The following is a 130,991-nucleotide window of genomic DNA, read 5'->3' as shown; positions in this document are numbered from 1 at the left end:
CATTGGAATCAGTTCAAAGAGAGAATAATATACACATTCAGTTGGGTATAGAAATCTATATTCCCATACCAGCAAAGGGGGAAGGGGAGATAATAAGAAGTGGGAAGGAGTGGATGGAAGGGAAGGCAGTTTGGGGAAGATAAAAGTCAGAATGAAAACATTTTTGAGAATGGACAGGGTAAAAGGAGAGAGAGAGAGAGAGAGAGATTGAGAGAGAAAAACAAGAAGGAAACAGGATGGAGGGAAATATATAGTTAGTAATCATTACTGTCAAAAAAAATTTACAGTGAGTTTCTCTGATAAATACTTCATTTCTAAAACATAGAAAATGGAGTCAAATTTATAAAAATAAAAGACATCCTTCAATTGAGAAATGGTCAAAGGATATGAACAGGCAGTTTTCAGAAAAAAAATAATCAAAATTATCTATAGTCACAGGAAAAATACTCCAAATCAGCATTGATGAGAGAAATGCAGATAAAAATTACTCTGAGGTACCACCCCACACCTATCAGATTGGCTAATATAACAGAAAAGGAAGACAACAAATGTTGGAGGAGAAGGGTAAAAATTAAAACACTAATTGCAGCAACAATCTTGCTAGCAGCTACTATGGCTGTGTAAAACTACCAACAACCAGCACACAGAAGGCCACCAACACAGGTTCTTTGATCTGCTTTTCTAAAGAAAGCAACTTTAAGTGGTTAACAATATCAGTTTAATCAAACATACATATATCATTCATTCAGTTCAGGGGGAAAAGATCAGCCCTCTGAACTTCAAGGAAAATACAAACAGAAATTACAAACATCAACAAATGTCTGATCAAATAAGAATCCATACTTACCAAAGAACGAATGGGTCTGGGTTAGCAAAGCTGGGGGGCAGTTACAGCTTGCCCAAAGTCTCAACACTCCTTTCATGAGTGTGTCCCAAAAGTCAAACACGAAGTTCCCTTCAATTATATCCTGTTCAGAGCCCTGAGGGCTCTGGCCTCACCCGGGCTAGGCCTATGAAAGCTCTCCATCCTTAGTATCACATCATATACAATTCAATGACTCTCCATTGTCTTAATGCTGAGAAACAGTCCAATACAAAATCTCACTTTGTCTGACCCATTCAAACAAAGGGGAGACTTGATAGTCTTAGCATCCCAAAAGGGAAGAACTGGGAAAAGTCTGATTGCCTCAACACTAATGTACTGTTGTTAAAATTGTATACTGATAACAACCATTCTGGAGAGCAATTTGCAAATATGCCCAAAGGTCTATAAAACCATGCAATTTGACCAAGAAATGTCACTACTACATCTGTATCCCAAAGAGATAAAAGACAAAAAGGAAGAACCTATATGTACACAAAAATTTACAGCAGTTCTTTTAGTGGTGGCAAAGAATTGGAAATTGAGGGAATGTCTATCGATTGGGAAATGGCTGAACATGTTCTTGTATATGATTGTGATGGAATACTATTGTGCTTTAAGAAATGATGAGCAGGATGCTCTCAGAAAAACATGGAAAGACTTACATGAATTGATATAAAGTTATATGAGCAGAACCAGGAGAACATTGTACACAGCAACAGCATTATTGTATTTTTATATACTATAAATAACTTAGCTTTTCTCAGCAATGCAATGATCCAAGACATTTCTGTAGGACTTATGATGAAAAGTGCTGTCCTCCAGAGAAAGAACTGGTAGAGCTTGAATGCAGATCAAAGATAGTTTTTCTTTACTGTCTTTATTTTTCTTGAGTTTTTGTCTGTGTTTTCTTTCACAGGATGACTTACATGGAAATGTCTTTTGCGTGACTACACATGTATAATCTATGTCAAATTTCTTGCCTTCTTAATGAGGTGGGGGGGGCAGGAAGGGAGGGAGAAAATTTGGAACTCAAAATTTGAAAAAAATGTTAAAATTATTTTTACATGTAATTAGAAAAATGAAATATTAAATAAGATGAAAAACAGTGAAATTAAGAACTCATCCCTTAAAAAAAAGGCAGCAGTTCCTGGTGGGATTCAGGATGGCTAATATTTAACTTCAGTTGGTGTCCTGAGAGTTTTAATGCTTAGTCTTTTGAAATATTACTTACTTTGGGGGGGGGTTAAAATTTATTTTAGACTTATATACTGAAACTTAAATATACAATAAGAAAAGAAAAAAATAAAAATTATAAAATGAAATTTTGAAACCTAAATACAAACGAAAACAACATTGCCATATGCACAGCAGAATGTAAGAGGATTCTAAATTCATAGCCATAAATTTCCATTTCAAGAAAGCCTATATAATAAATACTGCACATTGTGTTCAGAGCTGTCCATCTTTTCTTTGCTTCCTTGTAAGTTTCCTTTCGTTCTCTACTGTGCACTTTTTACTTTGCTCTTTTTAATTTTCCTTCTTACTCCCCCCCCAGAAGGCCACAATTAAGCATACACACACACACACACACACACACACACTCACACACACACGCAAATACATACACATATACATATATACCTACCTACATTTATATACATACACACTGATATATATATGCAGACATATACATACACTTACATATACTTAGATATCTATAATCATACTCATATATAGACATATATATTCATAAGTATGTATGTAAGACTGAGCTATACTTATTTGTCCTCTGTTTCTCTGAGGGTAGATAACCTTTTCCTTCATAAGGCTGAGTCTTTCCATATTTTTCCACGTCCACCAACTCATCATTTCCTACACCACAGCAATATTCCAACATTATACTATTTAGTTATTTTAAATAGTCCAAAACAATATTGATCAATTTGGCTGTCAGGTAGTGTAGTTTTTCTATTTTTCTCTTTTGATTAAATATATTTTAGCCTTAACTTTGTCCAAGATCATGATTACCACCCTTGATCTTTATTGTGCATATCTCTTATTTCCTATCCTTCCTGACTCCTCTACTTTACTTCTACCCCTTACCTTGCACATATATTTATTGTGCATATCTCTTATTTCCTATCCCTCCTGACTCCTCTAGTTTACTTCTACCCCTTACCCTATTATTTAAACTACTCCCTTCCAAGGATCCCTCCCTTATCTTCCCATTCCCATTAATCTAAACACCCTTATCTTATTCCCTCATCCTCCCCTCTAAAGATTCCTCCCTTATCACCTCATCCCTCCCTATCCCATAATACTTTCATATCTTTCTGAATTTGAAGAAATTTTATGCCTTTATAGATATGTATGTTTGTATGTATGTATGTATTATTCCCTCTTGAACCCATTCCCCATGAAAGCAGGATTCCAGAACTACCAGCCTTCCTCCCCCATCTAATTCCTCTGTGTCAGTTCTTCCTCTTCCACCTCCTTTGTATGAAATAATCACTCTTTTTACCTATTCCTAAATGGTTTTACTTTTAAAAATCATTTCTCAGGTCTACCCCAATCTTTCTTATGAACTATCCAATTATGAATAGCAATCTTAGACATATGTTTTACACTTCCTCATATAAAAGGTAAAGTCTGTCTTTATTGAGTCCCTTGTAATTAGTCTTGGATATGTACCTTATATTTCTCTTGGAACTTATATGTCAGGTCTTTTATTAAGTTGAATTTTTTTTAAACGAAATCCTAAAAGTCTGACAATTCATTAAATGTCCATTTGTTTTCATTCAGCATTATAATTAACTTTGCTGAGTATGAAATATTATTTCTTGCAATAAACATATTCAAACTGCAATGTGAGCATGTTTCTATTTGTCACATTGTGAAGCTGAGAGGAAAGAAAGAATCTTAATGGGAAATGAGGCAAAAATCATGTTTGGAGATTTTCCTTGAGTTCAGAGTGGGAGTCCAAAATACAGGTCAATTTGTGATAGGATTAGAAAACATTATAAATAAAATGTTGTTGTTTGTCCTTTGTTCTCAAAGAGGACCAATGACATCATGAGTGTGATGTCTTGACTTGCACATGAATTGGATGTGAGCGGGGCAGACTTATGCAAAGTTATCAGCCTTACTCTCTTTTCCTGGGTCATCAGTGTCCAGGGGCAAAACAAAGGTCAAGATGACTGGTGATGGCCCAGGATGCAGTGAGTGACCTTGGTCTTTCTAAATTTTATATCTATATGCATGTATGTATGTATGTATATACACTCACATATATACACATGCATATATAATGTATTCATATATACTATACATTATATTCTATTTTACATTTTAAACCCTAGACTGAACTAAGAAATCTTGGCCAACGTGGTGGCGGTGGAAGGGTGCTTCTGAATATAGGACAACTTCCGGATCTATAGCATATATAGCTATAGCATCAATCCCTTAGAGAGGTAGAGTATGTAACCATTTGGTAAAGAGGAGACTCTTTGATTGCCTGCATAGGCAGATGGGTTGCCTTTAAAAGGTACTTTTTGACCATAACCTGTCCCTTCTCCCTGTTTGACTACTTCCTGCCCAGTAGCCTTCCAAGGAGAGAAGAGAAAAGATGGTGTATGATTAGAGGCTTCATGTCTTTCCCATCTGAGACCAACAAATGACCCATGAGTGTGGGCCTCAGTTCTTTGCCTTACCATTTATTCTTTCATTGTAAGTGAAAGATATCAGAGATGGAGGTCTAAGAGTAGAGCCCAAGCCCATTTTGGTAGCCAGTACAGCATAAATGCTCTAAGGAGTGAGAAGGAGCCTTTGGAACCCAGTGCATCAGGAACAGAGGTAGGATCTTGTCCAACAGTGATACTACAATTAGATATAAACTTAGGAATGGTACTATTTTGAAGCAATGTGAAGTCTGAGCCCATCCTCCACAAAAGACCAAAAGACTCTTAGAAAGGAGAGTGGGGGGAAGGGATGGACAGGAGAATCAAAATACCTTCCCAATTCCCTCACCCTCCTCTCCCCTATGATTGGAAGGCCTGAGGATGGAGCACTGAACTCCTCCCAAAGCATTCCTTTAGAGAGGGCTGGATCTGAATTCCCCAGCTAACTTTTGACTTTATATATATATATATATATCTCAACTTGGTTTGAACACAAGGAACATGGTTTGTCAGCTACTCCTTGGTCACTCCCACCTGAATTTTTCCATTTCCTTTTGTGTGTTGTCTTTGCCCATTAGATTGTAAACTCCTTGAGGACAGGGACTCTCTTTTTCCTCTTTGTATTCCCAGATTTAATGCCACCTGCCAGAATTCATGTAAAATGGAAAGAGAATCACACTTGGAATAAAGAAAATCTGGATTTCAATCCTTCTTCTGACCACTCACCCTAAAGTCATATGAGTCAGTAGCCTTCCTTTCTAGCATTTACGTAATTTAGGGCACCCAATAAAAGACCACAGGATGATAAGATCATAAATTTCCAACCGGAAGAGACCATAGGGGTCTTCTAGTTCAACCTTGTCATTTTAAAAATGAGGAAAGTAAGTCCAAAAAAGATTAAATGAGTTGCCCAGGGGGTGTGCTGGAGGCAGCTTTTAAACAGAGTAGATTGATAAATTTTCAGTGTGAGCATTTATACTTTGGAAATTGGCAAATGTGACAAATTAGGACATGATTTGGCTTAAATTAAGAAAGTTATGGAGAAAATGTTAATGATATAGAACAAACTGAAGTTGATCTTATGTTTTCAGAGAGCTGCTTATTAAATGTTTATCAGCAGAACTCAAGTCACATAAGTATCTAGGGCACAATTCAAACCTGAGTCTTCCTGACTCCTAGTTCAATGCTCTATCCACCACATCATATTGCTTGTCCCATAGGTTACATAGATCATATAGATCAACATTTGCAATTAAAGAGATGGTATTTTGGGGCAACTAGGTGGTGCAGTGAATAGAGCACCTGCCCTGGAGTCCGGAGGACCTGAGTTCAAATCCAGCCTCAGACACTTGACACACTTATTACCTATGTGACCTTGGGCAAGTCACTTAACCCCAATGGCCCTGCCTTCCCCCCTCCAAAAAAAAAACAGATGTCATATTATGTTATTCAGATTAACTACAAACTCTTTTTTAAGTAATTAAGCCCTTTGCAATGTACCTCCTGACTAGGTTTCCATGATTATACATTACTCTCCCTCATGCACTCTGTGCTCCAATCAAACCCACTGACTTACTGTTACCCATATATAACATTCCATATTTCCCCTCTCCTTTTCCCTCTGTGCTTTTACACTGGAGGGTTCCCATTTCTGGGATGGTGTCCCTCCTCAACACCACCTCTTGGATACCCTAGTTCTTTTTAATTCTCAACTCAAGAGACATCTCTTTCAAGTGGACTTTCTTATTTCCCTCAGGTTTTATGTCCCTGATCAATCACTTTTTCTCTTTTTTATATCTTCTGCATTTATTAATGCATAAACTCATATTATGTTTGCATTTTCAGCACCTAGAACAATTCCTAATACATTTTTTGATGTTTTAAATGTATTATATACATTTATTAAAAAGGAACATGCTGTGAGTTTAGAGATCTACATTTCCATTTACAGATGTCTTTTTTCTGCTCCTCTTTGTATGTAAATGCTTCTGTTTGCTATTTGTCAAGTTCAGAATAACAAAAATTTTTTTAAAGTTACTTTAAACCCTTCACTAGGTGGGGGAAGGGTGGGAGAAAGGGAAAGAATTTAGAACTCAAAATTTTTATAAAAGGAATATTTAAAATTACAAAATAAATAAAGAAAAACATTACTTTTAAAAATAGCAATGGGGTATCCATAGTGGAAGAACAGGAATTCCTGGGCCAGTAGAGGAGTTTTTGAGCCAAATAGAGCTGGAACTGAGGAACAGCAAGGAACATTGCCAACATGCAGAGGGGGGAATCCTCAACCTTGTTCTTCACTGGTACTGTGAGTTATATGGATTGTACAAATCCAGAGATCTGCTGCTAGGTAGCATAGTGGAAAAAGTATAGGGCCTGAAGTCAGCAAGACTCATTTTCCAAATTCAAATCTGGCCTCAGGCACCTACCATATTTCCCCATGTATAAGATGGGGTCTAAAAACTGGGTACATCTTACACAGTGGTTGTAGTTTTTTTTTTACTTGCATTTCTCACTTTTTCGAGCTTGTTGTCTTTGCCTTCATTGTTTCTCATTTGTTACTGGTATGTTAGGTTACATTTTGCCACGTTCTGCCCAGAAATGGCTCAGAAAAGATTTTAGTATAGTGCTGAATTCAAATTAAAAGTGATTCAGTTTGTAAAAGTGAATGGAAATCATGTTGCTGAATGTAAGTTTGGTCTTCCTCCAACTGAGACTGGCTAGGGGAAGAAGAAACCCTACCAAAAACTCCATGGCAGAAGAAGGCCATGAGAAGAAAGTCAGCAAAATGGCCTGATTTAAAGAGGGAATTGAAGATATGGATTGAAGAGCAAAGGGCAATTGGAATTCCTGTGTCTACAAAGATGGTTCAGCATGAGGCAAGAAGAATTGCTGATGACAAAGAAGTTGCTGATTTCAAAGGAGGACATAATTCGTGCTTCAGGTTCATGAAACAGAATGGACTAAGCATGCGTACATGTGCCAGATTTGCCCCAATGATGCCTGAAAGCTACAAGCGGATGAATAAAACTTGAGTTCAATAATTTTATGTGGTACATTTTTTTTTTCAAATTTCGGGCCCCAAAATTAAGGTTCATCTTATACATGGGGAAATATGGTATTCTCACTTTATGTAACTGCATCATTCAGCACACCTCTATGTAAAGTGATTTTTATGCAATGTGAAAGCAGGAGGAGGAACATGGAGACAGGGCCAGCCACACGGGAGGCTGGCCAGAATCAAAAGGAACAACGCTTAGGACCAGGCACAGACGGAGGCAGGAGAAGACAAGCAGCACTCTGGGACTGGGGACAGAAACAGGGTACTTTGGCATGGATGGATGGAAGACAGACAAGAGGGGTTTGACATAGGTTGGGTGGACATAAGCAGATGAAAGTTCTTCTTCTCTCTCAGCACTGAAGGTCTTAAGTGAAGTCCCCAATGCCTGGAAAATGTCCATCTCTGCAGGAGTCAGTTCTCCTACTTTCACTTGAAGGTGGTTTTTGGAGGGATAGTTTGTGGGGGGCAGGCATTGGTGGAGGGCTGAGATGAGGAATAGGAGCATAGAGAGGGACAAACAGAGAGAGAGAGAGAGAGAGAGAGAGAGAGAGAGAGAGAGAGAGAGACAATAGTACTATACGATAAAGTTAATATAGTTGGACCCCTACACTATACAACTGAACAAACTGAGCAGTAGAAATATTAGATGATTACACAATATGAGCCCTGGAGTAGTGGATGGGGTTATTGACACATATAAGAGGTGGACATTGGGACATTTATCTGTCTGAGGGAATGTCAGACCTATATAAGGGCTGAGCTTAGGGGTGAACCACCTATGGGGTGAGAAATTAAACCTTTGTGAGTCCTAGGGTGTACACTAAATTATGTGAATCCTAATCAATCAACCAACAAACATTTATAGGCAGTTTTTGATTAAATTATTTGAATCACTGTTCTATTCTTTCCTCAAGGAAGTCTGTGGGGGCAGAGCTAAGATGGTGGAATAAAAGCAGGGACTTGCTTTAACTCTCCCCAAACCCCTCCAAATACCTGTAAAAATGACTCTAAACAAATTCTAGAGCAGCAGAGAGCACAAAATGACAAAGTGAAACAAATTTCAAGCCCAAGACAACCTGGAAGGTCAATAGGAAGGGTCTGTTGCACCAGGCTGTGAGAGGAGTGCAGTCTAATGTGGGCTGCAACAGCACAGAACAGTCCCTAGCAAACCTGGTGCAGACCTCAGGGAACTGTATCACTGGCAGCTGTGGTGGTTTCCAGACTTCTCAACCCATAAATACCAAAGAAAACTTAGAAGGTCAGTAAGAAAGGTCTGTCAGGTCACAGTGAGAGAGGAGCAGTCTGGCCCCAACCCCAGGATGGTGGCATAAGCTGGGGCAGTGGAAGCAAGGCTCCTTCTGGAGCTCTCAAACCACAGACAGAGAGGGGATCAAATGGCTGATCAGATGGGAATTGCAGGGATATCTTTGCTGTTTCTAAGACAGGATTCTCTTGCGTTGCCTTTGCTTGAATCTGGGTCGCAGTGCCAGGTGACACTCCTGGGGCAAGCAGGAATGCTGGTACGTCAGAGCTTGTGGCAGCAGTGGAGAAGTTCTCATCACAGTTCTAAGGCAGAAAAGAGTACTTGTGGTCACTCACAGACCAGAGCATAGGCCAGGAGAGGAGTAAACACCTCTCCTTTGATCATACTACCTTGGAAGAACTGAAAATTCACAGGTCCTAAGAAGTATCTCTCAAAACAGCTGCACAAAACTCCTGAAGTTTGGGACTGTACACTCCACACTGGAAGCACAGCCTTACCTTAACAAAAAGTTAAATAGTGAAGTAATTGACTGGGAAAATGAGCAAACAGTGGGAAAAACTCAGACTATAGAATCTTACTTTAGTGAAAGAGAAGACCAAAATATACTACCAGAAGAAGACAACAAAGTCAAAGCTCCTACATCCAAAACCTCCAAGAAAAAATATGAATTGGTCCCAGGTCATGGAAGAACTCAAAAAGGATTTGGAAAACCAAGTAAGAAAAGTAGAGGAAAAATTGGGAAGAGAAATGTGAGTGATGCAAGAAAATCATGAAAAATGAGTCAACAGCTTGCTAAAGGAGACACACAAAACTACTGAAGAAAATAATACCTTAAAAATAGAGTAACCCAAATGGTAAAAGAGGTCCAAAAAGCCAATGAGGAGAAGAATGCCTTATGGCCAAATGGAAAAGGAAGTCCAAAAGCTCACTGAAGAAAATAATCCTTAAAAATTAGAATGGAGCAAATGGAAGCTAATGACTCAATGAGAAATCAAGAAATTATAAAGCAAAACCAAAAGAATGAAAAAAACAGAAGACAATGTGAACTATCTAACTGGAAAAACAACCTTCCTAGAAAATAGATCCAGGAGAGATAACTTAAAAGTTATTAGACTACCTGAAAGCCATGATCAAAAACAAAGATCTTGGGCATCATTTTTCAAGAAATCATCAAGGAAAATTGCCCTGATGTTCTGGAACCAGAGGGTAAAATAGAAATTGAGGGACTCCACCAATCACCTCCTGAAAGGGATTCCAAAAGGAAAACTCCTAGGAATGTTGTAGCCAAATTCCTGAGTTCCCAGGTCAAGGAGAAAATATTGCTAGCAACCAGAAAGAAATAAGTCAAGTATAGTGGAAACACAATCAGGATAACAAGATTTAGCAGCTTCCACATTAAGGGACTGGAGGGCTTAGAATATGATATTCCAGAGGTCAAAGGAGTTAGGATTAAAACCAATTATGTGTGTGTGTGTGTGTCTATGTATGTGTGTGTATAAATGATATATATTATATATATGCATACATATATACACATATATGTATTTATATATAAACAGAGCATAGGGTGAGTTGAATATGAAGGGATGATATTTGAAAAATAAAATTAAGGGGTGAGAGAGGAATGTACTGAGAGAAGGAGAAAGGGAAAGGTAGAATGGGATAAATGATCCCACATAAAAGGGACAAGAAGCAGCTTTTATAGTGGAGGGGAAGAGGGGGAGGTGAAAGGGAATGAGTGAACCTTACTCTCATTGAATTTGGCTTAAGGAGGGAATAACATACACACTCAGTTGGATATGGAAATTCATCTTACTCTGTAGTAAAGTGAGGGGGAATGGGATAAGAGAGGGGGAGATGATGGAAGGGCAGGCAGATCGGGGGAAGGGGTAATCAGAAGCAAACACTTTTAAGGAGGGACAGGACCAAAAGAGAGAATACAATAAATGGGGGGCAGGAAAAGACAGAGGGAAATATAGTTATTCTTTTACAACATGACCATTATGGATGTGTTTTGCATGACTACACATGTATGACCCATATTTAATTGCTTGCCTTCTCAATGAGGGTGGGTGGAGAGGAAGGACAGGAGAGAATGTGGAACTCAAAGTTTTAAAAACGCATGTTAAAAATTGTTTTTACATGCACCTGGGAAATAAGAGATACCGGCAATGGGTTATAGAAATCTATCTTGCCATATAGGAAAATAGAAGGAATGAGGATAAGAGAACGTGAGCTTGTGATAGAAGGGAAGGCAGATTGGGGAAGGGGGTAATCATAATGCATGCTGTCTTGGGGTGGGGAGGAAATTTGGAACTCAAAATCTTGTGGAAGTGAGTGTTGATGAGTAAAAATAAATTAATTAATAAAAAAACCCTACAAATTTTTAAAGGTTAATGGAGAGGCACATGGGGGATGGGTAGGGATGTGATCAGCACATTAAAAATGGTGAATCATCTAGATGCACCCTCATAAACCCCGAAGGGCGGTCTTGTCCAGGTCTGGGGGCTCCTGTTTGGGGATCGCTCTGTAGGTGGAAGGGCCTCTTCTGCCAGCCCGAGGTCTAGCTGCAGGGACCCACAAACCGAAAGCGATAGCAAAGACTAAGAGGGAAAGGAAACTATGTAACCGCCCTAGAACTCAGCAAGTCCCTGGTCCCGCCCCCCTTAACCACACCCACTCTCCTCTCCTCCAATCTAGTCACGGCCCCTCCCCCAGGTGCGCTCCCTCCCCCTCCTCCTCCCCACAAGATTTTGCCTCTACCGCCTTTTCTTTAGCCCCACCCCCTCCTGTCCTTTGGGTCCTTTGGACTCTGAACTTAGCAAAGCCCCTCCGCTCCCTTCTAGAGGGGATGCTGCCCTGTGCCTTCTCCCCGACAAGGTGGGCTATGCGGTGGGCAGTGGCAACAGCCAGAGGACCAGAGACAGGGAGGCCTCCACAGGCTATGAAAGCCAATGTATTGGGTGGACTTTGAGGTTGGAGTCTGAAGGTGCGATTGTGGTCTGGCTTCTGTTGTGGGGACGGCTCGTGTCCATTCAAAGGTAGCCCAGAGAGGGGCCTGTCCACAGTTGAGCTTCGGCCCCCCAGCCTGCCCAGACTGGTCAAGAGAGAGATCCTCCTCTTCCTCTAGCCCTTAGTTCCACATCAGTCCTTCACCCTCCCCTTGCCATTCCCTTCTTCCCCTCTCCCTCCTTCCATCTTCACCTCCTCACTCCCTTATCCATCCATCTTTCTCTTCTTCTTTTCCTCTCTATCCTTCTATCCCTGCCCTTGAAAATTAAAAAAAAAAAATTAAGTGAAAGTTTCTGAATTCCCTCCACCCCACCACCAAAATGGCCCCAAAGAAGAGATGTGAGTAGGCACATCCTTCTATTTCTTTGTAGAGGTGGGAAGTCCACAGTCATGGAACAGTGTATACATTTTCAGGCTGTTTCTGATAAATTGATCACTTTTCATATTTTCTTCCTCTTCCCATATTTTTCTTTAATAGATATTCTTTGTTACATGATATGTCTCTCTGTGAGAGGGAGGGATTCTGAGAGAAATTAAGATATTGTACAAAAAAGATATAATTTTTAAATTATTTTTAAAATTTTAGAAATTATCAGAAATCTTTTCCTCTCATATTCTCATTCCCAAAGAAACACAAAACCTTTGCTAACAACTGTTCTTAGAGGTCCAAACCTCTGTGGTGGACAGAGGGAGTTTTGCTATTGATTTGGAACACTTGAAGATAAAGTATATTAAGTCTTTCATTTCTGCAGGTATTTTCTATGTAATTCTTTCCAATCAATATTATTGAGTAGCATGGCTTACTGAAAAAGTACTGGCATTCTTAGACCAGACACATCAGAGTAAAAAAAAAAGGATGAGGAGAGGTTAAAGGGGTTCCCTTCTTTCTTTTCCTATTGTTACCACCAGATTATATATGTAACTCCTGTCCCAAAGCCCATTGGTATGAGACTCTCTCCTCATTGATGGAGATGAATACCCTGCTCTATGTGGGTGGCAGGGTGGAGGTGGTGAAAGCAGGAGAGTTCCAGTCTTCCTCAAGACTTCAAACTTTGAGTCTCTTCAGGTGATTCTGACTTTGGAATGGGCCAACTCCACTTCAGGTTGCTGAATGAAAAGTCCTTGGGAATACATAAATGGAGCTGGCATTCTGCATCATGTGCTTGTCTCCACCTTGCTACACTGGAGACTTTGGAGAGTTTCCCCTTAGGTGAGATCCAAGATTTTCTCTTGGCTGAGCTGTTATCTTGCTCCCAATAACTCAGCTCCTTAGTTACAAAAAATGTGCACACCCTTTGACTCAACAATACCGTTACTAGGTCTGTGTACCCCAAAGAAATCAAAGAAAATGAAAAGGGCCTATACAAGCACAGATATTTATAGCAGATCTTTTTGCGGTAGCAAAGGATTGGACATTGAAAAGATGCCTATCAGTTGGAGAATGGCTGAACAAGTTGTAGTATATGATTGTGAAGGAAAACTATTCTGCTATAAGACATGATGAGCCTGCTGGTTTGAGAAAAATCTCAGAAGAATCATATAGACTCATGCAAAGTGAAGAGAGCAGAACCAGCAGAATATTGTACACAGTAACAGAAATATTGTAAGGAAAATTGATTGTGAATGACTTAGCTATTCTGATCAATATAGTGATCCAAGATAATTCTGAAGGACTTATGATGAAAAATGCGCTCTGTCTCCAAGAACTGATGGACTCTGAATGCAGATGGAAACATAGTTTTTTTAACCTTATTTTTGTTGTTTTTAGTCTGTGTTTTCTTTTGTAACATGGCTAATGAGGAAATAAGTTTTACATGACTTCACATGTGTAATCTATATGAAACTGCTTGCCTTCTCAAGGAGAGGGGAGGGGAAGAAGGGAGAGAATTTGGAGATTAGAATTTTTTAAAATGAATGATAAATTTTTCTACAGGTAATTGAGAAATATTTGGTGAAATAAATAACATATATGGGGTGGGGAAGAGTTCCTTCATTCTATATTGTCTGAAATATATCATCCTATGTATACCTTCTTTGATTTCTGCTTTGCTACTGATTTGGATAAACACTTTTTCTTTGCAGTTTCCTAGGTGTGTTCATTGTGGAACTGGTATTTGGTGGAAAGAGGACAAGCCTTGGATATAAAGCTTGAGCTCCCATTCCCTCTGATTATAATGAGACAGCAATCAAAAGTTAGATTAAACCCAGTTTATCACCTAGACTAAAAATATTTAAGGAAGCAAATACATAAACTTGTTGTGTGGTTATCCTTCCATCTGACCCCAACCTCCTCCTCCTTTCTCCCCTGCTAGGACTGAAAGTCTACTTTGGAGAACAGCAGAGGGAGAGGAGACCAGAGATGTCTATTCTCCCTCCCTGATTCAAGTAGCCAAACAGCCCTTGCCTTGGTGGGGGAGAGCAGAACCTCTACATTTGAGGTCTTTCCTATGCATACAGGCTTCTCTCTATATATAGTACTAGAATTAATCATCTTATGAATATTTCATAGAATTCAGTTATAAATCCATCTGATCCTGTAGTTCCTTCCTGACCTTCAGAATTTCATGGATGGCTTGTTCAATTTATTTTTTGGGCATTATTTAAATTATCTATACTTCTGTTCATCTGCATAGTTATATTTTTGTAATTATTCAATGATTTCATCAAACTTATTAGTTTTGTTGGCATATAATTGGGCAAGCTAGTCTAATAATTTCCTTTGTTTTCTCTCCAATTGTAAATTATCCATCTTAAATTTTGATGGGAACAACATGGCTTTCATTCTCTACATCTGACCAGCTAACTCTATCTCTTTTATTGGTTTTAAAAAGATAACTCCTAAATTTATGTATACACTGCATATGGTTTTGATTACAATTTTGTTAATATCTTTGGATAATTACTCTTCAAGACCCCAGGCAGAGTGTGTTCCTTTGGGATCAAGTGTAAAAGGAGGAAACAAATTGTATCCTCTTCTGGCTGCTCTAAATTTATATGGCCATCAGTGCTTGACACAAGGATGACAGGCCTCAGAAACTTTGTGTTGTAAATCAACTGCCTCTCTTCTCTCATCCTTCCCACAATTTCTCACTACCACAGATTAACCCCTATCATCTACCAAAATACCATTCCTACTCTTGCCTTCTTGGTTCCCTGATGTTGATGACTCAAAGAAAACAAACTTGCAATGAGGGGCATTCTGCCATTATTTGGTAAAAAGTGAGCTTGTTCTTGTCCAAATTAACAGGTTTTATCCATTGGTTACCTAAAGAGGGGGTTAGAATTATTAATTCTTCAGTCTTTTTATCTTTAATAAAAATATAATTTTTTTCTTTTTTAAAAAATTTATTTTAATTTTCAACATTCATTTACACAAGATTTTGAGTTATGAATTTTCTGCTCTCTATCCTCTCCCTACCCCAAGATGGCATGTATTCTGATTGCCCTTTTCCCCAGTTTGTTGTCCCTTCTATCACGCTACTCCTCGCCTTATCCCCTTCCTTCTTACTTTCTTGTAGGGCCAGATAGATTTCTATACCCCATTGCCTGTATATCATATTTCCCAGTTGCAGGTAAAAGCAATTTTTAAACATTTGTTTTTAGAGCTATGAGTTTCAAATTCTCTCCCTTCTTCCTTCCCCACCCACCCTCTTTGAGAAGGCAAACAATTCAATATAGGTTATACATGTATCATTATGCAAAACACTTCCATAATAGTCATGTTGTGAAAGACTAACTATATATTCTTCCTTCCTATCCCATCCCCCTTTATTCAGTTTTCTCCTTTGACCCTGTCCCTTTTCAGAAGTGTTTGCTTTTGACTACCCCTTCCCAATCTGCTCTCCTTTCTATCATCCCCCCCTTCTCCACTTCCCCTCACTTTTCTGTAGGACAAAATACCCAATTGAGTGTGTATGTTATTCCCTCCTTAAGCCAAATCTGGTAAGAGCAAGGTTTCATCATTCTCTTTCACCTACCCCCTCTTCCCTTCCATTATAACAGCTTTTTCTTGCCACTTTTATGTGAGATATTTTGCCCCATTCTATCTCTCCCTTTCACCTTCTCCCAATATATTCCTCTCTCACCCCTTAATTTTATTTTTTAGATATCATCCCTTCATATTCAACTTATCCCGTTGCCTCTGGATAGAGGGGAAGATAGATAGATAGATAGATAGATAGATAGATAGATAGATAGATAGATAGATATAGGTATATAGATGAATGAATATTCCCTTCAACTACCCTAATACTGAGAAAGGTCTCCTAAGTTATGAATATCATCTTTCCATGTAGAAATGTAAGCAGTTCAACTTTAGTAAGTCCCTTATGATTTCTCTTTCCTGTTTACCTTTTCATGATTCTTTTGATTCTTGTATTTGAAAGTCAATTTTCTATTCAGCTCTGGTCTTTTTATCAAGAATGTTTGAAAGTCCTCTATTTCATTGAAAATTCATTTTTTGCCCTTAAGTATTATGCTCATTTTTGCCTGGTAGGTGATTTTTGATTTTAATCCCAGCTCCCTTGACCTCTGGAATATCATATTCCAAGCCCTTCAATCCCTTAGTGTAGAAGCTGCTAGATCTTGTGTTATCTCGATTGTGTTTCCACAAAACTCGAATTGGTTCTTTCTGGCTGCTTGCAATATTTTCTCCTTGACCTGGGAATTCTGGAATTTGGCCACAATATTCCTAGAAGTTTTCATTTTGGGATCTTTTTCAAGAGGTAATTAGTGGATTCTTTTAATTTCTATTTTACCCTCTGGTTCTAGAATATCAGGGCAGTTTTCCTTGATAATTTCTTGAAAGATGATGTCTAGGTTCTTTTTTGATCATGGCTTTCAGGTAATCAAATCATTCTTACATTATCTCTCCTGGATCTATTTTCCAGGTCAGTGGTTTTTCCAATGAGTTATTTCACATTGTCTTCAATTTTTTCATTCTTTTGGTTCTGTTTTATAATATCTTGATTTCTCACAAAGTCCCTAACTTCCACTTGCTCCATTCTAATTTTTAAGGTAGTATTTTCTTCAGTGGTATTTTGGACCTCCTTTTCCATTTGGCTAATTCTGCCTTTTCAGGCATTCTTTTCCTAATTGGCTTTTTGAACCTTTTTTGTCATTTGAGTTAGTTTATTTTTAAGGTGTATTTTCTTCAGTATTTTTTTGGTCTCCTTTCGCAAGCTGTTGACTCATTTTTCATGATTTTCTTGCATCATTCTCATTTCTCTTCCCAATTTCACCTGTACTTCTCTTGCTTGCTTTTACAAATCCTTTTTGAGCTCTTCCATGACCTGAGATCAATTAATATTTTTCTTGGAGGCTTTTGATGTAAGATCTTTGACTTTGTTGACTTCTTCTACCTGTATGTTTTGATCTTCTTTTTTTCCAAAGTAAGATTATATAGTCTGAGTCCTTTTGTACTGTCTCCTCATTTTCCCAGCCAATTACTTGACTCTTGAGCTCTTTGTCAGGGTGTGACTGCTTCTGGAATGGAGAGTGCTCTGTTCCAAGCTTCAGGGATTTTGTAGTGCTGTTTTCAGAGCTACTTCTAGCTACCTTTAAATTTCCAGTTCTTCTGAGATGGTATAATCCAATAAGAGGTGTTTACTCCTCTACTGGACTGTGCTCTGTTCTGTGAGTGATCTCAAGCACTCCTTTCTGCCATGTACCTACCAAGAGGACTCCCTTTGCACAGCCACCACAAGCTCTGCCACACCAGTGCTCCTCCTTCCCCAAGGATGGACAACCAGCACTGTGACCCAGATCCAAGCAGGGCAAAGCAAGAGAATCCCGCCTTAGTGCCAGCAAAGAGATTCTTACACTCCAGCTCTGATTAGCTGCTTGACTTCCCCCACCATCTGTAGGCCTGGAGCTCCATAGGCAGGTGCTGTGGCTGCTGCTGTTGCTGCTGCTGCTGCTTCCACCACTGCAGCTCAGTGATTTAGGTCCTTGAGGCTTGCTCCACCCACTCTGCTCTGCCCTGGTCTGGCCTGGTGGGACCCACTCAAGGTTGTGCTATGCTTCAGGAATGGAGCAATAGACCCTTCCCAAGGACCATCCAAAATGTCTTGGGCTGGAGACTTGTCTCACTTTTGTCATTTCATGGGTACTGTAGCTCTAGAATTTGTTTAGAGTCATTTTGTACAGGTGTTTGGAGGGATTAGGGAGAGACCTCAAGCAAGTCCTTGTTTTTGCTCTGCCCTCAATGTAATTCTTTATTGAAACAACACTTAAGTGCAAATTGAACCAAAGCAATCAATATGTAACCTAAAATTCCATTAGGTTTTGACTGTCATAGTTCATGGTTGACTCATATTAAATGTTCAGTTATTGAAAACTCCCAAACTGTTTCATCATGAACTGTTGTTTACTGTACTTCATCTCTTATATCCACGAAAAGTTAATTTCTTTGGGCACAAATGAAAACTTTCCATTTTTCTTTATTAAATTACAATATGTTAGATTTGACAGTTTTTCTTTTTAAAATTGTTTTTACTTATTTTGTTAAATATTTTCCAACTACATGTAAGATTTTGTAAAAGTTAAGTTGTAAATTCTCTCCTTCCCTCTCACCCCTACTCTTTCCTTAAGAAGGCAAGAATTTGATATAGATTATACATATGAAGTTGTGCAAAAGATAAACTGCAAAAGAAAACACAACCAAAGTAAAACAATAAAAATAGTTTTTAAAAAGTATGCTTCAATCTGTATTCAGAGTTTATTAGTCCTTTCTGATGAACTCTGAATGCAGATTCAAGGTAGATAGAAGTGGATGACATTTTTCCTCATATGTCCTTTAGAATTGTCTTGGATCATTGTCTTAACCAGAGTACCTAAGTCTTTCAAAGTTGATCATCTGTTACTGTGTACTCATGCTCTCCTGGTTCTGCTCATTTTACTTTCCATGAGTTCATACAAGTCTTCCTATGTTTTTCTGAAAACATCTTGCTCATTATTTCTTAAAGCATAATAATATTTCCTCACAATCATATGCCACAACTTGCATAATCATTCTGCACTTGATGGACATCTCTTCAATTTCTAATTCTTTGACATTACAAAAAGAGTTGCAATAATTTTTTTTCAAATAGATCTTTCTCCTTTTATCTGATGTTTTTGGGATCATAGGAGTGGTATTTCTGGATAAAAGGGTATACACAATTTTATAGCCTTTGGGGTATAGTTACAAATTGTTTTCCACAGTGGTTGCACTAGTTCACGACTTCAACAATAGGGCATCAGTGTCCCCATTTTTCCATATCCCCTCCAGCATTTATCATTTTCCTTTTCTATCATTATAGACAATCTAATAAATATAGATTTAAGCTTTTCTACTAGACCGTCAATATCTTTTCGGGTTTTGACCATCATCCAATATGCTAATACTTGTTTATTATTTATCTCTAAGTTTATAGCTGTTCCTTTTTTTTCCTTTACTCCTTTGTATATTTAACCCAGTCAGTAAGCATCAAATCTCCCCTTTTCCAACTCAGATTAATAAATGGAAGCACCATCTAACCTTTTCATTTATAGTTGAGGAATTAAAGCTCAAAGAAGTTATGTGGCTTACTCATAGTCACAAACGTAGTCAATCTGAGATGTGTCACACTTTGCAAATTTCAAAGATAAATTCTAGCTGCTACCAACACCACCACAACCATCATCATCATCATCATCATCATCATCAGTATTATTAGCTGACATATTAGCTGACACAGTTTTAATTTATCTTTCCCTGTCCTTTGTTGAATGTAATTTTTATTGCATTATGATCCCAAAAGGATATATTTAGTGTTTCTTCCTTTCTACATTTGATTTCCTTTCATTTCCCATTAAGTTTTCTCCAAAGCTTTGTCATATCTAATTTTTCTAATATTCTATTTAACTGCTCAGTTTCTTTCTTGTTAATATGTTGGTTGAATTTATTGAGTTCTGAGAGGGTACAGTTAAGGTCCCCAAGCAGTATAGTTTTGCTGTCTATTTAGTCCTATAACTCACTTAACATCTTCTTTAAGAATTTGAATCTTATACCACTTGGTTCATATATGTTTAGTATTTTCTGTCATGAGTCTTTTGGAATTGTCTTAGATCATTGCATGGCTGAGAAGAGCTAATTTGAACAAAGTTGGTCATTGTACAATGTTGCTGTACAGTGCTTGGGTTCTGCTCACTTTACTCAGCATCAGCTCATGCACATCTTTCCAGGTTTTTCTGTAGTCCACCTGTTCACCATTTCTTATAGAACAATAGTGTTCCATTACATTCATATACCACAGCTTGTTCAGCCATTCCCCAATTGATGGACATCACCTCATTTACTAATTCTTTGATACCACTAAAAGAGCTGCTACAAATAATTTTTTTACAGATAAGTCCTTTCCCCCTTTTATGATCTCTTTGGGATATAGACCTAGTAATGATATTGCTGGATTAATGGCCATGCACAGTTTTAGGGCCCTTTGGGCACTGTTCCAAATTGCTCTCCAGAATGTTTAGATCAGTTCACAACTTCACCAACAATGCATTAGTGTCCCAATTTTCCCATATCTTCTCCATTTATCATTTTCCTATTCTGTCATGTTAGCCAACCTGGTAGGTGTGATTTGGCTCCTCAGATTTATTTTAATTTGCATTTCTCTAATCAATAGCAATTTAGAGCATTTTTTCATATGCCTATATATAGCCTTAATTTCTTCCTCTGAAAACTGACTGTTCATATCCTTTGACTATTTATTAACTTGGTAATGACTTGTATTCATATAGATTTGACTCAGTTCTCTATGTATTCAAGAAATGAGGCCTTTATTAGAACTACTTGTAAAGATTGTTTCCAAGCTTTCTGCTTCCCTTCTAATCTTGGATGCGCTGGCTTTGTTCACGCAAAACCTTTTTCATTTAATGCAATCAAAATTACCATTTTGCAATTCATAATGTTCTCTATCTTGTTTGGTCATAAATTCTTCCCTTCTCCATAATCTGACAGGTAAACTGTACTTCACTCTATTAATTTGCTGATAGTTTCAACCTTTATGTCTAATTATGTTCCCACAATTACTTTATCTTCGTATAGGGTATAAGATGCCAGTCTATGCCTAGTTTCTACCACAGTGTTTACCAGTTTTCCTAGCAGTTTTTGTCAAATAGTGAGTTCTTATCCCTGAAGCTGGAGTCTTTGGGTTCATCAAACAGTAGATTACTAGAGTCATTGACTACTGTTTATTGTGTAACTTACCTATTCCATTGATCCAGCACTCTATTTCTTAGCCAGTACAAAATTGTTTTGATGATTGCTGCTTTATGATACAATTTAAGATCTGGTATGGCTAGACCACCTTCCTTTGCATTTCTTTTCATTAATTCCATTGAAATTCTGGACCTTTTGTTCTTCCAGATGAATTTTGTTGTAATTTTTTCTAGCTCTATAAAAGAATTTTTTGGTAATTTGATTGGTATGACATTAATAAGTAAATTAATTTAGGGAAAATAGTCATTTTTATTTTATTAGCTCAGCCTACCCATGAGCAACTGATGTTTTTCCAATTATTTAGATCTGACTCTATTTGTGTGAAAAGTGTTTTGTAATTGTGCTCATTCAGTTCCTGGGTTTGTCTTGGCAGGTAGACTCCCAAATATTTTATAATGTCTACAATTCTTTAAATGGGATTTCTCTTTCTATCCCTTGCTGTTAGGCTTTGTTAGTAATATACAGGAATGCCAGTGATTTATGTGTGTTTATTTTATATCCTAATACTTTGCTAAATTTGTTTGTTATTTCAAGTAGTTTTTTATTTGATTCTCTAGGCTTCTCTAAGTATACCGTCATATCATTTGCGAAGAATGGTAGCTTTTAAAAAAAGTGATAACTTTTTTCTTCATTGCTTATTCTAATTCCTTCAATTTCTTTTTCTTCTCTTAATGCTAATGCTAGCATTTGTAGTACAATATTGAATAACAGTGGTGATAATGGACATCCTTATTTCACCTCTGATCTTACTGGAAATGCTCCTAGCTTATCCCCAATATATATAATAATTGCTTATGGTTTTAGATAGATCCTACTTATCATTTTAAGGAAGACTTCATTTATTCTTATGCCCTCTAGTGTTTTTAATAGGAATGGGTGTTGCATTTTGTCAGAAGCTTTTTCCGCATCTATTGAGATACTTATATGGTTTCCATTAGTTTTGTTGTTGATATGATCGGTTATGCTGACAGTTTTCTTACTATTGAACCAGCTCTACATTCCTGGTATAAATTGTACTTGGTCATAGTGTATTATCCCCATAAAATTTTTGCTAATATTTTATTTAAAAATTTTGCATCTGTATTCATTAGGGAGATTGGTTTATAATTTTCTTTCTCCATTTTGCTTTTTCCTGGTTTAGGTATCAACACCATATGTGTGTCACCGAAAGAATTTGGTAGGACTCCTTCACCTATTTTTCCAAATAGTTTATATAGTACTGGAATTAATTGTTCTTTAAATGTTGGATAACATTCACTTGTAAATCCATCTGGCCCTGGAGATTTTTTCCTAGGGGGCTCATTGATGACTTGTTCAATTTCTTTTTCTGAATTAGGGCTATTTAAGTATTTTATTTCCCACTCTGTTAATCTGGTCAACTTATATTTTTTAAATATTCAGCTGTTTAACTAATATTGTTAAATTTATTGTCATACAGTTGGGCTAAATAGATACTAATTTTTTAAAATTTCTTCTTCATTGGTGTTGAATTCACCCTTTTCATTTTTGATACTGGTAATTTGGTTTTCTTCTTTTTTAAAAAATTAAATTAACCAAGGGTTTGTCTATGTTATTGTTTTTTTTCATAAAAGCAGCTCTTAATTTTATTTTTTTGAGTTCAATCATTTTCTTAATTTTAATTTTATTAATCTCTTCTTTCAGTTTCAGAATTTCTAATTTGTTATTTAAGTTGGGGATTTTTAATTTGTTCCTTTTTCAGGCTTCTTTAGTTGCATTCCCAATTCATTCCAGTCAGTTTGAAAGATGAATTCCTACTGACAGTTTCCTTATTTGTAAAATGAGCTGGAGAAGGAAATAGCAGACCACTCTAGTATCTCTGCCAAGAAAACCCCAGCTGGGGTCACAAAGAGTCAGACACAACTGAAACAGAAGAACAACAACCAGGTGTTGCAATTACAAATGCTTGTGGTTCACCATAAATAATGTAAATGACAGTCTGTATATTCTGTACTCTATAGTTAATAGGAAAAATCTCTTCCCACAAAAGTGGTATGATATAGTGGTCAAATAAATGAAGGGGGAGCCAAAATATCTGGGGTCAAGTCTTTGTCATACCATTCACTGACTCTGAAACCTTGTGCAAGCTATTTGCTTTCTTTTATCACCAGTTTCCTTATCTGTAAAATGAATGTGTTGGACTAGATGATCTCAAAGGTCACATCTAGATCAAAGACCTCATGATTCTCATTGATTTTCTGAATGTTATATAGGTGGTTCTGTAATACAAGGAAAATTAGGAACCCCTGAGTAACCCCTAGCTACTGACAAGCCCCCCTAGAAAGAATGGACTCAGATATCTTTGGTATTTAGCAAACCCCCTGGGACTCCGTGGCTCACAATAGATAGGACCATCCCCACTGAGAGATAACCTGGCAGATCCTGTCTAGCAGATATCCCTGAGACTCCTTGGTTCCTTCCTGGAATGTCAATAGATAGGACCATCCCACTGAGAGATAACTTGACAGACCCTTCCTGGGAGATATCCCTGGGACTCTGTGACTCCACCAAGGAATGTAAATGAGATTATCCCACTAGTACGATAACCTGACTGAATCTTTTGATCAGCCAGGACCTTTGTTCCTCTTCCCCCCTACTCTGTACCCCCATATCCTATATAAGCCAAGCCATCACCCCAACATATTGGCCACTGATTTGTGGTGCCGTACCCTGATGGCCGCCGGCTAATAAATTCTCCACTTAAAACTTATACTCTGTGGTGTGTCTCGCTCGCTTCTGGTACAACAGTTCCAGCAACCAAAAGATTGCCAGGTGCTTCCTCCATACTACCACTAGGGGGCAATGTCCTCATATTGATTTATGCTAAAAAAAAGTAAGGCTCATTGGGGGTTTCCATCAGTCACAATCCTACTATGGACATAAAAAACCTTTTCTCATGATTTTGCAGAAATCTCACAGATTTTCAAGTTCCAATCTGAGGTAATGAGAATGCTGATGCTAATACCTCGGATTTCTACAGGGTTTCAAGATTTGCAAAGCATTTTCCCAACAGCAACCTTTTGATTAGTTAGTACAAACATTATTATCCTCTTGTTGCAGATGAGGAAAGCTTCTCTAATGAGCAGTCAGTTCCAGATAAGCCTGAATTTCTCCTGGGCCCTTTTCTCTTTTGTCTACCTCTCTTTGGATGACCTCACCAAATTCAATGGACTCAATTAGACTCTCTTTGCAGAGTACTCTCAAATTTATATAATAAGCCTTGATCTCTTTCCTAAACTCAGGTTCCAGAGATCACCAACTTACCTGAAGTACATTTCCACCTTGATATCCAGGATGCATCTCAAACTCAACTTGTTTGAAATGGAGCTCATTACCTTCTTCTCCAACCTGTTCCAACTCCAAGATTCCCTATTTCTTTTGAGACACAGGCATTGAAGTTTGTGGACTTTCTTCATCACTTCATGCTCTGTATCACCTCACCACCTCATCCAATAACTTATAGTGTCTTGTCTGCTCTACTTCCCCAACATCTTTCATATCTATCACCAGTCATAGAACCATCATCCTCATTTGAGGTTTCATAAGCTGTCACCTGAAATATTACAAAAGCCTCCTAGTTGATGTCCTTTTCTCCAGGTTCTCCTGTCTCCAATCAGTTCTTAAAGCTGCCAAAATAGACTTTGTTAAGTGCACATCTGACCTTCTTTCTCAAGAGGCTTTAGTGGCTCCCCATTTTTCCCTAGGATACAATACAAATGCCTCAGGTTGGCAATTAAAGTCCTTCACAATCAGACATTTCACTTACTTCCTCTCACTCTCTTCTAGATAAACTGGCTTACTTTCTTTTTTTTAAAAAAATATTTATTTATTTTTAGTTTACAACATTCAATTTCACAAGCTTTTGAGTTCCAAATTTTCTCCCTCTCCCTCCCTTCACCCCCTCCCCCTGCTCAAGACAGCATGAAATCATATAGGCTCTCTCTCTCTCTCTCTGTCTCTCTGTCTCTCTGCCTCTCTCTCTCTCCCTCTACATATATATATATATGTATATATATATACATATATATATATACATATATATATATATACACACACACATATATACATATACATTCACATTAAACATATTTTCACATTAGTCATGCTGCAAAAAAGAATTAAAACCAATGGAATGGACTATTAAAAAGAAGAACCAAAGCAAAAAAGAGAGTGTGCTTCAATCTGCATTCAGACTCCATAATTCTTTATCTGGGTGTGAGTAGCATTTTCCATCATGAGTGTTTTGAAGTCGTCTTAGAACCTTGCATTGTTGAGAAGAGCCAAGTCTATCAAAGGTAGTCTGTAATGTAGCAGTAACTGTGCACAGTGTTCTCCTGGTTCTACTCACCTCACTCAGCATCAGTTCATGTAACTCTTTCCAGGTTTTTTTCTGAAGTCCTCCTGCTCATCATTTCTCATAGAACATTAGTATTCCATTACATTCATATACTACAGCTTGTTTAGCCATGTCCCAATTGATAGGCATCCCCTCAATTTCCAATTCTTTGCCACCACAAAAAAATCAGTATTTTTGTACATGTGGGTCCTTTTACCATTTGTATGTTCTCTTTGGGATACAGCCCTAGAAGTGGTATTGCTGGGTCCAAGGTTATGCACATTTTTATAGAACTGCCTTACTTTCTGTTCCCTGACAGCAGTATTCTGTTTCCTGCCTTCATGTCTTTGTACAAGGTGTCTTTGGTGCTTGGAAAGTTTCTCCTTCCTCAACTCCTAGTCTCAGAGTCCTTTATATCCATCAAGGTTCATCTTTGGTGACACCTCTTAGGACAAACCTTTCAAATCCTACTTTTTTAGGGCCCTTCTTCTCTCACATTATGTTGTTTATCTGTTGCATTTTCCCTACACATCCGTATGTGGCCCTCCCCAGTAGCTTGTATATTCTATTAAAGCAAGGACTATTCTTTGCTGTGATTTTGTTGTCCCCAGGGCCTAGCAGCCCAAATCTTAGCACATACAGTGCCTATTTTTTCAGGAACACTTTTTACAAAAAAACATGGGGGCCACTTTCCCTGTTAAGTTGATCCATGAAGGGAGAGTATGAGCAGAGGAACTGACAGCGAGTGCTTCCCCTTGTTGAGGGAGGAGGAAGGAAGGAGAGCCCCTTTTGATAAGCTAGCAGGCTTCCTCCTAGGCTGAGACTGCGGTTTGCCCTCTTGTACTTGACAGGTCTAGGGAAGACAAAGGCTTCTTGAGATGAGGATAGAAGCTGAGCTGAGGGAGCCAAGTTTGATCTCCGCAGATGCCTTTCACTCCTTTAATATTTTGCATTAGAACAAGGTGTGTGTGTGTGTGTGTGTGTGTGTGTGTGTGTGTGTCTAAGATATAAATGTCTACTTGGGTTATAATAGTACTGCATTCTTCTGCCTAAGTCATAAAAGGTCTAGAGCTGATTTGGAGGTGAAGGTCATCAGTTCAGGTTTGGACCCATTGACCTTGAAGTGTTGTGGTGATATCTAGCTAGAAACATCCAAAGGGCAATGAGCAAAGGGAATCAGGAGCCCAGAAGAGAGATCGGGCCCTGAGATTGTTCCCATTTCTGTAGCAGATTAGAGTTTACAAAGCACCTTCTTCATAGCCACCCTGTGAATTAGGAAGTGTCAGTACTGCTGATGTTCAATTATTTTATGCCAAATGGAAGTTTGAGGTTAGATAGAAGGAAAAACAAATTTCTAACATTTAGGACTATCCAAAACCAGAATTGGCCAACCAGGTAATAGCCTGTCTCTCACTGGAACTCTTTAAGCAGAGACTGGATGACCACTTACTGGATGGGTTATAGAGGGGATTCTTTTTCAGGTATGGGTTCAGCTGAATGACCACTCAGCTACAACCACTTTCTAGTTCTGAAAGTGATTCTTTGAGGAAACACAATCACAGGGACACAGTGAGTTGGACAAGGGAAGTTGGTGAAGCACACTTTCCACCAGCAGGTCCCCACCCCAAGCAGCTTGCAGAGATAGCTACGTGGCCCAGTAGTGTACCTAGAATTGAGAAGACCTGAGTAAAAATATGACCTCAGACACTTTCTAGCTGTGTGACCCTGGGCAAATCTGTTCAAGTCAGTTTCAAAATATGGAGATAATAATAGCACCTATCTTGCAGGATTGTTGGGAGGAAAAAATGAGATATTTCTAAACCATTTTGCAAGCCTTAGGGCTCTATAAATGCCAGCTATTATTATTTTTATCATCATCATCATCATCATCATCATCATCATCATCATCATCCTTATCCTTCCCTTAGTTCACATGGTCTTACTCCTGGCCCCTATTGGCACCCATGGTCAGGTTCCTATTAGCATGAGTTCATCCCCTTGTCAGCTTCAAACAGATCCTCCAATACAAAGAAGGTGGTGGTGGGGGGTATGAATGGAGAGTGTGGTATCACACTAGGCTAAGCTGTCAGATCCAAGTGTACTTTGCCTTTGAATATCCCACCATGATACAAACAAACCAAGAGCACAGCAAGGCTTTCTTGTCTTTATTGTTGGATCAAGGAAATGAGGAATGCTATATCATGGGAAATATGGACCCAGGAATGGAGAGTTTGGAGCTTAAAGGGGATTAAACATAACTGGCATAATTATGGGTCCTGGGGGTCATTTTGGAGTCATCTTGAGTTTATCCAGAGATCATTCTGGGGTCCCCAGAGAGATCTAGATTCCAAGTGGCAACTTCTTAGACCTTGTTCCTCAAGTTCTTCCTGGAGAAGCCGAAGTTAGAAGTCAAATGTCAGGTAGTCAGATGCCAAACCTGTTGCCCTGCACCTTAGCCTTCCCTTCAAGGTCAAGTCTAAAGAAGAAGGAGAGACAACAAGATGGAGGGGATACTGAGGGCACAGAGATGTGACCAGGGTGAATCGGAGCATGGGACTGAAGGAGGCTGAAAGGGTATGTGAGATGAGAGGGAAGAGACCAGAGCAGAGAGGAGGCTGAAAGGCAAATGGGGCATAATGAGTGAGGAGGAAGCCATGGGGAAATTCTGACAGGTCAGAGAGGATTCTGTGGGAAATAAACAATGTGTATAGTAAAGGGACTAAGGAGAGGTCTGAGGGACAGAGAAGACTCTGAGGGGACAAAAGGGAGACTGAGGAAAAGGGTGAGGCTGAGCTATGGCTGGAAGTACAGAGGGGAATCTGAGGAGACCGAAAGGAGACTGTGATTAATTATCTGAGTGAAGCTAGAAGGAATAGAAGATAGGCCAAAGCTAGACATTTACCTCAGGAGATCAAGGCCATGGCGGTGAAGAGGACATGGATGGCCACAGTCTTCATGAATAGCAATCTCAGGCCCATCACACTGAGGAATAGCTTGTTTCCCTGCTCAGTTTCTTCTGCAGGGGGTAACAGTAAAGGTCAAGGTCAAGGTCAGGCATGCTGGATTCTAGGGGCCAAACCTAAGCTATGGAAACAATCCTGGCTAACATTTCTGTAGTGCTTATAAGGTTTGCAAAACAATCTACACAAAATCTCATGAGATTTTCCCCCAAATACCATGAGGAAGGCAGTACAGTTACTACTGCCATTTTATCAATGAGAAAACTGGCTCTTAGAGTTTGGGTGACTTGCCCATGGTCACTTAGCTAATAGGTATCATAGGTGATATTCAAATTTAGATCTTCTGACTCCAACTAGGATAAGGTCACATGTGGTCCTCTAGGTCCTCAAGTGAACCCTTAATAATAGGATTTGTTCTGTGAAGTTTGGATTCAGTCAAAGGGCCGCAGTTGAGGACCTAGAGGGCCAAATGTGCCCTCGAGGCCAAAGGATCTCCACCCCTGAACTGGGTATGTCCTAGATATTCCAAATTTATCGTGAAGTGGAACTCATTGCCTTTCCCCCTAAGCCTAGCTTTTCTCTAAACTTCCATACTTATTTTAAGGAGTTACTATCATTCCAGTCAGCCAGATTCACAACTTTAGCACCATCCTAATTTCTTTCCCCTCTCTCACCCCACGTATCCAACCTGTTGTCAGGTCTTTTCAATTCTGTATTTTTTGTCTCCCTTCTGTCCATTCATACAGTCACCTCCCTGGTTCAGGGTCCCATCATTTCTTACCTCAACTATGGTAATAGCCTCCTAATTGACCTTTCTTATTTCAGTCTCTCCCCATCTCAAATATATCCTCACATAGTTGTCAAGATGATCTTCCTAAAACACAAGTCTGACCATGTCATTTCCCCAGCTCAAGAATCTTCAGTGGCTCCCTATTGACTCCAGGATGAATTGAAATCTTTCACAATTTGGTTCTAAACTACTTTTCCATGTTTAATGAACATTATTCCCCCTTCACACATACCATGTTCTAATCCATCTGGCCTATTTGCTGTTCCCCAAACGTCCATTCTATCTCCCAGCTCCCCTCACCCCACCCCTAGTTTGGAATACATTCCCTCCTCATCTCCATTCTTAGGATCCCTAGCTCCCTTCAAGGCTGAGGTCTTGCACCAATTCAAGCAGGAAACCTTGCTTCATCCCTTATTTATTGGTGCTCTTTCCCACTTTTTTTAATCGTGTATATACTTATCTGTTTGTATGTGGTATCCTGTCCTCCAGTAGAATGTAAGCTCCTGGAGGGCAAGGAATGCCTTTCATTTTTTCCACTGAATCCCCAATGTCTCGCATAAGGTAGGTGGTCAGTAAATATTTGTTAGATTATATTGCATTCGGTATGAAATTTGAATGAGGTGAGGAATCAAAAATTGATCAAGGAATCAAAAATGATTCAAGCATGGGATGAATGCAACGGTGACAGAAATAATGATGGAACAACAGAAGGAACAAGTTTAAAGGAAATGATGACAAGCTCTATTTGAAGTAGGACATCTGCTGCAACTGTGGAAGATGAGGGTATGAAGAGGAGAGAAAGGATGTTTGGAGCAATCGCTGTGAGAAATAATTATTGAGAGAGTGTTATGAAGGAAGAGGGTGGGCTCAGCTGAGTTTATGGAGTAATGTATTTCCTGAGCCCTGGGTAACATTATACACTGAATTATGACACAGCCAAACTGTGGAATATCACACACTCCTTACCTGGGGTTATTGTCACTCTGAATCCGGGGCTATCCCATTATCAAAGTAAAACACATAGAGTCGAGTAGGATCACAGCTTCAGAGAACTTCATTTAGAAAGGACCTGAGTAGCTAACTGCTCCAAACTGTGCTTAGAAGGAATTCCCTCTACAACATACGCCTAAGTGGTCTCATCCAGCCTTTGCTGAAAGTGCTTCAATGAGGTACCCCCATGGCCTCCTTGGACAGCCCATTCCACTTTTGAGAGCCCTAATATTCAGAAACTTATTCCTCACATGATCAAAGATAAATTTGATTCTTGGTAACTTCATGAATTTATCAGTTTCTCCTTCTGGTCACTGTTGCATTTTTCCTTCCTATGATGCTCTCAGCTTCAATCTCATTAGCTTTGCCCTTTCACCATGAATGTTTAACTCACCCATAAGTTTTTGCTCAGTGCGAGACAGTTTCTGTTCAGAGGCAATCCCAGGGTCTGGTCCAGTATGATCTGAAACCAGAAACACATCCTCAGACACAGCTCTGATCCTCAGTGAATCTAGAACTGGCTTCTCCAGTGCATAGCCCCACCTCCAAGTCAGGAACTACCTTCCCAGACTAGGTCCATATCCTGAACCTAGCTGCCCTCTTCAATCCAAGACCTAGTCCCTAGACCACGATTCCTATCTCTAGCATTATGATCTCTTTTTCCCTAGGATACTCCTTTCCATCCTAGGCCCCACATTCCAATTCCGGTAATCTTTTCCCTAGGTTAAAAATTTACTTAGCACCCTGTAATACCCCTACCCAGACACAGCCTACATCCCTGTCCCTGTCCTTCATTGAACCCGGGATGCCCCCTTTTAGATTGAAACATCCCTCATTTCCACCTCCTTTCCCCCAACCACTGTCAACCAGGGGCTAATCATACCTGGTTGGTGGGATACATGTATGTCTTTCCCAAGGTGTTTCACTGAGCAGGTTACTGTATCATTCTCAGCAACCCTGCCAATCTTGACAGCACTATAGGTGCCATTGGCCATGGGACTCAAAGTAAAAGATTGGTGTGAGATCAAAGCTCCAGAGAAGGCCAGGGACACTTGGAGTTCCTTGGGGTAGTAGTTCCTGATCAGGCAGGCCACAGAATCCTGATTCCTCATCAAGAATACACTGGGTGACAGAGGGGCCCGAGGTCCTGCAATCAAATGATGGCTTCCTGTCCCCTACCTGGACCTAGTCTCAGATGTGGGAAAGGCAAACATATGACCAACATGTAACTGTGAAAAACAAATTTTACCCCCAAATTTCCTGCCCCCCTTAACCGCAACCTGGCTGTACATGTGGAGAGCAAATTCATGTGATCAAGCAACTGTAAAAAGCAAACCTCAGCCCCATTTCCTGCCCCAAGTCCCAGCCTCAGCCTTGTTCTCATGTCCCAAACTCACATGCCTTTTCTGCCCCGTAGACCACAGTCCTCTTTCTCCTTCCCAATTACCCCAACTCTTGATTGTCACTGGTGTTGACAAGTCCCAGGATTTCATTGCTGAGTGTCCCAAGTCTGTATGTCTTATGATGTGACCCCAAAGCCCTTTAATGACCCATGATAATCCATTCCCAGCTTTCACCTCAGTGGGAATGCCAGCTGTGCATGGTCACAGAATACACTGTGGTGGAGAGAGGGAACTGGGAGATGGGGAACCCTGTTTCTGGTCTAGGACCAACACTGTCTGATTATGTGACCTGAAGTCTTAGGATTTTCTTAGGACTGGGATAGTAGAGGCACTCACCAGGCTCCACAGTCACATCTGTCCCACGACCAAAGACTAACTTATCTGTGTCATCTCCATTGCCCACCCTCCTTGCGCAGTGATATTGACCAGAATCTCTGAGGTCCAGGCCCTCAATCCGTAGGAAAATCCAGCTGCCGGCATCCTCCCTGGAGGTGGTGATTCGGTCTTCCCTGGCCTGTGTAGAACTACTCTTGAGACTGGTCAACCACAGTGGGGCATGGCCAGGAGCCCAAAGGTACCAGCCAAGCTTGCTTGTCTTGAACTGGAAGCCAGAGGTTTGGCATTTCAGGTTCAGGGTCTTTCCAGCTCGGTGGGAGCCTCCCCCTGACTCTTCCAGCACTGTCTGTTCCACTGAATGAATCAGAGTTGGGGATAGTATAAGTAGTGGCAGTCAGTCCATCCATGCCTCCTCCTGGGAGGTAGAGCTTTGATTTCCCTAAACTCCCTCATAGCCCACCCCCAACCCATCTTCTCACCTCCACCCCAGACCTAGGTAGGGTAGGATATGGGGGACAAAGGACCAATGGGAGGAGGAGAAGTCAAGCTTGTTATTGGGATCCAGGGAAGCACAGATGTCAAGGTTACTCCTGTGTCCAGAAGCTTCCCAGATTATCAGAGGCTCTGAGTGTCAGAAGATTCCCAAGGCTAGGGAGATAGGGGTTCATGGGTAGGGGAGATGACAGGACTGGGGGTTCCTGGGGTGGGCAAGAGAGACAGTCTATCTGAAAATGAAGTTAGCCACAGAAACTCACTGCCACAACTCAGGACATAGGTTGACTGGAACCATCAACCCAACCAAAAGCTCCCCCCCCCCCCATATCCATAATAGCTCTCTTGGGATCTGGTGGAGTGAAATCTCCCTGACAAGCTTTCCCCTTCTCTGCACACACTCCCCAAAAACATGGAAACTTACCTGGCAACACAGTCAGTTCTGTTCCAGGACCAAAATATTCTTTTCACTGTGACACAGGAAGGAACCTAAACACTTGTCTCCAGAGAATAGTCCTTAAGAAGGGTGGAGCAACATGAGGATGACAGGAAGTGAGGTGAGAGTCCCTGGAATTAAGCCCATGAGAGCTCAAGGTCGTGAAGTCCAGGGACAAATTTCCAGGTAAGTGTAAGGGTCTTCAGGATATACATCCTAGATCAACTTCACAGCAAAGCCCCAGGCAGGCTAGACATTTGGGAAGTGCTTCACTTTTGCAAAGTCTCAGATGACTTCTGGAGTGGCTGCGTTAATGATTTGTTACCCTCAGTCCTTAGCAACTCCATTGTGTAAGATTGACTGATCTATCCCTTGGTTAAGCCAGATAACTCAGGAGAAGGCTTAAAAGGGAGTGTGTTCTGGCATCCATTAGGGCATCTGGTCATAGACTGAAGAACAGTCAAGAAGGACTGGGGAACCTCAAGAACCAACTATGGTTGCCCAGAGATGACTAAACTACATGTCTCCTCTGGACCTTGTCTTGGTGGGCACCTGTCCAACTATGGCTGACCATTGTCGCAGGAGTTGGGGGTTTGTTGGATATTTGCATTGCTGTATCTCCCTGTGGAGTTTGGGAACATTTGAGCCAACTAATCCTCCCATGATGTTTGGAAATATTTCAGGAAACCATTGATGGGACCCTGATATTCATGCAAAGAGTCTGCAGATGCTCCTGGAGCATTCAGAAAGAGTTTCCCAATTCCAGTTTGATGAAATTGAGATCATCAGTAGTTCATATGATGAGATAATTCTCACTGGGACTTCTTTTTTCTTCTCAAAAAATTTTATGTATACCTCTTTTGGGATTCATTGATTTTATTTTTTCACGTTCTTTTTTTAGATCTTGAGTTCCAAATTTTCTCTCTCCCTCCTACCCCTTCCCCACACATTAAGAAGACAAGAAATGTGATGTATGTTATACATGTGAAGTCATGCAAAACATATTTTCATATTAACCAGGTTAAAAAAAAGAAAAAGAAAGTTTAAAAAGTATGCTTCAGTCTGAAGAGTTCATTAGTTCCCTCTTTAGAGGTAGATAACATTTTTCATCATGGGTCCTTTGGAATTTTTCCAGGATCATTGTATTGATAAAAATACCCAAGTCAGGTCTGCACAATGTATGTCCCACTGGCCACTTGCAGACTGCAAAATGACCTGTGAAAAATGCAGAGGATATAAAAGAAAGTAAAGACGTAACAAGTGATTTATCCATGCCACACTTAACCCACCTTCCATTAATCACTATTTTGCCCATCATGTGACTTGGCAGGTGGGTTGCCACTGTGCACTCTCTCCTGTCTGTCACATGATCAGTGGCAACCAACTATTGTCAGTCTGTCTCTAGTCTTGGGGGAACGAGAGTCATATCTTTTCACTGTGTTTTTGGTCATTAAGTGTTGAATAGGGTCAAAGTGAATGCAGGCATATGCCAACACAGCTGACACCAGCTCTGAGATGAGTGGCAACAACATAAGGGCTTCTTTCCCTCCCTTGCTGCAAGTCCATGGTCCAAGTTACATGAGTGTCTAGTGCCCTCTTCAAGGTCAAACACTCAGTTCAGTATTTCTTCGTATATGACTAGTTGCTGTGGAGATTTTTTAGTTCTAATATTAATGTTTTTGGGGATGACTCTAAAATCAATGATAAAAAAGAAATGGAAAGATCAAATCAGAACATAGAGTGTTTAATCTGGAGCGGACAAATAGATAATTGTTTACTTACATGAGAAACACAGTATTTTGCCTTGTTTGCCAAGAAATAATACTCCTTCTGAAGGAATACAATCCTCATCACCATTTCAAATCAAATATCCTTACTTATGCAAATTGGACACCAACAGAAAGCAAATTAAAGCAAATCTAAATTGTTGAAAAATCTCAGTGGAGAACAATGGTGTTTCAAGAAAGTAAACTCAGAAAATTAGGTGGCTACTAAGGTTAGTTTTCAGATTTCTAAAAACAATTGCTGCTGTTGGGAAGTCTTTTACTGAAGGTGATTTCATAAAGAAATGTTCACTGATTCTGGATTATGTCTCAATAAAAAAAGTGTTTTTGAGAAGTAGTTTAATCATTAATTATACCTTTACTTGAAAAGTGAGCCTCTAAATACCTATCTGCAGCCTGAAGAAGTTTAGCCTACTTTAATTTTGGCCTCTTCCTACTACCAAGTTGTGCAGATCTGAGCTAAGTATTTCACAGCTGATTGTCATTACAATATTGTTATTGTGTGCAATGTTCTCCTGGTTCTGCTCACTTCACTTTGCATCAGTTCATGTAAGTCTTCCCAGATTTTTCTAAACCCATCCTGTTCATCATTTCTTATAGTATTCAGTAGTATTCCATCATAATCAAATACTGCAACTTATTCCTCCATTCCCCAACTAATGGACATCCATTCTATTTTTGATTCTTTGCCACCACAAAAAGAACTGCTAAAATTATTTTTGTACATACATGTCCTTTTCCTTTTTCTTTGGTCTCTTTGGGACACAGACTTAATAGTGGTATGGTTGGGTCAAAGGGTATACACATGGGTTTTTAGGTCTTCGGTCATAGTTCCAAATTGTTCACTAGAATTATTGGACTAGTTCACAAGTCTACCCACAATGTATTGGTGTCCTTATTTATTCACATCCCCTCCAGCATTTGTCAATTTCTTTTACTGTTATGTTAGCCAATCTGATAGGTGTGAGGTGGTATCTCAGAGATGTTTTAATTTGCATTTCTCTAACTGGTAGTGATTTAGCGCATTTTTTTCATATGAGTATAGATAGCTTTGATCTCTTCTGAAAGCTGACTGTTTATGTCGTTTGACTACTTATCAGTTTAGAAATGGCTCTTATTTTTAAAAATTGGACTCTTCCCCATATCATTAAGAAATGAGGTTTTTATCAGAGCAATATCATTAATTTTTTTATATTATATATTTATATTATATATATGTTACTTTTTTGTTTATGGTACTTTTTAGAAAAATGTAGTTTCTCTGATTATCTCTTTTAATAAATCAAATTTTTGCTTTTGCATTGTCTGAGAATATGATTATTACTCCTGCCTTTTTTTAACCTTAGCTGAAACATAAAAGATGCTGCTCCAGTCTCTTATTTTTATTCCATGTGTGTCTCTCTGTTTCTTTTCTTTTTCTTTACTATTTTCTTTTTCCTCAGTTACATATAAAAATAATTCTCGACATTCATTTTTAAAACCTTGAGTTCCAAATTCTCTCACTTTCTCCCTTGCTACTCTCCCCTCACCCCCCCTCCCCCAAATGAGAAGGCGAGCAATTCAATACAGGTTATACATGTAGAGTCATGCAAAATATATCTGTAATAGTGATTTTATGAACAAAAACATTGACAAAAAAACTCAAGAAAAATAAATTTAAAAAATATGCTTCAATGTGTATTTAGACACCATTAGTTCTTTCTCTGGGGTTGGATAGCATTTTTCATCATAAATCTTTCAGAATAGTCTTGGATTATTGTATTGTTGAGAATAGCTAAGTCATTCCCAGCTGATTATCTTACAATATTGTTGTTACTTTGCACACAGCAAATTTCGCTTTGCATTAGCCTATGCAAGTCTTTCCAAGTTTTTCTGAGAGCATCCTGCTCATCATTTGTAATAGCACACTAGCATTCTATCAGAATCACATATGACAATTTGCTCAGCCATTCCCCAAATGATGGACATTCCCTCAATTTCTAATTCTTTGTAACCACAAAAAGTGATGCTGTAAATATTTTTGTACATTCCAGTCCTTTTCCCTTTCTGATGATCTCTTTGGGATACAGACCTAGTAATGGTATTTCTAGATCAAAGGGTGTGCACAGTGTTATAGCCCTTTGGGCTTCATGACAATTTCTTGAAAGATGATTTCTAGGCTCTTTTTTTGGTCATGGATTTCAGGTAGTCCAATAATTTTAAATTATCTCTCCTGGATCTATTTTTCAGGTCTGTTGTTTTTCCAATGAGATATTTCATGTTGTCTTCTATTTTTTTATTCTTTTTGTTTTCTTTTAATTTTTTCTCAATTTCTCATAAAGTCATTAGCTTCTATTTGCTTCATTCTAATTTTGAAGGAATTATTTTCTTCAGTGAGCTTTTGGGCCTCCTTTCCCATTTTGCCAATCCTGCTTTCCTTTGCAGGGGGAAAGCAGGGCAATTGGGGTTAAGTGGCTTGCCCATGATCACACAGCTAGTAAGTGTGTCAATGTCTGAGGCCCAATTTGAACTCAGGTCCTTCTGACTCCTGGGCTGGTGCTCTACCCACTGTGCAACCTAGTTGCCCCCTCTCTTCTGCTTTTTAAGGCACTCTTCTTCTCATTAGCTTTTTGAACCTCTTTTACCATTTTAAGGTGTTATTTTTTTGGCATTTTTGTGTCTTCTGTACCTATTTGTTGACTCGTTTTTCATGATTTTCATACATCACTCTCATTTCTCTTCCCAATTTTTCCTTTACTTCTCTTGATTTTCAAAATCCTTTTGGAGTTCTTCCATGGCCCAATACCAATTCATATTTTTTTTGGAGGCTTTGGATCACAGATCCTGAAAGCGGATGATACTGCCTCTTAAGGAGTGCTGGAAAACCCAGTGGGGTGGTAGTAGCCTCAGGTGCAACTGAGGGCTGTTGAATAAAAATAAGGGGGCAGTGGAAACATAAGGAAAGAAAAAAAGATAAGAAAATTGTGATAAAACCATTCATGCATGAGTCGTCTATTGTATAACAGTTCAAGTCATAGTCATTACACTATTTTTCAAACAAACACACAAAATCCAAATTATAACTGATCAGTGGTCAAGACCACTAACCGGTCTTAAAAAGCAAATGTTGTCAGGTGAGTGTGTTGTGCCTTGTCAGGGACTCCAGCATGCATCAGCAGGAATATGTGTGTGTAGTGACTTGTTTACAATGTGATATTATGTGGTTACATGACACAATATTGCAGCATTAAAATTTCAGTGCAGGAAAAACCCACAAATTTTCAGTAAACTATTGAATTTGCGATGCATTATTTAATAAATATATGTGCATATATATATATGTGTGTGTGTGTGTGTGTGTGTGTGTGTGTGTGTAGTGAAATGATGCAAATTTAAAAAAACACTAAAGGGTTAAAGAAAGTAGATTTCTGGGAGCAGGGCACTGACTAATTTTTTTTTAAAAGGGACGGTTGGCATTCCCAAATTGATAAGTGGTCAAAGGATATCAACAGATGATTTTCAGTTGAAGAAATTAAAGCTGTCTGTAGTCATAAGAGAAAATGCTCTCAGTCAGTATTGATTAGAGAAATGCAAATCAAAACAATTCTGAGGTACCACATCACATCTATCAGATTGGCTAACACGACAAACAGCAAAATGATAAATGTTAGAGATGTGGGAAAATTAAAACACTAATGCATTGTTGGTAGACTTGTGAACTGATCCAGCCATTCTAGAGGGCAATTTGGAAGTATGTCCAAAGGGCTAGAAAATTGTGCATACTCTTTGACCCAGCAATACCATTTCTAGGTCTAAATGCCAAATAGATCATAAAAATGGGAAAAGGAGCCACATGTAGAAAATATCTGTAGCTCTTTTGGTGGCAAAAAAATGGATATTGAAAGGTGCACTGTCCCGAGCTTCAGCGGTTTTGTGCAGCTGTTTGCACAGATACTTTTAGGGACCTTTAAATTTTCACTTCTTCCAAGGTGTTATGACAAAAGGAGAGGTATTTACTACTTTCCTGGCCTGTGCTCTCATCTGTGAATGATGACAAGCATTCTTTTTTGCCCTGAAACTGTGAGAAGCGTACCCTCTCCATTACTTCCACAAGCTCTGCTATGCTAGTGCTCCTCCTTGCCCTGGGACTGTCACCCAGTGCTGTGACCCAGGTCTGAGAATAGTCAAAGCAAGAGTCCTGCCATAGTTCTAGCAAAAAGACCCTTGTAATCTTCTTGTGACCATTTGTTTCACTCCATTAACATCTGTGGGCTGAGAGCTCTGAGATCAGCCACTGCACCTGTCACTGTTGATTCAGTCAGCTCCTGGTTTGCTGGGGCCATGGCTGTGCTGACATGGCCCAGCTGGACTACACTCCACTCTCACCTAGGTAAAATAGACCTTTCATGCATATCTTCTAAGTTGTCTTTGGCATCTGTGGGCTAAAGGGTTAGGAAACCACCACTACTGCCAGTGATTCAGTTATCTGGTGGCCAGCTCTAGGTTTGTTGGGGCCTGGTCTGTGCTGGTGCAGACTGCACTGGACTACACTCCTTTCTCACCCTGGTGCAATAGGCCTTTTCTTCCAATCTTCCAAGTTGGCTTGGACTAAGTTTTTTTTACTCCATGTTTTTGTGGGTTCTGTTGCTCTAGAATTTGGTTAGAGTCATTTTAAAAGTATTTGGAGGGGGTTGTGGGAGACCTCTAGTGAGTCCCTGCCTGTACTCTGACATTTTGGCTCTGTCTCCTGTCTCTCTATTTTGGGTATGTTTCTTGTAAACAAAATATTGGATTTTGGTTTCTAATACGTTCTGCTATCCACTCCCGTTTTATAGGTGAATTCATTCCATTTATATTCAGAGTTATGATTACTAGCTGTGCATTTTCTTCCATCCTATTTTCTTCTGTTTATCCTCCTCTCTTTCTTTCTATCCTGCCCCTCCATTTTACTTCTGATGATGACCTTCCTTAATCCATGCTCCATTTTATCACCTCCCCTTTCTCTTATGCCCTTCCCCTCTTACTTCCTTATTGGGTAGATCAGTTTTATACTTGCCTAAGTTTGCATGTATATTCTTCCCAATTTGAACCAATTTTAATGAAAGTGAGGTTTGTGTTGCCTATTTCTCCCTCTACTGTAAAAACTCTGTGTGCTCTTTTATGTGAGATAGTTTTCCCATTCTTCCCCTCCCATTCCTCTTCTCTCAGTGCATCTGTCTTTTTCACCCTTTCAGTTTTTTTACACCATCCCAACATAGTCAACTCCCATGACCTCTGTCCATATAGAATCCTTCTAACTGCTCTAATAACGATAAAGTTCTTAGGTGCTACAAGTATCATCTTCCCACAGAGGAATATAAGTAGTTTAACTTCATTAGGTCCTTATGATTACTCTTTCATATTTACCTTTTTATGCTTCTCTTGAGTCTTGTGTTTGAATATCAGGTTTTCTATTTATCTCTGGTCTTTTCATCAGGAATGCTTGAAAGTTCTCTATTTCATTAAATATCTGTTTTTTCTCCTGAAGGATTACATTCAGTTTTGTGGGATAGGTTAATCTTGGTTGTGATCTTAGCTTCTTTGCCTTCTGGAATATAGTATTTGAATCCCTCTGCTCCTTTATCCTGGAACCTGCTGAATCTTGTGTGATCTTGACTTTGGTTCCATGATATTTGAATGGTTTCTTTCTGGCTGCTTGCAATATTTTCTCCTTGACATGGGGTTATTGGAATTTGACTACAACATTCCTAGGAGTTTGCATATTGGGACTTCTTTCAGGAGGTGGATTTTTTAAATTTATATTTTGCCATCTAGATTTAAGATATTAGGGTAGTTTTCCTTTAAAATTTCTTGTAATATTATGTCTAGGCTCTTTCACTGATTATGCCTTTCAGGCAGTCCAAGAATTCTTAAATTATCTCTCCTAAATCTATTTTCTAGGTTAATTTTTTTCAATGAGATATCATATTTTATTCTATTTTTTCAGTTTTTACTCTCTTATTGTTTTTGATGTCTCATAGAGTCATTAATGCCCACTTGCTCATTTCTGTTTTATAGAAATTATTTTCAGGAGAGGATTCTAGGAAGATGGCAGAGTAAGTCAGAGAATTCCAAGCTCTTAAAATTTCCCCCCACAAAAAGAGTTAAAATACCACCTTAGGGTGAATGAAGTGAACAAAGAAGAATAAACTGGGATTTTCCTAGGAAAATTTGGAAAGATTGGAAGAAAAATCCCCAGACCAGGTTTGGTTCCTGTGAAGAGTAAACACCTCCCAGCTAGGTTCCATTTTAATCACAAGTGGCAAGCCACTTAAACAACAAGCAGCAAGACCTGGGGTTAGTGAGGGTAGTTCGGTTTTTGAGCCTAGGAAGATTGAGGGAACCTCTGTTGATGAGGAATGCCAGAACCAGCTGTGCTGCTGAGTGGCAAGGTGGGAAGGGGAGGGGTGGAGTGAGAAGGAACCAGCACTTCTCTGGTGAGTGCAGAAGAAGTGGGGCAGAAAGCTCCTGGCTGTGGGCATGTACAGGAGGTTGGAGGTTTGACTTTGGTTCCAGGAAAGAGAGAGAACTGAAGATCTAGGGCAAGAGGCACCATTTCCCAGGGTATGAGGTCATTACAAAAAGCAAACTATAACCATGAATAATGCACAGGCAAAGTAGAAAGAACCAACCACAGAAAGCTATTATGGGAATAGAGATGACTAGTGATCATCTTCAGAGGAGGATATTGAAGTAAAGAAACCCCCAAAGAATAATGTCAAGACACCAGAGCAGGAGCAGCAATGGAACCCAGCCAACGAACTGCACTGGGAGAGCACTGAGCACACAAAACTGAACCATACCAGAGCGGGAGCAGGAAGAGCCCCAGTGCTGAATTGCTGGCTGCAGTGGCAATCCCCAGGCCTCTCAGCCAAGGACAGGAGTCTGTTGGAGCTAGCTGAGACAGAGCCCATAGGAAACACAGAGCCTATAGGAGCTGTCAGCCCACAGTATAAAGGTTTGCAACTCACCTTCTCGTACTTTCAGGAGTCTTGATGACTAAATAAACTCTAAGAGTGTTATGCCAAAAAAAGCAAGCAAGACCCGGATATAAATTTTGAAGTGGATTTATTCAAGTGTGCAACTGTTCAGAGTAAAGACTCAAATCGAACAGACCCAAGCAGGGGTGGGGTCAGGGCATTTAAAGGGAAAAAACACAAGCTGATTTCCATGGATATGGCAGCACAAACTGTGGGGCAAGCTGGGGCAAGATGGAGGGTAAACCAGGGGACAGGGAACAACAAGAGCTCTAGTTCCTCCCTTGAATAAAGCCAAAGAATATTGCCCTAGGAGAAACCCTGGAATAGAATAGTCAGAAGTGGGGGCTCACCAGTCTTTTAGTGTGAAAGTCCGTTCTTGTGGTATTGGAAGGAGACCAGTGCACATAGGGAGGCATCCCAGAAATTCCCACCTTAGTCAACCAGTGGGAGTCCTGAACCCCAGGGAGGTGGAACCACCAAGCACTCTCACCAGGACCCCAGGAGTGCCTTGGCCCAGTCAGAGGAATTGGCAGACATGAGCACAGACCAGTGGGTGAGACTACCTGTGCTATATAGCACAGCCCTAGGGGAAGAGACTTCCAGCAGTTAGACCACCCCTCCCCCACACCTCACACTGTGACCCCCCCATCCCCCAGGGAAACTCAGAAAGATGGCACTGGGCCTTGAACCTTGGCACACACCAGCCAGCTTCAGCTCAGCATCAGAGGAGCTGCAGCAATATATAGCTTCTAGTAGACAAAACCAGAGGCCACAATACACAAAGCCAGTCACCAGGCCCCTACCTCCCAACACAAGAAGTTTGGGACAGAATCCCCTGGGCCCCAGAAGCAGAAATCCATTTAAAAATCCAGGAAAAAGAAAACCACCATGAAGAAGCAATCCAGAAAACAAGGACCATTGATTCTTACTGTGGAGACAGGGAAGATCAAAATAATAACTCAGAGGAGGACAGCATTGATACTATACCCACATTTGAAACCTCAAAAGGGAATATGAACTCATCTCCCAAAAAGCCCCAAAAGCCCCCAAAAGCATTTCTGGAAGGACTCTGGGAGGATTTTAAAAGCAAAATTAGAGAGGTAAAAGAAAAAGTGGAAAAAAATTCACTGACGAGAACAAATCTTTAAAAAGTAAAATTAGTGAAATTGTTAAGGAGGCACAGAACCTAATTGGAGAAAATGACTACTTAAAAAGTAAAATTAGCCAAATGGAAAAGGAAATACAGAAGCTAAATGAAGAAAACAATTTGTTAAAAATTAGAATTTGGCAAGTAGAAGCTTCCTCTGTGAGGAATCAAGAATCATTCAAACAAAATCTAAAGAATGAAAAAAATAGAAGGAAACATAAAACAATGCAAGGTTCTAAGACAGCTCCAAAAGACTCATGATGGAAAAGGCAATCCACATCCAGAGAAAGAATTATTGAGTCTGAATGTAAATTGAAGCAAATTATTTGCTCTCTTTTTTCTAAATTTAATTTTTGTTTTCCTTACATCTTTCTCATGCTTCATTTCATTGGTTATAATTATTCTTTACAATTTGATTTTTTGGGAAAAGAAGTTTAATGTGAAAGTATATGTAGAACCTATATCAGATTACATGTTGTCTTGGCCGGGGGGGAGGGGGGAGCGGGGGCGGCGGAGAGAGAGGGGGAAAAATTTGGAACTCAAAAACTTGTGGAACTGAGTGTTGTAAACTGAAAAAAAAAATTAATTACAAAAGAGTAATGTCAAATGGTCACCTGCCCCAAAAGAATTTATAGAAGATCTTTAAAAATACTTTAAAAATCAAATAATGGAAATGTAGGACAATTTTTTTTAAAAAAATGAATAATCCAAGAAAAACAAGAAGGTTGTGAATGGAAAGTCAACCAATTGAAAAAGGAGATCCAGAATCTTAAGGAAGAAAGTGACACCATGAAAATTATAACTGGGCAAAGTGAAGTGAGCGAAATTATAAGAGATCAAGAAAAAAAATAAACAAAATATGAATAATGAGAAAAATAGAAGAGAAAGTGAAATATCTCATAAGAAAAACAACAGATATGGAGAATAGATCAAGAAGAGAATATACAAAAATAATTGGACTAACTGAAAGTTATCATAAAAAAGAATATTGATACAATAATACATGAAATAATTAAAGAAAATTGTCCTGAAGCATTAGAATAACGGGAGGGGGAGGTAGAAGTAGAAAAAAAATCCATTGATCACCACTTAAAAGAGATACTGTGAGTAAAACTCATAGAAATATCATAGTCAAATTCTGAAACCCCCAGCTCAAGCATAAAATATTGAAAGCATCAAGATTAAAACAATTTAAATATGATGGTGCCACAATTAGAATTACACAAGACCTAGCAGCAGATACCCTAAAGGATTGCAGGACTTGGAACACAATATATAGAAGAGCAAAAGAACTGGGGCTCTGGCCAAAAACATCATACCCTGCAAAGTTAAGTATTATCCTGAATAAAAAAAAGGTCCTTTGATAAACTCTCAGACTTTCAAGACTTTGTTAAAAAAAATCCTGAACTTAATGGAAGATTTAACATATGAAAACCAAGAGAAATATAAGGTACGTACCAAAGACTGATTATAAGGGATTCATAAGGACATACTGTTTACCTTTTATATATGTAAAATGTTTGTCTGAGATTCTTATTAATAATTGGGTAGCTAATAAGAAAGATTGGATTCAATTTGTCTATGATATGAATTGGAAAAGCAAAACCATTTAGGGATAGCTAAAAAGAGTAATTGTTTTATACAAATATGGTGCAAGAGGAAGAATGTATACAGAGGAATTAGATGGGGGAGGAGGGCTGGGTTAAAGAGGTAACAAAACATATATATTTAGAAGAGTATAAAAGTCTTCTAAATTCAGAAGAAATAAAATGGTAGGGGCATAGGGAGTGGGGAGAAGATGAGGAAGGGATTTTAGGGAGGAGAATGAGGGAATAGGTAAAAGGGAGATATAGAAGGGTGTTTAGATTTATGGGAATGGGAGGATAGGGGAGGGTTCCTTGGAGGGGGATAGGCAAGTAATAGGAGGGGAAGGTAGTGGGTAGAAGTAAAGTAGATAAGGCAGGAGGGATAGGAAACTAGATATGCACAAACATAAAAACAAAGATCAGGAGTAGAGTGTGTGTGTGAAAGTATATGTTTACATATGCATGTGTATATGTATATGTGTATGTATATATCTATTGCTATAGAGAAACATATCTAAAGTGTATTGTAGCCTTCTGGGGGGTGGGGAAAGGCAAAAAAGAGCAAAGTAAAAAAGTGCACAGCAAAGAACAAAAGAAAACTCACAAGGAAGCAAAGAAAAGATGGACAATTTTCAACACAATATATATTATTTATCATACAGGCTTTCTTGAAATGAAAATTTACTGTTACATATTTTGAATCCTCTCTTATGTTATGCCATGCACATGACATGCTTTTTTCTTTCTTACTTTGTATTTAAGTTTCAATATTTAAGTTTATGATATATTTTTGTTTCTTTTCCCCATTCTATACTTGCATTCTGGACGTTCAGTCTAAAATAAAATTAAAAAAAAAGAATTATTTTCTTCAGTGAGATTTTGTACCTCTTTTTCCTTTTGACCAATTCTGCTTTTTAAGGAATTCTTTTCTTCAGTGAATTTTTGTGCCTCTTTTACCATTTGGCCAATTCTGCTTTTAAAGTGTTATTTTCTTCAGTATGTTTGGTGTCCCTTTTATCAAGCTGATAATTCTCTTTTCATAATTTTCTTGCATCGCTCTCATTTCTTTCTCAATTTTTTCTTCTGCCACTCTTAGCTGTTTCTTTAGTTATTCCAGGAATTCTTTTGGGGCTTGTATTTTTCTTTGAGGCTTTGCTTGTAGTTGTTTTTACATTGTTGTCTTCTACATTTATGTCTTTATTTTCCCTGCCACCATAGTAGCTTTTTATGGTCAGGTTCTTTTGTTATTGTTGTTATTTGCTCATTTTTCCAGACTATTTCCTGACTGAGAACCTTATGTTATTAAGATGGGCTGTGTTCATTTTGGGGTGGGGAAGTACTGTTCTAAACTTCAGGCTTTTTCTGTGTTGCTGTTTTCAGAGCTAGTTCTGGGGGTCTGGATATTTTCTGGCACTTCAAAGTTTGTCTTAATCTGAGAGAGATGTGGTCGTAGCTCTCCTGATATTTGCTCTAGATTTTACTCAGGAAAGGCTCCTCCTTCCTTGTAGCCACAAACCCTAATACTCATCTCTGACCACAAGTGCTCCACTCCACCCTAAAACTGCAACACAGAACTGAATGTGGGCAATTGATTTAATGTACAGAACCTGGTCCTGTACCCAGTGTTAGCTTAGTGTCCTCTGTAAGCTCTTTCTGACCAATTATCCAATCCCCTTACCATCTCTGGGCCTAGAGTTTCTGAATTTCTGCTGACACTGTCACAGTCACCTCCAAGGCCCACCACTGATGTTGCTATATGTGTGCTTCAGGCTGGCACCCACCCTGGTGTCACAAACTTCTTCAAACCTCCTAAATTTTTCTGGGCTGAAAGTATGTCTTGTTACAACCTTTTTCTGACTATACCACTCAGCTGGGTTGTTGCTTCTACTCTGGGACCTTGGCTGTTTTCTTGTACTATGTTTTAAAATGTAAAGGTCTTTCTTAGCTTATGGGCTCTGCATTCGGCTTTTGAGGAGCCAGCAGTAAATATTGGAAGGTGGAGAAAGCTGAAGGAGAAAAGAATTAATGAGAAGCTTCACTTGAGTGGGGGCTGTGTAACTAGAAAGGAAGTGATAGATGATGAAAAATTAAAAGTATTTTGGTGTCTAATTAGTATTTATTGATAACCAGATTTTTTTCCTGTAGCAATGAATAGAAAAGAGCCTTCTGCAGTAAGTCTACTCCTTGCCTAATGGTAGTCACTGCTAATCCTATTCAGTCCCCAAATTCCATTTTATGCAGTGGTTTTTGTAGTATGAACTTCAGTGCCTGTATCACTGTGTTTCCCAATCACCTTGACTCAGGCCTCAACCAAAACCTTGCTCCTTGCAGAGTCTTCTGCTCACTCCCCACTCCTTGGTGTCAAACAGGATGAGGTTTTTTGGTTTGTTTTTGGACCTTTGATCTTAGAAGAGAGGAGGAAGTAAGTACCATTCTTTGATGTTAAGAGAGGATTACCTGTGTCACACAGAACAAACTATCATTCTAAGAATCCAGACCGCACTACAAAATAACAACCCTACTCAAATTTTGATTGTGAACTCAAATTCTTCTTAGCAGTTGCCAGCTCTTGTGGAGGTTGGCTGCACATTTCTCCAGCTTGCTTCTTTCTACTCATGCCACAACCACTCTAATTCAGGCAGGCCCTGATCACCTTTCTCCTGGACTTTTGCAATGGCCTCCTACTTGATCTCCTCGTATCCAGTCTTTCTCCTCTCCAAAGCATACTTCAAAGTGTTGCACAATAGTTCTCCATTACATTCATGTACCATAACTTGTTTAGCCATTCCTCAATTGATGGGTATCCCCTTGATTTCCAATTCTTTGCCACCACAGAAAGAGCTGCTGTGAATATTTTTGTACATATGGATCTATTTCCCAATTCTATGATCTTTTTGGGATACAACCCTGGAAGCTGTACTGCTGGGTTAAAGGCTGTACACATCTTTATAGACCTTTGGGCATAGTTCCATTTGATCTCCAGAATGGCAGTTCACAACTCCACCAACAATGTAACAATGTTCCAATCTCCCACATCCTCTCCAGTATTTATGATATTCCTATTTTGTCATGTTGGTCAATCTGACAGGAGAGATGTGGTACCTAAGAGTTCATTTTGATTTGCATTGCTCTAATCAATAGTGATTTAGAGCACTTTTTCATATGACTATAGATATCTTTAATTTCAATTGGGAAATGATTTGTATTCTTACAAATTTGACTCAGTTCCCTGTATATTTTAGCGATGAGGCCTTTATCAGAGACACTGGTTATAAAAATTCTTGCCCAATTTTCCGCTTCCCCCGTAATCTTCTTAATAACCTGGAAGGACCTATGTAATCTGATGCTGAGTGAGCGGAGTAGAACAAGGAGAACATTATGCATGATTATACAGTGTCTGTGATGACTAACTTTGATAAACTTGGCTCTTCTCAGCAATATAAGGATCAAAAACAGCTCCAAAAGACTCATGACAGAAAAAGCTATCCACACACAGAGAACGAATTATAGAGTCTGAATGTAGATAGAAGCAAACTATTTGCTCTCCCTTTTTTTTCTTCTTTGTTGATTTTGTTTCTTCTTTCTCATGATTAATGCCTTTGGTTATAATTCTTCTTTACAACTTGAGTATTGTGTAAATAGGTTTAACATGAAGGTGTATGTAGAACCTATATTGGAATGCATGCTGTCTTGGGGGGAAGAAGAGGAGGGGAAGAAAATTTGGAACTCAAAAACTTGTGGAACTGAGTGTTGTAAACAAAAAATAAAAAACAAAAAGTAGTTAAGGAGGTGAATAGAATTTTAGAAAACATAGATACAATAGACCTCTGGAGAAAACTGAGTGGAGATAGAAAGGAACTGTAACAGCAAGCAAAGTGGGACATTTTGCTGTTTTTTCTTTGGAGGGCTTCTCAGTACTAAGGCAACCAAGTGCCTTTGATTGAGCATTGACTATGATTGAACCAAGAGTCTTTGATGACCTGCTTAAGTCACAAGAAAGCCTAAGTCACAAGAGTCTGAGTCACAGGGCTGTGATCCCCTCAGAACCTGAAGAAGTGCATTTATACTCTGAGGATAACATTTTATTTGAGGGCTCACTCTTTGGAAGAATGTTCAAGTGATTTGGCCAGATGAGACTCTGGGTAGCCATCAAGGAGCCCTCTGGCTTTGAAAGCACCAGATGTTGGTGCTTCTCTCTCTGGTAACTATGTACAAATTGTTATGGACAGACAGCTAGAAGCCCTGTCTGCTGATTTGTGTTATTTTCTCTGTTTATATAGTTTTTGATTGTGATTTCTGTTTGTGTTTTATCTGCAGTCTAGGGTGCTAACTTTTCCCCCTGAACTAAGTGAATGACATATGTAAGTTTAATTAAAGTGGGATTGTAAACCCCTAAAAAAGTTGCCAAACTGTTATTCCTAAAACTCTGACCATTTCCCACTCCAGAAGCTTTGGGTGGCTCCCTCTTGCCTCTGTGATAAAAATATAAATCCTTCTGTTTGATGTTTAAAGCTCTTCACAATCTTTTCAAACTGATTAATGATATATGAATTTTTCTATGTACCAACAAAATTGTCCTACTTGCTCTTTTACCTACATAAATAATATTTCATTTCTCCTACTCCTGTTTTTTATTGAGGCTGGCAAATTTCATTCTTATCTTGATATGCCAAGTCTGTTTGTTGTGCCTTGGTGTGTTCTCAATGTCCTCCAATGATCTACCATACGTTGTCTCTTGGTTATTATGGACCCAAATGGCTATGGTAGCTGTACATAGTCACACAGCACATCAGGCTGAACGGGGAAGGGAGGAGAAGGAATCCAGTATGGAATGGACCCATAGGTATAAAAATTTTTATAGAAGCTCTTTTGTTGTGCCAAAGAAAGAGGAACAAAGTGGCTGCCCATCTATTGGGGAAAGACTACATAAATCATGGCATATGAACATAGTGGAATATGATTGTGCTGTGAGAAAAGATATATTAGGAAGGCAGAATTTATGATTTCAAAGAGAATCTCATATGTGCCTAAAAGGTCCGGAACCGCAGGATATAAGGAATTCTCTAGGCAGAAGGCAGGAGAACTAAAGCATGTATTTACACTCCACAGTAACAATCCCACAAACCAGCGTCCCTATTTTGATATTTTCATCAAAAGCTTCCAGGCCCAATAAGTCCGCCTCACAAGGGTAACCAGAGAGCCACAGAGAAGCGAGATGGTATAAGGCAAAATCGTATACATGCTTCCCCTCTACGGTAAGAAGATTACCCACTAGCCTCCAGTCAGCTCTGCTACCCGCAGCTCAGCTTCAGCTGTAGGCGTCTCTGGCTCCAACCGAAAAAGGAAAGGAGGATCTTCAAGCTGTCCTCTCCCCTCTTATAGAGTTTTTGACATCATCAAGCGCCACCTGAACGACCAGGGCCGATTGGTTCTTGACTTGGCCCCTCCCCCAGTGTAGACCACGTTAACACACCTCCCCTCAGCCAGCGCCACGACTCATCACACAGGAAGCTCTGGTCCTGCCCCGGAAGAGCAAGCCCCAGCGTCCAGGGAAGCTCAACGAGGCGAGCTGAGTCATTCAAAGAAAACAAAGTCCATTCTGGCTACACTCCACCCCTCACAATGTTCTAGGATGCACAATCCAATCATAATTCAAATTAAATTATATATCCTAGAACATTGTGATCCAATTATGCAGGAAACTAAAACATATCATTCACAATAAAGCAAAACATATCATTCAGTGACATTCCCAAATATTGGTTTACGATTCAAATGTGATCCACCCCTAGATCCCAGCCAGATAATCTCTTCAATCAATCATCCCAAAATAATTATTAATAATTCAAATGTCCACCCCTAGATCTTCGTATCCATTACATAGGATCAATAATATCATAACAATAAAACAATATAGCAAGGATAACACAAAATAAGTACACAGAACACTATCATCATCCCCCCCTCAAACAATTGGGGCTCAAAATCTTGGGGTAAGGGGTGAAGGTCTCATTTTCCATAACTTTTTCTTGCTGAAATTGGATGTAGAGGTGTCCCTGACCCAAAGAGTCCAATTCCAGAGTTCAGTTCTTTAGCGAGCTGGCAGGAATTCCAAGAATGCTACGTGCTTAGGCAGTCACCGGAAACTGCAGGGTGCTTAAACCTGCAGGAGACAGAACTAGAGACAAGGTTAACTAAAACAGAGAACAAAAAGAGTAGGCAAGTATGGGCTATTATCCTTCAAATAAAATCATCTCCAGTTTAGTTGAAATTTCAGTTATGCAGAGATCCAATATCAGAGCCAAACTCAGATGGGAAATGTTTCTTTTTAAACGGAACACAATGAGGAAACTAAGCCAAGAAGATCCCACCCTAGATGGAGACCAGGATTGTCCTCCCAGCCTTTCCCTAGATGTACAAGGGAAACCAGAAGGATCCCATCCTAGATAGACTAGGATTGTCCTCCCAGCCTTTCCTCAGATGTACAAGGGAAACCAGGAGGATCCCATCCTAGATAGACTAGGATTGTCCTCCCAGCCTTTCCTCAGATGTACAAGGGAAACCAGGAGGATCCCATCCTAGATAGACTAGGATTGTCCTCCCAGCCTTTCCCCAGATGTACAAGCTTTCATCCGTTAATCACACAAAGTCACCTTCCCTCTGAGTGGCTTGTGTCAATTACCAGCATCAGCCATACCTGTGGGGTCCGTGAATCTAATATTATAGCCCTATTCACGGTAAAATATATGGTTCAGGGGTACGATTTGGTAATTATCTTCCCCTGAATAGACAACTGTTACAGTGTTGTTCTTCCCATGGGCTATGACTTCTGCAGCCTTTGGAATATCATCTGGCTTCCGTTTTACCCATACTTTAGCTCCCAACTTTATTCTATCAATGGAGCAAGCCCCTTTTGCCCCTCTAGTAGTTATTCTGGGAGGACGGTCAGTTTTCACAAAGGGTATTTTTTCACAGGGGATAATAATCACTTGAACTATTCTATCATTCCTACCAAATTGTACAGGTTTTTCACCCAAATTCTGGAGTGTCACAACAATTTCTTTTTGATAATTCGAATCTATCACTCCAGCCAAAACATGTACTCCTTGAGCTGCTAATCCTGGTTTAGGTAATATCCATCCAAAATGATTCTTGGGGATTCTCATACATACTCCAGTAGGGGTTTTTCTTATCTCTTTCCTATTCAACCTAAAATTCTCTATACAATGTAAATCATATCCTGCCGAACCAGGTGTTCCTGGACATGGTAGGGGGACATCTTCCCTCACAGTCCAAAATTCAATATTTTGGATCTCACGTGTTTGCTGTTCTCTAATCTGCAAATTTGGGGTCATCATTCTGGCTAGAGGTGTACTCCCCCCTAAGGGCCTATTATTCAAATTACGTAAGGCAATAGACAAATTATCCTTCCAATGTAGATATGAATTATTAGAGCTTAATTTTCTCAGCTGTTCTTTCAACAATCCATTCATTCTTTCAATCAGCCCAGATGCTTGTGGGTAATATGGAATATGATATATCCATTCTATATTATTCAACACACAATATCTTTTCACTTCTTTGCCCTTGAAATGTGACCCATTGTCACTTTGAATCTGCATTGGGGTTCCATAGTATAAACTTACAATATCTAGGGTTTTACAGGTGTTTTTCTGAGTTGCATCCTTATAAGGACAAGCCACTAGGACACCTGAATAGGTGTCAACACACGTACATACATATTTACATCCTTTATCCTGGGGTAGTGGGCCAATATAATCTATCTGCCAAATTTGGGCTGGAACTTTTCCCCTTGCTATTTCTCCAGTTACTATCCTAGGAAGAGTTCGTTCTTTTTCTAATTGGCATATACAACACCCCTCTGTTATTTGTTTTAACAACGCATGAGAGATACTGATACCTCAATCCTGTGCCCATCGGTGGGTGGCCTGGACCTCTAAATGGCCGGCGATCTGGTGGACCCATCTCTCTAAGGCTAAGTCATCAGTTGGAGTTGGAGTAGGGACAATACATTCAGTGGCAATCTTTGCTAGTCGATCCGCGTGTACATTGTACTCACACTCTGGTGTGGTCAGGGTCGCGTGAGCATCAACATGAAAAACTGACAAATCCGTAACCAAAGACATGTCCCATATATTTTCCCATAACTCTTTACCCCAAACTTATTTGCCATGAATCTCCCAATTCTGATTCCTCCATATAGGCATCCAAGTAGCTAATCCATTAGCTACCGCCCATGAATCAGTAAATATATGACACTGTCCTCCCTTCTCCATTCTGATGGCCTGATGTACTGCCATCAGTTCAGCATATTGGCTACTTCCCCCTATCCCAGAACTTTCCAGAGTTCGCCTAGTACAGGGGTTATAGGCTACTGCTTTCCAATGTCTCTTCTGTCCTAAGTATTTTGCTGTCCCGTCAGTAAACCAAGCGTGTTTCTTCTGTTCTACATTTAGTCCATCATACCCATTATTCCATTTCACTAAGGATGGCACCATCTGTTGCTTAGATTCAAGGGGTTTTTCATTTCTCTCAGTGCCAATGTTCGCCGCCGATTCATGTAAAGCAGAAACTCCACTTTTGCCTGCTCTGGACCTATTCTGAATATACCACTTCCATTTGATTATGCTTGCCTCTTGTGCATGTCCAATTCTGTGAGAAGCTGGGGTACTCATTACCCAAGTCATAATTGGAATTCCAGGCCTTAATATCACTTCATGACCCAGGGTTAGTTGCTCAGTTTCTACTAAAGCCCAATATGCAGCTAACAGCTGCTTCTCAAAAGGTGTATACTGCACTCCAGATGAGGGCAGTTTCCTTGACCAAAAGCCTAAAGGTACACTTCGGCTCTGTTGTTTTTGCCACAGACTCCAATTTGCATAGTCATCTTGTACAGTCACTTGTAACTCCACTGGCCCATTTTGCATAGGCCATAAGTCCAGGGCTAATTGTATAGCAGCCTTTGCTTCCTCAAAAGCTCAACTTTGTTCAAGGCCCCAGTCGAAATCATATTTCTTTCTGGTGACTTTATACGAGGGTTTTAAAATTTGTCCCAAATGTGGGATGTGGTGTCTCCAATAACCAAATAGCCCTATGAACTTTTGGGCCTCTTTCTTATTAGTAGGGGTGGGAAAATCCTGAATTTTTTGTCGAGCTTGTGGGAGAATTTCTCGCAGTCCTCTATTCCACTGTATCCCCAAGAATTTTACAGTTTGAGCTAGCCCTTGAACCTTTGCGGGGTTGATTTCCCATCCTTTGCTTTTCATATGGTCAATTAATAATGCTAAACTCTCCTCCACTTCTTTTATATTCTTTCCCTGTATCATGATGTCATCTATGTAATGTGTAAGCTGTACACCAGGTAGCTTTAATTCATCCAAATGCTCAGCTACAATCCTGTGGCAAATAGTTGGGCTATGAATATATCCTTGTGGCAGGCATGTAAATGTATACTGTCGGCCTTGCCAAGTAAAAGCAAACTGGTTCCATTGCTATTGGGATCGTAAAGAAGGCATTGGCCAAATCAATAACTGCATACCAAGTCCCTTCATGTTTTTGTATTCTCTCTATTAAAGTAACCGTGTCTGGAACAGCAGCATACAAGGGAGGAGTCACTTTGTTCAGCTGTCTATAATCTACTGTCATCCTCCATGTCCCATCTGACTTTCAGACTGGACAGACAGGGTTGTTCCATTGAGTAGCTGTAGGGACTAACACTCCTGCCTCAACACATTCTCTTATAGTGTTGGCAATTTCATCTTGCCCACCTGGCACACGATATTGCCTCAAAGTAATTACTTCAGAAGGTTCGGGCAAAGTGATTGGATCCATCTTGATTTTCCCCACTAAAACTGCATTAATGCCTATTTTCCTCACAGCAAATTGGTATTTCCCTTCAGGTAAATTTAAGGTCATACCCTTCAAAATGTCTATTCCAATGATGTATTCAGGAATAGGCACAATAACCACACTATATTCTTTCTTGGGCAAGATCATCAATTTAACTTGTCTGGCTGATATTTCAGTCCCTCCTAGTCCTGTGATGGTAATAGGAGTTCCATGGCTGAATTTGTCTGGATTCCCATAGATAAGGGTGGCCTCGGCCCCAGTGTCTATTAATGCCCTAGTTACTGTACTTGACCCATTTTTCCAATATATGGTCAAGTTAATGTGAGGTCTGCAATCCAGCTTGTGTATTTCCTTAATTTGGGCTGGGGCCTGGCCTGTTTCCTAGTATTCCCTAGCATGTGATTCACTTGAGTATGAAGGTTCAACATCTGTAGCATTTGCAGGAGCAGTTCTTATTTCCCTGTCTCTCCTGTTATCGAGTCCTTTATCTTGGTGCATCCTGTACAATTCATTGGTTGGAATGCCATCTATCATTTCAAAACCTACCCCTGCTCTCAATAGAGCAGTGAACATTTCTTTTCTTGTCACTCCATTTTGGTGCCAAGTTTGCTGGCTATTCACCCTTCTCTCTCGAGATCTATCCCTTCCCCAGTCTCCTAAGTCATGTAACTGTAAAATCTTATTTATCACCTCTGTAAGATGGGTCCCTACTTCCCCAAGTAACAGATTCAAAATTAGTTGTTTATAAGCAGGGGGAGCTGTCCTAATTATTAAATTCCTATGAGGGATTCCTATGGGATCATTGTAATATTTGTCTGCAGTTCCTGTCATAATAGCAGTCTTCATTATCTCCTCCTTTAGTCTCATGATACAATCTTTAAGTGAATACCAGGGTCTGTGCTCAGTGGGCCACATAGAATCATTAGTATATCTCTTATTACATTCCACAGCAGCTAATGCCAACAGAGTAGTCCTGCTAGCATCATCTCCTTGCTGATGATGCTCCCTAAAAGCTTGCTGAACTAGAGGGTCGTGGCTGATACCTATGAATCTCATACAGTCCCTCTTATCTACTAATATTCCACTGGCCCCTTGATCACTGAGCCTTACCATCCAAGATATTAATGGTTCTCCTACTCTTTGGCTGAATCTACTCAAAATATCTGTGACCTCTTGTGGTGAGAAATCTTCCTGAAATTCCCTCGTAACTAAATTGCCACCTCGGGTTTCTGTCCTCCTCCTCTCTACGGGACGAACGCTTGTCTGAGTATTTAACCATTTCCCATTCTCTGTGCGAGGGATGTCCTGAACCCTAGTAGCATTTTCTCTCTCAGCCCCTAACATTGTCTCATTTTCCCCCCACTCGCTTCCCCTGCCACCATGGCAAGGACAAAGCAGGCAGTCAGGCTTGGTCTGGGCTGAGTTGGGATGCACTCTTAGCTTATATGGCCTCCTGCTGCTCCTAGCCACATTAATAGAAAAGTTCTCATCTGAGTCAGGGGGTTCTTGAGCAGCAATTTGTTCTCCTGCTATCTGAGATTCCCCTTCTTGCTGTGGGGTAGGAGTGCCCCCATCTCTTTCACTTAATCTCAATCTTTCATATACTAGCTGGTAGGCTGATAATACTATCCAGCTTTGCCTAGATAGTGATGCCCCTGACTGAATCCCAACCTCTTGTAAACACCTTTCCAAATCCTTAGGATCTCCTCTCTGTAGCCTTGGTTCCCAGTTTTCACAGGGTCCGGCTTTTTTAGCCAATTCCTTTGCTAAGGAGGAATAAAATGGATCCTCCCACCCTGGGATATTCATCTCTTCCTCTGAAGTTCTTCTGCTTCTGAACAGAGATCTTATATCTAGCGATCCCATCCACATCGTTGCCAAATATATTAGGAAGGCAGAATTTATGATTTCAAAGAGAATCTCATATGTGCCTAAAAGGTCCGGAACCACAGGATATAAGGAATTCTCTAGGCAGAAGGCAGGAGAACTAAAGCATGTATTTACACTCCACAGTAACAATCCCACAAACCAGTGTCCCCATTTTGATATTTTCATCAAAAGCTTCCAGGCCCAATAAGTCCGCCTCACAAGGGTAACCAGGAGGCCACAGAGAAGCGAGATGGTATAAGGCAAAATCGTATACATGCTTCACCTCTACGGTAAGAAGATTACCCACTAGCCTCCAGTCAGCTCTGCTACCGGCAGCTCAGCTTCGGCTGTAGGCGTCTCTGGCTCCAACTGGAAAAGGAAAGGAGGATCTTCAAGCTGTCCTCTCCCCTCTTATAGAGTTTTTGACATCATCAAGCGCCGCCTGAACGACCAGGGCCGATTGGTTCTTGACTTGGCCCCTCCCCCAGTGTAGACCATGTTAACACACCTCCCCTCAGCCAGCGCCACGACTCATCACACAGGAAGCTCTGGTCCTGCCCCGGAAGAGCAAGCCCCAGCGTCCAGGGAAGCTCAACAAGGCGAGCTGAGTCATTCAAAGAAAACAAAGTCCATTCTGGCTACAAAAGAGGAATATGACAGATTCAGAAAAACCTGAGAAGTATTTTATGAACTAACGCAGAGTGAAGTGAACAGAATCAGGAGAATAGTTCATACAAATAACTAGTATAATGGAAATCATGTAAACTTTGAAAGAATTCAGAGCTTTAATGTAGTGACCAATTAGGACTGAAGTGAATGCATCCTCTTTTGTGGCAGAGAGGTAATGGACTACAAGAATATAAAGAAGCATATATTTGCAGATATATCCAATGTGTTGACTTTTTTTACCATATTTATTTGTTACAAGGGAGGACTTCTATTTGGGAAAGTATTGATGGTCAATGAGAATGAAGCAAAAAAGGGACGGGTGAATAAAAGAAAATATCATCAATGAGACATTAAAACAATACACAAAAAGAACCTTTTTTTCTCAAGAAAAATCTCAAGAGACAATTTAATTCAGAAACAACAGGTTCCATAGGTGATGAAGAGAAAGTCTTTAAAATACAAAAGGAAGGTAATTTGAACAACATAAGACTATTCTACACCCAGGGTGGCTAGAGGCCCAATGGATAGAATTCTGAGCTTTGAGTCAGAAAGACTTCTTCAGTTCAAATTAGGCTTCATTTACTAGCTATGTGACCTCTAGACAGCACAGACTAAAACTGAGGGGATGGAAAAAAATGAATATGCATCAAGCGAATCCCCAAAAAGCAGGATTTGTCATCATGCTAACAGATAAACCAAAAATGAACATGCAAAAAAATTAAAAGGAATAAATAAGGCAACTGTGCTATGCTTAAAGAAACCATAGACAACAAATAAATATCAGTAACAAACTTGTATTTACTTCAAATACTTTAGAATCTATATTCACAAAGGAAATATTTAAGGTTCAAGAAACCATAGATAACAACACAACAGCGATTGAAGACTTTAACATTCATCTATCAGTTTTGGATATGTCCAATAAAAAGATAAAGAAAAAGGGAAATATAGAAGTGAAAAAAGTTCTGGAGAAGCTAAACTTAAAAGACTTATAGTGTCTTCTAAATTGGACAGCAAAATAATATGCATATTTCTCTACACCACAGGGGACTTTGACAAAAATTGATCATGTACTAGAGCACAGAGATATGGCAAACAAATATAAAAATTCAGAAATAATCCATGCATCCTAACAGATCATGATGTAATAATAATAGAATTGGCTTGACCACAAACAAAAGATATAGACCCAAATGGAGACTTAACAATAACATCTTAACAAATAAGTGGGTCAAAGAAGAAATTATAGAAACAGAGATACCTAATAACTATGTAAAAGAAAATTATAAGGAAGAAACAATATAACAAAATATTTGGGATGCAGCTAAACTAGTTCTCAGGGGGAAAATCATATCCTTACAATTATCCATTAACAAAAGCGGGAATTAGTACACTAAACATGCATTTTAAAGACTAGAAAGCCCACAAATAATTCTTAAAATAAGCACAGAGGAGGAGCTATTAAGTATTAGAAAAGGAATAGATAAATTGGAAACAAAACCCACATGATAATGCTAAATAGAACTAAACTTGATTCTTTGAGAAGACAAAGTGAATAAAATCTTAGCTAATCAGACTTTCAATAGACAGAAAATAAAATCATAAAATATACCAAATGAGTGAGAGGAGATCAGAGCAAAGCCAGAAGAAATAAGAGGAATGATCAGAATATACTAAACACAGTTATATGCAAACAAAACCAAAAACATAAAAGAAACAAAGGAATACCTTCAAAAATATTGGTACTCAAACTATCAGAAGAACAGATAGAGATCTTAAATAACTCAAACTTAGAAAAGGAAACAGATGGGGTGGAGCCAAGATGGTGTCTGGAAAGCAGGGACTTGCTTAAGCTCTCCCCCAAATCCCTCCAAACACCTGTAAAAATGGCACTGAACAAATTTTAGAGCTGCAGAACTCACAAAATTGCAGAGGGAAGCAGGTCTCCAGTCCAGGACTGCCTGGTTAGTCACTGGGAGGGTCTATCACATGGTGCTGGGAGTAGAGCCCAGTGTGGGCCACACCAGGACAGAATAGACAAGGAGTCAGCCCGGAGCAGCCCTTAGGGCCATGAATCATTGAACTATGGCAGTTACTAGACTTCTCAACCCATAATGCCAAAGACCACAGAGCAGGTTAGTGGGTAAACTGCTAGATCAGGTTAGAGAGCAGTCCAGCCACCAGCCCTGGGGGGTATCAGAGGTGGTGCAGTGGTGGACCTGCAGCATCAGCTGCTTCCGGAGTCCCTAGCTCACACAGTGGAAGGAACCAAGGGGCAGACCAGAGCAGAAATGCAGGGCTTTCTTTGCCCTGCTTGGCTCTGGATCACAATTCTGGTTGACAGTTCTTGGGGTAGGAGGAGTGCTGCTGTGGCAGAGCTTGTGGTGGCAGTGGAGTAGAAGTAGCTCTGAAAACAGCAACACAGTCCCTAAACCTTGGGACAAATCACTCTCTACTCTACATGCAGTCATACCCTGACAAAAAGCTCAAAGGTCAAATAGTTGGCTGGGGACATGGCCAGGCAGCAAAAACGGATGCATACTCAGACTCTAGAATCTTTTTTTTGGTGACAAAGAAGATCAAAACATAAAGCCAGGAGAAGCCAACAAAGTCAAAGAACCTACATCAAAAGCCTCCAAGAAAAATATGAATTGGTCTTAGGCCATGGAAGAGCTCAAAAAGGATTTGGAAAGAAGGCAAGAGAAGTAGAGGTAAAATTGGAAAGGGAAATGAGAGTGATGCAAGAAAACCATGAAAAACAAGTCAACGACTTACTAAAAGAGACCCAAATGTCAAAAGAGCTCCAAAAAGCCAATGAGGAGAAGAATGCCAGAAAAAGCAGAATTAGCCAAATGGTAAAGGAGGTCCAAAAGACCACGGAAGAAAATATCAACCTAAAAGTTAGATTGGAGGAAGTGGAAGCAGTGACTTCATGAGAAATCAAGATATTTTAAAACAAAACCAAAGGAATGAAAAAATGGAAGACTGTGAATTATCTCATTGGAAAAACCACTGACCAGGAGAATAGATCCAGGAGAGATAATTTAAAAATTATTGGGCTACTTGAAAGCCATGATCAAAAAAAGAGCCTAGACATCATCTTTCAAGAAATTATCTAGGAGAACTGCCCTGATATTCTAGAGCCAGAGGGTAAAATAGAAATTGAAAGACTCCACTGATTGCCTCTTGGAAAAGGTCCTAAAAAGAAAACTCCTAGGAATATTGTTGCCAAATTCCAGAGTTCCCAGGTCAAGGAGAAAATACTGCAAGCAGCTGGAAAGAAACAATTTGAGTATTGTGGAAACAAAATCAGGATAACACAAGGTCTAACAGCTTCTACATTAAGGTATCGAAGGGCTTGGAATGCGATATTCCAGAGGTCAAAGGAGCTAGGATTAAAACCAAGAATCACCTACTAAGCAAAACTGAGTGTCATGCTCCAAGGCAAACTATAGACTTTCAATAAAATAGAGGACTTTCAAGCTTTCTAAGGGAAAAGACCAGAGCTGAATAGAAAATGTGACTTTTAAACACTACAGTCAAGAGGAGCATGAAAAGGTAAACAAGAAAGAGAAATCATAAGGGACTTACTAAAGTTGAACTCTTTTGTTTACATTCCCACATGGAAAGGTGACGTGTGTATTTCATGAGACCTTTCTCAGTATTAGGGTAGTTCAAGGGAATATATATATATATATATATATATATATATATATATATAGTATATAAATTATGCTATACTATATATAGTATATTTATATTATGCTATATTTTATATATATATATATATACACATGGCACAGGGTGAATTGAATATGAAGGAATGATATCTAAAAAAATAAAATAAAATTAAGGGATGAGAGAGGAACACATTGTGAGAGGGAGAAAGGGAGTGATGGAATGGGGTAAAGTATGTCATATAAAAGTGGCTAGACAAAGCAGTTCCGTTGGAAGGGAAGAGGGGGCAGGTGAGGGGGGTGAATCTTGCTCTCATCAGATTTGACTTGAGGAGGGAATAACATACACACTCAATCCGGTATCTTACACCACAGGAAAGTAGGGGGAAGGGGATAAAAATGGGAGGATGATAGAAGGGAGGGCAGATAGGGGGAGGAGGTAATCAAAAGCAAACACTTTTGAAAAGGGACAGGGTCAAGGGAGAAAATTGAATAAAGTGGGACAGGAAAGGATGGAGGGAAATATAGTTAAACTTTCACAACATGAGTATGGTGGAAGTGTTTTACATAATGATATATGTGTGACCTATGCTGAATTTCTTGCCTTCTTAGGGAGGGTAGGTGGGAAGGGAAGAGGGGAGAGAATTTGGAACTCAAAGTTTTAAAAGCAGACACCCAAAAATTGTTTTTGCATGCAACTGAGAAATAAGATATATAGGGAATGGGGCATATACATCTATCCTGCCTTACAGGAAAGTAAGGGGAGAAAGGATGGGGGGGGAGTGGGGTGAGAGAAGGTAGGGTTGACTGGGGAATGGGGCCATCAGAATGTATGCTATCTTGGAGTTGGGGCGGGGGAGGATAGAAATGAGGAGAAAATTTGTAACTCAAAATCTCATGTAAATCAATGTTGAAAACTAAAATATTAAATAATAAAAAAGAAAAAGAAACAGATATAACTGCAAAGGAACTACCAAAGAAAAATCATTTGGTCTTGATGGATTCCCAAGAGAAATTTATCAGTCTCTAAAAGAATAGTGAGTGCCCACACTTCACAAATTGTTCTCAGATTTGAGAAAGAAAGCACCTTACCAGAACACTGTTATGAAACAAATGTAGTCTAATACCTAAATCAGAGAAAGATAAAAATATGGCACAGAAACTGTAGTCCAAATCAGGGACGTGTCATACAACTTCAGGATCAACTGAGTAAACTGTAAGAGTGTTATGCTAAAAAAAGCAAGCGAGACCTGGATATAAATTTTGAAGTGGAATTATTCAAGCGTGCAACTGTTCAGAGTAAAGACTCAAATCGAACAGACCCAAGCAGAGGTAGGGTCAAGGTATTTAAAGGGAAAAAAACACAAACTGATTTCCACAGATATGGCAGCACAAACTGTGGGGCAAGCTGGGGCAAGATGGATGGTAAGCCAGGGGACAGGGCACAACAAGAGCTCTAGTCACTCTCTTGAATAAACCCAAAGAATATTGCCCTAGGAGAAACCCTGGAATAGAATAGTCAGAAGTGGGGGCTCACCAGTCTTTTAGTGTGAGAGTCCATTCTTGTGGTATTGGAAGGAGACCAGTGCACATAGGGAGGCATCCCAGCAAGCCCCACCTTAGCCAGCCAGTGGGAGTCCTGAATCTCAGGGAGGTGGAGCCACCAAGTGCCATCACCAGGACCCCAGGAATGCCTTTGCCCAGTCAGAGGAATTGGCAGACATGAGCACAGACCAGTGGGTGAGACTACCTGTGCTATATAGCACAGCCCTAAGGGAAGAGACTTCCAGCAGTTAGACCACCCCTCCCCCACACCTCACACTGTAACCCCCCCCTCCCCCAGGGAAACTCAGAAAGATGGCACTGGGCCTTGAACCTTGGCACACACCAGCCAGCTTCAGCTCAGCATCAGAGGAGCTGCAGCAACATATAGCTTCTAGTAGACAAAACCAGAGGCCACAATACACAAAGCCAGTCACCAGGCCCCTACCTCCCAACACAAGAAGTTTGGGACAGAATCCCCTGGGCCCCAGAAGCAGAAATCCATTTAAAAATCCAGGAAAAAAAACCAACATGAAGAAGCAATCCAGAAAACAAGGACCATTGATTCTTACTGTGGAGACAGGGAAGATCAAAATACCAACTCAGAAGAGGACAGCATTGATACTATACCCACATTTGAAACCTCAAAAGGGAATATGAAATCATCTCCCAAAAAGCCCCAAAAGCCCCAAGAAGCATTTCTGGAAGGACTCTGGGAGGATTTTAAAAGCAAAATTAGAGAGGTAAAAGAAAAAGTGGAAAAAAATCACAGATGAGAACAAATCTTTAAAAAGTAAAATTAGTGAAATGGTTAAGGAGACACAGAACCTAATTGGAGAAAACGACTACTTAAAAAGTAAAATTAGCCAAATGGAAAAGGAAATACAGAAGCTAAATGAAGAAAACAATTTGTTAAAAATTGGAATTTGGCAAGTAGAAGCTAATGACTCTATGAGGAATCAAGAATCATTTAAACAAAATCTAAAGAATGAAAAAAATAGAAGGAAACATAAAATGTCTCATTGGCAAAACATCTGATCTGGAAAACAGATTCAGGAGAGATATTATCAGAATTATTGGTCTATCAGAAAGCCATGATGAAAAAAGAGCATGGACAATATCTTCCAAGAAATCATCAAGGAAAATTGCCCCAAAGTCCTAGAACCAGAGGGTAATGTAGTCATCAAAAGAATCCACTGCCCACACCCTGAAAGAAATCCTAAATTGAAAACTCCATGGAATATTTTAGCCGTATTCCAGAATTATCAAGTCAAAGAGAAAATACTACAAGCAACTGGAAAGAAACAATTCAAATATTGTGGAACTACAGTCAAGATCACACAGGACCTTGCAGTTTTCTACATTAAAAGATAGGAGGGATTGTAATATGATATTCCAAAAGGCAAGGAGCTTAGACTACAACCAAGGATCAACTATCCAGCAAAATTGAGCATAATTTTTCAGGCAAGGAGATGGAAATTCAATGAAATAAGAGAATTCCAGACCTTCCTGATGAAAAGGCCAGAGCTCAATGGAAAATTTAATCTTCAAATACAAAATTCTAGAGAGACCTAAAAAGGTAAACAGGGAAAAAACCTTGTTATTCAATAAGAGCAAATTTTTTATATCCTCATATAGAATTATATTGTTTTATATATGTTATATATATATACACCCATATATGTTAATCTTGAGAATGGAATAGTTATTATGATAAATAAAAGGGATATACATAGAGGGTATGAGTATAAATTAACTGATGTGATGATAAAAAATAATTAAGGGGTGATAATGCATTGTTCTGGGAAAAGCGGATAGGAGGAGGTAGAAAGGGTAAAATACATCACATGTGGAGGCATAAAAACATATAGTAGAGAGAAAGAAGGGAAGCAGAAGAGCTTTACTCTCATCTGATTTAGTTCAAGGAGGTAATAACATACTGTGAAAAGTATTGAAATCAAACTTGTCCTACAGGGGACAGGGGAAAGGGGAAAGAAAAAAGGGGTGGTGGTTAAAAGGGAGGAAAGAAGTAGCAAAGGGAAAAAGGTAAGATAAGGGAGGGGAGTCAATAGAGAGGGAAACTGAGGAAGGGAGTGATCAAAATAAAAACTCTTTTGAGGAGTGGAAGGGAGAAGGGAGAAATAAAAGCACAAATGTTGGGGGATAGGATGGATAAAAAAGACACAGATGGTAATCATAACTGTGGATATGAATGGGATGAACTCTCCCATAAAACGGAGGTGGATAGCAGAATGGATTAAAAACCATAATCCAGTAATATGTTGTTTACAAGAAACACATCGAATACACACAGGGTAAAGGTAAAAGTCTGGAGCAGAATATATTATGCTTCAGCTGAACTACAAAATCAGGGCTGGCAATCCTAATCTCAGACAAAGCAAAAGCAAAGATAGATCCAAGTAAAAGAAACAAGGAAGGAAAATATATCCTGCTAAAAGGCACCTGCTAAAAGGAAGGGGAAGTAGAAGTAGAAAAAAAATCCATTGATCACCACTTAAAAGAGATCCTGTGAGGAAAACTCATAGAAATATCATAGTCAAATTCTGAAACCCCCAGCTCAAGCATAAAATATTAAAAGCAACAAGATTAAAACAATTTAAATATGATGGTGCCACAATTAGAATTACACGAGACCTAGTAGCAGATACCCTAAAGGACTGCAGGTCTTGGAACACAATATATTGAAGAGCAAAAGAACTGGGGCTCTGGCCAAAAACATCATACCCTGCAAAGTTAAGTATTATCCTGAATGGAAAAAAAGTCCTTTGATAAACTCTCAGACCTTCAAGACTTTGTTAAAAAAAATCCTGAACTTAATGGAAGATTTAACATATGAAAACCAAGAGAAATATGAGGTACATACCAAACACTGATTATAATGGATTCATAAGGACATACTGTTTACCTTTTATATATGTAAAATGTTTGTCTGAGATTCTTATTAATAATTGGGTAGCTCATAGGAAAGATTGGGTTAAACTTGACTGTGATATGAATTTAAAAAGCAAAACCATTTAGGGATAGCTAAAAAGAGTAATTGTTTTATACAAATAAGGTGCAAGAGGAAGAATGTATACAGAGGAATTAGATGGGGGAGGAAGGTTGGGTTAAAGAGGTAACAAAACACATATATTTAGAAGAGTATAAAGGTCTCCTAAATTCAGAAGAAATAAAATGGTAGTGAGGAGAGGATAAGGAAGAGATTTTAGGGGGGAGAAAGAGGGAATAGGTAAAAGGGAGATATAGAAGGGTGTTTAGATTTATGGGAATGGGAGGATAGGGGAGGGTTCCTTGGAGGGGGATAGGCAAGTAATAGGAGGGCAAGGTAGTGGGTAGAAGTAAAGTAGATGAGGCAGGAGGGATAGGAGACTAGATATGCACAAACATAAAAACAAAGATCAGGAGTAGAGTATGTGTGTGAAAGTATATGTTTATATATGCATGTGTATATGTATATGTGTATGTATATATCTATTGCTATAGAGAAACATATCTAAAGTGTATTGTAGCCTTCTGGGGGGTGGGGAAAGGCAAAAAATAACAAAGTAAAAAAATGCACAGCAGAGAACAAAAGAAAAGTCACAAGGAAGCAAAGAAAAAATGGACAATTTTCAACACAATGTATATTATTTATCGTACAGGCTTTTTTGAAATGCAAATTTATTGTAACATATTTTGAATCCTCTCTTATGTTCTGCTATGCACATGACATACTTTTTTCCTTTCTCACATTGTATTTAAGCTTCAATATTTAAGTTTATGATATGTTTTTTTCTTTTCCCTGTTCTGTACATGTGTTCTGCACCTTGAGTCTAAAATAAAATTTATTAAAAAAGGAATTATTTTCTTAAGTGAGATTTTGTACCTCTTTTTCCTTTTGGCAAATTCTACTTTTTAAGGAATTCTTTTCTTCAGTGAATTTTGTGCTTCTTTTACCATTTGGCCAATTGTTTTTTAAGCTGTTATTTTCTTCAGTATTTTTGGTGTCCCTTTTATCAAACTAATAATTCTCTTTTCATAATTTTCTTGCATCACTCTCATTTCTTTCTCAATTTTTCTTCTGCCACTCTTAGCTGTTTCTTTAGTTCTTCCAGGAATTCTTTTGGGGCTTGTATTTTTCTTTGAGGCTTTGCTTGTAGTTGTTTTTACATTGTTGTCTTCTACATTTCTGTCTTTATTTTCCCTGCCCCACAGTAGCTTTTTATGGTCAAGTTCTTTTGTTATTGTTGTTATTTGCTCATTTTTCCAGACTATTTCTTGACTTAGAAACTTATGTTATTAAAATGGGCTGTGTTCATTTTGGGGTGGAGAAGTACTGTTCTAAACTTCAGGATTTTTCTGTGTTGCTGTTTTCAGAGCTAGTTCTGGGGGTCTGGATATTTTCCGGCACTTCAAAGTTTGTCTTAATCTGAGAGAGATGTGGTCATAGCTCTCCTGATATGTGCTCTGGATTTTACTCAGGAAAGGTTCCTCCTTCCTTGCAGCCACAAACCCTAATGTTCCTCTATGACACTCCACCCTAAAACTACAACACAGAACTGAATATGGGCAATTGATTTAACGTACAGAACCTGGTCCTGCACCCAGTGTTAGCTTAGTGTCCTCTGTAAGCTCTTTCTGACCAGTTATCCAATCCCCTTACCATCTCTGGGCCTAGAGTTTCTGAATTTCTGCTGACACTATCACAGTCACCTCCAAGGCCCACCACTGATGTTGCTATATGTGTGCTTCAGGCTGGCACCCACCCTGGTGTCACAAACTTCTTCCAAACTGCTAAGTTGTTCTGGGCTGAAAGTATGTCTTATCATAACCTTTTTCTGGCTATACCACTCAGCTGGGTTGTTGCTTCTACTCTGGCACCTTGGCTGTTTTCTTTAAAATGTAAAGGTCATTCTTAGCTCATGGGCTCTGCATTTGGCCTTTGAGGACCCAGCAGTAAATATTGGAAGGAGGAGAAAGCTGAAGGAGAAAAGAATTAATGAGAAACTCCACTTGAGTGGGGGTTGTGTAACTAGAAAGGAAGTGACAGATGATGAAAAATTAAAAGTATTTTGGTATCTAATCAATATTTATTGATAACCAGATTTTTTCCTGTAGTGATGAATAGAAAGAGCCCTCAGCAGTAAGTCTACTCCTTGCCTACTGGTAGTCACTGCTAATCCTATTCAGTCCCCAAATTCCATTTTATGCAGTGGTTTTTGTAGTATGAACTTCAGTGCCTGTATCATTGTGTTTCCCAATCACCTTGACTCAGGCCTCAACCAAAACCTTGCTCCTCGCAGACTCTTCTGCTCACTCCCCACTCCTTGGTGTCAAATAGGATGAGTATTTTTGTTTGTTTTTGGACTTTTGATCTTAGAAGAGAGGAAGAAGTAAGTACTATTCTTTGATGTTAAGAAAGGCTTACCTATGTCACACAGAATGAACTACCATTCTAAGAATACAGACCCCACTACAAAATAACAACTCTACTCAAATTTTGATTGTGAACTCAAATTCTACTTAGCAGTTGCCAACTCTTGTGGAGGTTGGCTGCACATTTCTCCAGCTTGCCTCTTTCTACTCATGCCACAACCACTCTAATTCAGGCAGGCCCTGATCATCTTTCTCCTGGACTTTTGCAATGGCCTCCTACATGATCTCCTCATATCCATTCTTTCTCCTCTACAAAGCATACTTCAAAGTGTTGCACAATAGTTCTCCATTACATTTGTGTACCATAACTTGTTTAGCCATTCCTCAATTGATGGGTATCCCCTTGATTTCCAATTCTTTGCCACCAGAAAAAGAGCTGCTATGAATATTTTTATACATATGGGACCATTTCCCATTTCTATGATCTTTTTGGGATACATCCCTAGAAGTTGTATTGCTGGGTTAAAGGGTATGCACATTTTTATAGCCCTTTGGGCATAGTTCCAAATTGATCTCCGGAATGGCAGTTCACAACTCCGCCAACAATGTAACAGTGTTCCAATCTCCCACATCCTCTCCAGCATTTATGATTTTCCTGTTTTGTCATGTTGGCCAATCTGACAGGAGAGATGTGGCACCTAAGAGTTTGTTTTGATTTGCATTTGTCTAATCAATAGTGATTTAGAACATTTTTTTCATATGACTATATATATCTTTAATTTCTTCCTCTGAAAACTGCTTATTCATATCCTTTGACCATTTATCAATTGTGGAATGATTTGTATTCTTACAAATTTGACTCAGTTCCCTGTACATTTTAGAGATGAGGCCTTTATCAGAGACTCTGGTTGTAAAAATTCTTGTCCAATTTTCTGCTTCCCTCCTAATCTTCTTAATAACCTGGAAAGACCTATGTGATCTGATGCTGAGTGAGCAGAGTAGAACAAGGAGAACATTATGCATGATTACACATTATCTGTGATGACTAACTTTGATAAACCTGGCTATTCTCTGCAATACAAAGTTCAAAGTCAGCTCCAAAAGATTCATGATGGGAAAAGCTATCCACATACAGAGAAAGAATTATAGAGTCTGAATGCAGATTAAAGCAAACTATTTGGTCTCCTTTTTTTTCTTCTTTGTTAGTTTTATTTCTTCTTTCTCATGATTCATTCCTTTGGTTATAATTCTTCTTTACAACTTGAGTATTGTGTAAATAGTTTTAATGTGTAGATGTATGTAGAACCTATATCAAAATGTATGCTGTTTTAGGGGAAAGAAGAGGAGGAGAAGAAAATTTGGAACTCAAAAACTTGTGGAACTGAGTGTTGTAAACAAAAAATAAAAAATAAAAGGAAGAAGTTAAGGAGGTGAATAGAATTTCAGAAACCGTAGATATGATAGACCTCTGGAGAAAACTGAATGGGCATAGAAAGGAACTGTAATGGCAAGCAAAGTGGGACTTTTGCTGTTTTTTCTTTTGAGTGTTTCTCAGTACTAAGGCAACCAAGTGCCTTTGATTGAGCATTGTCTTTGATTGAATCAAGAGTCTTTCATGACCTGCTTAAGTGACAAGACTGCCAAAGTCACAAGTGTTTCAGTCACATGGCTGTGATGCCCTCAGACCCTGAAGAAGTGTATATAAACTCTGAGGTTAATATTTTGATTTGGGAGCTCACTCACTGGAAGAGTGTTCAAGTGATCTGGCCAGAGGAGACTTTGGGTAGCCATCAAGGAGCCCTCTGGCTTTGAAAGCACCAGATGTTGGTGCTTCTCTCTCTGGTAACTATGTACAAATTGTTATGGACAGACAGCTAGAAGCCCTGTCTGCTGATTTGTGTTATTTTCTCTGTTTATATAGTTTTTGATTGTGATTTCTGTTTGTGTTTTCTCTGCAGTCTAGGGTGCTAACTTTTCCCCCTGAACTAAGTGAATGACATATGTATGTTTAATTAAAGTGGGATTGTAAACCCCTAAAAAAGTTGCCAAACTGTTATTCCTAAAACTCTGACCATTTCCCACTCCAGAAGCTTTGGGTGGCTCCCTCTTGCCTCTGTGATAAAAATATAAATCCTTCTGTTTGATGTTTAAAGCTCTTCACAATCTTTTCAAACTGATTAATGATATATGAATTTTTCTATGTACCAACAAAATTGTCCTACTTGCTCTTTTACCTACATAAATAATATTTCATTTCTCCTACTCCTGGTTCTTATTGAGGCTGGCAAACTTCATTCTTATCTTGATATGCCAAGTCTGTTTGTTGTGCCTTGGTGTGTTCTCAATGTCCTCCGATGATCTACCATACATTGTCTCTTGGTATTATGGACCCAAATGGCTATGGTAGCTGTATGTAGTCACACAGCACATCAGGCTGAATGGGAAAGGGAGGAGAAGGGATCCAGTATGGAATGGACCCATAGGTATAAAAATCTTTATAGAAGCTCTTTTGTTGTACCAAAGAAAGAGGAACAAAGTGGCTGCCCATCAACTAGGGAAAGACTAAGTAAATCATGGTAGGTGAACATAATGCAATATTATTGTGCTGTGAGAAAAGAGGAATTATGACAGTCAGAGAAACCTGAGAAGAACTGTATGAACTAACGCAGAGTGAAGTGAACACAACCAGGAGAATAGTTCATACAAATAACTAGCATAATGGAAATCATGTAAATTTTGAAAGAATTCAGGGCTTTAATGTAGTGACCAATTAGGACTGAAGTGAATGCATCCTCTTTTGTGGCACAGAGGTAATGGACTACAAGAATATAAAGAAGCATATATTTGCAGATATATCTGATGTGCTGATTTTTTTTAACCATATTTATTTGTTACAAGGGAGGACTTCTATTTGGGAAAGTATTGATGGTCAATGAGAATGAAGCAAAAAAGGGATGGGCAAATAAAAGAAAAGATCATCAATGAGACATTAAAACAATGCATAAAAAGAACCTTTTATTCTTGAGAAAAAACTAAAGAGACAATTTAATTCAGAAAAAAAACAGGTTCCACAGGTGATGAAGACAAGGTCTTTTAAATACAAAGGGAAGGTAATTTGAACAAAATAAGACTATTCTACACCCAGGGTGGCTAGAGGCACAATGGATAGAATTCTGAGCTTTGAGTCAGAAAGACTCCTCTTCTTCAGTTCAAATTAGGCCTCATTTACTAGCTATGTGAACTCTAGGCAACACAGACTAAAACTGAGGGGATGGAAAAAAATGAATATGCATCAAGTGAATCCCAAAAAAGCAGGATTTGTCATCATGCTATCAGATAAACCAAAAACGAACATGCAAAAAAAATTAAAAGGAATAAATGAGGAAACTGTACTATGTTTAAGAAACCATAGACAACAAATAAATATCAGTAACAAACTTGTATTCACTTCAAATACTTTAGCATCTATATTCACAAAGGAAATATTTAAGGTTCAAGAAACCATAGATAACAGCACAACAGTGGCTGATGACTTTAACAACCATCTATCAGTTTTGGATATGTCCAATAAAAAGATAAAGAAAAAGGGAAATATAGAACTGAAAACATTTCTAGAGAAGCTAAACTTAAAAGACTTATAATGTCTTCTAAATTGGACAGCAAAATAATATGCATATTTCTCTACACCACAGGGGTCTTGGACAAAAATTGATCATGTACTAGGGCAAAGAGATATGGCAAACAAATATAAAAATTCAGAAATAATCCATGCATCCTTACAGATCATGAGGTAATAAAAATAGAATTGGCTCAACCACAAACAAAAGATATAGACCCAAATGGAGACTTAACAATAACATCTTAACGAATAAGTGGGTCAAAGAAGAAATTATAGAAACAGAGATACCTAATAACTATGTAAAAGAAAATTATAAGGAAGAAACAATATATCAAAATATTTGGGATGTAGCTAAACTAGTTTTCAGGGGGATAATCACATCATTACAATTATCCATTAACAAAATAGGGAAAAAATAAACTAAACATGCATTTTAAAGACTAGAAACCCAACAAATAATTCTTAAAATAAGCCCAAAAGAGGAGATATTAAGTATTAGAAAAGGAATAGACAAATTGTAATCAAAAGCCCACATGATAATGCTAAATAGAACTAAACTTGGTTCTTTGAGAAGACAAAGTGAATAAACTCTTTGCTAATCAGACTTTCAAAAGAAAGAAAATAAAATAAAATAAATAGCAAATGAGTGAGAGGAGATCAGAGCAAAGCCAGAAGAAATAAGAGGAATGATCAGTATATACTAAACACAGTTATATGCAAACAGAATCAAAAATGTAAAAGAAACAAAGGAATACCTTCAAAAATATTGAGTACTCAAACTATCAGAAGAACAGATAGAGATCTTAAATAACTCAAACTTAGAAAAGGAAACAGATGGGGTGGAGCCAAGATGGTGTCTGGAAAGCAGGGACTTACTTAAGCTCTCCCCCAAATCCCTCCAAAACCTGTAAAAATGACTCTGAACAAATTTTAGAGCTGCAGAACCCACAAAATTGCAGAGGGAAGCAGGTCTCCAGTCCAGGACTGCCTGGTTGGTCACTGGGAGGGTCTATCACATGGTGCTGGGAGTAGAGCCCAGTGTGGGTCACACCAGGACAGAATAGACAAGGAGTCAGCCCGGAGCAGCCCTTAGGGCCATGAATCATTGAACTGTGGCAGTTACCAGACTTCTCAACCCACAAACACCAAAGACCACAGAGCAGGTTAGTGGGTGAATTGCTAGGTGAGGTTAGAGAGCAGTCCAGCCACCAGCCCTGGGGGGTATCAGAGGTGGTGCAGTGGTGGACCTGCAGCATCAGCTGCTTCCGGAGTCCCTAGCTCACACAGTGGGAGGAACCAAGTGGCAGACCAGAGCAGAAATGCAGGGCTTTCTTTGCCCTGCTTGGCTCTGGATCACAATTCTGGTTGACAGTTCTTGGGGTAGGAGGAGTGCTGCTGTGGCAGAGCTTGTGGTGGCAGTGGAGTAGAAGTAGCTCTGAAAACAGCAACACAGTCCCTAAACCTTGGGACAAATCACTCTCTACTCTACATGCAGTCATACCCTGACAAAAAGCTCGAAGGTCAAGTAGTTGGCTGGGGACATGGCCAGGCAGCAAAAACGGATGCATACTCAGACTCTAGAATCTTTTTTTTGGTGACAAAGAAGATCAAAACATAAAGCCAGGAGAAGTCAACAAAGTCAAAGAACCTACATCAAAAGCCTCCAAGAAAAATATGAATTGGTCTCAGGCCATGGAAGAGCTCAAAAAGGATTTGGAAAACCAAGCAAGAGAAGTAGAGGTAAAATTGGGAAGAGAAATGAGAGTGATGCAAGAAAACCATGAAAAACAAGTCAACAGCTTGCTAAAGGAGACCCAAAAAATACTGAAGAAAATAACACCTTAAAAATAGATTAACCCAAATGGCAAAAGAGCTCCAAAAAGCCAATGAGGAGAAGAATGCCTGAAAAAGCCAAATTAGCCAAATGGAAAAAGAGGTCCAAAAGACCATTGAAGAAAATATCACCCTAAAAATTAGTTTGGAGCAAGTAGAAGCTAGTGACTTTATGAGAAATCAAGATATTTTAAAACAGAAACAAAGGAATGAAAAAATAGAAGACTATGTGAATTATCTCATTGGAAAAACCACTGATCTGGAGAATAGATACAGGAGAGATAATTTAAAAATTATTGGACTACCTGAAAGCCATGATCAAAAAAAGAGCCTAGACATCATCTTTCAAGAAATTATCAAAGAGAACTGCCCTGATATTCTAGAGCCAGAGGGTGAAATAGAAATTGAAAGAATCCACTGGTCACCTCTTGAAAACTGTTCTAAAAAGAAAACTCCTAGGAATATTGTTGCCAAATTCCAGAGTTCCCTGGTCAAGGAGAAAATACTTGAAGTGACTAGAAAGAAACAATTTAAGTATTGTGGAAATAAAATCAGGATAACACAAGATCTAGCAGCTTCTACATTAAGGTATCAAAGGGCTTGGAATACAATATTCCAGAGGTTAAAGAAGCTAGGATTAAAACAAAGAATCACCTACAAAGCAAAACTGAGTATCATGCTCCAAGGCAAACTATAGACTTTCAATAAAATAGAGGACTTTCAAGCTTTCTCAGTGAAAAGACCAGAGCTGAATAGAAAATTTGACTTTTAAACACTACAGTCAAGAGGAGCATGAAAAGTTAAACAAGAAAGAGAAATCATAAGGGACTTACTAAGTTGAATTGTTTGTTTACATGACCACTAGAAAGATGATGTGTGCAATTCATGAGACCTTTCTCAGTATTAGGGTAGTTCATGGGAATATGCATATACATATACATATACACATACATATACATATACATATACACATACATATACATGTACATGTACATATATATACATATATACTATATTATATATATAATATGGCACAGGGTAAGTTGAATATGAAGGCATGATATGTAAAAAAATAAAATAAAATTAAGGGATGAGAGAGGAACACATTGAGAGAGGGAGAAAGGGAGTGATACAATGGGGTAAAGTATGTCACATAAAAGTGGCAAGAAAAAGCAGTTCTGTTGGAAGGGAAGAGGGGGCAGATGAGGGGGTGAATCTTGCTCTCGTTGGATTTGACTTGAGGAGGGAATACCATACACACTCAATTGGGTATCTTACGCCACAGGAAAATAGGGGGAAGGGATTAAAAAAGGGGGGATGATAGAAGGGAGGGCAGATAGGTGGAGGAGATAATCAAAAGCAAACACTTTTGAAAAGGGACAGGGTGAAGGGAGAAAATTGAATAAAGTAGGACAGGATAGAATGGAGGGAAGTACAGTCAATCTTTCATGACACAAGAATGATTAGTATGACAAGAGAGTGAGGGATGGATGAGACAGGTAACAGAGCAGAAGCAGGCAGATACATTGGGAGATTATTAGAATGATACAGGTGCCTGTGTTATAGGGTAGAAATGGCAATAGAGAGGAGAGAACAGATATGAGTACTGCATTAGAGGTAGAATTGATGAATTTGTAACTAAGCAGGAATCTTCTTTGCAACTTTGCCAGTGTACTAACACCTAACACTCTAGCCTTCAATTGGAGTCCTTTAAGAATAAAGGATCATTATCTCACAGGGAAACCCATTCAATTTCAGGACATTTTTGGTGATTTAGACATTTTCCCTTACACTGAGCCAAAATATGCGCATTTGAAACTTCTATTCAGTTCTGCCTTCTGGAATCAAGGGAAACAAGCATAATTCCTCCTCCTCATGGCAATATTTCAACTACTTAAAGGGTTTTTATCCCCTCAAGTAACTGGAATTGGGAGTACCTTGTCCAAAAGGATCATGCAAGAGGGAAAGAACTAGGAAGCCTCCAATGAACTGGGCAGTGTAAGGCCTGATATAGGCCTGTTCAGCTCTACAAGGGCTCTACCTTACTGGGGACCTGCCTCAAGGCCCTGTTTCTCATCTGCAAGACTGTCCCCTCCATTATACCCCAGTTGCTCTGGGATCAGAGACGCTGAGTTCAAGCTGAACAAAGTTTCAGAGATATCATGTCATCAAGGTATGTCTGCATGATTATAAGTCCCAAGTGTCCCCACCACAACTCCCATCTCCTCCAACTGCTGTTATGTTTTCATCCCAGCTGTCCCTGAGGTCATGTCACTGTGCTGCTCTCCCAGCTGCACACTGATACATGGGCCACCCTAAACCCTGAACGCAACAGAGCCCTGGCAAGCCTACAGAGGTTCTTAAGGAGGATTCATAAACCTCAGCCAAGTGTGTCAAAGAATTTAAAGAAGACGCACAGGTTCTTACAGTGAATACACAAGCCAAGCAGAGAAGGTATGGATCTACAAAGAAAATGCACAGATCCTGACCAAGGGTACACAGAAGTGTACAGAAAATGTACAAGTTCTGCATAGAATGCTTCCTGGAGTGATGTGGAGGTCTGGTAAGGCCCTGTCTCTTTACAATTATGTAGTGGTCCTTACAGAGGATGTACAGAGAATAGACAGGCCCTGAAAAAGATGCCCAGGCCTTTGATGGGGAATATAGAGGATGTTTAAGGAGCATGCCCAGGCTCTGCTAAGAATGTGCCTCTGCTTTCAGTGAATGCATGTCCTTCTTTAAAGAATGTACAGGCTCTACAGAAGAAGAAACAGACACAAAGCACTTATAGAGATTGCACAGATTTATGAAAGATGTCCAGGTTATTGCAGAGAATGCACAGGTCCAGCAAAAGATGAACAGATTGGGGGCAGCTAGGTGGTGCAGTAGATAGAGCACTAGCCCTGGAGTCAGGAGCACCAGAGTTCAAATCCACCCTCAGAAATTTGACACCTAATAGTTCTGTGACCCTGGGCAAGTCACTTAATTCTCATTGGATCGCAAAAAAAAAAGATGAACAGATGCAATATGGAAGATTCACAGAGGACACTCAGGTTCTTTCAGAAGATGGATAAACCTCTCACAAAGGCTGCATAGGTTCTTTCAGAGGATATTCAGGTTCAACAGAAGATTCAGTGGGAACACATGTTACTGCTCCTCAGACTCCTTGTCATCGTCAAGATGGTTGTGAATTAACATAGTGATCCTTGGTTTTACCTAAGGACTTTATTAAATCTGTGTAGCTCCAGCTGAAAGCTATGGGGAGGGACCATTTCTGCTTATTTTCTCGCCTTTGGACTCCCAGGCTAGAGTACAGCTTGATGGGGGGTTAGTTTATCTACCACCACCATACCTCAACCCATCTAAAAAAGAATAGCAAAAGCAACATTATGTTGGAACACATCGCAGTGAGATGGATTCAATGTGAGACGGGAATTATTCTCCCTCTCAATCTGACATGGTTTCCTCTGCCTTTCTTTCTGTATCCTTTTCTGAGAACAGGACAGATACTAGCAATTGTAATAATGGACATTTTCAGTCTGTGGTTACCTCATTGGTAATCCTGAATTTGAGAATACTTAGAGTTCTAGGGTTTCCTGAGTTCTAAGAGTTGGGTATCAATCATCCAAAGTGAGATTGCCTTAACAGCCCACTTTTCAGAGGAGGAAGAAGATGACTTCAAACAGTATCACCTTGTAGGTCAAAGGGTAAAGCCATTCTATGAGGATCCAGGAACTTTGGATCTTGCCAACACTCATTTGACAAACAACATTTCACTGTGAGATGCTCATATGGTGTAGATCTGAGGTAAATAGATACTATGAGGTAATTGTAAAGTATTTAGTGGGCTATTTGAGTGTATTTGTTTGCTGTATTTGTTCATTCACATTATGAGCCCTTTGTATCTTAATAAAAAGCTGTCCTAGTTAATTTTTAAAAGCTATAAAGAAAAAATATGAACAAACAAAAAGAGTGCTCCAAATCAGTGATAATGAGAAAAATGCAAATTAAGTCTATCCTGAGATTTTACCTCATACTCAGTAAATTATTAAAGATGACTAAAGACAAAATAATCAATGTTTGAAGGGCTACCTAAGAATGGCACATTAAAACATTGTCGGACTGTTGTGGGAAAAGGATTTGGAATTATGCAAGAAAAGTCATTAATCTCTTTATATCCTTGATGTGGAAGATATTCCACTGTTGGGCATATGTCCCAAGAAGAACAAAGATAGAAGTGAAAATACCATACATTCAAAAGTATCCACAGCAGCATTTTTTTGTGGTAGCAAAAAAAGTCACAAAAACAAAAATTGGAAGCAAAGCATGTGGTGGTCAGCTGGGGAGTGACTATGCAAACTGTGGTATAGAATATTGGATTATTATTGTGCCACTAGAAAAATATATGAAGAGTTCAGAGGAAAATGGGAAGGCATGTATCTTAGGAATGAACTGCTGGGGGAGGCAGTACCAAGATGGCAGCTGGAAAGCAGGGACTAGCGTGAGCTCCCTGCCAAGTCCCTCCAAAAACCTATAGAAAATGGCTCTGAACCAATTCTAGAACTGCAGAACCCACAAAATAGCAGAGGGAAGCAGGGCTCTATCCCAGGACAGCCTGGATGGTTGCTGGGTGAGGTCTTTCATTTATGGAGCTGGGAGCAGAGCGGAGCAGAGCAGAGCCCAGCGTGGGCCACATGGACCAACTAGACCAGGAGCCGGGCGGAGCATGCCATAGCGCCCTAAATCAGTGAGCTGTGGCACTTACCAGACTTCTCAACCCACAAACACCAAAGACAACAGAGAAAAACTGCAGAACCCACAAAATAGCAGAAGGAAGCAGGGCTCTAACCCAGGACAGCCTGGATGGTCTCTGGGTAAGGTCTATCCCACACAGAGCTGGGAGTGGAGTGGAGCGAAGCAGAGCCCAGTGTGGGCGGTGTGGACCAACCAGACCAGGAGCTGGGTGGAGTGTGCCCTAGCACCCTGTATCAGTGAGCTGCAGCAGTTATCAGACTTCTCAACCCACAAACACCAAAGACAACAGAGAAGGTTAGTGGGAAAAGCTGCTGGGGATAGGGGGATAGAGTTCGTGGTTCAGTCACTGCCCCGGGGGCAGTGGAGGTGGGGCAGCTACAGAACTACAGTTGCAGTTGCATCTGAACCCAGGCCAACCTGGTGGGAGGAATTAAGTGGCAGATCAGAGCAGGAGTGCAGAGCCTGCTGAAATCTGAGTCCAGTCCAGATTGGGGGTTCTTGGGGAAGGAGGAGTGCTGGTGTGGCAGAGCTGGCTGTAATATCTCTAAAATCAACAGCGCATCCCCCGAACCTTGGAACATAGTACTCTTTACAAGCAGTCATACCCCCTGAAAAACTCAAGGGTCATGTAAGTGGGCTTGGAACATGACCAGGCAGTTAAATCACACCCAGATTCAGTCTCAGACTTTGGAATCTTTCTTTGGTGACTTAGAATACCAAAACATACAGCCAGAAGAAGTCAACAAAGCCAAAGAGCCTACAACAAAAGCCTCCAAGAAAAACATGAACTGGTCTCAGGCCATGGAAGAGCTCAAAAAGGATTTGGAAAAGCAAATTAGAGAAGCAGAGGAAAAATTGGGAAGAGAAATGGATGTGGGAAAACCATGAAAAACAAGTCAATGACTTGCTAAAGGAGACCCCAAAAATATACTGAAGTAAACAACACCTTACAAAATAGACTAACTCAAGTGGCAAAAGAGCTCCAAAAAGCCAATGAGAAGAAGAATGACTCAAAGGCAGAATTAGCCAAATGTAAAAGGAGGTGCAAAAAACCACTGAAGAAAATACCACCTTAAAAATTCAATTGGAGCAAGCAGAAGCTAGTGACTTGATGAGAAATCAAGATATCATAAAACATAATCAAAGGAATGAAAAAGTGGAAGACAATGTCAAATATCTCATTAGAAAAACCACTGACCTGGAAAATAGATCCAGGAGAGATAATTTAAAAATTATTGGACTACCTGAAACCCATGATCAAAAAAAGAGCCTAGATATCATCTTTCAAGAAATTATCAAGGAGAACTGCCCTGATATTCTAGAGTCACAGGGCAAAATAGAAATTGAAAGAATCCACCGATTGCCTCCTCAAATAGATCCCAAAAAGAAATCTCCTGGGAATATTGTCACCAAATTCCAGAGCTCCCAGGTCAAGGAAAAAATACTACAAGCAACCAGAAAGAAACAATTTGAGTATTGTGGAAACATAATCAGAATAATCCAAGATTTAGCAGCTTCTACATTAAGAGATCGCAGGGTTTGGAATACGATATTCCAGAGGTCAATGGAGCTAGGATTAAAACGAAGAATCACCTACCCAGCAAAACTGAGTATCATGCTCCAAGGCAAAATATGGATTTTCAATAAAATAGAGGAATTTCAAGCTTTCTCAGTGAAAAGACCAGAGCTGAATAGAAAATTTGACTTTCAAACATAAGAATCAAGAGAAGCATGAAAGGTAATCAAGAAAAAGAATAAGAAAAGGAAATTTTAAGGGACCGACTGAAGTTGTTTTGTTTACATTCTTACATGGAAAGATGATGTGTATGATTCATGAGACCTCATTATTAGGGCAGCTGAAGGGAATATGCATGTATATGTGTATATGTATATAAATATGTGTGTGTATGTATGTATATATGTGTGTGTGTGTGTGTGTGTGTATATATATATATATGGAGAGAGAGAGAGAGAGAGAGGGCACAGGGTGAGTTGAAGATGAAGGGATGATATCTAAAAGAAATAAAATCAAATTAAGGGATGAGAGAGGAATATATTGAGAGAGGGAGAAAGGGATAGAATGGGGCCAATTATCTCACGTAAAAGTGGCAAGAAAGAGCAGTTCTGTAGGAAGAGAAGAGAAGGCAGGTGAGGGGGAATGAGTGAATCTTGCCCTCATCAGATTTGACCTGAGGAGGGAGTACCATACACACTCAATTGGGTATCTTACCCCACAGGAAAGAAGGAGGAAGAAGATAAAAAAGGGGGGTGATAGAAGGGAGGGCAGATGGGGGAGGAGGTAATCAAAAACAAACACTTGAAAAGGGACAGAGTCAAGGGAGAAAATGGGATAAAATGGATAGGTTAGGAAGGAGCAAAATATAGTTAGTCTTTCACAACATGAGTACTGTGGAAGGGTTATACATAATGATATGCATGTGGCCTATGTTGAGTTGCTTGACTTCTTAGGGAGGGTGAGTGGGAAGGGAAGAGGGGAAAGAATTTGGAACTCAAAGTTTTGAAAACAGATGTTCAAAAACAAAAAAAAAGTTTTTGCATGCAACTAGAAAATAAGATACACAGGCAATGGGGCATAGAAATCTATCTTGCCCTACAAGAAAGGAAGGGAAAAGGGGATGGGAGTGGAGTGGGGTGACAGAAGGGAGGGCTGACTGGGGAACAGGGCAACCAGAATATACACCATCCTGGAGTGGGGGTGAGGGTAGAAATGGAGAGAAAATTTGTAATTCAAACTCTTGTGAAAATCAATGCTGAAAACTAAATATATTAAATAAATTAAATTAAAAAAATAAGAAATGAGCAAAAAAAAGAATGAACAGCTACAGCATGAAGTGAACAGAAGTGAGGAAACAATGTATACAATGGCTACAATAATTTAAATGAAAAGAAAGCTAAAAATGAAGCCAAGCACTATGCCATTACTACGAGCAGTCCTCACTCTAGAGAACAGATGAGTAAGCATACCTCTATGCTTTCCTTGGATAGAAATGAGTATTTTGTCATTATTGTTCTATGCGATCATCATGTCAGGTGTTTTTCTTTGTTGCAAAGGAAAACTGCTGAGGAGAGGTGGAGAAGCAGTAGTACATTTAGAAATTACTGTGAGACAAAAATAAAATCATCAATAAAACATAGGTGGAGAGCTAGATAGCTAGATGGATGGATGGATGGATACGTAATACATACATACATCCATGGAAAATGATTCTTTTTGGTTCTTCTAGCAAATTTCTTCCCCAAATCATTCTTTCTTCCTCACTAATATTCAATCTCTCCCTACCTATTAGCTCCTGCTCTGAGGCCTACAAGCAAGCTCATATATCACTATCCTTAAAAACCTATGCTCTTGACCGTACCAACTCCTCAAGGTGTCATCCTTATGTCTCTTCCTATTCTCAGCCAAATTCTTCAGAAAAGGTATCTATATTCATTGCCTCCACTTCCTTCATTCCCATTCCCTTTGCAAGCCTTTGCAATTTGCTTTCTAATCTCCTACACTCGACTGAAACTGCTCTCTCCAGATTTACTAATGATATCTTAATTGCTAAATCCAATGACCTTTTCTCAATCTTCATCTTGCTTCACTTCTATACAGCATCTGACACTCCTAACAACTCTGTATTCTCTTCTCCATGGATTTTTATGACACTACTCCCTTGATTCTCTGCCTTCCTGTCTGATGTTTCCTCTATTGCTTTTGAAGGACTGTTATCTGTTTCCCATCTTTTTATCATCAATATCCCTTCAAGACTCTGTCTTGGGCTCCATTCTTTTCTATTTCAATGCCCTCTCTTAAATGATCTGATCATCAATTCCCATGAGTTCAATCATTATATTTATGTAGATGACTCTCAAATATCTACAATGTCATGTAATATGTATGTTTTGACCCCACTTTTTCAGGGCCAGACCTGTTATTTATGTTTCTCATTTTTCAAGGGTACTCTGAAGAGTTAGTAAGAACTTATTTTCTCTGCTATCAGATCAAATCTCCACCAGCTATGTTTCCCTCCATTTTTAGGGTCCCAGTGACTATCATCTCAGTTCCATTTAACTATTTAATTGATATTTAATATCAATTGTTTTTACAAAGGTATAAATACTTCAAAGATATAATAAAAACAAACACACAAGCATTTTTCCGATACTTCAGGGCATAGTCCCCACCAGCACACACACACACACACACACACACACACACACACACACACACACACAGTGAGTAGGAGAGGGAGGGGACTTTGGATGAAGACTTAGCTATAGCGTTGATCCTATAAAGTTCAAATCTAAAGGTGGTATTACTGCTGACTTCTTGTAGTCTCCATTCTGTTCCTAAGATCCCGGAACAAAACAACACTCAATGCCCCAAGAAAATATCTACAGGACAAACCCAGACCTTCTCTCCCGAACATCAAATCCAAAGTCATGAAGTAGGCTGGAAAGATGGGCAAACAAAAAAAGAACCCCACTGTAAGGAGTTATTATGGTTTTATATTCCTTGAGTTGTATGAATGCTCCCTGAATAAGAAATATTTTAAATGCCTATTTATATCTATATTATCTAACACAGGCCCTTGAACATCATAGTGGCTTTAAAGTTTCTGTTGGATTTTTGACAGAGTTATCAGATTGGCAAATCAAGGAAATGCTGCAGATAGAATTTATCTAATTTTTAGAAAAGTGTTTGGCTAAGTCTCTCATGCTATTCTTGTAGAAAAGATGAATGGATGTGGTTCAGATGAAAATAAAATTTTGTAGATCTGTAATTAGTTTATTGACTGGAGCCAACTGAGAAGGTCTCCAATGGAGTGTACCCAGAATCTGTTCTTTTTTTTAGTTCAATTTTATATTATTTTCTGTTCTGAATTCTCTTTCTACCTTCCACCTATCCCACTCACTGAGAAGGCAAAAAAAAGAAAACTAATTACAAATACATATAGTCATGCGAAACAAATCCCCACATGAGTCAAATCAAAAGAAGGAAGGAAGGGAGGAAGAAAGAAAAGAAGGAAGGAAGGAAGGAAGAAAGAAAGAAAGAAAGAAAGAAAGAAAGAAAGAAAGAAAGAAAGAAAGAAAGAAAGAAAGGAAGGAAGGAAGAAAGAAAGAGAAAGAAAGAAAGAAGAAAAGAACAAAACAAGGAAAGAAAGAAAGAAGCTGTGTTACCCAATGGAACCAAGACAAATTTAGAAGAAAAGGAACCGTTGTCCAATAGATGAATGGTAAAAGTATATGAATGGATAATTTTCAGAGAAAGAAATCCAAATCATCAACTGCCATGTGAAAAAATACTCTGAATCATAAATATTTCATTTGCTATGTTTTTAGTTGAATACCCAATTTGTTGATCTCCTTTTCTTTTTCAGCGATAAAAGAGTTTAAATACTTAAACTTTTCCATAATTACAACTTTGCCTGCATTCCTACAATTATTGGAATATTGTCTCACTGTTGTCAACATCTTTGATGAAATTATTGATTGTTTTTATGATTTGTTCTTTGACCCACTCATTTTTTAGGCTTTACTTATTTAGTTTTTAATCTTTCTTTCAAAGTTTCTTATTAAATGCAATTTTATTGCATTATGGTCATTAAAAGGTATATTTAATATTTCTACATTTCTGCATTCATTTGTGAGGTTTTCATGCCCTAATACATGGTCAATTATTGTGAAGGTGCCATGAAAGTTGAGCTACATATATATATGTATGTATGTATGTATGTATGTATGTATGTATACATACCTTCCCATTCCCATTCCATATTCTCCAGAGGTCTGTCATATCAAACATTTCTAAATTATATCTATCTCCTTAACTTTATCTTTTCTAAGTTTTTGGTTCAACTTCTCTAGGCCTGAGAGGATAAACTGATATCTCCCACTGTTATAATTTTATTGTCTCTTTCTTCCTGCAACTCATGTAACTTTTCTTTCAAGAAATTAAATTGTATGCCATTTATTTATATGTTTACTATTGCTATTCATTGTCTGTGGTACTTTTTAGAAAAATGTAGATTCCTTGCATAAGCCTTTTAATTAGGTCTATTTTTGCTTTTGCTTTGTCTGAGATTATAACTGCCACCCTACAGCTAAAGTGTAATGAATTCTGCTCCAGCCCCTTAATTTTAACTCTGTGTGCATCTTTCTGTTTCTACTGTGTCTCTTTTAAATGACATATTGTTGGATTCTGGCACTCTCAAGCACTTTATATATTTATACATAGATGTTAACTTTAAAAAAATACTTGTTTCATCTCTTCTAGGAATGCTAGTTGAGTTTGTTTTCCTCTGAGTCATTGCTTATAGATGTTTTGGAGTCTTTCTCTTCTGTGTTTCTGTCTCAAGCATCCCTGACACCATAATAACTCCTTATAGTGGGGTTCTTTTTTTGTTTGCCCATCTTTCTAGCCTACTTCATGACTTTGGATTTGATGTTCTGGAAAGAAGGTCTGGGTTTGTCTTACAGATATTTTCTTGGGGCATTGAGTGTTGTTTTATTCCAGGTCTTAGGAACAGAATGGAGACTACAAATTTTCAGTGTTCCCAAAAGGGTATTATCCAGAGGAAAGTCTGATCATGCTTCCCCTGGTCTGAGCTCTGTAAGTCCCCACTCTGAGTTTGGGCCTGTGCAAGAGTAGAATGATGCTCAACTTTGCCTCTATCAGCCACTTAGAAAACTATTACTTCAGAATTGCAGGATTATACACTCCACTCTGATCTGGGGGTAGTGCCCCAGTTATTGCTTTCCAGTCTGGAGTAGGTGCCAGAAATGAGATCCTATTCTGCGCCATAACACTCCTGCGATTGCTGCTGACTTTTGAATTTGCTACTTTATCCATAAACTGTGCAGGGCTTCCACGCTGGGGATTTCCACCCCCCTTTGAGTTTGCCCTTTTCAATCGGACTTGAATTGTCATACTAGTCACAAACACTAGTCACCTAGAATTAGATATTAAACAACAAAGCTGCCACTTCACACCTGTCCCCATTGCAGTACTTACGCATGGGTCTGGGACCTCTTCTCACCCTGGTGGACAGTCTCTTCCTTGGTGTTATGTCCTATGATCCTTGCCTTACAGCCTCTTCAAGTGTCCTCAGACCTCCATCTGTCTCCCTTTCCAAAGCTAAGTTGAAGAAATAACTCAGTGTGAATTTTTCTGGATTTTCTCATCAGGATTAAGTCTGCATTTTCTAGATCTGTTTGAAGGAGTTTGTGGAAGAGAGCTCACTGCACTGATTCATAACACTCTCTATCCAGTGGTTTATATAAAGGAATGGTTAATGTGCTTATCTCATTTGAGGATGGCATAACTGAGAAGAATAACTAATATTCTGGATGAGTCAGGATTCAAAAAGATCTAGACAAGAGAAGCCATATCATCAAACAAAATCTAACACAGTGGAATTTAAATGGAATAAATGTAAAGTCTTATACCTGAGTTCCAACTTCACAAGTATGAAAAGGTGGAAATATGTCTAGAGAAAAATTTCCCTAGGAAAAAAAAGATTTTGGAGTCTTAATGGACTCCTAAGATCAATATGGCACCTAAGAAATGTAGTGCAATCTTAGACTGACCTAAAAGAAGTATAGTAGTCAGGACTGGGAAAGTAACAGTATAGCAAGACTTGGGTCAGATGATGGTGGTGGTGGTGGTGATAGTAATGATGATGATGATGACCGAGGAGGTTTAGGGGTACAGGGATCACAAAACTCTTAAGGTACATGGTGGAGTCATCTGGAAGGAATCCAAGCTCTCAAACCATCTTCTAATCAAGTGGCAAAAGTTTATTATAACACTAATAAAGTGGCAGAGCTCTTCAAGGAACTTGCAACTTAATGGGAGTGATGCTAAAGCTTATATAGAAAAATTCAGGCTCAGATTCAATCTAACTTAGTAGGTTGAACCTGGCCCACTTGTGAAAACAGGCATCACAAAGGGTGGGATTTCTTAAGATACCCATTATGGTGAATCCATAATAAACTTTGTCTTTTCCCTTGGCTGAGAAGGCTTGAGTCGAATTCTTTCGGCAGGACCCGGCATGTTGGTATTTTGGGCCTCGAGCACCCCTAGAAATGTATGGTTCCCTATCATCATCATTTTACTTTACCTCTTCATTTCTGGTTCCCTGAGACCAGGAATACTGCTCATCTCAAGTTCTTCTCCAGCCAAGACTGGAAGGTAAGCCTTTCCCTATCCCAACCCCCTTCTTGCTCTCCAAGCATTTTGGAGGTGCTTTTTAGCCCTGAATCCCCAGGTCCCCAGTAGGTCAGACAGCTACTCACTGTCTCAGACTCAACCTGATGTTCTCAGGTTCTCAGTCCAGTGGTTTATGTTCGAGGCCACAGACCTGGGCACACCTTCTGAAGTATAGAGGACAAGGACGGATGCCCTATCCGGAAGTGTGCCCCCAATTTTCTCAATTCTCTCAGTGCTAGGGAATGGGAAAACTCCAGTCTGCCCCAGATATTGGGAGGAAACTGCAAAAATTGGCAATGGGACCCCAAACACCTCAGACCCAATTACTGGACGTGGCCTTCAGAGTTTTCAACAATAGAGACCTGGTTGCAGCAGAGGAAAGAAAATGCAGGGAAAGAGATAGAGACAGAGAACATGCTCAATTCTTGGCTGCTGCCATGGCCAGGAAAAAACCCAAGGAGTGCCACTTCAGGGAGCCCCCTTGGAAGCCCATTGGCTTGGGTAGTGGGGAAACCTGCTTTGAATGCAACAAGGAGGGTCACTGGTCCAAGGAGTGCCCCTCTAGGGTGCCCCCCTGGAGGAAGCCCCCAGGATCCAAGCCTCCAGGACCATGTCCAGCATGTAACTGGGAGGGACATTGGAGGAAGGATTATCCCTGAGGTTGGAAAAGTGGTGGAGCGCCCTCCCAGTACCCTGTCCTCCCTTATTCACAAGACTCGAAAGGAGGGGAAAGCCTGGGGCTTGGCAGTGCTCCCACTTTCTCCACCTCTCTCGCAGAGCCCTGGGCAAAATCGAGGCTGAAGGTTTGTCTCCTCCAGGCTCCAAGCCATCAACTTCCAGATGACTACTCAGACTATGTACCCCCTGAACTAGACCCATCAAGGCAGGGACAGCTCTACACCTCTTGCCAGCAGGAAGCAGTTTCAGAATCTGAGACCTTCATCTCGGACCCCAAAGGAATTTGGCTCCCATTTGTTTGAGGGGGGAATGATGAGGGCACAGTCTCTGGGAACCCCTTGAATCTGGATTACAGTCTCTGGGAGCCTTCTTGAATTCTCCTTGAATCTTCCAACTAGATCTGGCCTTCCCCTGAGACTATAGCCTTACGTTATCATTAGGACCAAATCTCTACCTAAACCTTGCCCTCTATTGCTACTATTAATATGCATGCCTTCAGTTACTTCCCAACCCTGATATTATCAATATCCATGCCTTCAGCTACTTCCCACCCTTAATCCCATTCTCTTGGCTCCTGGACTCTGACCTCATCTCGTCCTCCTTAGACTCCTCCTCAGGACCCTTCCTAAAACCCTCCTCTTGTCACCCCAGACCAACCCTCAATCCCTCCTACAATCTTTGTGTATATAATCTCCATTTTGCCTCCATGAAGGTGCTCAGATTCAATCTAGCTCAGTTGGTTGAATCTGGCCCACTTGTGAAAACAGGCATCACAAAGGGTGGGCTTTCTTAAGGCAAGGCATTATGGTGAATCCCTAATAAACTTTGTCTTTTCCCTTGGCAAAAAAAAGAAAAACTTCAGTGATTGGTGTGCCAAGTTTGCTAATAGGTGGTATGGTGCAGAAAGGAACATAAAGTTTCTGTACCTTTGGCAAAAGCATCATTCACTACTGGAAAGCCTTGGGCACGTGTGTACGCGTGTGTGTGTGTGTGTGTGTGTGTGTGTGTGTGTGTGTGTGTGTTTCCTTAGGGGTGTGTTTTTGGTCTGCTATGTCTGTATCAAGACAGCCTCAGGAGTTGACATCTATAAATTGACCTCTCTATTTTATACAGTAACTGTGGGAATCAGTACATGATAGTTCTGCTGGTACAAGATAATCCTGTTCATATGAGGGAAATTCTACAGAGGTCAGTTTGTTCTTGTAACAGGGAGAGATAGTGTGTCTTACTAAGGCCTCTTCAGGAGTTATAACCAGAGATAGAATCTTTGGGTTGGGGAGAGATATGGTCCTAGGCCTGGGGTCCAACCACCCCACCAATGATGATGTTGATGATGGTGATAGCAGTTAACATTTATATAGTGCTTACTCTGTGCCAGGCACTGTGCCAAGTGAATTATAATGGTTGTATCATTTGATCCTCAGGACAACTCTGAGAGGTAGGCACTATTATTATTCCCAATTTACAGTGGAGGAAACTAAGTAAAACAGAGACTAAGTGATATGCCCAGGGATGTACTGCTAGTAAGTGTCTGAGACCACATTTGAACTCAGGTGTCCCTGCCTCCAAGTCTTAGTTTAAACCTTAATTTACAAAGGTCAAGCTCAACCACTGCAATCTGGGCCATCACAATTTGAATTGGGAATTACTGCTATTTTCTCCTTCTCCTTCTCCTTCTCCTTCTCCTTCTCCTCCACCTCTCCTCCTCCTCCTCCTCCTCCTCCTCCTCCTCCTCTACTTTCTCCTTCTTCCTTCACTACATGTGGTCCTTCTGTCCACATGAGAAGTCATACCCTTACATGTGGGTGCTCTGTCCAAAGGAATAGAATTTTTGTCACTGATACTTTGTAAGTTATCTTGTAGTTTGGGGCTAGATTTGTAAAATTTCCTGTTTATTTATTTCATCATTTTTTAAAAAGCTGGGACAATTAGCAATTTGTCTTGCACAGTTTTATTTTATGATTTTTTTTGAAATACAGAATCTGAAAACCTGAAAAAAATAGAATCTGGAAAAACAGATTTTGAAAAAGCCCATCATGATTAAAATGGAGCTACTTGACTAAGCCTTTAAACCCAAATCACTCTGGCTTTCATTGAATGGCCAATAATAGCCCAAGCTTCTCTTGCTCATTATTTGTTTTTTGATGGCTCTGAGAGACTGTAAATAGTTATTGCTTTCCATTCTGATTAGAAACTCTGGGGATCTTCCCCTTCCAGACTGATTCTTCTGTGATGGTAAATTAGGGCATCTTTTGTCTCAGTTCTTACCTAAACCCAGTGATGGGGTTCAGCTGGTTCACACCTGTTCAGTAGAACCAGTACTTAATTTTAGGTTGGGCTCAATGAACCAGTTGTTAGCAGGTTTGGAAGAAATTATTTTATACCTAGGTTCTTGTAGTATCCTTTCAGTAAACATCCTTTTATGAAACCTAGTTTATGTTAATTAGGTATCAATGATACTAAAGAGATGCCAATTGGTCAAATATTGTTGAAGTACCAATCAGTGACTAGATTATGAGCTCCTTGAGGGTGGAGGCTGTTTTTGCCTTCATTCTGTTCTCAGAACTCAGCACATCATCTGGCATATAAGCATTTAATAAAAGCTTTTTGACTAAATTAAAAAAAGTCAGCAATGGGGAGTGGAGCCTCAACTTGGTTCTGTGGAGAACCGATTGTTAATTCATTTGAATCCCATCCCTGCCTAGACCTGAATCATTGAATTGTTGTTGTATCAGACAAACTGAGACCTGGGAAAGACTTTAGTTTTTGAAAGCCAAGGTCATCCACTATATCTTGGACCATCACCAATCATCTTGATTTTTGTCATGCTATGTGAAGGTATGATGAAGGAACTGGCCATGCTTAGCCCAGAGAAGAAGAGCAAGAGGACGCTCTGGCAGCTGTCTTCTAATATGTATTGGGTGGTCACATGGAAGGGGAAAGTGCCCTGGTTCTAGTCAGATCCAAAGGACAGAACTAAGAATGGGAGGTTGGGAACAGTGCAAAGAAGCAACATTAGGCTTGATGAAATGAAAAACCTCCAAACAATTGGAGCTATCCAAGAATAAGGGCCATCTCAGGAAATAGTGGTCTTCCTTCAAGTAAAGACTGGATGGCTACTTTTTTGGTATGTTGCAGGGGAATTTCTTATCAGGTACAACATGGATTAGGTGGCCCCTGAGCAACTGTGATGTTGATTACTTAAGGAGAACAAATAGGTTCTTATAATGAGGGCACAGGCTCCTTAGCAATTATGCGCTATGGCTGCAGAGGTTAACAGTTTTTTTAATAAATCCCTCTGAGAACAGATCACAGTGTACTCCACCAAGTGACACAGTGAATCATGGCTTACTCCAAACCACCCCCTCTAATCCCCTTAGAAGCCCCTAAGGAGCTCTGGTTGCCACAGTGTAAGATTAGGGTCTGCAGGTGTGTGTCTGAGACACAAGACCCTCCAAGAAGCTGTTGCATTTTCTGTTGATGATTTTATCAGTTCCCAGAAAGTGACTTTGAGGCTCTGGTACTAAAGACACTAAAAAAGGCTCAGGATAGCCCAGTCCTGATGCCTGAGGGCCATCCTGCTGCACAGCATGTCTGATCCCCAAAACTGCCTTAGTCCATAGGCATCTCTCTGATACCTCCCCACATTTCATCCCTGAAAGTGTGATGTCAATGTCCCTCTCTCCCAACACACCACCTAACAAAACTATCAGAGACCAGAGTCTATCCACCCCGGCCATCCCTATCTGAGTAAAATACTTTTTACAGTTTCCCTAGGTTAAGGTTATCTAAGACCCTTCACTGGACACCTTCAGGAACAAGGATCTCTCTTACTCTCTTTCCCAAGAGTTAAAATCCCAACTGGGATTGGGATCCCATACCTGGATGACCATGGGAAGCAATTTAACTTCCCCAATCCCAATAGAAGGGGGTTTAAAAACCTCACCTTTAAGATCCCCTCCATCTCTCAATCTATGATCCTATGATCAATTGTGGGATGGCTGATTATTAGGAATTATGCCTTTGAGGCAAAATCTGCCCCTTTACACACACACACACACACACACACACACACACACACACACACACACACACATCTGCTTTTGAGGAGAGGCCAGCCATCTCAATCAACTCTTACCAGCTGTCACTCACAGGGGAGGCAAGCTAGCCTAGCTGAAACAGCAGGGTACTCTGAGGAAGGAACAAAGGCAGCATGGGACAAATAACTAGAACTGCCATCACTACCTTGACCACTGTCTCCTTTCAGATTCAAGTGGACACAGCTCAGGATTCTGAACCCCAAAGTGTTTGGAATAACAACATGTCCAGCCTAGACTCCACAGCCATCAAACTGGGAAACAGTCCCTGAGGGGATGCAGCCTGGCAATGAGTCCTGCAAGGGCTGCAACCACAACTTCTTGAGACAAAGGAAAAAGAAAGGTCTTGCCACCAAAATTGTTGGTACTGTCAGATGGTTAAACAACAGAAGCAGATAAAACTTTATCAGTGGAAATGACATTAAAGAAGAGGCATCACCATCTGTTTTGTCACTGCGCGTTAAGGACCATGGGACTTTTCTGTCTGACTTGCAATTGAAATCTTCCATATGTGATTTCTCCCCCATTAGAATGTGAGCTCCTTGAGAGTAAGGAATGTCTTACTTTCTCCTTATATCTCCAAGGCTTTGCTGAGTGCTTTGCACATAACAAACATTTGATTAATAAATACTTTTTTTATTCATTCATTTTCATTTGTTTCATACACATACTGCCCCTAGTTTTGTCCTGTAGGGCCAATTGGAATGAGCTCAATCCCTCTTCAATTTAAGGTATCTAAAGATAGTTCAAGTTCCTTCAATTCCCAATGGAAACCAAAGTATACTTGACTGACTGCTTCCTCCAGCAGTTGTAAAAAATCTAATTTAAGCTCAATACAAGAAAGAAATTCCCCACTGTTAATGTTGTCCGACAATAAGCTTGAAGCTCTCCCTAAACTGCCCCCCTCCAGTCTTTTATCCTCCTGTCTATCCTCTTTTTAAAAAGATGAATTTACTTTTAGTTTTCGACATTCATTTCCACAAGGTTTTGAGTTCCAAATTCTCCCTGTCTCTCCCCTCCCCCTCACCCCAAGATAGTATGCATTATGATTATCCCTTTTCTCAGTCTGCCCTCCCTCTTATTACCCTACTCCCCCCATCCCCTTCACCCTTACTTTCTTGTTGGGCAAGAAAGATTTCTATACCCCATTATCTGTATATCTTGTTTCCAAGTTGTACGTAAAAACAATTTTTGACATTTGTTTTTAGAGTTTTGAGTTCCAAATTCTCTCCCTTCTTTCCTCCCCACCCACCCTCATTGTGAAGGCAATTTAATATAGGTTATACATGTGTCATTATGCAAAACACTTCCATAATTGTCATATTGTGAACGAGTAACTATATTCCCCTCCATCCTATCCTGTACCTCATTTATTCTATTTTTTCCTTTGACCCTATCCCTTTTCAAAAGTGTTTGCTTCTGACTACCCCTCCCCCAACCTGCCCTCCATTCTATCATCCCCCTCCCCTTATGACCTTCCCCCCTACTTTCCTCTAGGGTAAGATACCCAATTGAGTATGTATGTTATTCCTTCATTAAGCCAAATCTGAAGAGAGTAAGGTTCACTCATTCCCTTTCCCCTCCTCCCTATTCCCTTTCATTGTAACAGCTTTTTCTTGCCTCTTTTATGTGAGATACTTTACCCCATTCTATCAATCCTTTTATCCTTCTTGCAATATATTCCTCTCTTACCCCTTAATTTTATTTTTTAGATATCATCCCTTCATATTCAACTCACCCTGTGCCCTCTGTCTACATATATGTATATTCCCTTCAACCACCCTAATACTGATAAAGGTCTCATGAGTTACAAATATCATCTTTCCATCAGCGCTGGTCTTTTCATCAAGAATGTTTGAAAGTCCTCTATTTCCATTTCCCCCTGAAGTATTATATTCAATTTTGCTGTGTAGGTGATTCTTGGTTTTAATCCTAGCTCCTATGACCTCCATAATATCATATTCTAAGCCCTTTGATCCCTTAGTGTAGAAGCTGCTAGATCTTGTGTTATCCTGATTATGTTTCCACAATACTTAAATTGTTTCTTTCCGGCTGCTTGCAATATTTTCTCCTCAACCTGGGAACTCTGTAATTTGGCTACAATATTCTTAGGAATTTTCCTTTTGGGATCTTCTTCAAGAGGTGATCAGTAGATTCTTTCAATTTCCATTTTACCCTGTGGTTCTACAATATCAAGGTAGTTTTCTTTGAAAATTTCTTGAAGAGAAGATGTGTAGGCTCTTTTTTTGATCATGGCTTTCAGGTAGTCTGATAATTTTTAAATTAGCTCTTCCACATCTATTTTTTAGGTCAGTGGATTTTCTAATGAGATAATTCACATTGTCTTCTATTTTTTCATTCTTTTGGTTCTGTTTTATAATTTCTTGGTTTTTCATAAAGTCATCAGCTTCCATTTGCTCCATTCTAATTTTTAAGGAATTATTTTCTTCAGTGAGCTTTTAGTCCTCCTTTTCCATTTGGCCAATCCTGTTTTTCAAGGCATTCTTCTCCTCATTGGCTTTTTGTACCTCTTTTGCCATTAGGGTTAGTCTATTTTTTAAGATGATATTGTCTTGTGTATTTTTTGGGGTCTCCTTTAGCAAGCTGTTGACTCATTTTTCATGATTTTCTTGCATCAATCTCATTTCTCTTCTCAACTTTTCCTGTACTTCTCTTACTTGATTTTCAAAATCCTTTTTGAACTCTTCCATGGCCTGTGACCAATTCATATTTTTCTTGGAGGCTTTTGATGTAGGATCTTTGACTTTGTTGTTTTCTTCTGGCTATATGTTTTGATCTTCTTTGTCACCAAAATGTGAGGCTTTTTATGCTATCTGCTCATTTCCCCAGCCAATTACTTGACTTCTGAGCTCTTTGTCAGGGTATGACTCTGTGTGCAGAGTGGAGAATGCTCTGTCCCAAGCTTCAGAGGTTTTGTGCAGCTGTTTTCTGAGCTACTTGTGGGCACTTGTAAATTTTCAGTTCTTCTGAGGTGGTATGATCTAAGGAGAGGTATTTCCTCCTCTCCTGGCCTGTCCTCTGCTCTGTGAGTGACCTCAAGCACACTTTTCAGCCTTGGAACTGCAAGAAGGACTCCCTCTCCACAGCCACCACAAGCTCGGCCACACCTGCTCTCCTCCTCACCCCAGAACTGCCATCCAGCTCTGTGACCCAGCTCCAAGCATGGGCAAAGGAAGGCAATCCTGCCTCAGTGCCAGCAAAGATATCTTTGTACTCCAACTCTGATCACTTGCTTGATTCCCCTCACCATTTGTGGGCCTGGAACTCTAGAAGCAGGTGCCACTACTGCCCCTGCCACTTCCATCACCCCAAAGCTGGGCCAGACCACACCTTTCTCTCACCCAGGTCCAATAGAGTTTTTCCACTGACCTGCTAAGTTGTCTTTGGCATTTGTGGGTTGAGAAGTCTGGAAACTGCCACTGCTGCTAGTGATTCAGTGCCCCGAGGCCTGCTCTGCCAGGTCTTCTCCAGGCTAGTCTGTGCCAGCGTGGCCCATGCTGGACTGTGCTCCACTCCCAGCTTGGTGTGATAGACCCTTCCCTTCGACCTTCCAGGCTGTGTTCGGCTGGAGACTTCTTTTGCTCTGTCATTTTGTGCATTCTTTAGCTGTAGAATTTGTTTAGAGTCATTTTACAGGTATTTGGAGGGATTTTGGGGAGAGCTCAAGCAAGTCCCTGCTCTTACTCCACCATCTTGGCTCTGCCCTGTCTATGCTGAATATGCTATCAGAATGACCTTAAAAACTGACTTGTACTGTATTAGTCCCCTGCTCAAAGAAGTTCAAGGGTTTCCAATGACTCAAAGGATAAAGCCTATACTAACTCACCTCTATAACTTTGTATTGTAGTACCCTTCTCCAGAGATTCTACATTTTAGACACACAACTCCATTAAATATCTGGAAAATTGCAAAACTTCCAATTCTCACTGTTTAAAGAGAACTCATGGTCCATCTAGGCAGGGACTTAACTGGAAATTAGGTGACCAGAGCTTTACACCAAGGCAAGGAAATTTTGACAATATAGAACAGATGATTTTATGAGATTATTCAACTTTAAAACCTTACATTTACATTTTAGCAAGGTCTTAGGTTCATAGAGCTATGGCTGGAAGGGCCCTTGGAAGCCATCTAATCAGTCCTTAAGTCAGTCCTATAGCTAGTAGGTGTCAGAGAAAGGATATTTTTACCCCTTCAACAGTATAGAGATGAGTTAGCAATAAAAATTAGTTAATTTGGAAAGATTCTAGATGGTGTGTCTTCTCACTCCCCTGAACCCAGACCAGGTGATTCCTTCACTGCTAGCCTCCCCCTCCCTGAGAAGTTGGAGCATCTCTCAAAATGTTACATTTTTGTGAAGTTGATGTCCAAGATTTCTCTCTACCACTGTTGATTTGAGGCCAAATTTTTATCTGATGCCAAGCTTCCTAGTTGTACCTCTGCATCTAGCCCTGTCAGCCCTCCCTCGCTCAAATCAAAGTCAAATGAAAGTCATGTCATCATTTCCCTGATGTCATGGTCCTCTTTGAGAACAAAGGACAACAAACCCTTTTCAGGGCTGCTCATCCACCTTTGGTGTCAATCTTCCACCCAGCTCTCACCTGGGGTTCCAAGAAACTCTAGCATGTGCAGCAGCCATACTCTGGTAAAACCATCTCATAAATTGGGCTAAGCCAGATTGAGGGTAACTGACAGGCTTCAAAGCAGTCAATGAGTTAGGAGGATAAATACCCCAAGCATGTGAAGACTTCCTCTGGTGGAATGGGTAGTGAGAACAGTTTGTGCCAACAGACTATGAAGGTGACTGAGCAGGCATTATGGAGCATTTAGAGCTTGGTTAGATATCAAAGACACCAATGTAATCCACTGCATTGCCAGTCATCTTATCTTTCGTTTTGCCATTGGACATTGATGATTCTGGAAGAGAGAGAATCAAATTCATGCACAAGTCAAGATATAGCTCTCTGATGTCAGTGGTCCCCTTTGAAATGATGAATGAATAACAGTCCAACAGATGCCTGAATATGCTTGGAGACCCTCCTTACTAAGAATATTTGCAGAATATGGCAACAGGAAAACAGGAGGTAGATAATGGTTGTACCTTGCCTTATTTGTCTGGTAATAAAATAATTGAGAGATAGAGAGGGTAACAGGTTGTGGCAACTAGTAAGCCATAGCAGTTGTAATGGATGACAGTTAGCTAATAATGCTTACAATAATCAAGGGGCATTGTTGCTAGGGAAGAGACAGGGGCATAGGGGTGCACAGATTGCTCCTTAGGTTTGGCTGAGTGAGGACATGGGAAAAGTAGGACTTCAGTCACATCACCCAGGCCAGAAGAATAGAATGCCTAAAGAGGTGGTGGGTTCCCCTTCCTTGGAGGAATACAAGCAGAGACTGAATGGATAGTTGCTGGGTATATTATAGTAGAGATTCCTATGGGTTGCGCTAAATGGCTACTCAGGACCTTCCCAGCTCTCAAATTCTATCATTCTCTGACAGGACATCAGTCATTCATCCTCACCTTGAACTCCTTGAGTAACGGGGAGCTCAGTGCTTTATTCTTTAATTGTTCAAGGCACATTGGCTAATCCTGACCAACATCTTCCAATTTGATTAGACAGAAAACAATGCAGTATTGAACCCTTAAGCACCCTCTGACAATCCAAAAGATTTCAAATAGAGCTCTATGAAGATCTTTCTATTGGGCTAATAGCCATACCATCTGGTGATATGGATTCCTATGTATGCAACTTCAATACCATGGCAACTAGATGGCAGAGTGGATTGAATGCCAGGCCCGGTATCAGGAAGACCTAAGTTCAAATCCTGCCTCAGACACTTTCTAGCTGTGTGACCCTGGGCAAATCACTTAACCTCTTTTTGCCTCAGTTTCCCAATCTGTAAAATGGGGATAATAATAATATCTACCTCCCATAGTTGTGACGATCAAATAAGATAAAAATTGTGAAGAGCTTAGTAGAGGGTCTGGCATTACATAAATGTCAGCTGTTATTAAACCAATGGGATCTTGATAGTGTAGCAATCTTCTGGCTGGCTCTCCTTTATACAGGCTGCTGAAGAAGTTTTATTCCCAACCTGTTGTTGAGTTCACTGAGATGCAGTCAAAAGTTACGTGATGCTATGGGAACTACCTGGAAGGTCTAGAATAAGAACAAGTTCCAGGGAATCCAATGTGCCCCCCTCAAGGAGTCAGGTAACTATTATACCCTACTTTGGATACCTAGATCATGAGTAGAGGTAGACACTGTGAACAGGGATGAACTAAATTCGTTGCCTACTATTCTGTCATCTGATATCCCACTCCACTCTACCCCCTATCACCATTCCACCTTGGAAGTCTGTGCTGCCATGCTGAGCCCAATATATCCCTAGAATCAGTTATAGTCATGGCTAACTGAGGTCATTGAATGTTCTAGGGTTTTTTTTAGTAAAAATATGACTTCTTTCCAAAATATGTATCCTTAAACATCACTAACAATGAAATGTGAGGCTTCCCTGCCTAGAATCCAAGATTCTTGACAATAACACTTATTTAGCTTCATTTTTGTATCCCCAATGCCTAGCAGTGACTTGCACAAAAAAAGCACTTCACATGAAGTGAATTCTATTGACGGCACCACCATCCTTCCCAGTCATCCTGGGTCATAAGCTTCTGTCATCATTGATGCTCTTCTCTGTTCCCACACTCCAACCCCACATTTTCCAATATGTTTTATAGGTCTTTTGTCAAGGATATATAGAGTCACATGGAAAGAATCACACAGGCTGGAGAGATATTGAAGAATTTTGCTCGACCATCACAGAAGAGATCACAAGTGATAATCATAACTAAGGTTTACATTTGTATAGCTCTTTAAGGGTCACAAAGCACTTTGCATACATCATCTCATTTGATCTTTATGACTCTGTGAAATAGGTGCTATTATCATTCCCATTTTACAGATGAGGAAACCAAGGATGGGAAAAGTTAAGTGGATCTCCTGGAGTCACATAGCTAGTAAGTGCATGAAGTAGAATCTGAATTCAGGACTTCCTGACTTCAAGTCTGGAACTCTGACTGGTATGCCACCCAATTTTCTCTTACCATTTGATCTATTCAGGTATGCAGTTTTGGGAAAAGAAAAGGGATGGGAATCATGTGGAGAGTTCTCTAAAATCAAAAGTGGGGGAGGAGAAGAGGCAGGAAAGGATGAAACTGCTTTAATTATGTCTAAGCTGTTTTTCTCAAAAGCTGCTAGCACTCCAGGACCCATGTATGAATGCCTGCTGGCTCCCTGACTAATCTAGGTAAGAATCTAGATCTAGGTAAGCCAGAGTTCTTAGTCACTGGATGAAGGGCTGGTGGCACGATACTGACAATGACCAGATACTCAAGTAACTTGTCATTTCACCTTTCAATGGCATTTCTAGTCAGATCATTGAGATTTTTAAATGTATATGATAGCCACTAAAGACCAGAAATCCAGGGATATTACAGTCACCCAGAGGTATCCTTTCTTGCCTTACTCATGTTCCAGATGTGTTAGTCCCAGTAATGTCTGGCTTCTTTCCCCCTAGAATCTCAAGTTAGAAGGGGTATCACAAGCCATCTAGTCTAATCCATGCCCATATGGGAATCCTGATGGAAACAGCTGCAATATAGTGGTTTTCCAGGTTCTGCTGGAAGACCTCCACTGAGACAAAGACCATGACATCATGGGGCAGTCAGTTCTACTTTAGGACAGTTTGGAGGGCTAAGAGTTTTTCTAATTTTCACATCAAACTAGAATCTGCCTCTTTTGCTTCTTCCCATTCACTTATCACTAATTCTGTCTTCTCAGGAAAAGGTACACACACCTAATTTATCTTCCATGTGGTTATCTTTCAAATACATGCAGCTTTTCCATTCTCAGATAGCTAGAATCAGAAATGTTTTTTTTTTTTTTTCCAAAGAACTGATCAGAGACAAAGAAGGAAGAAAACAAGTACCTCAGCCTGGGCTAACCTAGGGGCTAAGGTTTATGTTCTGTAGCACTGCCTCCTCTGTTCTCCTAGTCCCTCTAGAGACAGAGGGGATGATCCCAAGGTCAAGGAGTTCCCTCCTAAGGACCTAAGTGTGTTTGTGAATGAGGTAGTAGTGCCAGGGCTCTTATAGCATTCCCCTCCAACTTGTTGTGGGTTTTTGCTCCACATGCTCCAGAGATTGCATTGTTGTGTTTGTTGAACTCACACAGTGACAGGTAGCTCAACATAAACCCTGGAAGTAGTTCCAACTGGCAAGACTGCATGGGAACTTATGGTGCCTAGCATATACATACAGCTCCGTAGAAATAATAGATGAGATTAAATCAAAGAATTAGAACTGGAAGAGACCTTAGAGGTCATGTAGCCCAGCCCCCTTATGGTACCTGTAACCTGGGTTTCGAAACTGGACCATTTTGCATAAGAATCTTCTAATTGATAGAAAGAATGAGTCAACACTGACTTTTGGCAGGAGGGGTAGAACTGTCATGAGAGCTTTGGAAAGGAGAGAGATTTTCCATCCCTACTTTAATAGAGACACACACAACCAGCTCCAGACCCTTAAGGAGCCAAAAGAGACCTATTCTCTTTTTGGGAGAGAAGGAGAGTCCTTAACATGCCCCTCATTTCCAGCTTACCTCCCAAGAGACTTCAAAGAATTTCCCCATGGGTGAGATTGTATCCTTTCCTTTGGGTGATGGAGATCTCAGCTGATTCCCACCTAAAGAATTCATTTATTTATATTGTAGGTATGTGCTACTGTGTAAAATTGAAATTTATGCTTGCTGTACACCTAGATAAATATTCACAATTTGTGATAGTCTTTTGCTTCACTAGTATTTGTTAGTAAGGAGTTAAAACTACAGGTACATGCTTTGGGTATCCTCACCTTTCAAGGGATAATGACCAGGGGAGCTAGCAGCTTTATGACTTCTTAACCTAAAAAATATTCAGCTAGATAAGAATTATCTGGGGAAACAGGGGGAGATAGATATAATCTTGGTCTAGTAGCTCCCTCTTAGAGAAGAACTGAGTAGCAGGCTTTCTTACCCCTTCTGCTCCCTTCCAGGCAGGAATCAAAGTTTCCCTAGGAATAAGGTGGGTAAGATTCCAGAGATATCTATCGCCATGAACAACACTTAGAAAACCCTTTTGGACGTAAATTTTTTACATGGGTCATATACCCCCCACATACTGATGAGGAAACTGAGGCCCAGAGAGGGGAAGTGACTTCCTTGGTCACACAAGCAACAAGCGTGAAATTTGAAGTCAGATCCCCTATGGTAGGAGCAATATCTAGGAGGGACCCTGCCATGTGGGCTGGGCTGTTTTTTTCTAAGGCTCTACAACATACAGATGAGGCAAGCTTTTCCATAAATGGCACTGAATTGGCCATAGGAATTAAGGTTCAAATCACTGATATGACTTCCAAGGTACAAAAACCTGCTCATAAGCTGTCAGGAGCTCCTCGCTTAGACCTAACTGTCACACTAGCATGACAGAGTTGGTCCCAACTGAAGCAATCCTTGCAGAATATAGTTCTTATACTATGGAGAAATGAATTTCCTTTTCCTAAGTTTCAGATGTTCTGTGAGTGGTTACCATTTCTTTCTAATTATTCACCTGAACTACCAGACTAGACTGAGTCACATCACCTTCTTCAAGAGGCCTTTTCCCACAACAAACCACCCCACCCCACCCTTAGCAACTAGTGCCTCCCTCCGAAGTTATTTCCTATTTTCAATAGATAGATAGATTGGGATATATTGTGTTTTACAGTTGTCTTACCCATTACAATGTAAGTTACTTGAGGTTAGGAACAGTTTTTGCTTTCTTTGTATTCCCAGTACTTTGCATAGTGCCTAGCATATAGTCAATGCTTGATAAATACTTGTTGACATGACTTCATCTAGTCTACAATATTCCCTGTATGCTAACCTAGTCCTCCTTTAACTATACCATGTTAACATATTAATAGAAGATGCAGAAATCCGACAGAGATAATAGTAATCATACTAGCTAGCATTATTAGAATACTTTTCAAGAAATTATAAAGGAAAACTGCCTTCATGTTCCAGAAGTAGAGGGGAAAATAGAAATGAAAAATATCCACTGATCACTTCCTGAAAGAAATCCCAAAACGAAAACTCCCAGGAATATTATAGCTAAATGCCAGAGCTCCCATGTCAAGGAGAAAATATTGCAAGCATCCAAAAAGAAACAATTCATAGAACCACAATCATGATAACACAAGATTTAACAACTTCTACATTAAAGGATAAGGGGGCTTGGAATATGATATTCTGGCAGACAAAGGATCTAATTACAGTCAACAATCACATACCCAGCAAAACTGAGTATAATTCCTCTGGGAGGGGAATGGACATTCAATAAAATAGAGAACTTTCAACCATTCTTGATGAAAAGACTAGAGCTGAATAGAAAATCTGACTTTCAAATACAAGACTTGGGAGCTGCATATAAAGGTTAACAGGAAATGGAAATCATAAGGGACTTAATAAAGATAAACTGTTGACATTCCTACATGGGAAAATGATCCTTGTAACTTGTAAGAAGTTTCTCATTATCAGGGTAGTTATAAGGAGTATATACAGACATAAGGCACACGTGGGAGTTGAATATGAAGGGATGATATCTAAAAAATAAAGTAAGGGGTGAGAGAGAGGAATGTATTGGGGGAAAGAGAAAGGGAGGGTAGAATGGGGTAAATGATCTCACATAAAAGAAGTAAGAAAAAGCTTTTACAGTGGAAGGAAAGAGTGGGTAGAAGAAGGGGAGTGAGTGAACCTTATTCTCATCAGAATTGGCTCAAAGAGGGAATAACATATACACTCAATTGGATGTAGAGATCTATCTTATCCTACAAGAAAGTAGGAGAGGAAGAGGATAAGAGAACGGGGGACTATAGAAAGGAGGGTAGGTTGGGGGAGAGGGTAGTCAGAAACAAAACACTTTTGAGGAGGGACAAGGTGAAAGGAAAGAGAATAGAATAAGAGGGGAACAGGATGGAGGGAAATAGAGTTAGCATTAGTAACTATGAAAAAAATTTTGAAGCATGTTTCTCTGATAAAGGCCTCATTTCTCAAACATATAGGAAACTGAGTCAAATTGATAAAAGTAAGATGCATTCCCCAACTGATAAATGATCAAAAGATATGAAGTTTTCAGATGAAGTAATCAAAGTTATCCATAACCATATAAAAAAATGGTCTAACTCAATATTGATTGGAGAAATGTAAATTAAAACAATTCTGAGATACTACCTCATACCTAGGATTGACTAATAAGACAGAAAAGGAAAATGACCAATTTAGGAGGGGAGGTGGGGAAAATGCAGTATTAATGCAGTGTTGGTGGAGTTATGAACTGACCCAACTGTTCTGTAGAGCAACTTGTAACTATGCCCAAAAAGCTATAAAACCATGCATACCATTTGACCTAGAAATACCACTACTAAGTCTGTATCTCAAAAGAGATAAACAAAAAAGAAAAATCCTCTATATGTACAAAAATATTTACAGCAGCTCTTTTCTGGTGGCAAACAATTGGACATTGAAGAGATGCCCATTAATTGGGGAATGACTGAACAAGTTATGGTATGTGATTATGATAGAATACTATTTTATTACAAGAAATGATGGGCAAGATACTCTAAGAAAAACCTGGAAAGACTTACATGAGCTGATGCAAAGTAAAATGTACTCTGTACAAAGTAATTGTAATGTGTAATGATCCATTGTCAATGACTTACCTATTCCCAGCAATACAATGATCCAAGAAAATCCTGAAGGACTTATGATGAAAAATGTTATCTATCCCCAGAGAAAGAAATGATGGTGGCTGAATACAGCTAGAAACATACTTTTTTAAACTTTATTTTTCTAGAGTTTTTTGTCCATATTTTCTTTCACAGCATGATTATTATGGAAATATTTTGCATGCTTACACAAGTAAAATCTATATTGAATTGCTTGCCTTTTCAATGAGAGAGGAGGATAAAGAGGGAAGGGAGAGAATTTGGAACTGAAAGTTTCAAAAATGAATGATTAAATTGTTTGTATAGTCATTCCCCAATTGATAAATGAGCAAAGGATATGAACAGGTAGCTTTTAGATAAAGAAATTAAAGCTATCTATATTCAGAAAAAAATGCTTTAAATCAGTATTGATTAGAGAAATGCAAAGCAAAACAACTCCAAGGTACCACCTCACACATATCAGATTATCCCACATGACAAAACAGGAAAATGGTAAGTGTTGGAAAAGGTGTGGGAAAATTGGAACACTAATGCATTGTTGGTGGAGTTGTGAACTGATCCAACCATTCTGGAGAGCAATGTGGAACTATGCTCAAAGAGGTATAAAAATGTGCATACTCTTTGACCCAGAAATACCACTTTTAGCTCTATTTCCCAAAGAGATTATAAAAATGAGAAAAGGATTCACATATACAAAAGTATTATAGCAGCTCTTTTTGTGTAAGCCAAGAATTTGGAAACTGAGGGGATGCCCATCAATTGGGGAATGGCTGAACAAGTTGTGGTGTATAAATATAATGGAATATTCTTGTTCCATAAGAAATGATGAGCAGGCAGACTTCAGAAAAACTTGGAAAGAGTTACATGATGCCGAGTGAAATGAGCAGAACCAGGAGAACAGGGTACACAGTAATAGCAACATTGTATAATGACCAATTTTGGTAGATATAGTTCTGCTCAGCAATGTAAGGATCTAAGACAACTTGAAAAGACTCATGATGAAAAATGCCATCCACATCCACAAAAAGAACTATGGAGTCTGAATATAGATAAAAGCAAAGTATTTGCTCCCCCCCGCCCTTTTTTTGTTTGTTTCTTCTTTCTCATGGTTCCCTCCCATTGGTTCTAATTCTTCTTTACAACATGACTAATGTGAAAATATGTTTAATATGAATGTATGTGTAGAGCCTTGAATGATAATGATTATAGAAGATCTTCCATATTATAGTGTAAGCCCGGCTTTTCTTCCTTCCCCCCATCCTCCTCCTGCAAGACTCTCTGGTTTGGAACATCAGACATTCCTTTCCCCCTTTCTCTCTTGCAAAGACCTTTAAGACTTTCTGGCTTGGAATAAAGATTCAAACATTAACCTCTCAGACATCAGCTCTCTGGCTGATGGGCCCAAACAATGGAATACATTCGGAGATAAGCCCCACTAGGAGATAGGCCCAAACAAAGAACAGGTAACTCTTAAGACAAAGGAGAGGAAATTCTGAACCTGCTTCTTGAGGCCCTACCCAGTTCTCAAAAACAAAATGATTGACAAGATCTTCCCCTCCCGAGGGGAGTGGCTGCCCCTTCTGGAGGGGAACATCCCAGACAGTTAGCAATAGGCCCTCCTTGTTCAGGAAACTATAGAAGTCCCCACGTGGAACAAGCTAGTGGGGATCTCACTATGGAGAGGAAGCTTCCTGGGATCAGTTTCCCTTTTGGGTCTTGATTGAGCTGGGTATAAATTGGGACCCCCCTCAGCTTTGAGAACATCAAGTGCTGGAGTTCCCCCAAGAGGTGATGAATCTATGTTGTTTGTGTCTTTGTCTTTGTTATGTTAACTGTGTTTGTTAGAGTATTTCCCCTGTCTTTCAATAAAAACCATGCTCTCTCAGGAGTGTGCTTTATTGCTAGCATGAATCTGAATCCGAACCTAACTTAGCTTAACTGAACAAGCCTATATAAGATTTCACGCCATCTTGGAGAGGGGAAAGGAGAGAGGGGGAGAAAATTTGGAACTCAAACTCTTTTGGAAGTGAATGTTGAAAACTAAAAATGAATTAGGCAATTAATTAGTTTTAAAAAACTATACATTGGCAAAAAATTAAACACTAAATAAAAAAATCAAAAGAGGGAAAAGAACAATCCTTGGAGGCAGGTGCTACTGTGATCTTTAAGTGACTTCCCCATGGTGACACAGCTAATAAGTGTCTAATAATTAAATTCAGAATGTGAACTCAGACTTTCCTGACTCCAAGTGCAGTACTCTATCCCCTTTGCTACCTAATTGCCTTAGTCATCCTTGACCTTTCCTTTTCCCTCATCCCCCATATGTAATCAAGGACCATGTCTTATCTATTCCACCTCTACGACATCTCCCCTCTGTCTCTTTCTCTGCATGCAAGCAGACCAGCACCACCCCAGTTCAGACCTTATTACCTGTACGGTTGCCCTAGCTTCTTAATTTGTCTTCCTGCTTTTAATTTCCCCTGTTCAATCTGTGCTCCATCCAGCTGCCAAACTAACTAAAGCACAAGGCTGACCAATACATTGCCCTACTTAAGTAGTTTCTGTGACTCTCGATGACCTTCATTTTTATTTCTTGAGAATTGTAGTGGCAGTTAGATTTGAAGATCTTTCCCACCCCATTAATAGGCCATGTGACTTCCTTACATGAAAGGAAGCCTAAGACATATGTGGTGGGAGGAACTTCCCGACAGGAAAAGGAAGTTATGTCACAGGAAATGCGGAGAGAGAGAAAGATGATATGGCTGCTAGTGGTTGCTAATGGCCACCCTCATGATGGTTAGAACTGAACAGGTTGACTTAGCTGTACTGTGAGTTTGTTTTGGGGAAGACCCCAGGAGGGAGTTGGAGAGTTTTGGGGATGGTGAGTCTCCAGGTTGTTATATTGTGCGTGGAATGTTTTACTGCTGTGGTAGACTGAATAAATGATTTGTGGCATATGGTTCTCTGGTGTCTGAATGAATGATTTATTTCTTCTACCTTCTGCATGGAGAGTCTCGTATACTTTGTGATACAGAACTACGTAGGTATTTTGACAATTATCATCTACATTGTTATGATTGCCTTACTATTTCAAGAATGTGTCTCCCCATCTTACCCAGACTGGGAGTGCAATGGCTAGTCACAGGCCTGAGTCCACAACTAATTGACAAGGGAGCTTTGACCAGTTCCATTTCTGACCTGGGCCAGGTCACCTTTCCTTAGGTAGCCATACTGATTTCAGACTTAGTCTAATGACATCTTATCAGCTTGGCACAGAACAATGAATAAATTAATTCCAGAACTGAGCTCAATGAATCCACCAGCCTCAGCCTTCCCAGTAGCAGGGAGTGTAGCTTTATACCACCACACCCCACCCTCCCCCTTGGCTTTAAAATAAAATACCAATTCCTCACCTCAGTGTTTAAATCTCTCCACTATATTGCTCTATCCTACCTTCTAGACTTGTCTCACATTGTTCTGCTTCATGTATTCTTCATTCTTACTAAACTGGCATACTGGCTAGTCTTTGAATTCAGTGTTCTATTTCTCACAAATATGGCTTTACCCAAACTCTTGGCTCTGCCTGGAATGCACTTCATCCTCACCTCTACCTCATACAAACCTTATCTTCTTTCAAAGATCAATTCATGTCCCACAGGGAAATCTTTCCTGATCCCCCTCATGGTTAATGCTCTCTCTTTCCTTTGGTTACCTTTTTTTTTTTAATTTAGATTGTTTTATTTTTTTATTTTTTTTTTACATTTCTTTTTTTTTTAATTTATTTATTTATTTTTAGTTTACCACACACGGTTCTACATAGTTTTGAGTTCCAGATTTTCTCCCCTCCCTCCCCCCTCCCTCCCCAAGACGGCATGGAATCTCATCTCATATAACTGTCACGTATAACTTCGCATTGAATTAATTTATGCACTAGTCAAGTTGTGGAGAAGAATTTTGACCAATGGAATGAATCATGAGAAAGAAGAAACGGAACCAAAAAAAAAAAAACAACCCAAAAACAAAAACAAAAGAGAAGCAAAAAAAGGCGAGCATGTAGTGCACCTCGATCTGTATTCAAACTTCACAGTTCTTTCTCTGGATGAAGATAGCATTCTCCATCGTGAGTCCCCTGGAGTTGTCCTTGCCCCTTAGGTTGCTGAGAAGAGCGCAGTTTGTCAGGGTTGGTCCTCACGGAATCCATATATCTGTGGCTGTGCGCAACGTTCTCCTGGCTCTGCTCCGCTCACTCAGCATTATGTCATGTAGGTTTTTCCAGGTTGTTACGAAGTCTGCATCATCCCCATTTCTTATGGCACAATAGTATTCCATCACCTTCATATACCACAGCTTGTTCAGCCATTCCCCAATTGATGGGCATCCCTTTGATTTCCAATTCTTGGCTACCACAAAAAGAGCTGCTATCAATATTTTTGTACATATGGGTCCTTTCCCCGCTTGTGTGATTTCTTTGGGATACAACCCTAGAAGTGGTATTGCTGGGTCAAAGAGTATGAACATTTCTATAGCCCTTTGGGCATAGTTCCAAACTGTTCTCCAAAATGGCTGGATCAGCTCACAACTCCACCAGCAATGCAACAATGTTCCAATTTTCCCACATCCTTTCCAGCATTTATCATTTTCCTGTTTTGTTATTTTAGCCAATCTTACAGGAGAGATGTGGTATCTAAGAGTTGTTTTGATTTGCATTTCTCTAATCAGTAGTGATCCAGACCATTTTTTCATATGCCTATAGATAGCTTTAATTTCTTCCTCTGAAAACTGCCTGTTCATATCCTTTGACCATTTCTCAATTGGGGAATGGCTTGTATTCCTATATATTTGGCTCAGTTCCCTGTATATTTTAGAAATGAGGCCTTTATCAGAGATTTTAGTTGCAAAGATTTTTTCCCAATTTTCTGCTTCCCTCCTAATTCTTGTTGCATTGGCTTTTTTTGTACAAAAACATTTCAATTTGACATAATCAAAATTATCTATTTTGCATTTTGTAATGCTCTCTATCTCTTGTTGGGTCATGAATTCTTTACTTTTCCATAAATCTGATAAGTAAACTATTCCTTGCTTTCCCAAATTACTTATAGTATCAACTTTTACTCCTAAATCATGAACCCATTTTGACTTTATTTTGGTATATGGTGTAAGATATTGGTCTATGCCCAGTTTTTGCCCTACCATTTTCCAATTTTCCCAACAGTTTTTGTGAAATAGTGAATTATTAGCCCAGAAGCTGGCCTCTTTGGGTTTATCAAAGAGTAGATTGCTAAACTTGTTGATTTCTCCTACTTGTGTACCTATCCTATTCCACTGATCCACACCCCTGTTTCTTAACCAGTACCAGGCAGTTTTGATGACTGCTGCTGTGTAGTACACTTTAATATCTGGTGTGGCTAAGCCACCTTCTCTAGCGTGTCTTTTCATTAATATCCTAGATACTCTAGACCTCTTGTTTTTCCAAATGAATTTTGTTATTATTTTGTCCAGCTCAGTAAAAAAATTTTTTGGTAGTTCGATTGGTATGGCACTGAATAGATAGATTAATTTAGGTAAAATTGTCATTTTTATTATATTACCTCGGCCTAACCATGAGCAACTGATATTTTTCCATTTATTTAGATATGATTTTATTCGCGTGAAAAGTGTTTCATAGTTATGTTCATATAGGCCCTGGGTTTGTCTTGGCAAATAGACTCCCAAATATTTTATAGTGCCTTCAGTAACTTTGAATGGAATTTCTCTTTCTATCTCTTGCTGTTGGGCTTTGTCAGTAATGTATAGTAATGCTGAGGATTTATGTGGGTTTATTTTATATCCTGCAACTTTATTAAAGTTCTTTATTATTTCAAGTAGTTTTTTACTTGATTCTCTAGGATTCTCTAGATAAATCATCATATCATCTGCAAAAAGTGATAATTTAGTTTCTTCTTTTCCTATTCTAATTCCTTCAATTTCTTTTTCTTCTCTTATTGCTACAGCTAATGTTTCTAGTACCAAATTGAATAATAGGGGTGATAATGGACATCCTTGTTTCACCCCTGATCTTATTGGGAATGCATCTAGTTTATCCCCATTACAAATAATGCTTGTCGATGGTTTTAGGTAGATGCTATTTATAATTTTGAGGAAGGTTCCCCTTATTCCTATGCTTTCTAGTGTTTTTAATAGGAATGGGTGTTGTACTTTGTCAAAGGCTTTTTCTGCATCTATTGAGATGATCATATGGTTTCTGTTAGTTTTGTTGTTGATATAGTCAATTATGCTAATAGTTTTCCTAATATTGAACCAGCCTTGCATTCCTGGGATAAATCCTACCTGGTCATAGTGTATTATTCTCGTGATGAGTTGCTGCAATCTTTTTGCTAATATTTTATTTAAAATTTTTGCATCAATATTCATTAGAGAAATTGGTCTATAATTTTCTTTCTCTGTTTTAATTCTACCTGGTTTGGGTATTAGTACCATATTTGTGTCATAAAAAGAATTTGGTAGGACTCCTTCTTCACCTATTTTCCCAAATAGTCTACAAAGTATTGGAATTAGTTGTTCTTTAAATGTTTGATAGAATTCACATGTAAAACCATCTGGCCCTGGAGATTTTTTCCTAGGGAGTTCATTGATGGCATGCTCAATTTCTTTTTCTGATATGGGGTTATTAAGAAATTTCACTTCCTTCTCTATTAGCCTGGGCAGTTTATGTTTTTGTAGATATTCATCCATATCTCTAAGGTTGTCAAATTTATGGGCATACAGTTGGGCAAAATAATTCCTAATTATTGTTTTGATTTCCTCTTCATTAGAGGTGATCTCACCCTTTTCATTTTTGATACTGGTAATTTGATTTTCTTCTTTATTTTTTTAAATCAAATTGGCCAAAGGTTTATCAATTTTATTGTTTTTTCATAAAACCAGCTCTTTGTTTTATTTATTAATTCAATAGTTTTCTTGGTTTCAATTTTATTAATCTCTCTTTGATTTTCATTATTTCTAATTTGGTATTTAATTGGGGGTTTTCAATTTACTTTTTCTACCTTTTTCAGCTGTATGCCCAGATCATTGATCTCCTCTTTCCCTATTTTATTCATGAAGGCATTTAGAGATATAAAACTTCCCCTAAGAACTGCTTTTGCCGCATCCCATAAGTTTTGGTATGTTGTTTCATTATTGTCATTCTCTTGAATGAATTTATTAATTGTTTCTTTGATTTGTTCTTTGGCCCACTCATTCTTTAGAATTAAATTATTTAGTTTCCAATTAGTTTTTAGCTTATTTTTCCATGGTACTTTATTAAAAATGATTCTTACTGCATCATGATCTGAAAAGTATGCATTGACTACTTCTGCTTTTCTGCACTGGATTGTGAGGTTTTTATGCCCTAGTACATGGTCAATTTTTGAGTATGTGCCATGTACTTTTGAGAAGAAAGTATATTCCTTTTTATCCCCATTCAGTTTTCTCCAGAGGTCTGTCATATGTGCCTTTTCTAAAATTCTGTTTACCTCCTTAACTTTTTTCTTATTTATTTTGAGGTTAGATTTATCAAGTTCAGAAAGGGGGAGGTTGAGGTCTCCCAATATTATAGTTTTGCTGTCTATTTCTTCCTGTAACTCCCTTAACCTCTCCTCTAAGAATTTGTATGCCTTACCACTTGGTGCATATATGTTAAGCAATGATATTGCTTCATTGTTTATGGTGCCTTTTAGCAGGATATAATGTCCTTCCTTATCTCTTTTAATTAGATCTATCTTTACTTTTGCTTTGTCTGAGATTAGGATTGCTACACCTGCTTTTTTTACTTTAGCTGAGGCACAATATATTTTACTCCAGCCTTTTACCTTAACCCTATGTGTATCCCCCTGTTTCAAATGCGTTTCTTGTAAACAGCATATTGTAGGATTGTGCTTTTTAATCCATTCTGCTATCTGCTTCTGTTTTGTGAGAATGTTCATCCCCTGCACGTTCAGGGTTATGATTTCTATCTGTGTCTTTTTCTCCATCCTAATTCCCCCTGTTTATGCTTTTATTTCTCCCTTTCCCCTTCTCCTCCTCAACAAAGTTTTGCTTTTGACCGCTGCTTTCCTCAGTTAACCCTCCCTCTTTATTCCCCTCCCTTATCTTACCATTACCCACTTGCTACTTCTCCTCTCCCTTCTGACCACCCCCTCCCTTTTTCCCCCCTTACCCTCCCACTTCCCGTAGGACAACTTAGATTTCTAAACTTATCAGAGTATGTTATTCCCTTCTTGAACTAGATCAGATGACAGTAAAGCTCAAATACTGCTCTTTTCCCTCCCTTCTTTCCCTCTACTATAATATGTTTTTGTGCCTCTTCATTTGGTGTAATTTACCCTTTTCTACTACCTCCTTACTGCTTCCCTCATAGCCCTCCCTTTATATCTCTTATTTATATTTTATATCTTTACATCAGTTAATTTATACAGGCATTCACAACCTATGTATATCCCTTTCAATTGTCATAATAGCTGTACCATTCACAAGAATGACTTATATATGTATGTATATATATATATACATATATATATATATATACACATAAAAAACATACATGAGATGATATAATCCCACATAAATATGTAAACAACCTGCCCTTATTGGTTAATAAGGTTTGTGGGGTTTTTCCCCCTGGTTACCTTTTTATGTCTCTCTTGAGTTTTGTATTTGGAGATCAAATTTTCCATTGAGTTCTGGCCTTTTCAACAGGAAGGTCTGGAATTCCCTTATTTCATTGAATGTCCATCGCCTTGCCTGGAAAATTATGCTTAGTTTTGCTGGGTAGTTGATCCTTGGTTGTAGTCCCAGCTCCTTTGCCCTTCGGAATATCATATTCCAATTTCTCCTGTTTTTTAATGTGGAAGCTGAGAGATCCTGCGTGATCCTGACTGTAGTTCCACGATATTTGAATTGCTTCTTTTTGGCAGCTTGCAGTATTTTCTCCTTGAGTTTATAGCTCTGAAATTTGGCTATAATATTTCTTGGTGTTTTCAGTTTGGGATCTCTTTCAGGGGGTGATCGGTGAATTCTTTCAATGACTATTTTGCCCTCTGGTTCTAGGACCTCTGGGCAGTTGTCTTTGATAATTTCTTCGAAGATACTGTCAAGGCTCTTTTTTTCATCGTGGATTTCCGGTAGACCAATAACTCTCAAATTGTCTCTCCTGGATCTATTTTCCAGGTCAGTTGTTTTGCCAATCAGATATTTCACATTTTTTTTCTATTTTTTCATTCTTTACGTTTTGTTTTATTACTTCTTGGTGCCTTATAGATTAGCTTCCACTTGTTCAAGTCTAATTTTTAATGAGTTAGTGTTTACATTTTGCTTTTGAGTCTCCTTTTCCAATTGGTTGAATTTGCCTTTCAGGGTGTCCTTTTCTCTCTCTAGATTCTGAATCTCCGTATCCTTTTCGCCAGTCTTATTCTTTAGGGACTTGATTTCATCAGTGAATTTTTTTCCATTTTTTCCATATTTTCTTTTAGCTCTCTAATTTGGTTTTTAAAATCCTCCTTTAGCTCTTCCAGCAGTGCTTTTTGGGCTGGAGACCAGTTCATATTACCTTTTGAGGTATCTGATGTATCTACAGTGTCATTGCTACTCTCTTCTATGTTGGTATTTTGATCCTGCCTGTCTCCATAAAAAGAATCTATTGTCCTTGGTTTTTTTGTGTTCTTCTTCATGTTGGTTTGCCTTTTGCTGGCTTTACAATGAATTTCTATCTGTGGGCCTCAGGGCTTTCTGTCCCAGCTTTCTTATTCTGGGGGTTGTGAGCCTAGAATTATAACCTTCAGTTTCCTGAGGTGTGGGGGAGGGGTCTGGCTCCCTGGAGTCTCACTCCCTGTGGATGCTCTCCAGCACTTCCTTTTCAGCAATGGTCTCAGCTGTTTGTTGTTTGAGCTGATGTCTGGCACTTCCCCTGCGGGAGCAAGGTTACATCTGGGCTCCTGGCGTTGACCCCTGCCGACTCTGCCCCTATGGGACTAATGAACTTCAGGTATTTGACCACTGAAACCCCACTACTTTCTGCTCAGTTCCAGTGTTCTTTTTTTTTTTTCCCGAGTGATTCTCTGGGTGGGGAGGGGAGGGATTAGAGCTGTTTACCTGGACATTAAGAACTCCCGGAATTTCAAGAAGCCACGGTTCATACGTTTGGGCTGCAAACCTCTGGAGTCAGTGTATCCCGGTGGCGTTGCGCTGCCTCTCTTCGCTTCCACAGAGTGCCGTCCTGTGTTGGGAGGCCTGGGGATCTCCGCCGGTTTCGGGCGCCCAGCTTTTTCCCAGCCCGTCTCCCACGTGGATTTCCCGGCCAGCCGCTTCCGCCTTGGTCTGGAGCCACTCCACACCGAGCACTCTCCGAGCCTACAGGTTCGTGCGTCCAGCCTTTCAGACTCTCCCGGCTCGGAAATTTGCCCCATGCAGACTGCTCGCGGTTTCTGACTCTCTCAGATCTGCTCAAATTCACTTTTTTATAGGAATCTGACAGACCTTGTGAGAGAGCTCTGGTAAGACGCTGCCTTCACGTGGCCATCTTGGCTCCGCCCCCCTCTCCTTTGGTTATCTTACACTGACTTTTATGCATAAAAGTGTGTATAGAATAGTATGGAAGTTTCTTGGGGACAGAATCTGTTTTTCACTTTTGTTTTTGTGACTCTATACCTGTATCTTGAACACAGGAGGTGTTTAATAAACTCTTGCTTACCGAACTGAAATAAGATAAAACAGGTACACAAATAAGTGAATCAAAATTAATTGGAGAAAGCTGATGAAAGTTTCATTTCTCAAATACAAAGAGAACCGAGTCACATTTATAAAAACAAGAGGCATCTCCCAACTAATGAATGGTCAAAGGATATGAACAGGCAGTTTTCAGATGGAATAATGAAAGCTATCTATAGTCACAGGAAAAAATATTCTAAATTACTATTGATTAGGGAAATGCAAATTAAAACGATTCTGAGGTACCACCCCCACTCCTATCAGACTGGCTAATATCAAAGAAAAGGAAAATTACAAATGTTGGAGGGGACGTGGGAAAATTGAGACACTGATATATTCTTGGTGGAGTTATAAACTGATTCAACCATTCTGGAAAGCAATTTGGAGCTATGCCCAGTGGGCTATAAAATCCATGAATATCTTTTGACCTAGCAACACCACTGTTATTTCTGTATTTCAAAGACATTCAAAAAAGAAAAGGACATATATGTACAAAAATTCTTATACAAACTTTTTGTGGTGGCAAAGAATTGAAAATTGAGGTGATGCCCACTATCAACTGGGAAATGGTTGAACAAGCTGTGGTATATGATTGTGCTGGAATACCATTGTACTATAGGAAATGATGAGCAGAATAATCTCAGAAAAATGAAGAATTCCATGAATTGATGCAAAGTGAAATGAGCAGAACCAGGAGAACATTGTCCACAGTAATAGAAATATTGTACAATGATCAACAGTGAATGACTTAGCTATTCTCAGCAACACAATGATCCAAGACAATTCTGAAGGACTTACAATGAAAAATGCTATCCATCTCCAGAGGAACAACTGATGGATTATAAATGCAGATTGAAGTATACTTTTTATTTCCTTTATTTTTCTTGGTTTTTTAATCTCTGTTTTCTTTCACAACATTATTAATATGGAAATGTTTTTCATGATTGCACATATATAACCTATATCAAATTGCTCATCTCAGTGAGGGAGGGAGGGAAGGAAGGGAGTAAGGTAAAGAATTTGGAACTCAGGGGCAGCTAGGTGGCACAGTGAGTAGAGCACCAGCCCTGGAGTCAGGAGGACCTGAGTTCAAATCTGGCCTCTGACACTTGATGCATGGAGTAGCTGTGTGACCTTGAGCAAGTCACTTAACACCAATTTCCCTGCCTTCTCCTCTCCAAAAAGAAAAGACTTGAAAAAAGAATTTGGAACCTGATGGTTTAAAAAGCAAATGTTAAAAATTGTTTTTGCATGTAATTGTGGAAAAATAAAATATTAAATAAATATATATGTTAAAAACTAATTTGAGAAGGGACAGAACACTGCCAGTGAGATAGATCCAGAAATGGATATTCCCATGAGAGGTGGTATCTGTTCTTAGTCCTGAAGGAATCCAAGGTATCTGTGATCACATCAATTCACTACTTGGAACCCTTCAATGACATCATATTGCCTATAAGATAAATCCCAAACTCTTTAGCCTGACATTTGAAGTCATCTAGAGTGTGATCTCGTCCTGACTCTAAATTCATTTTTTTTCAATTCTACAAACTTTGCAGAGACTCAGTTATTAGGTACGGGGAAAGGATACAAGCATGAATCAGAATTGTTTCCTGCCCTCCAGGATCTCATTTGAGGAAAAAAGACAGAGACTAAATAAGACTAAATAAAATTAAAATACAAGGCAGATAGAGATAAGGGCCTTAAGAGAGCATGAAGATTGAGGAGGCAGATCAGATGAAGGAAAGGTCATGCATGGATTGGATGGATTGGCATGAGAGAAATCTGAGGCAGCAAGACATTCCAAATCTAGGTGAATCATGGGAACCTAGACTAAAGTGAAGATTTTGGAAGTGAGAGAATGTGGGAATGGAGTGCTAAATAATATCCCTTTGTACAAGGTCCTCATTATTCACACTCCCCTCCATACTATTGCTGAATCTCTGATCATCATTAAAGGACAATTTCCAATCTCAGAGCTCCGTGGTCCACTTACAGGAAAGAATTCCTTCTTCAGAATGAAATAGTTACAGGAAAGTAATATAGAATATACAGAAGAGAGCATCATTGGAAAGAAAATTATTAGTTTGGAGATAGGAACAGTCAGGGTGGGCTGAAGTGGTCAGTAAAGTCCGTACAGAGTAATTGAGACTTAAGTTGAGCCTTGAAGATGCAATGGTAGATGGCAGGGAAGAAGGTAGCAGATAGGAGGACATCCAAGAGCTGTGCGAATATCCACAAATGGGTTTGGGGGACAGTGAAATATCCCATTGGGCTGGAGCTGAGAGTTTGGAGAGGAGAAGTACAAGTAAGAAAGCAAGAGAGGGAAAAACCTACAGAGGACTTTTCAATGGTGACCTATGGAGTTTAGTCCTTCTCCCATAGGAGCTGTTCCAGATTTGTGAGCAGTGAGTAAAGTGAATAGCCTAGGCCTTAGGAATGTTGGTTTGGAGACCTGCCTTTGTGTTTTTGCTCATCAAATTCCCATTTGAATCCCTCTTTATCCCTTCTCATCCTTCCAGGGTCAGATGTAACGTCCCTTCCCCTTCCCTCCGGCCACCCCAAGGGGCTTCTTTCAAATCCTTGGACCATAGGTTGTAGTTAGTGCCACAGTGAAAGCACTAGAGCTGGGCTGTGGAGTCAAGAAAGAAGGAGCTGATACGAATAGCCCTGAAGAAGGCACCAACCTCTCTTCCACACCATGGCTTCCTGAAGCTAACAGGAAGGCTGGGAGGAGCAGTTTTCACTGATGCTGTTTAATGGCTGGCCCTAATCATATGGCATGTGCAGATTGGGACAGTCGTTGGCAGAGGGATAGAAGATAGACAGAAGAGCCTTGTGGGACCTCAGTGCCCTGGAGAAGCACACTTACAGGGGTCAATTGTTCCTGGACTTCTCTCCTTGTGCTCTTCCTTGCTACAATGTATTCCCCTTCATCTGAGTCTTACACAGCATGCTGGACTACAGAGCTGTTAAAGTTCTGAAGCACAGAGAGCCCCAAAAGGACTCATTGGTGACAAAATTATAACACAAGTTTAAAGAAGACTGCAGCCTTGACAGCACTTTTGAAGCCTTTCCCATTCTCAGATCCAAATTAGAGGTTGAAGGAACTTGAAAAGGAGGATTCCTGAGATCTTACAGGCCAGCAAATGATCGATGCATTGTCTAGAGCTGGCCTAAGAGACCTCAGGTATAGTGGAAGGGGCAGAGGGCCTGCAGGAAGGAAGTTCAGAAGCAGGCTTGGGTCTCTACTGCTTAAGTTTGGTAACTCCAGGCAGACCTCTTGCCTCATATGAACCAGTTTCTTCATTTGTAAAATGGACATATACTTTATACTTCTACCTCCTACCTCAGAAGGTAATAATGTGGGAAAGGCTTTCTAAGGTCAGGAACCAACCAATTCTTTCTGGGTTCTTTCAGGCTAAGATGTTGAGCTCTCCAGGGGCAGAGATGGTTAGTTCTTCTGCCTCGCCAGGCTGTGAGGTCCCCTGAATGGAATCTGGGCTTGCTTCTCCTGCTTATCCCCACAGTTGAACTAATCCCAGCCAGGTGCATGGCACAGAGGATGTGCTCTCACAGCAGGACTTTAACCTAAATTCTACCTGCTCCCAGTCACTGATTGTTTTCCCAGGAATCAGCATTTGTTCTGGCCCCAAAAGGTATGAGTACTTGGCACCCTGAGAAAGGGTGGAGGGGGCCATCAGCTGAGATTGAAGCAGTGGCTGGAATCACAAGAGTGCAGAGGAACAATGGAGGTTGGGAGAAAAGCCCTGCCTCTTACTTTAGCACACACACATAATCTATTTCTTCCCTTCTCTATAATACATGCACTCATGTGCACACACAAACACACACTGAGCCTTCCTCTTCACTTCTCTGAATGCCCACAAATACACACATAGAGAACCTGTTTCTCCCTTTCCCCATACAGATTGAGAGAGAGAGAGAGAGAGAGAGAGAGAGAGAGAGAGAGGGAAAGAGAGGGAGAGAGAGAGAGAGAATCTGGGGCTGAAATCCCAGGTTTGTGTCAAGGCCTCTGCCTGGGCCCTAGCAGAGTGTGTTTGGTACAGTAGTATATGCCTGAGTCCCCCTCTTGTAGCTGGTGCAAGGTCAAGGAGACAGTTCGGGCCTCATTGTTCCTGGTGATGGATGCTCTGCCCTGAAATTTGGGGCTGTACTCTTTGTTACTTCCAGTTTTGGGGCTGACTCTGGCCACGAACTCCTTGTAGCTCTCAGTTGGGCTCCAGTGCCAAGACATGGCAAAATCCTTGAAGCTAAAGCCAGAGGTCCTGCAGGTCAGGGTCACAGACTGGCCCTCAGTTGTCACTTTGCCTCCTGTCTCTACTAGCTGAACCTGGGCCCAGGAACCTGCAAAGGACACATACCAAAGAGATTAAGTCCTACACAAAGCCTCTACAGGAAGGGAAGCTTAGGGACCATGGCAGAGACACCTGGCTGCTAATTAGTGGTATCAATCCCAACCCAGGTTGTCAGGGAGAGGAGGCCAAGCAACTGGAAGAAGGAGAAGCTAAGCTTCAAGGCCCATAAGACCAGCAGAGAGAGAACAGGGAGGAGATAGGAATAGAGGTATCAGAAGCTAATTAGAGACTCAGCCCCATACAGAGAATGAGGAAGAGGGTAGAATCAGTGTGGACAGGACAGATACCTGGGAGAATGGAGAGGAGCAGCCCCAGGAGGTAGATCCTGGAAAGAGGGGTGAGGGTCCTGGCAGACATGCTGCTGAGCCTGGCAGGATTCTCTAGGCAGGATAGAGTAACAACTGTGGTCCAGGGTCAGTAATATCTGCATAAATAGGAGTTCTGCCCAAAAGGAAGTGTATTTAAGAAGGCAGCTGGAGCAATGGGGTCTGCCCATCCCCCACCCTGGGGTGGTTAGGAAGGGGTGGAGCACAAGGCAGACAGATGTAAGCCAGGGCAGGAGAAAGGAGTTAGCACAGAATAACTGTGACTGCAGGGCTAATTTCTAACCCTACTGGCATTTTAAAAATCACCTTTAGTTTTATATGGGGTTTGCAGCAAGTGTCTTGAAGTATGAGGGTGCTTGGGACATAGATCAGCGTCTTGAAATGAATGCCATAGCTATGGTCCAACTCAGCACAGATTAGAAGGTAGGTCTAGGCTTTCTATTCTTAGCTGTCCTTGTTTTACCCCCAGCCCAGTCTTCTCTCTTTCTCTGCATCTCAAGACCCTGAGGAAACAGGATTCTTAGGTACCAGTTCTTCAGGAGGAGCACCAGGGTCCAGGAACAGAACATTATCACCACAAGCCCAATAGCTATTCTGGATTCTCAGCTACCCCTGGGCCAGATGACATGTCCAGACTATGTAGGCATGGAGAGGAGGGAGAGATCATTGTTGATTGGGGCAGTCACAGTGGAATAAGTGAGCTGGAACGCTTCCTAGAATGCGAGGCTGAGATATTTAGAGCAGCCAGCTGGTGCAGTAGATAGGATCTTGGACCTGTAGTCCAGAAGGCTTGTATTTAAATCCAGCCTCAGGCACTTACTAACTTTGTGACTCCAGCCAAATCACTTAACCTCTTTCTGCTTCAGGTTCCTCCTTTGTAAAGTGAGGACAACAATAGCACCTTCTCCCAAAAGAATTGATGTGAGGATCAAATGAGATAATATAAAGCAATTTGAAATCCTCAAAGCACCACAAAAATGTGTGCTATTATTGTTATTATTAGAGCTAAAAGGGATCCCGAAGCCTTCGGGTCCAACTGAGGCACAGTGAAGCTAAATGATACCCAAGGTAAACAGGTAGGTAAGTGGCAGAAGTGGAATTTCAGTCCAGGGCTTCTGACTCTAAAGTCACTTAAATACAATTGACTTGCATGTCGTGGCATCACCTCCATGTCATGGTCCTCTTCGATAAAGGACAAACAACAGCAACAACACTTTATCCTATGCCATTCTGCTTAAGTGGAGTAGACATGTTTGAAGGTGAAAGGAAGAGGAATGAAGCAGAGTGGACAGGGAAGTATACATGAGATTGGGTGGACATGGTAGCACATCAGGGCTAATACTGGCATGTGGTAGAGTAGATAAGCTGGAGAGGATGGGACAGAGTGGAAACAATGAAGTGGAATGGCTGAATAGAGAAAGTGTTGTTGAGGACACAGGATGGAGTCAATGAGATGGAATAGTCAAGTTAAATGATTGCAGTAGAATGTGGGATGGACCATCCAGGGTACTGGCAATGGAATGAGGGCATTCTTTAAGTAGAGTATAGGGAGGGTCAGCAGGCTGGAGTAAATGAAATAAAGGGTTTAAGGGAGAATGAATGCTCTAAACATAGACAGGGTAAAGTGTTCATAATAATAATGGCTAACATTTACATAGTACTAAGATTTTCAAAGCCTTAATATACACAATATCTCATTAGTCTGCATAATAACTCTTGGAGGTAGGTGCTGTTATGATGCCCATTTTACAGATGAGGAAACTAAGGCAAGAAGTTAAGTGATTTACTTGTCCAAGGTCCCATAGCTAATAAATGTTTGAGGCTGGATTTGAACTCAGGTGTTCAGGACCCAGACCCAACACTCTATCCACTGTACCACATAATTGCCTCTGGCCATGGTGGAGTCTTACAGGCAAAGAATGGGAAAGGGTGGAGTAGATCTTGTTAATGAGCTGAGCCACTTTCTTTTCAATAAACTTTCATTGTGGGCCTACCATTGGGCAAGGCATTGAGAGAGATATAAGACATAGGTGAGGCTTGGAAGCAAGCCCTTATGGAATTTACAACCAAATCCTACCTAGTTCACTTGGGGAAACTCCCATCTCTCCCAACCTGCTTCTTATCTTTGAGGAACTCTCCTTCCCAGCTTTCTCTTCTGCTCCAGAGCCACTGAATGTTGCTGGAGAAAGTCACAAAAAATCCAGCTGGTTTCACTGACTCCAAATGTATAGGGTAACATTTCAACTGAGAGGCAGCATAACATAGTAGCCAGAAAGCTGGTTCTTTGTCAGTTCTCTTCTTTGCCTCCTCCTTCCTCCCTTTATTTTACTACCTTGATCTTTGATGATATTGCCTCTCCCAGTAGAATATGAGCACTGAGAGGGCCAAGCTGTTGCTTTTTTGTCTGCCCAGCACAGTCCTGTGCAAGTAGCAGGGACTTGGTAATATTTGTTTACTTGAACTAGGGCTCAGGGCAAGGATTCACAGGTGGGCATTGCAGAGGTGGGCCTCTGAATTCTACTTAAAGGAAAAGTCAATATTGCCTAGTGAGTGGATAGCAAACAGGCCTCAGTGTCCTAGTCCTGCCTGGAACAAGTCCTGGCCACATGACTCCCAGCAAGTAGCCAGTCTGTCAGTGCCTTGAGCAATTCTCTGTTACAGAATAGTCAGAGGTCTGTATCAGTGGATGGGTAAGTCTTCACAAGAGTTCCCTACACACCAAGAAAATTTTAGGTGTTGATCAAAAAATAAACAAACAAAACCCCACACCTTGCAGTCTATAATCTTCTCTAATCAGTGTTTGATCTCATTCCTCACAACTGTACCAAGACTTTCTGTGTCCTCATGGCCCAATTTCAAGCTCACCCCCCTGACTTAGAGAAAATTATTTAGTTTCCTACTTCATGAAGAAAATTGAGGCCACCCCTCAAAAAATAAATTTACTTTGTTTTTAAGCTATATTTATGTACATAATGTAAATTCTGCTCCCCATCCCCATAGAATTCTAGAGTTCAGGGACGGTTGCAGTTTTATCTTTGTGTGCCCAGTGTCTAGCATAGTTCCTGGCACACAGTAGGTGCTTAATAAATGCTTATTCATCATTGGTCTGAGCAGGTTAGGCCTTATCCTGTCACTGCTGATATGTGAACATTGATTATGATACAAAAAGCTCCAATTCTTAAATGATTAGTAAGCTTCGGATTGAAGAAGTAACTAATTGCTTCAGAAATCCTTAATATTGTTTAGGACTAACTAGCTATTTAAGAATTAATTGAATGATTGGTTGGAGTGCCATTAATTCTTCTACTCCTTGACATTTTTCAGAATCATCACCCATTCTCTCCTCCTTCCTTCTAGTGAGAAAATAAGTAATGACTCTAGTTCTCAAGTAAAATGAATAATCCCTGTACCAATACCTTTGTCTCCATTCTTTCCAGCCTCCTCCGGGTTCTTGTTTCAGGAAGCCTCCCCTCCCTCTTTTTCATGCATCTTCAGTCTCTTTCTGTTGTCTCCTTGCCATCTGTCCATAAACATGATCATGTCCCTCCAATCCCCCTAGAAGGTTCCCTTGACTCTTCTACCCCATTCTGCTATTGTCCCATCTCTCTTCCTTTCCAAATTTCTTGCAGAAGTTTTTACCCTTGACATTTCCATGCCTTCTCCACCAACGCTCTCTCCTCAACTCTTTAACATTTTGCTTCTCTGCCCATGAGTGTGCTGAAGCTCCTCTCTTTCCAAGGCCAGTGAAACTTCCTAATTACAATATTGAATGACCTTTTGTTTCAGACTATCCCAGAGCTTAAGCCACTCACTGCTGATCACTTGAGTACTCCTCCCATCTGGATATTCTCTCATCCCTTGGTTTCATGGACATTAGATAGTTGTCCACCTACCTCTCTAACCACTCTTCCACCTTCATTATAGGATCCTTCCTGACATTATATGTGGGGTGATACCAGAGGCTCTGTCTTTTGCTGTCTCCTCTCCTCCCTTTAAGAATGAGTCCCTCACATTTCGATAGTGCTTTATGATTGACATGATCAGTGCCTGCTTAACCTTTTGACTTTGCTCTTAAAATAATATCCCCAGTGTTCTGTGGCACACCATTCATCTAGTCTCCCACGCTTGATACTTTAGTCTTGTGTTTGACCCTCTTGTTTTCTACACTACTTATATCCTATCATTTGCCAAATCCTGCGAGTTTTACCTTCACAGCATCTCTCATGTATGCCCCATATTCCAATTCTATTTCCATCACTCCAGTACCAACTCAGTAGAATGGAAGCTCCTTGAGGACAGAATTGTTTTTTTTTCTCTGCCTATGACAATTCATTTCCATTATAAGTACTTAAGAAATTGCAGATTCAGTACCCAAAAGTTTTTAGTACATATTTATTGAACTGAACTGAATTGAATCATCATTGCTACCTCCATAGACTATTGAAAAAACCTCTTAATAGATCTTCCCACCTCCATCCTCTCCTCTGTCTCCTCTGTCATGCTACATACCATTGCCTCATATCTTCCTTATGTCCCAAATGGAATTCATTACCTTTCTTCCTGAACCTATTCCTTATGGTAGCACCATTTGTTGAGCTTTCAAAGTTTATAATCTCAGAAGTATCATTAACTCTTCCCTCTCCTTTACTCCTTATATTTGAGTAGCTACCAGATCTTGCCAAATCAATTTGCCTAGAATCTATCATACCCCTTTCTTCTGCTCCACTCAGACTGTCAACAACCTAATTTAGGTGCTCATTCCTAATGACTAAGACTGTTGCAATAGTCTTGCCACCTTTCCTCTAATCCACCCTTTCTATTACTGTCAGAATAATCTTCAGAATTAATCTGGTAATGTCACCCTTCTATTCAAAAACATTCAGTGACTTCCAGCTGCCTGCTGAGTACCACTCAAACTCCTCCCCTTGGTGTTCAAGACCTTCCACAATCCTATGTTACTTTCCTTCTTCTTCCTGTGCATCCTTGTCTTATTTTACTTCCCTATTCATATACTACATTCCAGCCAAACTAGACAGCTCTCTGCCTAGAACATGGAAAGTGACCTCACATCCCCATTTCTTTTAGGCTAATTACTATGCTTGTAAATCACATGCTACAACAGCTACCCACTGTGAAGATCTGACATGTTTCTTCTACGCTGTCTGAATTGTTAGGCCCCAAAGGAACACAGAAGTGTGGATCTGAAAAGCCACAAGGAAAGCTAATGTAAAGCACACTTATTGTAGGGTCTAGAGAGGATTCAGGCTCCAGCAGGAATTCTAGTGGAATGAGGCATCTCTTTCTTTAGGGCCTTTATTTTCTCACCCTTCCAATAATCTAAGATGTCAGTGGCCATATTGGTGTCCAGAAGGAAGCCAACTAGGCCATATCATCGTCAAGCAATGGCTTCACCCAGTATGTATAGAGAGTTTGAGGAGATAACAGGATCAGGAGATGGAGAGAGGGGAATGTAGTGAGCTAAGAAACCACCAGGGTCAGAGCCAAGATGGCAGCTGAAAAGCAGGGACTAGCGTGAGCTCCCCACCGAGTCCCTCTAAAAACCTATAAAAATGGCTCTGAACCAATTCTAGAACTGCAGAACCCACAAAATAGCTGAGGGAAGCTGGGCTCCAGCCCAGGACAGCCTGGGTGGTCTCTGGGTGAGGTCTATCCTGCAGGGAGCTGGGAGCGGAGCAGAGCAGAGCCCAGCATGGGTTGTGCAAACTAACCAGACCAGGAGCCGGGCGGAGCGGGCCCTAGTGCCCTGAATCAGTGAGCTGCAGCAGTTATCAGACTTCTCAACCCACAAACAACGAAGACAACAGAGAAGGTTAGTGGGAAAAGCTGTGGGAGTGGAAGGAGTTCAAGGTTTGGCTACAACCCCGGGGGGCAGCGGAGGTGGGGCAGCTATGGAAGTACAGCTGCAGTTCCTTCCGGCCCCAGGCCCACCTGATGGGAGGAATTAAGTGGCAGATCAAAGCAGGAGTGCACAGCCTGCTGAAGATCTAAGCCCAGTCCCGACTGGGGGTTCTTGGGGAAGGAGGAGTGCTGGTGTAGCAGAGCTGGAGCATTCCCCCAAGCATGGAACATAGAACTCTTTAGTCTACAAGCAGTCATACCCCGCTGAAAAACTCAAGGGTCAAGTTAGTTGGTTGGGAATATGGCCAGACAGCGAAAACGCACCCAGATTCGGTCTCAGACTCTGGAATCCTTCTTTGGTGACAAAGAAGACCAAAATATAAAGCCAGAAGAAGTCAACAAAGTCATAGAGCCTACAACAAAAGCCTCCAAGAAAAACATGAACTGGTCTCAGGCCATGGAAGAGCTCAAAAAGGATTTGGAAAAGTGAGTTAGAGAAATAGAGGAAAAATTGGGAAGAGAAATGAGAATGATGCAAGAAAACCATGAAAAACAAGTCAATGACTTGCTAAAGGAGACCCAAAAAATGCTGAAAAATACACTGAAGAAAACAACACCTTAAAAAATAGATTAACCCAAATGGCAAAAGAGCTCCGAAAAGCCAATGAGTAGAAGAATGCCTTGAAAGGCAGAATTATCCAAATGGAAAAGGAGGTCCAGATTGGAGCAAGTGGAAGCTAGTGACTTTATGAGAAATCAAGATATTATAAAACAGAACCAAAGGAATGAAAAAATGGAAGACGATGTAAAATATCTCATTGGAAAAACCACTGACCTGGAAAATAGATCCAGGAGAGATAATTTAAAAATTATTGGACTACCTGAAAGCCATGATCAAAAAAAGAGCCTAGATATCATCTTTCAAGAAATTATAAAGGAGAACTGCCCTGATATTCTGGAGTCACAGGGCAAAACAGAAATTGAAAGAATCCATCAATCACCTCCTCAAATAGATCGCCCCAAAAAATCTCCTAGGAATATTGTCACCAAATTCTAGAGCTCCCAAATCAAGGAGAAAATACTACAAGCAGCCAGAAAGAAACAATTTGAGCATCGTGGAAACATAATCAGAATAATCCAAGATCTAGCAGCTTCTACCTTAAGAGATCAAAGGGCTTGGAATACAATATTCTGGAGGTCAATGGAGCTAGGATTAAAACCAAGAATCACCTACCCAGCAAAACTGAGTATCATGCTCCAAGGCAAAATCTGGATTTTCAATAAAATAGATGACTTTCAAGCTTTCTCAGTGAAAAGACCAGAGCTGAATAGAAAATTTGACTTTCAAAAACAAGAATCAAGAGAAGCATGAAAAGGTAATCAAGAAAAAGAAATTGCAAGGGACCTACTAAAGTTGAACTGTTTTGTTTACATTCCTACATGGAAAGATGATGTGTATGATTCATGAGACCTCAGTATTAGGATAGCTGAAGGGACATATACATATATATATATATATATATATATATATATATACACACACATATATATATATATACATATACATATATATATGTTTATGTATATACATATATGTATATGTGAGTGTGTATGTATGTATATATGTATGTGTGTGTATATATATATATATATATACAGAGAGAGAGAGAGAGAGTATATTAGGAAGGCAGAATTTATGATTTCAAAGAGAATCTCATATGTGCCTGAAAGGTTCAGAACCACAGGATATAAGGAATTCTCTAGGCAGAAGGCAGGAGAACTAAAGCATGTATTTACACTCCACAGTAACAATCCCACAAACCAGCGTCCCCATTTTGATATTTTCATCAAAAGATTCCAGGCCCAATAAGTCCGCCTCACAAGGGTAACCAGGAGGCCACAGAGAAGCGAGATGGTATAAGGCAAAATCGTATACATGCTTCCCCTCTACGGTAAGAAGATTACCCACTAGCCTCCAGTCAGCTCTGCTACCGGCAGCTCAGCTTCGGCTATAGGCGTCTCTGGCTCCAACCAGAAAAAGGAAAAAGGGGTCGTCAAGCTGTCCTCTCCCCTCTTATAGAGTTTTTGACATCATCAAGCGCTGCCTGAATGACCAGGGCCGATTGGTTCTTGACTTGGCCCCTCCCCCTAGCATAGACCAGGTTAACACACCTCCCCTCAGCCAGCCCCATGACTCATCACACAGGAAGTTCTCTGATTCCTGGCGTGGTCACTGGGCTTCCTGCCCCGGAAGAGCAAACCCCAGTGTCCAGGGAAGATCAATGAGGTAAGCTGAGTCATTCAAAGAAAACAAAGGCCATTCTGGTTACACTCTACCCCTCACAATGTTCTAGGATGCACAATCCAATCACAATTTAAATTAAATTATATATCCCAGAACATTGTAATCCAATCACTCAGGAAACTAAAACATATCATTCACAATAAAGCCAAACATATCATTCAGTGACATTCCCAAATATTGGTTTACGATTCAAATGTGATCCACCCCTAGATCCCAGCCAGATAATCTCTTCAATCAATCATCCCAAAATAATTATTAATGATTCAAATGTCCACCCCTAGATCTTTGTATCCATTACGTAGGATCAATAATATCATAACAATAAAACAATATAGCAAGGATAACACAAAATAAGTACACAGAACACTATCATCATTCCCCCCCTCAACCAATTGGGGCTCAAAATCTTGGGGTAAAGGGTGAAGGTCTCATTTTCCATAGCTTCTTCTTGCTGAAATTGGACATAGAGGTGTCCCTGTCCCAAAGAGTCCCATTCCAGAATTCAGTTCTTTAGTGAGCTGGCAGGAATTCCAAGAATGCTATGTGCTTAGGCAGTCACCGGAAACTGCAGGGTGCTTAAGCCTGCAGGAGACAGAACTAGTGACAAGGTTAACCAAAACAGAGAACAAAAAGAGTAGGCAAGTATGGGCTATTATCCTTCAAATAAAATCATCTCCAGTTTAGTTGAAATTTCAGTTATGCAGAGATCCAATATCAGAGCCAAACTCAGATGGGAAATGTTTCTTTTTAAACTGAACACAATGAGGAAACTAAGCCAAGAGGATCCCACCCTAGATAGAGACTAGGATTGTCCTCCCAGTCTTTCCCCAGATGTACAAGGGAAACCAGGAGGATCCCATCCTAGATAGAGACTAGGATTGTCCTCCCAGTCTTTCCCCAGATGTACAAGCTTTCATCCGTTAATCACACAAACTCACCTTCCCTCTGAGTGGCTCGTGGCAATTACCAGCATCAGCCATACCTGTGGGGTCTGTGAATCTAATATTATAGCCTTATTCACAGTAAAATATATGGTTCAGGGGTATGATTTGGTAATTATCTTCCCCTGAATAGACAACTGTTACAGTGTTGTTCTTCCCATGGGCTATGACTTCTGCAGCCTTTGGAATATCATCTGGCTTCTGTTTTACCCATACCTTAGCTCCCAACTTTATTCTATCAATGGAGCAAGCCCCTTTTGCCCCTCTAGTAGTTATTTTGGGAGGAGGGTCAGTTTTCACAAAGGGTATTTTTTCACAGGGGATAATAATCACTTGAACTATCCTATCATTCCTACCAAATTGTACAGGTTTTTCACTCAAATTCTGGAGTGTCACAACAATTTCTTTTTGATAATTCGAATCTATCACTCCAGCCAAAACATGTACTCCTTGAGCTGCTAATCCTGGTTTAGGTAATATCCGTCCAAAATGATTCTTGGGGATTCTCATACAAACTCCAGTAGGGGTTTTTCTTACCTCTTTCCTATTCAACCTAAAATTCTCCAACCTAAAAGACTCCAATTTGCATAGTCATCTTGTACAGTCACTAGTAACTTCACTGGCCCATTTTGCATACGCCATAAGTCCAGAGCTAATTGTATAGCATCCTTTGATTCCTGAAAAGCTCTACTTTGTTCAAAGCCCCAATCAAATTCATATTTCTTTCTGGTGACTTTATACAAGGGTTTTAAAATCTGTCCTAAATGTGGGATGTGGTGTCTCCAATAACCAAATAGCCCTATGAACTTTTGGGCCTCTTTCTTATTAGTAGGGGTGGGAAAATCCTGAATTTTTTGTCGAGCTTGTGGGAGAATTTCTTGCAGTCCTCTATTCCACTGTTTCCCCAAGAATTTTACATATCAACATTGAAAGGATAATTTGTCTATTGCCCCATGTAATTTGAATAATAGGCCCTTAGGGGGGAATACACCTCCAGTCTGAATGATGACCCCAAATTTGCAGATTAGAGAACAGCAAACACGTAGATCCAAAATATTGAATTTTGGACTGTGAGGGAAGATGTCCCCCTACCATGTCCAGGAACACCTGGTTCGGCAGGATATGATTTACATTGTATAGAGAATTTACAATTTTACAAGGCTTTGGAGGCCTTAAAACACTAGATGCTGCTGCAATAATCAATTCCAGTTAGTTGTCCACCATCACCACGGTTCAGATAAATGGTCAGTGTCCAACCATCATGAGAGTCCTGGCTATGGCTCCTAAGGTGGTCACTCTTCCAAACCATAATTGTATGGTGTATCCCATTCCACCATGCACTTCTCCCATGGCTTGGACTAGATCTCCCTGGATAATTGCAATTTGTGATTCTGTACCTAATAGTCCAGAAAACATATATTTTGAACTCCTCTATCCTATTGCACCCCAACCCTATCATAAGACCTCTTGACAGGACTGGTAGCTCCAAGGACTGGCCAAATTAGGAGACATTGGCCTCTACCTTCAAGCTCTTTAAGTCTGAATAAAAGGATCCGGGGAGGGGGGAAAAAGAGTACCTGCCCCCCTCATCTCCTTCCCTAAACCATTAGAACCTCCACATCAAGGTGCTGAATGTTTTGCCATCCAATTCTTCTTTAGGAAGGAAGGGAACAAGCATTTATTAAGGGCCTCCTATGTGCCAGGAACTGTGCTAAGTTCTTTACAAGTATTAACTCATTTGATCCTTTTGAGAACCCCAAGAAGTCAAATTTGAGTTCAGTTCTTTCTGCCTCTGGGCCCATAGCTGTCCACTGCTCCACTTAGCTGCTTTTAAGGAGCCTCAGGTTCTAATAGCCAAATCTATAGCTCCCATAGGACAGGACCTCTTTCATTCATGGCTGGCCAGACGGGCCTTTTGTCCCATATCATGTCATCTTTAGGACCTGATGCCGTAAATCCACCTGAGCTAAGCTCCTTAGGTTCAGGAGCACCATGTCCTAAATCTTTCCAAGGGTGGCCATGAGCAAAGGCAGATGGAACCCCCAAGAAGGACCCTTCTAAGTCATTTCAGATATGCCAGGGAAGCCACCTAGGTTTGTTGGGTTGCTTTCAGAAATTTTTTGGGTGGCAGCCCACATCAGGAGATCAGTTTACTGGCCTGTTTTAGATTCCTGGGGAAAGTTCCCCTTTGGGATCCATTGTACCTGCAATGACCTATTAACCCACTGGAACAGGATGGAATCCCCTTGCTGAGACCCCACTTAGGTAATTAGCTGAACTTACAATGGCATCAAGAGTTTAGTGGTCAGGACTCTCAGGTGCTTCAACTCATTGTCAGTAAGGTTAACTTAACAAGCACCATTGTCCAGTGGCCAAAGAAGTCATTTGAGAAGCATTTCCCAAGACCACTGAAGGAATATGGTTTGTAATGACCCAGTTCCTTGAAAGACAATTTACTGACTTGGACTCTCAGACTGGTACGTACCCCATCTTACAGGCCAGAAGAATGAGTAAAAAGAGTTGTTAAAGGTCTGTACCCAAATTATAAAATGGAGCACCTAGTCGTCCAACTGAAGGTGCTTGTGGGGAATTTCCATTCAGTCAGTCAGAAAGTTAAAAAAAAAATTATTAAGCATTGACTCTATGCCTGGGACTGTGCTAAACACCAAGGATACAGGGAAAGGCCAAAACACAGTCCCTGCCCTCAAGGACCTCACATTCTAATGGAGAAGGCAACATGCAAACAACTTTTTTATATGCCATGTAAATGGAAAGCAATTTCAGAAAGAAGGCATTTGCTATAGAGGGAGGGCCTGGGGAGGATGGAAAATGCCTCTTGCAGCAGCTGCGATTTGAGATGAGTCTTAAAGAAGGCCAAGGAAGATAAGAGGCAAAGGTGAGGAAAGAGTATTCTAGACATAGGGGACAACCAGTGAAAGGACACAGAGTAGGGAAGTAGGGTGGAGTGTATGAAGACCATTGTCTCCGGATCATAGAATACATTTAGGGGAGTTAAGGTAAAAAGACTGGAAAGGTAAGAAGTGGTTAGGTGGTCAAGGGCTTTAAATGCCAAAAGACACATTTGATCCTGGAGGCTATAAGAGCCACTGGGTTTTATTGAGTTGGGAGGTGGGAAGGTCAGAGTGAGACATGCAATTTTGGAAAATCACTTTGGCAGCAGAGTAGATGATAGATTGGAGTTTCCAAGGGGCCCTGCCATTGTCTGGCTGCCAATCCACTATACACTGTTTGTAGATCTTGCTTTCACATCCTTTGGTTCCCCAAACTCAGCTTTAAGATCCAGCTTCCAGAGGGGTTGAGTGGGGTCATCCAGCCTACAGGCAGTCCAGAGCACACTCCTGTCATCATTTCCTCATTTATATACTAGCAAAGTCAGATGATTTCCTCTCTTGCTTCTTTATTACTGTAAGAGCAGCCAGGGGACAGTCTCCCTTCCACTGTTTAGTCCCCGAAGGTTCCTACTTTTATGGACCCATCTATTGATGTCCTCAGGCTCAGTGAAGCATCCTTCCCAATCCCAAGATGGGATTTATCTCATAGATCCCATAGTTCTTGTGTGATCAGATACCACATGCCATATTAAGCCATTTTAGCTTCAGAGGGAGGGGATGGGTCATGTCCTCCTGACTGCTGCTCTTTCTGAACCTCTTCGCTGGCCATTGCACATGATCCTGCTAACTCTTTCAAGCAAGGATCTTACCTGGCACAGCTAAACCCTTACAGGGTTCCTTACAGGAACAAGAAGTTCCTGTAATGTGATACTAAGGATATCATTCTCAAGCAGTAGTACCAAGATCAAGGACTTACTGACCCCAGGTAGAAACAGAGAGCACAAGGCTTAGGACAACTAGCTGGTGCAGTGGATAGAATGCAGGGCCTGGAGTCAAGAATTTTTGAGTTTAAATCCCACCTCAGACCTTGGGTGTCCCTGGGCAAGTCCACTTGATGTTTTTTTTGCCTCAGTTTCCTCACCTGTCAAATGGAGTTGACAATAGCATCT

General features: G+C 40.0%; 1 protein-coding gene across 1 annotated transcript; it reads right to left on the bottom strand.

Annotated features, from left to right (window-relative positions):
- Positions 1 to 27,627: 27,627 nt before the first annotated feature.
- On the bottom strand, positions 27,628 to 117,896 carry LOC118833587. Its single transcript, XM_036740966.1, has 11 exons — positions 117,827 to 117,896; positions 117,229 to 117,528; positions 114,593 to 114,613; positions 86,267 to 86,304; positions 74,958 to 74,967; positions 32,873 to 32,911; positions 31,957 to 32,310; positions 31,101 to 31,364; positions 30,612 to 30,680; positions 28,380 to 28,493; positions 27,628 to 27,864 (listed from the first exon to the last, which is right to left on the bottom strand). The coding sequence occupies exons 1-10, from the start codon at positions 117,894 to 117,896 to the stop codon at positions 28,381 to 28,383; spliced, it is 1,278 nt and encodes a 425-aa protein (XP_036596861.1). The 3' UTR covers positions 27,628 to 27,864; position 28,380.
- Between the last annotated feature and the right edge of the window lie 13,095 nt (positions 117,897 to 130,991).

Source organism: Trichosurus vulpecula, chromosome 1 (assembly GCF_011100635.1).
Source record: "Trichosurus vulpecula isolate mTriVul1 chromosome 1, mTriVul1.pri, whole genome shotgun sequence".
NCBI lineage: Eukaryota > Metazoa > Chordata > Mammalia > Diprotodontia > Phalangeridae > Trichosurus > Trichosurus vulpecula.
This window is presented reverse-complemented; position numbering and strand designations above follow the sequence as displayed.

Excerpts from the sequence above, each read along its gene's own strand:
- LOC118833587 (XM_036740966.1), bottom strand. The coding sequence starts at position 117,896 with ATGTCTGCCAGGACCCTCACCCCTCTTTCCAGGATCTACCTCCTGGGG. Across the intron at positions 117,529-117,826 it reads GCTCCTCTCCATTCTCCCAG|GTTCCTGGGCCCAGGTTCAG; the intron begins GTATCTGTCCTG and ends TGTCCTTTGCAG. Across the intron at positions 86,305-114,592 it reads CAATATGATGTCATTGAAGG|GGGGCTCCCTGAAGTGGCAC; the intron begins GTTCCAAGTAGT and ends TGGGCTTCCAAG.